Source organism: Sciurus vulgaris (assembly GCF_902686455.1).
Source record: "Sciurus vulgaris genome assembly, chromosome: 6".
Classification (NCBI taxonomy): Eukaryota; Metazoa; Chordata; class Mammalia; order Rodentia; family Sciuridae; genus Sciurus; species Sciurus vulgaris.
In genome coordinates this window covers 138,172,199-138,316,377 of record NC_136466.1, presented here as the reverse complement: position 1 = coordinate 138,316,377, position 144,179 = coordinate 138,172,199, and the positions used below count along the sequence as shown (strand labels likewise).

The window sequence follows — 144,179 nt, the reverse complement described above, 5'->3', positions numbered from 1 at the left end:
AACTACAGTGAGCACTGGATCTAACTTTCTGAGCCTAGTAGAAAGTGAAGAGTTTTGAAAGCTGGCTTGATTGTGCCATACAAATATGAAAAAGTGAAAACAACATGTTATTTTGAGTTAAGAGTAGGAAAATTGGCCCTCATCTAGATTGAAAATTTGTCGAAAATAAATCCTTGGAAGTACTGGTGAAAACCCTTTAGGAGAACTGAGAGAGTAAGTTGGGATGGAGGGGGGTGAGCTGCATGTGACAAATCACTTCTATTTTGCCCCATTACTTTAGAAAATTTGATTAAGGCCGCAAATATAAAAATAGGAGAAAGCAGAAAGCAAGCGCTAGCTGGGAAGGATGGCCACAGACTCCTGGATTTGCAGGATAGCTCCAACTCCAAATGCTTTGACTTTGTGCTTCTCATACTGTCCACAGCATGCTTTTAAATTAGATTCAGAAAATACGTTTGTTCCATGTATGAGCCAAAGGAATTATTTGAGCTAAGACATTATAAATCAAAACAGCAAGTAGACTATTCAGTGAAAGAAGGAAGACTGAACGTACATATTTACTCTCTGCCATTCCCAAGCCTACACTACACTGTTTCTAAGTGAATAAAAGTCTGTATTACTCAGCAAGACAAAGAGAACAGGAGGGACTTCAGCCAGTAGGTATTTAAAGGAATCACCGAAGGATGGAACATGGTGCAGGTGTAGACAATGATTCATTAGGTCGGAGGCCCCAGACTTCATGCACAGTAATCATAGTAGAAGCACGTTAGTCCACAGAGCATAGAAGCAGCTGGGGTGGTGGACTAACGGGTGAGGGTGAACCAGCGGCTAGATGACAAGGTTACGGAGGTAGACACTTTCCCTAAGGAATCGGTTACTGATACCTGTCCTTCCACCCCTTCAATACTCACCATAAAAAGATGGATGTCCACAGCACCTCCCACTTTCCCCATCAATATCACAGGAAACTGTAACTTCATTAACTGGGGGAATTGAATGAGTGGCTAGTGACTCAGAAATACCAGGCCTGCTGGAAGGAGAAGGTGGGTCTGATCTTAACGCAAGGAAACTAACAGGAGCCTGCATGTATTGGAAACTGTTAGAGGAGCAGGATATGGTGGCGCATGCAGTAATCCCAGCTACTCTGGAGGCTGAGGGAGGAGGATCACATTCTGAGTACTTGCCTAGCATGCAGCAGACCCTGGGTTCCAACCCTTATACCAACTACCCTCCAACCCAAAAACGCACCAAAGGAAAAAAAAAAAAAAAGAAAAAGAAAGAAAAAAAAGAATAGTTTGCTACTCTCTCCACCCCCAATTTACTTTTGCCTTCACATGCACAAAATATCCCATCTAGGAAGATGCCCCCAGGACAACAGATAAGATTTCTTCTCTAGAAAAATAAAATCACCCAGAAGAAAAAGAAAAACTCTACATACTAATAGTTGGGGAATTCTTGCCAGAATGGCCAGCTACCTCTAGGACTACAAGACCCACCAGAAGGTAAGCTGGCCACACGCACTGAGCTTCCATCCAGGTTCATTTATCTTTTTTTCCCCTCGAGTACTAGGGATTGAATCCAGATCCTTGCACATGCTAGGCAAGCTTTCTACCACTGAGCTCCATCCTAAGTCCCCAGATATTTTTTAGCATTTTATTTTGAGGTAGGGTCTCACTAAGTTGCTCAGGCTGGCCTTGAACTTGAGATCCTCCTGCCTCAGTCTCCCAAAGAGCTGGGATTACAGACACATGCCACAGCTTTTGGCTCAAAACTCTACTCTTAAATATAATTGGACAAACTAGGATCACCAGAAAGTTAGGAGAAACTCTCAATGTGGGAAACAGATCAAAGTAGACAAGGTGAAAACAAGGCACTAGAAGGAAATGGAGATGATTACAGGGATTATACAACTATTAAAACTTCATAATCTTGGGGAGATTTGAAAAACTTAAATCTATAAGCAATAACAGATTATTATGCAAAAAATAGACTTCCTAGAAATTAAAAATATGATAGTGCTACATCACACACACACACAAAAAAGAGTAGTTGGATGATAAATTCTAGGAATGTACCCAGAAGTGGAAAAGATAGAAAATCTGAATAGGAAACAAATCATAAATGATCAGTATGAGAAGCCTAATACCTGATTAGTGGGAGTTCTCAAAAACGGTTCTAGAGGGAGAAAATTTCAAAATACTCAGAAAAATTTAGCAAAGTATGGATTGGTTGCTAGAAAAAAAAATACAAAATTGTGTATCCAGTACAATGAGTGAAGAAGATTCATACCAAAATTCATCATAGTACAACTTCAGAAGCCACAAACCCTGAAAAGATCCAAAATTTTTCCAGATAGAAACCAAGACATAATATTAAAATGAAATTTAGAAATGGAATCACACTTCTCAGCATTAATACCGAATGTTAGGAAATGAAAAAAAAAAAAAAAAAAAAAAAAAAAACTCTCAAAATCATGAAAGGTAATTATTCTAATCCAGAGTTCTATACCAAGCCAAACCTAGACTAGTTAGGCCAAACAGAGTCACACTGTGATGCAATCAAAGTGAGAGTAAAATAGAAATATTCAGAAAATTATGTCTGTCACAATTCCTTAGGATGTTTCTGGAAGGTGTGCTCCAGCAAAAACAGGTGTAATCAGGATTCAAGACAGACTCCTAGAGAAGGCAAAGAGAATTCCCAGTATGGCAACCCTGGGTTGGGTCAACTCTCATGTGTGCTCAGGAGCAAGGGTGAAGGGGGCTCTGAGGGAGGCACGCTGGGGGAGGAAGGGAGCCTGGCAGAGCATCTCTGATATGCCAAGTGGCTAGGGAGGAGAAAACAAGAGGGTTTGTCTGCTGCACAGTTAGACACCTTGAAGAGCACCATTTATATAACCAATGACAGTGCGTTAACAATGTCAGAAGGATAGGCAGGGAGAGGTGGGGAAGGATTTGTAGTTCAGTCCTACAGAAGAAACATTTTTAAAAAGTCACTTTTTCACATTATTGTTTCCTTCGCTGAGAAAAAATCTTTTTAGTTTGAATCTATCCCATTTATTGATTCTTGCATTTATTTTTTGCACAATGGGGGTCTTGTTAAGGAAGTCTAGTCCTAAGCCAGTGTGATAGAGATTCGGGCCTACTTTTCTTCTATTTGGTGAAGGGTCTCGGGCCCAATTCCTGAGAGATAGGGGTTTAATTTCATTTTACTCCATATGGATTTCCAGTTTTCCCAGCACCATTTGTTGAAGAGCTATCTTTTCTCCATTGTATGTTTTTTGCATCTTTGTCCAGTATGAAATAACTGTACTTATGTGGGTATGTCTCCGTGTCTTCAATTCTGTACCATTGGTCTACCGTCTATTTTGGTGCCAGTAACCAAGCCATTTTTGTTACTATTGCTGTATAGTAGAGTTAAGGTCTGGTATTGTGATACTTCCTGCATCACTCTTCCTGCTCAGGATTGCTTTGACTATCCTGGGTCTTTTGTTCTTCCAGATGAATTTCATGATTGTTTTTTTCTATTTCTATGAGAAATGTCATTGGGATTTTAATTGGAATTGCGTTAAATCTATATAGCACTTTTGGAAGTATGGCCATTTTGAATATTAATTCTGCCTATTCAAGAACATCTTTCCATCTTCTAAGGTCTTCTTCAATTCCTTTCTTTAATGTTCTGGGGTTTTCATTGTAGAGATTTTTTACCTCTTTGGTTAGATTGATTCCCAAGTATTTTATTTTATTTTATTTTATTTTTGAGGCTATTGTGAACACAGTTGTTTCCACACACACTTTAGACAGGGCACTAATCTCCAAAGTTTATAAAGAACTTAAAAAATTTTACACCCAAAATATAAAGAACTCAGTCAATAAATGGGCTAAGGAACTGGGCAGACACTTCACAGAAGAAGATATACAAGTGATCAACAAATATATGAAAAAGTGCTCCTCATCCCTAGTAATTAGAGAAATGCAAATTAAAATCACCCTAAGATTTCATCTAACTCCAATCAGAAAGTCTATTATCAATAACACAAGCAATAATAAATGCTGGCATGGATGTGGGGAAAAGGCACACTCATACATTGCTGGTGGAGTTGCAAATTGGTGCAGTCACTCTGGAAAGCAGTATGGCAATTCCTCAGAAAACTTGGAATAGACCCACCACTTGACTCAGCTATCCCACTCCTTGGTTTATACCCAAAGGACTTAAAATCAGCATACTACAGTGATGCAGCCACATCAACGTTCATAGCAGCTCAATTCACAATAGCTAGATTTTGGAACCAACCTAGATGCCCTTCAATTATGAATAGATAAAGAAACTGTAGTATATATACACAATGGAATATTACTTGGTCATAAAGAAGAATAAAATTATGGCATTTGCTGGTAAATGGATGAAGCTGGAAAATATCATGCTAAGCGAAATAGGCCAAGCCCAAAAAACCAAAGGCTGAATGTTTTCTCTGAAAAGTGGGTGATGATATATAATGAGGGGTGGTGGTGGGGGGAAGAGAAGAATGAAGGAACTTTGAATGGTGTAGAGGAAAATGGGGTGGGAGTGGGTGGGAGACAGAAAGATTGTAGAATGAAACAGTATCACCTTATGTGTATGTATGATTACATGAATGGTGTCAATCTACATTGTGTACAACCATAGAAATGAAAAGTTGTACCCCATTTGTGTACAATGAATCAAAATGTAGTCTGTAAAAATAAAAAAAATTAATAAAAAAGTCGCTAGATAATATCCAAAATTGTCAAACAGCTGCATGATGTGTTTCTTTCATTTTTAATCATAATAATGGTAATAAGTAAGAAAAAATTGGAAAATAGGTTGTAAAATTTCTACTTTTTTATCTTTTATAGTTTTGTTATTATTGACTCTATTAACTGCTCTAATTATGACTAAACTGTTGGTACATCTTTGAAATTCTGAGCTTAAACTGTTCGAAGGAAAAATTACAGGGCTTTATTTTGTCAAATAGAATCAAAAATATGGCTTAAAATTAATGTGAAGGAAAATCTAAGAACAAACAATGGAAAGAATTAACGATGATTTTTTAAATCAGAAACAGAGATGGAAGGTGGCCAGAGTAGGAAATTAATTTTTTTCATGCTAAACCACCTTTTTCTTACTCCTTCCTTCCTTCCTTCCTTCCTTCCTTCCTTCCTTCCCTCCTTCTTTCCTTCCTTCCTTCCCTCCTTCTTTCCTTCCTTCCTTCCCTCCTTCCTTCCTTCCTTCCTTCCTTCCTTCCCTCCTTCCTTCCCTCCTTCCTTCCTTCCCTCCTTCCTTCCTTCCCTCCCTCCTTCCTTCCTTCCTTCCTTCCTTCCTTCCTTCTTTCCTTCCTTCCTTCCCTCCTTCCTTCCTTCCTTCTTTCCTTCCTTCCTTCCCTTCCTTTTTTCCTTCCTTCCTTCCTTCTTTCCTTCCTTCCTTCCCTCCTTCCTTCCTTCCTTCTTTCCTTCCTTCCTTCCCTTCCTTTTTTCCTTCCTTCCTTCCTTCCTTCCTTCCCTCCTTCCTTCCTTCCTTCCTTCCTTCCTTCCTTCCCTCCTTCCTTCCCTCCTTCCCTCCTTCCTTCCCTCCTTCCTTCCTTCCTTCCTTCCTTCCTTCCTTCCTTCCTTCCTTCCCTCCTTCCTTCCCTCCTTCCCTCCTTCCTTCCCTCCTTCCTTCCTTCCTTCTTTCCTTCCTTCCTTCCCTTCCTTCTTTCCTTCCTTCCTTCCCTCCTTCCTTCCTTCCTTCCTTCCTTCCTTCCTTCCTTCCTTCCTTCCTTCTTTCCTTCCTTCCTTCTTTCCTTCCTTCCTTCCCTCCTTCCTTCCTCCCTTCCTCCTTCCCTCCTTATTCTCTTTTTTCTATTTACATTAGAGATTGAACCCAGAGCTTCACAAATGTTAGGCAAGTGCTCTAACACTAAACTAAATCCTCACATTTTTTTTTTAACATAGGGTCTTATCACATCTTCCAGACTGACCTCAAACATGCTATCCTCTTGCCTCAGCCTCCTGAGTAGCTGATATTGCAGACCTGCACCATCAAGTCTGGTTTGAATTTCTAATTAAACAAGAGTAATTTGATTATTACAAAGTAAAAGTAAAACAAATTAAAATGAAGGGCTAAGCTGACCTTGTCACTTTACACTTAAGCCTTTCACTGGTTCACCAGTTTCCTCAGTTTTTAATTCCTCTGCACAGTACGCAAGGCCATTCATGAACTGGTCCTCGGGTACCTTGCTGCCTCCCATTCTGCAGTGTCATGGAACTCTTTGCATTTGTCAGAACACAGCACTAAGATTTCTCTTACTGCCTTCTGTTTCTTTTACCTGGACTATCCATCCCTCCTTTCCTCATTGGCCTTGTCTCCATGGATGGCTAACTCTACTTATTCACTTTTGAGACCTCGGCCTGTGGACAGTGCCCTGTGGGACTGGGTTAGGTCACCTTCCACTGTGCTCCCATGGAATTCTGAACTTCAGCCTGTTAGAGTGACAGTCAAGGTGTTGTAATTCTTTAACTGGTTTTGGTACCATTTCCCAAATGAAAGGTCCTCCAGCACAAAGATTGTCTCCTGTTTATCGTGTGTTCCTACCATGTCGCAGGGGACCTACCCATTATGGCACCAAACATATTTTAGAAAAGAATAAATCAAGTAAATAAAGAGGTAGGCAGGGCTGCAGACAATGTGCACATCAAAATGCAGAAAAGCCAGGGCTTTATCAATTCCTCTGTATCTCTCTATTTTCTCTTCTCCTCCCCCTCCTCCTCCTCCCCCCCCCCTCCTCCTCCCTCTCCTCCTCCTCCTCCTCCTCCTCCTCCTCCTCCTCCTCCTCCTCCTCCTCCTTCTTCTTTACTGTTTGGGGCTGGGGAATCTAACTACGGCTTCACAAGTTAGGCAAATACCCCTGAGTTATACCCTAAGTCATTCTTCACACTTTAATATCTCAAGTTAGAATATGTCATACATTTGACAGCACACAGAGATTTTTGTCAGCTTTCATCCCTTCTTAGCGATAGATAAAATGATGCTTCTTGCAATCAAGACGGTGTTAGAGTCAATGGATTATGATACATATAAGTTAAGTATAAATAAATACACTATGAATCCTAAGTATGTGAAGCAATGAAGACGCAAAGGGGTTCTGAGTTGGACTTACAGGATGTGTATGAAGGATGAGAATCCTAAGAACTTTGAGATGACGATGTTTCTTGGCTGGGAGAGAAAGGAGGGAACAGAGACATGGAAGAAGAATAAGAACAGTGCAGGAAAGTCCTGTTTCTTTTCCAGATTCCGAGGCTGCCCTCACCCCAATGCACTTACCAGGGTTTATGACAACCTTAAGTTGTAAAGGCGAAAGGTTAGTTTGACTCATTGTTGGGTAGCTTTGAAATAACATGTTTTAACTAGGCTTCACAGGCCACCCTGCCAGGAGGAGGGGGGAAATTATTGAAAAGAAAAACAAGGATTCTTGTTTCAGGATGCGTCACCAGTCAGTTAAGAAAACTTGGAAAGTGGAGTGCTTCCATGTTCTTATAGGCCACGGCGCCCAAACCAAAACCCAAATTAGCCATTGTTGGGTAAAACCCCTGATTTTGCAAAACCCAGGCCCAAACCAGTTCTGGCTGGGTACAATCAAAAGAGAGACAATATTTAGAAAGTATTTTTTAGAAGAATAGCAGAATGTCCAGTTTGATGGAACAAAACTTTGCCATACAATCACTAGTGAACATTCAGGAGGGCAGGTTGCAGTAATATTACACACTTAATTGTGCTAAGAAATATTTGTTTTGGCAATTTGTGAGCAAATTAATAGTGAACATCTGCAGATAGCAATACTTTTATCAGCGACCTTTTGCAATGGACTAAGTGGGACAGGACACATTGATGAGCAGAGGCCCAACTCAAAATAGAATTTAATCCATGTCTCCATTGTACATATTTTCACCCCTTCCATTAAGATTTTGAATCTTAACTTTATTAATTTTGCATTTTCTCTGGGATTATCAAGTTCTAGATGGACACCCATGAGTAACTTCACAAAACTCATCATGAAAACAGAGAAGCAGCCAATAAGCCATTTTTTAAACACACTTCTAGAAAGGACTGGATAATAAAGCCTCTTTCTAATGCTGAATAAACAAATCTTTGGCATTAAACTGCTCACTCCCAGGAACCCAGGCAAGTGTTTCCTGGTAATAAAATCCTGTTTAAGAACAAGGGGAGAAGTCCTTGACCCAGTATTGCTTTTTCACAGAGATTAATCACTGATGCACCTACAAACTGTCCAATCATTAGGTTTTTAATCATAAGTCAGTCATGGATATTAGTGTAAAGTGGAATTTTAATATTTTAAGTAATATATTTTTATCCCTGCTATGAATTCTTTCTGACCTTAATTATCATGGGAAGTTTTCTTTAAACTATAGAGAGAGGTAATCAAGACATATTCTCCTTTACAACCCGAAAAGGAGGAAATGAGGTAAATTTGGACCTTTGCTTTTCTGTACCACCTTACTGCAAAACTGGGTGGCAAATTGCTGAGATACTGTATACAGTTTATCTTGTTAGAACTTCATTTTTATGACACATTCAGTTTGATTTTTCTGACGGCAGCTTGAAATTTAAGCGATTCATAACTGCACTGTTCAGCAGTTTTTCTGAGAATTTTAGAATGCTTCATATTCCAAAGAGGGATCATTGTGTTTTTGACCAGGTATAGAGAATTTTGTGTAAACTGGTGCTTCAAGAAAACAGCATGAATCTACAAATTGAGTGTTTCCTAGACAAAGATGTCCATTGTAGCCTCAAATGAGACTATTTGTTTGGGTAAAGGGAGTGTTTTGTGAAGGAATGACAGTCTGACATATATTTATTAATGTCTCTCATACTGTGTGGCAAAATCTGGCAAAGTAACTGTGAATGGAACAATTTGTCACAATTTTATGGAACCCTTTTAGACACAGAATTCATGCCTTTGTTCAAGCTGCCCAGAGCAGAAGTTTTCTAAACAATTTTTTGGGCAAAATTCCCACAAAATATTCCCTTTTATTTTCAAGGCTTCTAGTTCTTCCTTATATACTTGAAATACATTGCCTTGCTTGTAGCACTCTTCCTAGTAAAGATACTACTTTTGGAACATTCTGGAAATGAGTCTTGAAACTCCAAAAGAAAAGGAAAAGTTGTATTTATATTGGCATTTTCTTATTAAAAATGTCAAATTACATAATGAGCATCATTATGTAATGTATTGCAAGGATCAATGTCAATGAGAATGCAGACACTTTTTAAAAGATGGATGATCACTGTTGCTTAGTGATTATCACATCCATTACTTCCGTTTTGACTTCTGCTCGGCTCACTACTTTTCCTTTATTTGCTTATACCTCCATTAATATTGGTTTTTGGTATTTAGGGCAAAGAAAAATCTAATATATATTTGTCACTAAGATAAACATAGAACGGAAACCTGAAGGTATCCCCAAATATTTCAGTACTTGTAATGTTAAAAAATATATTCATGTAATACATAAAAATACATGTATTATATATGTGCATGAGTAAATATAATGTGTAACACATCTATGTAATTTTACAAAGCGCAGATGACTGATCAAAGATTTTTAGTGAAAATTTTGGGGAGGCAGGGCCTGACTCAGTATCTACTCTTCAAACATCCACTCCACCCTATACTAGAAAGGCAGCTTCAGGAGTGGCAAATTTTTCATTCCTAGAAATGTTCAGGTAGAGACTGAATCTCCTCCTGGGGACACTGTCACATTATCAAAAGGTACTTTCAACTGTGTGATGCCACAAAATAAAAATGTTGTTTCTGGGAATTGTGCCTTATCTTCATACTATTTTGAAACAAAAATGAAGGAGAGAAATATCATAAAAATTAATCAAATGCCCAAAGTTGAGATTTGGACACTCGGTTTATACAACATGGAATTTGTTCTCCAAATGTTTATATTTGAAAAGATCAAGATTGTAAATAACATTTAATCATGCTTGAATTACTTAATCAGAAGTCTTTTCTCATTGTCTAATTTTTAGGTTTCTTTTCTGTAGGCTTAGGATGGCCATACCCTTTTTGGATGGATTGAATTGCATGTCCCCCAAATGATTTGTTGTGACCCCAGGTACTTCAGAATGTGACTGTATTTGGAAAGAGAGTTGTTGTAGATACAACTAGTTAAGAGGAGGTCATACTGGAGTAGGTTGGCCTCTAATTCAGTATGGCTGTCATACTTACAAGAAGGTGGCCATCTGAACACACACAGAGACCCGGAAGAATGCTTTGTAATGCAGAAGTGGAGACAGGAGAGATGAATTCACCAGCCAAGGAATGCCAACAAGTAGCAGTTGCTACCAGAAGCTAGAAAAGAGACAAGGAAGATTCTTCCTCAAAGTCCTCAGATCGAGCCAACCCAGTCAACACCTTGGTTTCTCATTTCTGGACTCCAGCATTATGGGAGAATGAATTTCTGTTTCTTTAAGCCTGTGAGTTTATGCTTCTTTGCTACAGCAACCCAAGAAAATGAATCCATCATCTTTATAGCTATCAAGTCATCTGTGTATTTGGATTCTTTCACAGATTTTCCATGCATTGGCACACATACACACACATACACACAAACATATCTTTTTCTTTTTAGTATCCATTGGGAGGATGGCACAAAATATAATTTATTTATATACGTATTTTTTAATTTTCTATGATGCTGGGGATTGAGGCCAGTGCCTTGTACATGCTAGGCAAGCTCTCTTCCACTAAGCTATACACCCAGCCCTACTTTGTTTTTTGTAACTAACATAATTTTAGATTTTTGTATCAACCCAGAAAGAACTATGTTCTTTCTAATGACTGTGTGATAAGTCATTGCATGGATTAAGATTTTTTTAACTCTATCCTCTGCTGACAGTATTTAGACTATTCTCACTGTTTGTAATAAGGCAGTGCTGCTCTGGATGATCATGGAGAAATACCTTTGTGAACACATTCAAATATGTTCAAATATGTGCACATTATAAATTCCTAGAAATAGAAATACCAAGTCCAAGGCTATATAAATTTAAGAATATGATAGATTGGTCAAATTGTCTCCTCTAAATTCAGTTCCAGCTTACATTCTCATGTATAAATGCCAGATCTTATCTCTTAGCCCTCACTGATTCACTGCACAGAATCACATTTTTGAAATTTGCCTTTTTTTAAACCATAAGTGCAAAAGTGAGGTTAAGTATGTCATCTTATTTTTTGATTGTGTTTAATTTTCTCATAAAGTAGCCAATTTTTACCAATGGCTCATTCCTTTTAATATGTAAAACCTTCTTCAGAAAATTTATTTCTTGGTGCTATTGAGTTTATATTAGAGGAGTGGAGGTGGTGATTACCAAATATGAATATTTTTGTCCTAAAAATGATTTTTGTATAAGAAAAGAATAGTTAGAGGCTTAATTTTGCTTAAAAATTTAGCAATAAATTTATTAAGGTTAAAAATCCATAAACCTAATTCTTACCTAAGATTTAATAATGCAGCTCGTGCACTGCTGTGGTTGAATCTGAAATGTCTGGCAAACGCCCATGTGTTTAAAGGCTTGGTTTTGAGCCTGTGGAGCTATTGGAAGGGGATGGAGGTTTTGTTGTTTTGGTTTGTTCTTGATACAGGGAAGTGAACCCAAAGTCACTCTACCAATGAGTTACATCTCCAGCCATTTTCGTTTATCTATTCATTTTTAAATTTGGGACAGGGACTTGCTCAGCGGTCCAGGCTGGCCTGGAACTTGCAATCCTCCTGCCTCAGCCTTCTGAGTAGCTGTGATTACAGGAGTTTCACTGTGCCTGGGTACCTGGTGGAAGCTTTAGAAGGTGGAGTCTGGTGGAAGGAGCTTAGGTCGTTGGGAATGTACCCTTAAAGGGGATATTGAGACGCCAGCCCCTTCCTGTCTGTTTTTTGCTTTTGTTTTGTTTTTCTTGTTTTTTGCTTTGCTTGCTGCCAGGAGGTGAGCAGGAACTTCCACCAAGAGGTACTCTGTCTCCACGGGTCCAAATCAGCAAAGCCAATACAACAGGGATTAACACTTCTGAAACTGCGGGCTAAAATAAACCTTTCCTCTTTTTAGGTGGATCATCTCAGGTATTTGTCCCAGTGACAGAAAACTGACAAGCATGGCTATCTTATTCCCTTTTTGTGAACCTAAATAATCTTAGTGACCGCTTTTAGGAGAATTTTAAGTGTGTATAATTACATTTATACACTTAGTTAACTAAATTCCTCCATGTTTTTAAATTAACTTTGTGAATTTAATATACTTCCTGTTTACATATGTCAGTTGTCTAACTGAAAAACGTTCCCAAATACTTTTTTTTAAAGGCTGTGTGTGTGTGTGTGTGTTTTGCTGGGGATTGAAGTCAGATCCTGGTACGCGTTAGGCAAGTGGTTTACCACTGAGCTACACCCTCAGCCTTAATTCTTTGAATCTTAAAAATATGAGTACAGCTGGGCTTGGTGGTTCATATCTGTAATCCCAGCAGCTCAGGAGGCTGAGGCAGGAGGATTACAAGTTCAAAGCCAGCCTCAGCAAAAAGCAAGGTGCTAAGCAACTCAGTGAGACCCAGTATCTAAATAAAATACAAAATAGGGCTGGGGATGTGGCTTAGTGGTCAAGTGCCCTGAGTTCAATCCCCGGTCCCCCTGGCCAAAGAAAAAAGTACATAAATTCACTGAAGCTTAGTACTCTTTCATGTTCCAAGGCTTTCATGAACATGGTACATGAGTTAAAATCATAAGCCTTATTAATACTTCATTATTCATTTGAAGTGAGGATGACCCTGTTTAGTCCTCTTATCAAGGTCTAATGGAAGGGTTCCCTGCCTTTCATCCAGTCTGACCACCTGATAGGTTTAATTTTTCTTTTAGAATAGCAATGGTTTTCCTTGTGTAATGCCAAAGGTTATAAAAGCTGATGGGAACCTGCATCCTTTAAATATACCTCTAAATTTAATTCTTCTAGATATTAAAACAATATCAATTGAAAATATTTATTTTCTCCTAGAATTTTCTATTAGTCACAACTTCAAAGGATATTCTACTGACAAGTCTGGCCAATGACTTGTCGTTGGTTAGAATCCAAATGTATCCCAACTGCCTTTGACTAATGACTTGTGATTTGATTCAAAAGATGGACATATCTTGATTCTGTGGCCAGCAATTGAAGATCATATACCCATCTTTTACACATATTCAAATATATTCATTAAGACATTTGTCCAAGAATGCCTACTGCAGCACTGTTTGCATTAAAAAGACTAGGAACAATCAATCTAAGGGCCCATCAATAGAGGACTGGTTATATCACTGACTAAATCTTACATCACTTTATAAGCAGCACCTAGTATTCGTTCATCTTGTGTGGAACTGAAGATGACATATTTTGGGGCCTGATATTTTTTTAGCTCAGCACCACATCCTCCTGATTCCCCAGGATCCCTGACTTACAGGGAAACAATCTGAATTCACTTCGACATGCAAAGAAGAAACACATTTGAATGAAATCAGAATCATCCTGATAATAGTTCTTCAACAGGTATATTCATCTGATTTGCATAGTGTGATATTGTGATCAGGGATCCAGAGTATTTGGAAAGGAGTAGATTTGAATATCCTTTCCCTATAAGTAAGTCACTTGAGTTTATCTTATTATATACACACTTCAAAAATAAGGACCAGTGAGGATAGCCTCTACCACTAGAAGTTTGGAAGAATATTTATTTGTTCTAATGTCATTTTATATTATAGGGCATATACTGTTAGAGCTAGAGGAACCCTTGAAGTTGATTATTGTATTTCCTTCTTGCATAAATAAGATGGGACTCAAAGAGGCTAAATGATGTGTTCCAGATTGCATAAGTAATGGTAGAATGTAATCCATTAAGAAAAGTACATCCATTCTCATACCATTCTCTGTCTGAGGGTGAGGAAAAATTTTTCAGAACCCACAGGTCAGAATACAAAAAACACTTCCTTTCATTAATGCATAGGGATGTCATATTAAAATCTAAACATACAGCTAAAGGATTAAGAAAGTAGTATTTTTACTTTTTAAAAAATCATTTTGCGACATGGTTATCAATCTTAGGTGTTCACTAATAAGAAAAATATGGACTGGTGTCCTGGCTTAAGGGCAGGAATGGCAGGGTGTGACATTTCCCAAAGTACAGTAAGTTTTTCAAAACACACATAATACAATTGAGATTCTTAGTATAGGAGGTAAATAAAGCTCCTGAAATTTTACAGGAGAGTTTTCATTTAAATGAATAGGTGATTAGGTAGATGATGCATGATTTTAATGACTCTCAAGGGTCCACGAAGCTGAAAACAAGAGTTACTAATTATTTCCTCCTAAGCACTAGGATTAAAATTCTCTGCTGGCTGACCAGTGCAACAGCACGAGGTAGCTCCTACATTGCTAAGTCCCACAGCCTTTAGAACCCAGTCCAGTCAGCGCTTCATTTTATTTTTTCTCCCACAGGGAGTGTAATACTTCAATTAAAAAAAAAAAAAAAAGGATTTCAAAAAGGAGAACTATAAGCTACTTTTTTGCAAGCTACAAACATCTATCTATATATAACAATACCAGACATGAAAATCACTGCACTGAAAATAAATAATTTCCTCCAGTGCAGTTAACTAGTCTTAGTGCTAACGGTGGGTTGTCTTCTCTTCAAGATTTAAATAAAAAGTGCTTTTGTCCTTCATCCCACATTCTTATTGTTTCACTGGCTAATCCAGGAATTGAACTGGGAAGGATGGAAGTCCTTTCTTGCCCTCCTTTCTCATCTGCTGAACTTCCTTTTTTTGCTCTTTGCTCCAGGCCTACAAAGCTTAAGTCAGTTCCTTTGATATTTTTAAAAACTTCAGCACAAACATGTATAGCTGACTTTACTGAAGGTTTCCTGCAATGCAGGGGATTCCTATCATAGCATTGCAGACAACTTTAAATCAAGTGTGGACACCTCTATCCAGGGGTGTCCCCTGGCCATCCGCTGCTGAGATTTCTCCTGGAACCCTGCTCTTCTTCCTGTCCTGCATCTTAGCTCCCTCTTTGCTTCTCCCACTGTCTTTCCTCTTTTCTCCTATCCTTTATCCTAATCTTAAGAAACGGTTAGCTCTTTGTGAAGAACAGCTTGCCTACTCTTTAATACAACTGTATTTTCCATACCATACACTTTGGGGGGGAAATCTCATATTTTTTCCACCTGAAGCAACTTTCAAGTTATTTTTCCTAAACAGAGTAGTTTGTATCTTGAAAAGAAACTCTGATATCAATTAAACTATTTAAAAATGTCTGTGTGTATACACACAGGCACACACATACACACACACACACATATACATAGATATGTATATATATATATATATATATATATATATATATATATAAATTCTTCATCATGCTTAACTTAATTTCCCTTTTATTACAACTAGGGAACTCTTATTTATTCTAACCCGAGGATTATACAGCTACACTGTATGAATTTTATAAATAAGTCCTTGATTTTATTTGATACTTGTTTTGAGATCTTTTGATAGCTTTTCCCTATTCTATTTCAGTTTTCAAAATCCATATTTCTCTTTCAGAAATAGAGTGGCTTTATAATTTTCGGGGAGGCTTCTTGTTTTCCTTTTGGTACTGGGGATTGAGCCCAGGATTGCTTTACTACTGAGCTACAACCCCAGTCTTTCTTATTTGAGACAAGATCTTGATCTATTGCTGAGGCTGGTCTCCAACTTGCAATCCTCCTGCCTCAGCCTCCTGAGTAACTGGAATTGTAGGATGAACCACCATATGTGTCAGGGAGGCTAATTTTGATTTCTTCTCTTTAAAACCTTAATTTTTTCTGTTTCCTGTAAGGATCAGAGAAGAATCCCCCTCACTGTTTTGCTAAGCCATCCTTAAAGCTGAGACAATTAATTTCCAGTTGGTGGAAGGCACCTAATAAACACAGACCAATTCAGCCAGTGCACACTTCTTTTTTCCACACTTAATCAAAATTCATTTCACAGGGCTGGGGCTGGGGCTCAGTGGCAAAGCACTTGTCTAGCATGTGTGAGGCACTGGGTTCAATTCTCAGCACCACATAAAAATCAATAAATAAAATAAAGCATTCTGTTCATCAACTACAAATAATGTAAGAAAAACAAACAAACAAAAAAACCAAAAAAAACCCAAACCTTAATGCACATTGAAGCTTCTTTTAGAATCCTAAATCTTTAAAATAAACTTTAGTCCTTATTAAGGGACTATACCTTTCATTCTCTGCATCTTTAAAGACATGTTTTGAATAAAGCACAGAAAACACATTATATATTGAATCACATGATATTCTGCACACATCAGTGACACCTGGAGCTATCTAAGTTCAGGTTCCAAATGAGACAGCATGGGGTGGGTCTGGGGGGACACTTTTGGAGGACTAGGGAAATACTACAGGTATTATAAGAAAACCGTTTTAGGATTTCTATGTAATAAAACAAGATGCTTCTTTGGGACTGGCAGTGAGGACACATTTGAAGGAAATAGTGTTGGGAAGAGGTTGGGCAGAGGAGGAAGGTGGCCCAGATGAAAGAGGATGTGCATCATAAAGTTAGAACCACAGCAGGAGAATTAAAGAAGAGCTACGAGTTGCATAAAGGGGACCCTTACATTTGGCTGACCAGCTGAACACAGAATGTCAAAGACCGTCTGCAACTGCAGATTTCTCAGAACCTTTGTGCTCAATGCCCATGAGATTCTTCTGAGAGTAATCATCCTTATTTTCCCTGGTAGGGTTAGAGGAAATGGAAGATAAATTGTTGACTTAGGATCAATTGATATTTGCACACTCATATCGTATAAGGCATCAAATGTGACTAATCTTCTAGGAAACTATGTTTCCTAAAGAAGAGTTTTTAATTAGCATCTGTTTTCCTTAGACCAAGCATGTGGCAAAGACCATTCAAGCAATCGGTCATGCATCCTAGATTATTTGAAAAGCTGTCTACATTAATCAAATTAAGTGTGTAGAGCTAGCCTTGGGGTCCACTGACTTTTTTTTAAACATATACACATGCAAAATGTTTCTACTTATTCTTATAAAGTTTATTTTTAAAACTACGATGATGTCTTATGACTTCCCCTTAGAAACCTTGTGTTTAGAGCAGTCACAGATGGCTCCAAAATGGAGCCTCAAACCTACTGCCTCCTCATTCTTCCTACTCAGTCAATGATGTCAGAGTTCTCTTGGTTGCTCAGGTAAAGATCTGAAAGTCATCTCCGGTTCTCCTTTTTCTCTCATCTGTGACATTGATACCAGTAGTAAGCTGGGTCCACTCTTTCCCACTTTTCTTCATCTCCTTGGCTATGATGCTGGACTCTCTTTCCTCTTAAGGCACAACCCATCATTCATAAAGTGGTCAGAGTAATCATCAAAATGTTTTCTTTCATACTTGGAATGAAAATCTGTGTGATCCTGAACCCATTCACCTCTCTGGCTTTAATTCTGATCTCCCTCTCCTTCTCGAGTATGCTACAGCCACACTGGCTTGCTTTGGGCTCCTTGAAAGTCCCAAGTTATTCCCGCCTTACTTTCTTTCCCTTTCATCAGCCCGTACTGTGCTTCTAGAGCATCATTTGTCTGTTTCTTTTGGTTCTCTAGCTCTTCTCCTCAATCTCACTTCCTCTGTGAGACTTTAGTTGATTTCCTGTGTCCTTCAGGGTCCACCCTAGAAAACAGAGTCACCTTTAATATTGAAAACAGAGGAAAAGTAATATATAGTGTTGGCTGTGCTTGTGGTTGAAAAACTAAGAAGCCAAACAGGGGATGGTGAAATAACCTAGAAATTAGCAACACCTGAAAACCTGTACCAACTGTACACAGGAGAAACAAAAAGAGGTGGGTGAGTTCAGGGACCACAATGAAAGCTAGGTCACATCAGGCAGTCTGGTGAGAGCCAGGCAGAGACACAGACCATGCTGGAGAGAGACGGGAGAAATACCCTGGCTTGTCCCTTCCTCCAGCACTCCAGTCTCACTTTAGTGGTCCCATTGGTTATGACCAGCCATGTGTTCACTAACATGGAAAACCATGAGACGTAGTGCAGGGGCCAGCCCCCCCACCACTATAGTGCAGAGCCACAGGACACTGAAGGGAAAGTGCAGAGGATTAGAAAATGTGTCACCTGACTTGGAGCAGTGCTGGGGCCAGACACACTCCAGCCCACCACTGTATTTCCATTGCGCTCGGTTTCTCGTATGTGTCTCCAGGTCAGATCTAGCACAGCACCTGCCATACTGTCCAGGTCCAATAAATGATTACCAAATATTCACAAAGAGGAGATTTGTATCTATAAGGTCACAGAGGAAAAAATACGTGAAGTATTTCTTTATTAATTGTCCAAATTTTTGCAGATTGTAACTAGAGATTAAAGCTGGGTTCTCTGTAAATCAGTGGTAGACACAGATCCCTGTGGATTCACCATCTTAGAAGTTGGGCTGTATGGTGGACTTGGACTTGGGAGCAGGGAGCGTCTCTACAGTTACATTGTTTTCTGACGAGATGATTGCAGTATTTCTTTAAATAAATACATAATGATTTGGTATGACACTTGCTTATTTGTTTTCTTAGCCAAACCTCTTCTTTAACGACAACTTTACAGAAACAGTATAATGTTTTTAAAATTTATATAATGCTTGGATCTCAGGTAACTGTTTCTAAAATTAAGAATTCCATGGAAAGATTTAAATATCTAAAAAATCAGATTAATAATTTTGCCTGGGGGTTGAGCTCAGGGCCTCATGCATGCTAGGCAAATGGTCTCTACCTTTGATCCACATTTCCTGCCCCATATTAAAATTTTAAATAAATTAAATAAATTTAAATTTAAAATATTAATTTAATTTTTAAAGTACCCCTTTTTTTTAATCAATCACCAATTTCCCCTGCCAAAAATATACATAAATATATTGAATTTATGCTGTTTATTTGACCTTTAGGAAGAAATATCAGAATACTGCAGATGGGATTTGGTCTTTCCATTCTATTTTTGTTGAGAAACATGAGATTTAGGGATTTTGAAAGGTTTCTTTCAGAATTACAGCATTAGAGGAACGAAGACACCTTAATAAGATAACCAAATCCAAGGTATGCACAAAATTATTGAGCTAAAGCAGATTACACCAAAATTCACATTTGTTTAGGGGGTCTCGGAAAAGGAGATTGTAAGAAGCAATTTTAATAGCATTTACTATTCAAAAATGTTTCTTAATGTTTATGCCACAACCTTCATACAAGTTTATTTGATCTCACTCCTTCCTGACCTTCCATAATACCCTCAATTTTGTGTTGCTCTTTAATTTTTTGTGTACAAAAATTTCTGTATCTATAAGTGGATAATCTATAAAAATTATGCTACTTCACATTGTTTCAACTCAGACTACAGATTCAGAGATTCTTCAATGAGCTGATGGATGCATTTCATAAATTCAGTTTTGCAAGAGCAAGTGATGAAAGCATTTAAGAATGTCAGATTTTATCCCACTTTTTTTTTCTTCAGTGCTGAGGATTATTCTACTTCAAGTTTTCAAGTTCACCTATTACAGAGGATGGTAAAAACTCACAGTTTCTCAATTCTCAGGAACACTGTTTTCCAATTAGAAAGATTAAGACTTAGTGCTAATGTTCTGTCTTCTCCTTTATATTGCCATTTGACAGGTACATATGGACAGGTATGTTCAAACACCTAGTCAAATGATAATGATGATGATGATGTAATATTAGAATCTTTTTTTTGGATAGAGAAATAATTAGCCAGTGAGTGATGTGTACATGAAATCTACGTGATATTGTGTCCTAAAGACAATAATAATGTAGATAGGTCAAACGTTATTGAATTCCTATTATATGTCAAACAATTTCTAAAGTTTCCTCACGTGATAATTCAGTAAGGCTCTGCAACAACCCTACGGGGTTTGTTCTATTATTATCCCATTCTAAAAAAATGAAAGCTGATGCACAGAAATTCAGCGTGTCCAAGACCATGCACCTGGTAAATTACAGTGCTGACATTCAAATCCAACAACCTGTGCTCCTAACCACTAAACTATGGCTTTTATAGTGAGAGGAAAGGAACTTTGATATTTAATAGGAAGTGTCCAGGAATTGGCACATGGTGGTTCTGGTTTCAGTTCTCACTACAAGAAGAAGTGACTGTTGCTTGCCACAGCAGAAGAAGACCATTGTTTCCCAGAGGAAACGCAGCTGCCTAGGAGAGGGCACATACAGACACAGCAAAGCCATGGTCAGCATTTGAGGGGCTTATTGGAGGGAGGGAAGCAGAACCTTATGAACTCATCTACAGTGATGATGCTGTGAGCTAGCGGTGGCATAGCAGTTACCTAGGCTTAGCAACAATGGCCTTGAAGCAAGAAATGGACATTCCAGCCCAAACCAGGAATCACAGAGTACAGATCACTGACCCACACAGAAGAGCATCAGACAAGATCAGACCTGCTCCCCTATTCCACAACCACAAAGATAAAGTATTATCATTTTTAAAGCAATGATCAGTTTCTTGGTTAGTAGAATACACTGATGGTCTTTTGTGGGTCATTTGGTGATACCAAGAAAAAGAAAAGACATATACATTTTCCAGTGCTCAGGAAATACTCAGGGTCCTGTACATACTATGCAATGACTCCACCACCGAGCCACACTCCTGTTCCAAAACACGTAACATTTTTATCTGGGAGTAAGGTTGTAAGTCCTTTCATCATCTTCTGAAAGTTCCAAGTTAAAAGACTCCTTCTATATATTGCTAAATGTAAGTTATTTGATGGAGAGTGGGGTGGACAAGTACTGTGATTCTAGAACTTTTTCAGTGTCTATAACGTTTATGTGCTATGTGTTGCGGATGTGTGTGTGTGTGTGTGTGTGTGTGTGTGTATATGTCCATATGCACACATATATCATTGTATAGTTAACATTGTCACCTGATGTCATATTAAAAATGCAAGTTTCAATGGTTTTCTCAGCTAATAAATAAATACATCTATAACAATGCATATTTTGCATACTTATCCCTCTAAAACTTAACCTTTTTTCTATTCTAGTATCCTCAATTGACTGTAAAAAACAAACAAACAAAATCTTCCCATATCTGGCCCCCCATACATGCTGAATGGATATTATTTTCCTATTTTCCATTACTTTCTGCAGACTAAAAATCATGCCACATTCTTTCTCATCTTCACATTTCTTGCTCTTCTTTTTTCTTTTTAAATATTTTTTAATTGTTGATAGATCTTTACTTAATTTGTTTATTTTTATGTGGTGCTGAGTATCGAACCCAGCACCTCACACATGCTAAGCAAGTGCTTTAGCCAGAATTCCAGCCCTGACAGTTCTTGTTCTTGTTGCTTCTGCCAGCAATGACCTTCTCACTTTTCTAGATTCATCCAAATTTTTTAAATTTACTATTTAAGGCCCAAATCCAGTGTAATTTGCTCTAGTATAATTTGTTCTCCATCAGAGCATCTCTATCCTCCTTTGGTGATTCCTACTCCACCACTTCACCAATCACATGCTGCCGTGCATATTGCTGTTTCATGTGTGAATATCTCGTCTGACAAATCAATTGCATTCTTTTTGAAGCTAGGAACTCCACTTAAACTTTTTGCCCCATACAACTTCTAGGATAATGTCAGACATAAAGCCGACTCTCAATGCACAATTGTTTGCAATAAAATGAAGTGAAAGCATTTAATTGTTTCACTTCAGACTTACTGACGTCAATAAGTACATTATTTTTGGAAGTCTTTTTACCCCCTTGAGCTCCAGAAGGACCTGTGGAACATATTGTGTACCAGAGTTAGAGCTCCCTTTAAATCTACTGCATGTTCAGTGACAGCAATTAAGTATATTCTCTTGTCTTCATTCATATGCTTTTTTTTTTTTCTTTTTTTTTGGTACTAGGGAATGAATCCAGGGACCCTTAGCCACTGAGCCACATCCTCAGCCCTTTTTTGTATTTTATTTAGAGACAAGTTCTCACTGAGTTACTTAAGGCCTCGCTAAGTTGCTGAGGCTGGCTTTGAACTTGTGATCCTCAAGCCTCAGCCTGAGCTGCTGGGATTATAGGTTGTGACCCACCATGCCTGGCTCCATATGCTTTTTAATCTGAGTAAATTATGCATCTCTAAAATTGGACTAAAAAACCCATCTCATTGGGAGAGAACTGGAAAAGTCCTATTATTGTAGAGGCACACGATTATTTGAGTTTGAATACATTTGATGATGGTTCTACAACTGAATTTTCTCACATGGAGTTGAGGTTTATGTCAGTTTACTTCTCCTATGTCCGGAATTGCTACAATGCAACCTTAATGGGGTTAGTATCTGGGCAGTTAGCTGTTGAATACACTAAAGAGAAGTGATGTACATAAGATATTAAACTTACCTAGTAACAGATCCATGATCATGCAGCTTGATGTTGTGCTTCTGATAAGTGATTCTAATTCATCTCCATACATGGGGATTTATCAAGTTGAAGTAATCCAAAACCTTCCACTTAGTGTTTTAAGTCCCCACCCCCTCCTGGGATGACAACATCCATAGCACTAGTAATACCAGCAGTAAGCGTGGAACAAGTGCTTTTGCACACCCATGATCATCTCCATGAAACCTCACAGCAAGCTGTAAGGACTACTTTCAATTAGAGATGAGGAAATCGACGCTGAGCGCGGTCAGGTTGCTAGGTCCAGTGTATAAAATTAATACGCAGTGGAACCAGAACTCGGTGCTCTTCCGACTCCTCGAGGCAGCCTAATGTAAGCCGCAGCTCTGGACAGCACCGGCCTCGCAGGAGCTTGTTAGAGAATCAGCATTTCGTGCTTCACACAGACCTAGTGAACTGTAATCTGCATTTGAACAACTTCCCCAGGTGATTCACATGCGCTTTAAAGTTTGAGAAGCTCTCCTCTAAACCCTCAGGTTACAATGCCTCTGTCTTACTCTTTCTGCCCAGTATATATCTCCCCTTTGTAGAATTAAAAACGAAATTGCGGGGGAGGGGGCTTCTTGTGTCGCCCAGGCTGGTCTGGAACTCCTGGAATCAAGTGATCCTCCTGCATCAGTCTCCCGAGTAGCTGGGACCACGTGTCCACACTACGGTGCCCACCACTATTTTTCTCTTATTTATTGTCATTTTTCTTCTCCAAACCTCAGGGGTTGTCACTGCTCAATTAACGAACATAACTTTGGTGGTTTCCTGGACTTCATCTTTTTATTTTTTAGCTTTCAGTGTGTTTTAAATTAATTTTCTACTGGTGCATTATATAGTTTTCAGTTTTTCTAGTGAACTTAAAGGGATTCTTCTTTAAGACTCAAGAACATACTGCTTCAGCTGTCCTCTGATGGTCATGTCCCACCTTTTTACTGACTTCTTAAGAAGAAATGATGTTGAAAACACGTTGCGTTCCACAGGGAGATAATTGTCTTAGGCAGGGAACGTCTCGCAACTCCTAAAACTCTCTCACACTCACCCGCACTGCGCTGATTTTTTTTTTTTTTTTTTTTTTTTTTTTTAACTTAATTCAGGATTTCATGCAGGTCAGCGTCCTAGGGAGCAATCACCACACAAGAACCTGGGCTAAAATGAGTGCTCACTAATTATATCTGAAATATACAAATGAAGGCGAACGGACAGTTTCTGATACTCTTTTCTGAGCTCCAATGGTACTTCACAACATGCTCTTCAGGTCTGAGTTCAGGAGACCCTGAGCCACCTGCACCTGACATTGTTCCCTATCACCAAGGTAGGACCCTATCTGCTGTTATGCAAGCCAGAAATGCAGGCTCTGCCTGTGATCTCTTCTCTGTCCTTGTGCTTCTGAGCTCACCTTCCGGACCTCCTTGGATGGTCCCCTCCACCCTGACTAGGATTGAGCAAGCCCTCCTCGCCTCCTACCTGCACCACTGCAGCATTCCCAAGGCCGTCCCCTGGGTCAGCTTTGTTCCTCCCGCTCTACCCTTATTCTAATTTTAAACACAAATCTGCTGATGTTAGCTTTCCCTCTGGCTTAAAGTACTTAGTGATTTTCCTAAGGTCTTAGGAATTCCTGTCTCAGAGGACTCATCTTGCCCTGCTCCTGTCCCCGTCCCACCTTGCACTGATGACTCCATTCTCTCCCTCTGACACCTCCACCCCACCTCAGGACCTCCTGCCTCTGCTTATGGGGGGTCCTGATTCCCCTCCTGTACACATCCCGGCATAGGCCTCCCTTTCCTCCTTATTCAACACATCCTTCAGAAGTCGGGGGAATGTGCTGGGACAGGATAGTGACCAAATGACATTGCTGTACTGTGTGTATGTACTAATATGCAACAAGTCCCAGCATTATGGGTAACTATAATGCACCAATTAAAAAAAGGAAGTCAGTTTCTTTCAGGCATCCTCTTCCTTCACCACCATGACTGTGTCAGATCCCGCTACCGAACATTCCTGCCCATTCATTCATTCATTCATTCATTCATTCATTCAGATAATTCAACAAATATCCATGGAGTCATTCTGTGCAAGACTCTGTGACGAACTTTGGGGATAAAAGAGTGAACAAAGAGTGAGCGATTCCTGAGCTTTTTGTTGAAGATAGAAATCAGAGTACAATTTCTCCCTTCACTTTGACACTGGTTTTTATGGTTATTAGGTTTGAATCCATGCCTTAGATGGGCTGTAAAATCCATGAACATGAGGATTCCCCCCATTGCTTTGATTTTAGAACCCAGCACTACAATGGGCATAAAAATGATACTCCGTAAATATGTGTTGATTGAATGGATTTTAGATATTTAGATACAAATATCCATATTAAAATTTATCTGTCACACATACTGTCTCTTAAAACGTTTATTTTTCTCTTAGTCTTGTCATTTCACGATTTGTAGTTCGACACATTTTCAACTAGCTCATTCAAGAGCATGTGTTTATTGTGTGTTGATCAATGCTAGTTCACCCCCCTCTATAATTTTTCCACTTATTGAACAATACCTACTCGGAGACAGAATCCTAAAGTATCTTAGAACACTATTTCCTGCAGAGTTAATCACCCTGAGTTTTCTATTTTTAACTCATATGAAGTTTCCAATTTACATCTAAATATTGCTCCCAATTCCTTGGTGGCTAAAGTTCTAAAACAGATTTAATAATAGTTTTTAAAATCTAAATATATTATACATGCTTGCTACCTTCTTTCCTCATGTCCTTGAAAAAAAAAAAAAAAAAACAGCATTTCTCAACTCGAGTTCAAAGTTCTCTTGTTAAATTCTACAGGAAAACAATGGCTTAAACACAACGAAACGCCTTCCTTTTTAGAGCCCTTTAACCTCTTCTTTCACCTGTGAGTCTCCAAGAGTGGAGGGACATTGCACAATCAGAACCCTGACTTTTTCAAACACATTAGTTATTGGGACTCTTTTCTCCAAAATCCATTGCCCAAACACTTTGGGAAATGTTATCTTTATTTAAATCCGCCTGGCACTAGATGTGGGATGAAATGTCCATAGGTCCTAATTTTGGTTCTTATTAAAAAAACAAATGGGGCTGGGGTTGTGGCTCAGTGGTAGCGCACTTGCCTGGCACGTGTGAGGCACTGGGTTTGATGCTCAGCATCACATAAAAATAAATGAGTAAAATAAAGGCATTGTGTCCATCTACAACAATAAAACAAACAACAAAATATGGTTTGGGTTTTCTCTGAAACTTAGTTGATTCCTGAAAGACCACGTGCCCAGTTGAACTCAACAGATGGTTACTCTGCATTGTTCTGGGACCCTCCGTCTAGTGCGTAGAATTCTGGGCCAGGCAGACTGCAGTGCATCCGTATCCCTCAGGAGTGGGGGAGAGAAAATGACAGTTGGGATAGAGTCCCTGTTATGCTTAGGGCTGCTGCAGTGTTGACACACAGCACCCCAAAATGGTAGAGGCAGTGCTTCCAGTGAAAAACCAATGTATGCTCAGGGCCACACACTTAGCAGGTTGGAGAGCTGAGAATCCAGACAGGATGCTTCCCTCCCGAAGCATTTCTATTCACATCACCCGAGATTTACATAGAGCCTGTGTGAGAAATCACTAAAAATAATGTAAATATCTTAAAAGCAAATGTGAGTAAAGTCCTATGGAAACCATCAAGACTGTTCTGTTGTTTTAAAAACATAGATTTCATTTCCTTTCCCCAAATTGCCAGAACCCACCTTGGAGAAGGTGTTCTGGAGGATATGTAGGTGGAAAACCCTCTGCCTCTGCTGTCTTGTCTTCTTGAAGTAAGTTGTGAAATTTCCACTAATGCAGAAGTAGAACTACTGTTCAGCAGAAATTTATAACTTGTGCTTGTGGTTTATTTATCTTGGTAGCAGAAGTGATTTCCTTCATAAACTTCTTAGAACTGGGAGGAAACACAGTGATTGTCATAGATTCCACTCATACACAACCAGGGCAGAAAGAGTTAACAGGTTTTTTTCTTTTTTCTTTTGCCCAATGGTCACATCAAAAATAATAAAACAAGAAAAAATTAATGTTGATACCAAAACCACAACCTGCTATGGTGAATCTACTAGATAATATGACTCTAATAGTGTACTTGTACATTATGTATTATCTTTATTATCAGATGAGATGTCTGAGGCTCAGACAGGTTAAGTAACATATTGAAGATCACACAGCTTCTTAGGTGGTGGATCCAGGCTCAACACAGTCTTAGGTTCTTTCTACTATGCTGCTCCCTCTTTCTCTAACATGGGGTCATCAAGACAAGAAATAAGGAGTAATTCAGTCTCATGCCCCTCAACCAAATCAGATGGAAAATTCGGGGCCTGAGAAAGTATTGGAATTGCATCACTTATAAGAGGCACGATTGAAGAAAAGTTCCTGGATTTTATTTAAAAATTTTTTTTTTTTTTATTTTTACAGACTGCATTTTGATTCATTGTACACAAATGGGGTCATTTTTCGTTTCTATGGTTGTGCACGATGTAGATTCATACCATTCGTATAATCATACATGTACACAGGGTAATGATGTCTGTCTCATTCCACCATTTTTCATACCCCCCTCTCATTTCCCTCTACGTAATCTAAAGTTCCCCCCTTATATATCATCATCCACTTATCAGGGAAAGCATTTGGCCTTTGGTTTTTTAGGATTGGCATATTTCAATTTAGCATGATATTCTCCAATCCATCCATTTATCTGCAAATGCCATAATATTATTCTTCTATATGGCAGAATAATATACCAGCAAATGCCATAATTTTATTCTTCTTTATGGCCAAGTAACATTCCATTGTATCAATATACCACTTTTTTTATCCATTCATCAGTTGAAGGGCATCTAGGTTTGTTCCTCAATTTAGCTATTGTGAATTGAGCTGCTATAAGCATTGATGTGGCTGCATTTCTGTAGTATGCTAATTTTATGTCCTTTGGGTATAAACAAAAGTTATGTTGAGGTTTTTTTTTTTTTTTAAAGAATACTTTTTTTTAGTTGTCCATAGACCTTTATTTTATTTATTTATATGTGGTACTGAGAATCGAACCCAGTGCCTCACACATGCTAGACAAGTGCTCTACCACTGGACCACAACCCCAGCCTTATGTTGAGGTTATTGATCCACACTAAGGTGTATTCCCTTTAGGCACTCATATCAGAGCATTAATTTACTTCAGTGATGCTGTTGCAGCATTAAATTGGCGACTTCTGTCTTCCTTTGATTGTTATTACTTTTGTAACCTGAAATACGCTCTTTTTTTTTTTCCTTTTTTTTATTGTAAACAAATGGGATACATGTTGTTTCTCTGTTTGTACATGGAGTCAAGACATACCATTTGTGTAATCATAAATTTACATAGGGTAATGTTGTTTGATTCATTCTGTTATTTTTTCCCTTCCCCCCACCCCTCCCTCTATACAGTCCTTCCTTCCTCCATTCTTGCCCCCCTCCCTAACCCTAACACTAACCCCTCCGACCCCACATTATGTGTCATCATCCACTTATCAGCGAGATCATTCATCCTTTGGTTTTTTGAGATTGGCTTATCTCACCTAGCATGATATTCTCCAATTTCATCCATTTGCCTGCAAATGCCATAATTTTATCATTCTTTATGGCTGAGTAATATTCCATTGGAAATACGCTCTTTTGAACAGCCTCACCAGTGGTAAAACATTTTCCACTTTAAGAGCAGTTTTAATTTTTAATTTTTTACATCATTTGGAATTCAGCTTGGTGAATAAGTGACTGAGTGGTTATGGTCAATAGTGTGTCATTAGACTGGTTTTCTTTATTGACTTGATCCACAGACTCGGCAGATCTGGTTTAGAGTCAAAATTGGTCCTTTGGATTAGCAATGATGTCAGTGGAATCCAAGACTGTCAGATTTGCATGGGATCTGAAAGAACTTCCAGACTCAGTTGCACGAAGATAATTTAAAACAACTACATAGGAATAAATAACTTTTGTATTATTATCGTCATTGTTATTATTACTGTTATTGTGGTACTGGGGATTGAACCAAGGACCTCATGAAAGCCCCCTCTCAATCAGAGTACATCTTCAGCCTTAAAAATCATTTTGAGGTAGGTTCTTCCTAAATTGCTGAGGCTGGCCTTGAATTTGCAATCCTCCTGCCTCAACCTCCCCATTACTGGGGTTACAGACTTGTGCCACCATGCCAGGCTATATTATTCTTTTTCTCAAATGAGTATGAGATCATGATGATAGTTACAATCACTTAACTATTTTTCGTGGCATAATTCATTCCTAATTTGAAAATCTTACCTATCTTTGAAACCCAGCTGAATCTTCCTGGATCATGACAAAATACTTACCAGAAAGAGTCTCTGAACCATTGTAACATTTATTCTCTGCTCTGATTTTTTTAGATTTTAATCAAATACATCATTACATTTTTATTTCACTTTTCATGGTACTTCTTTTATTTTTTATTTTAAGTTTTATTTTATTTAAAAATGTGTAAAAAATTTTAATTGACAATAATTGTACATGACTCCATTTTTAAAGTTGTGTTTCTTTTCCTTGCTTAGCCCTGTCACAATACTTCATAAAACAAATTCTTTCAAAATGCCATGCTTCCTTCAATAACTTCCTCATTTTTACACTCTCTATAAGTATAATTTGAGTTTCTAGAAGATTTTCAGTGGTCAGGGCTTTCTTTTCATTGACCTTATTCACTCTGATCTTCATTTACCCAAAACATCCCAGTTACTGACATTTCTTCTTTATGTAACTACACTGCATTGACTCTGGTCATATTCAGGGGTTGATTAAAGTGGAAGGTTGAGCTATTTTAGGAGTTTGAGTGGATGAAGGTGAACTTTACCACTAATTTAGAAACAATCTCCCATATTCAGTTGTTTATTTAGCTGGAATAGATGGAATTTCTGTTCTTCTGGGCTAAGAGGCAAGTCTTTTCTTTTTTTTTTTTTTTAATTTATTACCTGAGAACTGCTGAGTCAAAAATTTGCTGTTGCTACTCGATAAGACCAAGGTCGAATCCAAGGTATTTATTGAAATGCATCTTTGGAATACCTGCTTTGCACAGTCCCAGGATAGACAGATCTTAGAGTATTGAGCTCAGGAATTCTACGAATCATCCAAAATACTTTAAGACCCTTTTATATCGTCTGCTTTCAGTCGTGGTAACTTGACTCTGAGATTTAAGTCTATTTTTCTAGAAGTCTCAGAACAAAACAGGGTAGCATAGATCAGGATCTAAATCCTCGAGTTCAAACTCTACCAGCTCCAAGCAGAGGAAGTCTGTGGTGAGTGAGAAGTGGGCTTTTGGCAGCAGAGAATCTTCCCCATTGGAAAGGAAGTGAGCTTGGTCTTAGCAGGACTGGAGAAAAATGCAGAGAGGGTATCTTTCTACTTTTTCCATTATAGAGGAAGGATGGATTGAGAGGTCTGCAAAACCACAAAGAATAAAATATTGCTGGGCAATGGAAATACATACATTTTGAAATCAGGAAGTCGACTTGCTGCTCTCGAAGCAGTGCCCATGTATGGGCCCCACGTTAGAGGGCCTTTTGGAGAGGAAGGAGATATTTAAAGTGTGATAATTGGGAAACATCCAGAAAAGTCAGTGGATGTGGAGAGACGAAGAAGGTGGAGAGACAAATAATGATGGTGTTCGAGAATTCCACCTGTAATAGCCCTCAGTTTAAAAACCAAGTATCTTTGCACACTTCCTGGTTTACAAAGACCTGTTTCATGAGCATTCACAGAGAATATCCAAAAAGAGATTCTAAAATCCCAGGAAAGGCCCATCGGTATCATTATCTTTAAACTTGACAAGGCAAATCCATCCAGAGAACAAACTTGACGTTTCAAATTAAGCAATGTCAAGGTAATACTCTCAATAAGGATGAAAACAGTCTGGAACTCAGGGGCCTCACTTCGCAGATGCCTCACTTTAGGAAATCAAAACATGGAGTGCCAGAACTGTTCCTAGAAGCCCAGATTGCCAAGTGAAGTGGTTTCCCACAGATGTTCTTAAAAATACAGTTTTCTGCTCCTTATTGCCACATCATCACCAGCATCAATCCCCTCTTGCAACCATTCCTGCCTCCAAAGACTTTGATTCAGTCCTTCTATACTTAGGAGCTATGTTTTCAGTTATCAGGTAACTTCTAGTCAAGGGAACCAATCACGATCATTGACACCAGTCATTCCCCATTCTGACTGCATATTCAATCACTTGGGGAGCTTGTAACAATACCCAGTGTAGGAGAATCCTCCCCTAAACCTTCTGATTAAACTTATCTTTAGTGCAAGTTTCTTGAAAGTTCCCCAGTCAATTATAACGTGGAGTCTGGAAAGAGAACCACTGACATAAGACAAATCAAATTCCAAATTTTCCATTCTGAACATCTCTGATCTGTGTTTATTTGACTTTTGAAATATTAACATCCAACTCTCTAAAATGTATATATCATTATCATTCTTCATGATCACATTTCCCAAGCTGTTATAAAGTATATGCTTATATTTTAAGATAAAAATTAATTTTGTGTTCATGACTGTACTGCTTTCTTATGATATTGTTTGGCTGAAGTAGCAGCAATAGCTGGCAAATCTTTGATACACAGGATCTATTGTCCTCCAAACTGAATTCTATTGCAAACCTCCTTATGATCTTTAAGAAAGTACACCTGTTGAAAAGTTGGTACAGTACAGGGACTTCTTCAGAATATAGGGGAGACCGTCAAAACTCAAAAGCCTGGTTGGGACGAAGAGATGGAGCAGAGACGCTTTAGTTGTCCTAAGAGAAAAGACTTCTAGAGGCTGTAGGACAGTTTTTGCCTGGAGCTCTCCTGCTGTCTTCAGCTTGTTCTGCTGCCTCATTTGACTACAGTCCTCCAAACTGCCCTGTAGACCATCCAGATACCACCTCGGTTTGCAATTACAATGTTTGCACTTTCTATATTGCAAATGAGTCCTCGAGATCCTTAGGGGTTGCCAGCTTCATGACTATCCAGCCAACCACTGACCATTTTATTGAAATCAACAGAATTCATGTTAAATGAATGAAGAGTAAGCCTTTTGTTTATACCAGACATCAGTGGATCAAGACTCCACAGAGTAAAATGGACATTCTGAACATAACCTGGATGGTTCAACATCCTCTTGACTTGGCTTTATTGGGTCCTGGAAATGACTGGATGGGAACTTGAAAACATTACCTAACACAATGTAAAGGCTTCACGGAAGACTTCGAGGACACTATTTTAGAAGGCGTGAGGACATTCCTGTTGTCAGAAGCCTGTGGAAACATGCTGTGATTGAAGGGTTTAGAACAGGCTGTTTTTGACAAACACAACCTCTTTATGCGTTTTAGGAAAGGGAGGGCTTGGGAAGGGGAAAAGTATTAAATTATCCCAAAATAGCTGGTTAATTACTGCAGGAAAAAGATAAGATGGGACACATTAGTCACAGTTCCTTTTTGGTTGTTGTACCGACATTATCCAGTGAGTGAGTTGCGATGTTATTTGTCTTTGCTGTTTGGACTTTTTAAATGCAATCTATCACTGCAACTGGAGGCTTCTAAGTAAATGCACAGGACTTGATAACAGTAAGCCACCAGGGTCATTAATTTACTTATTTTGTTGTCATTGGTAGGAAGTCCTGCTCCAAGCTACTGTTTACTCCAGGGTTGCAGAGTGGACAATAAATCCATGACTTTCCCTTGACTTGATTCATCTTTCTTTGCTGTTGACATACACATACAGACTTCTTCCCATCTTCAACTGAGACTCACTTATTAATATGTTCATTCAAGTGTATTTCTTAGCCTTGTGTCAACACTCTCTGTTTTCTCAGTCTGGCTTATGCCACCACGAAGGAGTGACTCATACCCAATAGTCATGTCTACAGCTTCCATTGGATTCTCTACTTGTCTTTAACAATAAAACAACAGCTAATAAATATCTTGTGGTGCTTACCTTTTGCAAGATACTGTCCCAAGTGCTTCATATAGGTTCACATTTTTTCCTTGCCCCCTCTCCCTGAGCCCCACCTTCCATTTATTTCTCATGCTAAGGTCAAACCCAGAGTCACGTATATGCAAGACAAGTTCTCTACCACTGAGTTACATCCCCATCAACTTTTATGATCCTTATGGGAACCCTATGAAGAAGGCATCATTTTAACCCCCACTTTCTAGAAAAGAAAATGAATAAATAAATGTATTTATAAGTAAACTGAGATGCTATTTATTTATTTATTTATCTACTTAGCCATACTGGGGATCAAACCCAAGGTCTTGCTTCTGCTTGGTAAGTGTTCTACCATGGAGCTATGTTCCCAGCTCCTAGGTAGAGTTTCAATGTTAAATAACTAATAATTTCTCTGGGTTTGACCCAATTGGTGAGGTGGAGCTGAATGGGATCCTGGGCAGCCTGGCACGAGAAGCTGTGCCCTCCATCACTAAGACATCTCTGGTTATCTCTGGTTATGATTCTAGGCAGCTCTCTGGCTTGAATTCTGACCTTGTCCTCCCTGGAAACTTTCCACCTGACTCATTCCAGTCCTCTCACGCAGGACTCTCAGGGCATCTGGAAGTGAAGACTTATCAACTGCATACTTTTAAACTTAGTTCCAAAAACAGTTCCTGTAAATATAACATTTTTTAACCCTTTTAATTTTTTTCATTAGCATTAGAACATTTGCTTTTCCCCAAAGGCTTTATTTTCTTTATTATAAAGATATCATATGTTCTCATCCTAGTTAATTATAAGATTATTTGTTTCTTTAGTGTCAAGTGGTTTTTAAAAATATGAGGTCTTTCTGTGTACTTGATTTTTCTTGGCTAATGCTTAGAAAAATCATTTGCACATTAGAAGAGTTTTAATGAGTGAAAGTTTTATTCAAGGTAAAAGCCTTTGGGTACACATCACAGTTGGTAGACTGCTGCCTTTATGGCAAGAGTCAAGTTATTCTGCTCATGATACAAAGATGGTGCATGGGCCAGCTTCCAGGGCACATGAACCATGTGTCATTATCTATCATTTATTTTCTGACACTTCCTTGATTTTCCACCAACATTTTTTTATGATTCATAAGGATTCCTCATCTTCTACCCAACAGAATAAATTGATTCATATTATCTCTGTTTTCTATCTTTTGACTTGAGAGGCATGCTGAGATTTGAATAAATACTTAAAAGTTTCTAAATAGAAAAAAAAAATACATTAAATAGAAAGTCCTTTCCCAGATCATACAGCAACAAATAGATTCACAGTAAAGATGTGAATGGTCACATCTTAAAGATGGTCACATAAATAATCCATAAGGAGAAAAAAGAAAGGAAAGGTTTTACAGATAAAGGTAACAACAAAGATTGCATTAGTGCTGTGTGTTTCAGCAGAGAATACAAATTTTAAGTTCATATTAGACTTAAGACATGGCTGGGTAATAATGGGTACAAAGAACAAGGATCCCCCAAAAGCACATTCTCACTGCACACCAGCAGTGTCGATGTGCTGTGCAGCAAGGGAAGCACTACACACACACACACACACACACACACACACACACACACACACACACACCATGCCCGGCCCCCACAGAGGACTCTACTCTCTTCTCCTTTCAGCAAGGTCTGCCACTTCCTCCCCTCTCTGAAACTGGCATTTAATTTTAGGTGACAGACATACTAAAGACATCTTCAAGATGTAGTTATTTGACAAAATGCCCTTACTTGGAAATAAGTCATCATCCAGACAGGAAATCAGGAGGTGACATTGTGGTTTCAGCTTTAGTTCACTGATCTCTGGAGACAGATGAATCGAATAACTCAAATTTAAAAACATCTCTTTGGAGCTGACTCATCCAGTTTGTCTCTTGCATTGATTCAATTAATTGGACAATGCCAAATCCCCATTTTATTTCATGCCATGAATTCTTTTTGTTGAGTATATATTGTGAAAGTGCTTCGTGGGTCCCTGGGGTGAAAGGAACCCCAAGGTTCTATCAGCAGTTTTTCTCCTGATTTGTTATTATTAACTTTTGTTTTGACAGTCAACACTTAGAAATTCAGGATGATGTGAAACACTCTAAACTTACAACCCAGTTCTTCTGGAACTCTCTTGATGTGAAATATTTTATTCTACCATCCCCATAAATCATTGGTTAGAAAAGTACTAAAAGTATTAAAAGCTGTTAAAAGTCATGTCTTTAGATTTGGACAGACTGAGACTTGACCATGGCTCTGTCACCTGCTAGGCTATATAACATCATACAAGATGCTTTATGTTTGGAAGCCTCATTTTAAAAATATGTTCTTCCTTTTTAGAGTTGAAGGGGGTATAAAATAAGATTATGCATGCAAAGCCATTAAACAATTTTTTTTGCATGTAAAAATTGCTCCTGAAGTTTACTATATTAATTAATTATAATATTTTGTGTTACACAATTTTTCCTAAATTGCCCTTCATATCCAGAAACTCCCCACAAATTATTTTTGATATTGAGTCTTTTTATTTATGCAGTATGGTGTCTATACCTAAGGAGAAGGGAGGGCATGTTAAAGTGATAATTTTATTGTCCTTTTAAAATTAGTATTTTGAATTTTTAATCCTCAGTGATAAAGAAATGAGTAGCTAACAAAACAAGACTTACTTGAGACACGCTTTTATCTCTCCTTTTGCTGTTGGTGTCTGGTGAGTGAAACAGTGCAAAGGGACCAAGTGAGGTAGTGGAGGGCACGCAGAAGTGAGGCAAATGACATAAATAGCAAATTGCACAAGTGTTTCACAAGTACTTTAGATAAGACAGAACATTTCTTCCAAAGAATTAGAATAAATTCCCGTTTGTTCTAGTTGCAACTCTGACCTACTGAAAAGGAAGAATGATCATTCTGTTTTAGAGAGGGGAAACTGGACTGTAGAAGTTTGGGAAATGAATTCCCAGAAAGGCTTGTCCTCATCGCTCATTGCTCACTAATGTGTTGCTTCCTCTAATCACTGAGTCATACTATCTACTAGCCAATTAGTCTGTTTATTTATTGATTCAGCACATATCTATTAAACCTTTATTATGCGTTAGGCACCATTCTAAATGCGGCAGAGGGTTGAGGGTGTAGTTCAGTGGTGTAGCACTTACCTAGCATGCCCAAGATCTTGGTTCCCATTGCCAGAATAATTAGAATAAAATCAGAATAAAAATAAAATTAGGTTCTGGAGAGTCAGCAATGAGCAAAGCAGATCAGATCCCTGATCTCACAAGAGTCGACATTTTTTGGGGAAAGATGAGCCACTAACGAAATAAAGTGCGTGTTATTTTACACGCTGATAGATACTACAGAGCAGAAGAAAGCAGGAGACAGGAAGCGGGAGCAGGGTTACATTTAATGAGCTTGTTATGTCAGGGATTGCTTACCTATATGGTGACAATTTTGTCAAGAGGAAGAGAACCACGAGGGCATCTAGGGGATTTACATGCCAGGCAGAGGGGTGGGCATCTGCAAAGACTCTGCGGCATGTTAAGGAACAAGGAGGCCAGGGTTGAGTGGAGGAAGGTGGAAGCAACCATGCAGAAGGGGAAGAGACTTGCAGGCCCTGGTAATGATTTTGGCTTTGCCTGGGATAAAGTTATGAGGGTACTTAGAGGTTTCCACGTGCAGGAATGGCATGATCTGAGTTTCATGGCATCTCTCCAGACTGTGGAGAAGAGGCAGTGAGCGTGGAGGACTGAAATAGGGCACCAGCCCAGCGGTCACTAGAATAATCGATGCAGACCTTAGCAGAGCTGGTGCTGAGAAGCAGTCGGAGGTGAAGCAAGAGGCAACAGAATTGGAAGTTTTGGAGAAAAAGGGAAGAGCTAAGAATAACGCCTGGGTTTTTGGACTGAGAAACTGAAAGGGTTGAATAACCATCATTAAGTGGCTTTCTGACCAAAATATTTTATTTTCAAAAATAAAGCTGTAAATTTAATCAATGGTGAAGTCATTCTATTTGCCCTCTACTCTCTTTTGAAATATGTGGATGTTATTCAAACAAGGCCTGAGATGACGTTGACTAAGGCTTTTTTTTTTTTTTTTCTCTTGAAATAATAGACCATTTAAAGAAATAAAATCATATAAACTAGGTTCCAAAAAAGATCTTTGGACAGGAGTGTGGATCAGAATATGCCAAACAGATTTTTAAACAAACATATTCTCCTCAATCCATCACAGACTTAAGGAAAGATCATCAACAGGGTGGGTCTCAGGTTTGAGGATTTAAAAAATTTCCTTAGCTCATTCCAGTACACAGGTACTTAATCCCTGGCTTGAACCTTTTCCTGGCTATCCCTTCCCCTCAATCTGGTGAGAACTACTCTATTTCATGAAACTAGCTGCTGTCGTAAGCATTTGTAAAGCAACTTGGAAATGGTTTCTGTATTGTAAACCTTACAGAGATTACATTTCTGCATTGCTTCAAGTGAGCTCCTTAACAATCTCTATTAGCATACTGGACTTAATGGTGCTGGAAGAAATTTTGAAATCATCTAGACCCATAAATAGGCCGAAAATTGTGTGCCAAAGATGACAGACTGATGGATAGTTTATGGGAGCTCTGTGTTAAGAAATATGTTGAGGCTGTTTCGGGGGCTGATAGAAAGGCCTCTGTTCAGATGACTGGAATCGGCTGTGGGAGCGGGGTGGAAAGAAGACTGCACGTGCCACATACCTGCCAGCCCATTCCTGTCCCGACTCATTATAGGGAACCTAGCCAGAGTCCTCACAGCTTCTTAGTGGGCCTAGGATTCCCCTTTTCCAGAGCTCCTTCTGGCGTTCTTCACCTATGAGGCCATCTGTGCTGTTCTAAAATATAAACACCCTCCTGGAGACATGCAGACATACATCTGTACATGATAAAAACCGAACATTAAAATTCAATAGTCTGTAATCCAGACCTTCCACTGATGAGATGGATCTGAATTAGTGCATTTTTATTATATAGGAAGGGAAAATTCCCTGAACTTAAAAGAGACTTTCTGTTTATTTGTTTCTTTCTTTTCCTATTTAAAAAATAATTATGATTTGGCATAAAGTAGAAATAATGAAATAAAACTATTTTATAGACTACTGTGGAGTGGATTTACAGCTAACACTATGATCCACAAAAACTGGCATAAAGAATTTTTTTCTTTCTTTCTCCGGGGCCATGGAATGTAAAGGAAATGTCTGAGCAACAGCTGGAAACAATTACTGAGCATTTTCAATGGTCTTGTGAAATGCCATGAATTCAGAGCATCACTTCAGAACGCTGGGGTTGCGTTGTGAACGAACTTTAGGCCAAACTCATATTCTGCCTCTCCTTGGCAAGGTTTACGGAGCCTGTCTTCTGACACCCTGAAATAAATAGTCCCTTTTTTTCTTCTTTACGCCCCTACTTACTTTATTTTCTGTACTTTATTTATTCATTTATTTTGAAACAGGGTCTCACCCCTTTGTCCATGCTGGTCTGGAATTCCTGTGTTTAATGCTCCTTCGGCCTCAGTCTCTTCAGTAGCTGGGATTATAGGTATGAACGACCATAATCAGCTCCTCTTTACTTTAAGTCTGTCTTCCAGAATATATCCGTCTGATCCTTTAGGTTTAGATCATCAAAATTCATACATGCAAACACTAGCTGCTAAAGAATCATAACTCCATTCTGCACAGGCAGGAGGAAATTTTGCTTTAGGTCCCGAAAGTACAGTCCTGTCCAGCACAAGTGAGCTAATTGTGAAATGCTGCCCACATGAATTTTCCTATTATTTCACTAGGGATTCCTGAGTTTTAGTCAACTTGGATATAGATTTTTCCGAAACAGCTTAACTCCTTAGACTAACCTGTGAAACCTACAACACGTGACCGAATTGCCTTAGTTAACTTTAATTTGTGTCCTGAGAGAAGATTCTCAGAAATTTTAGGTGGTAGAATTTATAGACCTAAAAGAAATGTCCATGGCTTCACCTAAGACAGAGTGGGGACAGATGGCATTCCAGGCCTGATAAAAAATATCACACCATGCTTTTGGTTAAAGTAGTCCCAAGTCACATCATACAGACCAGGGAAGGTCAGTAGTTATGGGCCCACATAGGCATTGGTTAACAATTTACCTTCTGTCATTGCCACAGTCAAAGAATAACTTTGCACTGTAATTATTCAACCAAACTAAGCCCAGTATGGATAAGCAGAAAACTGGCAGAGGTATGGAGAGAAATACTTTGCTCTCTCCTCTCCTCTTCCTCTTTCTCCTCCTGTCCTCCTCCTCCTCCTTTTGTATTTTAAAAGAAAACATGTCTGAATGAAATGTAATGCACACTCAGGTGACCTGTGGGTAGGAAACAGGTCCTAAGTCCTGGCTTCGTTCACAGAAGCGCTGTTCTTTGTGCCCTAGCCAGATAAGCAGGTATTCAGCAGTGTATCCCCCTCCAAAGCTCCAACATGAGGAGTGGGAGAAAGAACAGAACATCTCCCTCACAGGCCACCTCCCACCCCACACCTCTGCCCCCAGATCTTGCCCATGGGGCCTAGATGATCTCATCTATGCAAAAATTGGGCTGAAGGGTGCATCGGAGCAGCAAATCTCCAGAGTCCATAGGCCCTTAACCGTATGTCTTCAGATCACTGGGAGAATTCCACGTTAAGACAAGTAGTCCTGTGCATTTCCTTCTGTTTGTCATTCCAAAGCAAAATGACATTGTCTAGTAGTATACCCCCAAGTATGACAAATATTCCCCATTGTGTTGGATTGTGAAGTGTCAGAATAGAACTTTGTGATGCAACTGAGAGCTGGGAATGAAGGTGTTTAGATGATATAAACAAAAACATGCAGCTTCAAGTCATATTTAGGATTAGAGAAAAGTGTTCATATGACCTGAGAATGAATTATTATGAAATATAAACATTTTAAGTTGCAAACATGTGAAGCAAAGTTTCAGTTGCTTTCTGTACCCTGTCCTGTCCCCCACCTCCTCTTTTTCCTCTAAAAAAAGATGTTTTTGTCAACATGTGGTATTTTACATTCCACTAGATCACAGGATAGGATCATCGCTTCTACCTGGGGCAGACCAGAGAATGCACAAAAAGGCAAACCCGTTTTTATGTCAGGATTTTGGTAATTAATGACATCTGGATTTTTTTTAGTAGTTCATATTTTAAATTTAATAGGAAATTATAATAAGGAAAAATAAATAGCTGCACTATGTTTATAGATGTTATAAAGATTAGCAGAAGTGGGCGCGGTGTCACATGCCTGTAATCCCAGCTACTTAGGAGGCTGAGGCAAGAGGCAGGAGGATTGCAGATTTGAGGCTAGGCTTAGCAATTTATCAAAGTCAGCATCAGCAATCTACCATGGTCCTGCCTCAAAATAAAAAATAAAAAATTGAAAATATGGCTCAGTGGTAAAATACCCCTGGATTCAACCTTCAATATAAATAAAATTGGTAGAAAATGAACAAAGAACAATTACAGAAATATAAGAAATCCTGCAACTTTCACAGGAACCTGACAAAAATTAGCAACATGGAAGCTTAAGTAGCCAAGGTTGGATATACAGCATTATAAGGAAATTTGAATGTATGAATATGACATAATGAACCTCACTGTTGTGTATGATTATAATGCACTAATAAAATATAATAAAAAAAGGAAGATTCTGGATTCTTATATATCCAAGTTTTGTCAGTTTTCAACTTTTGTGAAGATAGGTCAGATTAAATAGAAACAGGAATTCAGTAAACTACAAAATAACAGATTGTTGATGGAAATAAGAAAAAATAAACTGACTGTAGTTAAGTGTTCAGAAAGGTGATTTAGATGTAGGAATTGAAGAGAGGGGGTTTTTCATTTTCCAAAGACTTGTTGGATTCTCATGCATTATTACTGGCCTTATAGACATTTTTAGAGAAGTTACTTATTGTGTTGAAATGTATTTCTTCTTTAAGCATTTTAACTAGGGTGACTGGGCTATTCTCAATATAGTTGTGAATATAGTGCCTAATTTAGCTCTCTGAATTCCTTTCCAAAGAAAGTAAAAGTAAAATAAAAAGGAACATTGTTGGCTCATAGTTTGCCTTGTCCTGGGAAATAAGTATGTTTCTTATCTTAGTAGTGGGTTTCCTAATTTTAGAAATTTCCTACATCAAATCTTTGACTCCTACTTGCCTTTTATTTCCATTCAATCACTGAGGGTTTACTTTTATAAGACAGATTCAAATTTGCACACCAACATGTGAGATTTTTTTTTTTTCTTTTTTGCTTTCTTTCAAACATTTTAAAATTGTGGAACTAGAGATGTGGCTCAGTGGTACAGCACTTGCCTGGCACGTGTGAGGCCCTGAGTTCAATACTCAACACCACATATAAATTAAAAAAAAAAAAAAATCCATTGACAACTAAAAAAAACATTTTTTAAATAAAAAAATAGTGATATACTATTATATTCAAAAAGGATTCAAAAACTCAACATGAATGATTCACAAAGTGATTATTAAAAGAATGTTCATGTCACTATTACCAGGTTAAGAAATATAAAATATTACCTACCCAGGAAACTCCTTGTTTGTATTTTTTCCTTACCTCAGCATCATTTTGCCCGCAAAATAATGTTTTATAGTATTTGTTTCTTTAATTTTTTTTTTATACCAGGGATTGAACCCAGAGGGGCTTAACTGCTGAGATGTATCCCAGTCCTTTTTAATTTTTATGCATCCCTAGCCCTTTTTATTTTTTTATTTTGAAATAAGGTCTTGCTAAGTTGCTTAGGACCTTGCCAAATTGCTGAGGTTGGTTTTGAACTTGTGATCCTCCTGCCTTAACCTCCTGAGCTGCTGGGATTACAGGCATACACATGGTGTCCAGCTGATATTCTTTATAGTTTCATTAACAGTGTATGCATCCTCAAATCAGATAGTTTTACCTATCCTATTTTTGAACAATGAGAAGGAAACCACACTATAAATATTTATTTGCATCTGGCTTCTTTTGCTCAATAGTTGACTCATTCATGTTGTTAGCCTTTTTTATTGCTGCACTACATAGCATTCCAGTGAATAAAGATGCCTGAGCTCCCACTGGCTGACATCTGGGTGGTTTACAAACTGTGGTCATTACCAGCATGCCATGGACTTTCTCATTCATGTACCCTGGCGCACATGTCATGTATCTTTCAAAGGCATACAGATCCCTTGAAGTGTAAGTGCTGAGTCATCATGCTGCATCGGCGCTCAGGTCAACTTTACCAAGTGACATTGCACTGTTATCTAGAGATGCTATACAAGAGAATTTTCACAACTGCAGTGTGCGAATGCTTCTTGTTCTAAATTCTCACCATTATCTGACATTGCAACACTCTTTAACTTTGCCAGTCTGTGTATCTCCTCATTGTGGTTTTTAATTTGCATTTCTCAGATTACTAAAGAGGTTGAATCTCTTTTCATGTTTTTGGGCTATTTAGTTGTGTTTCTTTGTATACATGATATACCTCTTTAAGTATCTTAACCATTATTCTATGACTCGGTTTTCCTTTCCTTAGTTATTTGTAGGCACTATTTACATATTTTGAAATCTACTGTTTTGTCACTCATGCACATAAATGACATGTACATAAACATATATATTTGTGTGCCAGGTGTTTATTTTGGGGTCCCAAGGACTGAATCCAGGGCCTTGTGCATGCTAGGCAAGTGTTCTACCACTGAGCTCCACTCACAGCCCCCATAAATATATCTTAAGCCATCTATTTATATATATATGTATTATATATATAAATATTTCACATGTCATAAATATTTTATATGTATGTACATCTTTTGTTCAATGAGATTTAAGAAAGGGACAGGGGTGCCTATGCTGATATAATGACTGACAGGACAAAAGTATGTTGGAATTTATGCCCATGTGATGTCAATTCTGTGCCACCTTCTTCACTACTAGATTATTGAAGTCAAATCATATGAATCCATTCACAGAGCAGTATTGTCCTTCGTGAAAACAAAAGTGACTGCTAAACCCAGGAGGGACCCTAATGGTAAATACATCCCATCAAATACTTCACATTGCAGATTAAAACGTGGCTCAGCAGTGGATCAAGTGCCAAAATGTCACAGTAAATCATAGATGTTGGCTCCCTCTCTGCCTGTTTTCTTGCACAATCCCAGGTAACATAGTCTCCTTTTAGTGTCTAGCGCCCTAGAAACTATTTGCTTTGTTTAAAAAGTCAGTCTCAAGGAGATGGCAGCAAATTTAATTGTTCTGCTACTTCTTTTTAAAACAGGAAATACCTGGGGAGACAATGTCCCTTATTTGTTTCCTACAGAATGCTGCTTTTTCACAGTGTTCTCATGAGGCTTCCTGCCTACAGGGCTGAGAATCTTAAGTCCAGAAACTTGTATTGCTCTTCAGATCCAGAATCCATCCATGAAAGCTGGCTCCTGGGAGGCCCCAGGCCCCTGACCTGCATAGGCATCTTGCCTTCTTGACTCCAGTATATTCAGGGCTTTGGCATTTATGTTTGCTCTGCATATTCAGTGAAATGGAATCTTTAATGGCCACTCCGACTGCTTACTGCCAGTTCCCAAGCCAGGCGTCAAAGGAAAGCAATAAGAAAAAGAAGCAGAAACTGTGAGGAAGAAGAAAGCTCAGAGAAGCAATCATTTTTAATTTTTGTTTTTATTCTGTTGGTAGTTTTTCTGTTTTCTTGATGGCATAGGTAGAGAATTTGTTATTAATCTTTATAAACTATATTGTATACCACAGTGAACGTGAAATAGGATAATGAGATGAATTTTAAACTTGTTCTATCTCCCTGGGGCAGGGAGAAGTTCTGGCAGTGAAGAAGTGAAGCTAAAACTGATCATGATGAAATAACATAGCTGTGCCATTTTAAAAAGCAAACTTGCTGTTGGGATGCATAAATAGGCATGAAACGGCAGTTCTGAAAATGTGGTCTGATGACCCTGGTAGGGCCTTAGGGATACTCCAGGTGGCCTTTGGGCAAGTCTCTTGTAATTTTAGCATTAAGTACAACCAAATTTATGCTTTCTTTGTAGTCTAGAAAAGAATCAGTTTCTAGCCCTCATTAGTCTCTTTGGAAACAGAACATCTCGATCGTTTTGGCCAGGGTATGTGGTTTCTGGTGCCCTGTGATACATGAAAAGGCTCTGTGGGCCAGGAATATTTATAAGACCCTAGAATATCCTACATAAACACTTCACATCAACAGTGAACGTTTTTTACACAAGCAATCTGTGTCAGGGATTGTAGCAGCTAGTACTAGAAAATAATTCATTGCCCCAAACTGCTTTTTTGCCCACTCTCCTTCTCCCCCAGAAATTAAGTCAGGTAGCTGAGGCCCCTGACCCAGAGATGCACCTCACCTGTCTTGAGACTAAGAGGGCAACCTGTGATAACCACAGGAACAAAATGAATCAGTTTGCAGAGAGAAACTAAAACTGGAAAGAAGAAGATTCACAGAGAGAATTATGGAAATATGAGCATTTAGAAAAAGAGCCAGAGGAGGGAAAGAGAGAGAACAGACCAGAAGAGTTGCTTTGGCTCCTAGTGACTTTGCTGTCCCTGATTTCAGCCTTCATGAGGCTCAGGTGCAATTTACCTTTTTAGATTCTAAGGGATGGGCCTCCCTCCTTCTACTAAATGACTTCCCTCTTGTTCTCTCCGTTTGGTTAGAAGAGTACTTCAGTGTCTGTTGCTTGCAGACACTGATTCCTTTCTACAGCTGGAGTGTAGTTAGAAGGACAGGTGCCTAACTAAATAATTACAATTGTGCATTTATGTCTTGAATGAAGAGCTGAGCTGGGTGCAGAGGTATACACCTGTGATACCTAGGGAGGCTAAGGCAGGAGGACTCAAGGTGGAGGTCATCCTGGGCAACTTAGCGAGACCTTGTATCAACATAAGAAATGAAAAGGGCTGGGGTGGGTAACTCAGTGGTAGAGCACTTGCCTAGTATGCGCAAGACTCTGAGTTCAATTCCCAGTACATAGAAGAAGAAGGAGAAGAAAATGGAGAAGAAAAGGAGGTGGGACAGGACGGAAGGAAGAGGAGGAGTGACAAAAACCCCTTGGAAACACGGAAGAAGCTGCAAGCCCTCTTTCTGAGGGTATTCACAGGGATGTCTCAGAGGGCAGTGAAGGGTCAGTGGGTACAAGAGGCACTTCCTGGCAGAGGTAATGAAGTGCGCAGGGTCCAGGGTTGGGAGAGAGCATGTGTTAGGAGTGGAGGAAGGAGCATGTGTGTGTGTGTGAAATTGAAAAGGCAGTTTGGAGCCAGATCATAACTGCCCAGAGTGCTGTTGATGCTGCCTGGAGACTTAGGAATGTGGTTTCCATGCTGTGGGAAGTTGGGGGATAATGGGAGCATGCAATTGTCTTGCTATAGCCAATACTTGTCACAAGTCCTCTAACCTAATATTAAAAAATAAAAAAGATTTTTAAGAGCTGTAGAGGAATCTAGTTGCTTCTACTTGCCCTGTTAGAGGATTTCCTGGACTTGAAGTTCATTTTTTTTTTTTTATTGTTGTTTGAGTAGCAGAACTAAACCTGGTAGGATCTCCTAAAAAGTTTTCATATATGAACACAGGAAAGTTACGTCCGATTCATTCTACGCTCTTTCCTAGTCCCATCTCCACTCCCTTCCCTTCATTCCCCTTGTCTAATCCAATGAATTTCTATACCTCCTCTCCCTCCCCTCCCTTGTCATGGATTTGCATGTCAGAGAAGACATTCAATCTTCAATTGGATTTTGGGACTGGCTTATTTTACTTAGCATGATATTCTTCAGTTCCATTCAACTAGAAAATGTTATAATTTAAATCTTTGTAGTTGAGTAGTATTTCATTGCGTATATGTACCACGTTTTCTTATCTATTCGTCTGTGGAAGAGCACAACCAGTGTAACTCCCCATCATGTTCAACCACAAGAATGGGATCAAAATTGCAATGGGTTGCACCCTATGTATGTAGAATATGTCAAAATATACCCTACTGTCATGTACATCTAAAAACAATGACAAAAAATTTTTTGACATGCAAGAAGAGCATTTCAATAGAAGTACAACTCATTCAACCTATTTTCCATGTGCTTAAGAATGTATTAATAATCTAAGCAAGTGCATATTCACACACACAGAGAGAGAGAGAGAGAGAGAGAGAGAGAGAGAGAGAGAGGAAGAGAAACTTCCATTTAGCTAAGAGAAGAGGGTGGGCTATAATCTCGGACTGGAACATGTAGCCCTAAGCCTGCTGCTGACTAACTCCATAGCCACGTTTCCATTCATCCTCTCCTTGTTTTGTTTTCCTTCTGCAGGAAACTGGGAAACAACTAGTAACTGTTTAACCGACTGAAAAATTGTGTAATGAGCATGTGAATGAATCACTCATATAAAAGTTTCACATAAATGTAGTTGTTACCGGAAGCACAGGGACCATTTTGTCAAACCTGGTAACCGAACTGCATCCCTCACGTTGGAGCTATGCACTGGATCTTCTAAGGGTATCCTAACTTTAAAAGATCTCTGCTTTGTGGATAAAACAATTTTCACTTGTGAAGAAAGAAGCATATATTCACCCAAGCAACTGCAATTCCACAGTTCTCAGGCACATCAGATAAAAATCATTAAACATACATCAATCATGTGGAATAATAGAAACAGTCACAACAGCGGAAAGTTATTATAGGATCCACATCTCCTGCTTTGAAAATAAACACGTCAGCTTAACTTCATCATTTATTTTCCATAATGTTTCCACGCTGCTTGGTCAGTATTCACATACCAGCAGGAGACTATTCTTTGGAATAAATTATTGGACATCCTCTGAGACACTCTCTTCTTCACACTTTATAATTTTGGACTTAGTATGGGAACACTTCACAACAAAACTCAATGTAAGAACAAAGAAATGTTATACAGAATGTGCTTTGTGTGTCTTTAGGCTAGCTCAAAAGTTTCCTAGAACATTCCCAGAAAACTCCTGTAGAAACAAAACTGTAGGGAAGAGAGGTATGCATGTTATGCCCTTTGGGTCCAGTGCTACTGACTGTGACACTAGGGTGTCTATTATCAGAATCCCACGTCCTCATGGATATATCAATACTTTCAAAGAGCTTTGACTCTTAACTATGACTGGGAGAACACAGTGGCATACCATCCTTGCAAGTAATCCTATGAATAGGAGTCAGGGCTAGGGAAATGCCAGGGAGCTACTTTCCTTGGGAGCAAAATATATGGAGGTACCAAACAGTTGAAAATCAAAGTAAATAATATTTGAATGTAATATTTAAAAATAAAGTAATGCAAAAATCCCATACTGAACAAAATCTGGAGGGAATTTAGAAGGAATCACTATATCAAAATTTTCAAATAAAGACAGTCTAAGAGCATCATTTTATGCAGCTGAGATCAGATTATAAAGAACAGGAAGTCTGTCTTTAAGGGAGTTTAAGGCTAGCAAAAGGCAGACCAAGGTGAGTGTGCTGAGGAGGGCAGAAAAGCAATCCTGAATGAGTGACAGGGAAGAGGTTTTCTCACTGATTATTCGCACATGCAACTCAGGACCTTTTTTATACTGGACGAGATGAGTGATCTCTCTGACTCAGGCAGGCTGCTTTCCTGAGCCACTGCCCAGTTACCAAGCAGTTCTTTACAAAGCCTAGACTTTGGGAGGAGATGGAGGCCCCTAGCTTCCTCTGCTTTCACAGCAATTATACATATTTATTTGGAACCAGCAGTGCAGCCTTCTCTCTGAGGGACTGGATGGCTATTTAAGTAGATGTTCACCAAAGAGGGTAAATGTTTATGCTAGAAGATGAAACTGCCCTTAGCCACACTTTCCCTGGTTCTTGATACAGATTCACTGGCCAAGGAGCGTGGGTGGGGCAATGTTCCTCTTGAGAGGGTACAGTGAGCTCTTCTGGGGGTAGCTCAGTGGCCACATGCGTGGTTGCTGGCTGTGCCTCAGGCCATTTCAATAATGTATGGGTGGCACGCTGCCATACCCCAGCAGGTCAGCTGCCAGGTCATGGGCGGTGGGGAGCTGTTCTGCCCACTTCCAACCTAAGACGGTTATGGTTGCTCTGGGCATTCATTCCATCTCTTTTCCTCAAAGAAGGAGGGGAGTTGAAAGGAATACAATTAGTGAAAAAAAAATCATTTCATGCTGAGGAGTGAATAGACAATTCAATAGTCTTCTACGTTCTCTCTCTACTGCATCTCAAAGTCAATGGCAGGGCTTCATTTCTCTTAAGTTCAAGCGTGGGTTATATGGCTTTCCGAGTGGTCAGTCTATTCTTTGTTTGAAATTTAGCTTTAGTTTGTATCTTAGTATTGGAATGTGTATGTGTGCTCCAGAATTAACATCTACTCTAAATATACAGCAGATCAAAGACCTATGCCAAACTCCGTAACAGGAAGAGCCACAATGATGTGAAAGTCACTTTTTCAGCAGCTGACAGATAAGTGGTGGAATTTGGAATTTGTATCTGGGCCTTAGCCAGAGGGCCATCTCCTGCCCTGGAAGCACCGTCAGCTGCCTGGAAGAACCAGATTGAAACGGCAACCCTGAACATACAGGAACGACAGCTCATTATATCACTCTTTCATTTCCCTTCAACATGGCAAAATGTACCTGTAGACCTTGAACACACCTTTAAAGTAGACTGGGGAAGAAATCTATAATCTTAGTCTAGGAAGGGCTGATGGTGCCTGCTGTTTATTACTCTATGTTTGGGACATTTTAAAAAGCCAGCTTAGGACCCTTGCTTTCAAAGAGCTTTCCTGATGGATAGTTCATGTGGTATTTTTGTGGGGGGTATTGGGGATTGAACTCATGGGCACTTCACCACTAAGCTAGGGTCTTTAATTTAGAGACAGGGTCTCACTGAGTTGCGTAGCATCCACTATCGCTGAGGCTGCCTTTGAAATCGCCATCCTCCTGCCTCAGCCTCCCAAGACACTGGGATTACAGGCATGTGCCACCATGCCTGGCTTCATGTGGCATGTTTTTAACTTTTTTTTTCTAGTTGTCAATGGACCTTTATTTAATTTTACTTATATGTGGTGCCGAGAATTGAACCCAGTGCCTCCACATGCTAGGCAAGTGCTCTACCACTAAGCTACCACTCCAGTCTTCATGTGGCATTTTTAATATTGCAATGTATTCCAAATACTTGCAAATATGGAAACTCGATACATACATGTATGAGAATTTCTGGAGGGAATCACTGCATTCTAGTCATCCTATTGACATGAACACAGGAAGTCTTTGCTAAAAGTGGCTGAATAAATAAATGAGATTATCAAGTTTTATAAGTTTGAGATGGTCAATGTGTCACTAGGTGATGTATTTTTTAAAAATCGAGGAATGTGGCTCCCCAGTGATTCTCTATAGACTGTGACTTTTGCCAGAGCCCTCTCCTTGGTGACTTGAAAATGTGAATAGCTGTGAGGACAGTCAGAATTCTGTGTTTGAAATAAAAGACAATCAACTGGTTGACAAACATCTGTGTTTGTGCTAACTAGTCTAATACAACTGACCTGGTACTGAAAAGAAGAAAAAGAAGAAGGAGGAAGAGGATGAGGAGGAAGAGAAGGAGAAGACCTACATTTTTATGATTGCTTTGTATATTTTAACTCACTTAATTCTCACCCTCATTGATGAAGTAAATGCTGCTACTGTCCCCATTCTATAGACAAGGAAAAGAGGCATGGAATTGTCCCATGTGCAGTGGAGCTGGGATTTGAACTCAAGATAGTCCAGGTCCAAAGTTGATATTCAACTATTACCTCGACCTTCCTCTCACTTCAGATTCTGCAGATAGTCATCTGAGCCTGTATTCTACCTTTCCTTTCACTCTATCTCCTATTGAAATTACAGAGAAAATAAGAACAAACTAGATAAAGAGATTTTGGGGCACAGCAATGGGAGTCACTCTGTCGATCCCCTCAGCGAAGCAGCCATGGTGGTGGGGGTTTCATGTATATGGAAAGACAGACCAAGGTAAGTGTGCTGAGGAGGGCAGGAAAGCACCCCAAATGAATGACAGGAAAGAGGTTTCCTCAGTGACAGGGAAGAGGTTTCGCACATGCAACTCAGGAATGTTCTTATCCTGGACCAGGGAGAGTCATCACTCTGACTCAGACAGGCTGCTTTCCTGAGCCACTGCCCAGTTACCAAGCAGTCCCTTTCAAAGCCTAGACTTTGGGAGGTCATGGGAGGCCCCTAGCTTCCTCTGCTTCCAAAGCAATGATACATACATTTGGAACCAGCCTGGTAAAGAGCTTCTCTGAAAAATCCACAGCAAATATCATATTTAATGATAAAAGACTTAATGCTTTCCCCCTAAGATCAGGAGGAAAGCAAAGCAGTCTACTTGCATTACTTATATTGAATATCATACTGGAAGTTCTAGCCAGAGCAATTAAGCAAGAAAATGGAAAAAATAAAGTCATCCAGATAGGAAAGAAAGAAGTAAAACTATCTCTGCTCACAGATTATATGCTCTTATATTTAGAGAATATTAAAGAATCTCCAAAAAATCTTTTAGTCCTAAGAGTTCAATGAGGTAGAATTATACTTCCAAAATACAATATAAAAATATCGTGCTTTTAGATGCTTGCAATGAACAATCCAAAATGGTATTAAGAACAAAATTTTTTCACAGAAACAATAACATCAAAAAGGATAAAATAATTAGGCATAGGTTACAAAAGAAGTGCAAAACATAAAAACTATAAAATTTGTTTTTAAGAAATTGAAGGAGAAAAATAAGTGGAAAAGCATGTTGTATTTATGGAGGAGAAGGCTTAATATTATTACAATTACAAGGCTCCTCCAATTGATCAACAAATTAAATGCAATCCCTATAAAAATTCCAGATGGGTTTTGCAAATTATGACAATGTGGCCATAAAATTTTTATTGAAATGCAAGGGAGCCAGATAGCCAAAATAATCTTAAAAGGGAATCAAGTTAGAGGATGCACATTTTCCATTTCCAAAACTCACTGAGTTACAGCTATCGAGATAGTGGTACTGGCATAAACACAGACATACATGTCAATGGAATAGAATGGAGAGTCCAGAAATAAACTTCACATTTACAGTCAATCAATTTTTGCCAAGGATGACACACAATTCAGTGGATGAAATAAGAATCTTTTCAACAGAAGGCACTGGAACAATTGAATAGCCATTTGCAAAATAGTGATATTGAACTCCTAACTTGCATAACTCACAACATTAGGAAACGCATAAAAAATCTGTAAGAACTAAAACTATAAAATTCTAACAAAAATCATAAAAGTACATATTTTGACCTTGCATTACCCATCAGTATTTTAGTTATAATACACAAAACAAACAAAAAAGAAAATAGATAAGTCAGACTTCTTCAAAATTGAAAATGTCATGCTTGATGTGCTTCATGTTAAGAAAGTAAAAAGACAAACCACAGAATCTATTAACAAAGAAATGCATCTTGAAACCAGATACTCCTCTTCCAACTAGAATAAAACTATTTTAATGGTGAAACAACTAAAATTCAGTGATAATGTAGGAATGTAGGTACTTTCATTTTCTGTTGCCTTTTGACGGAGTATTTTGACAGTATATGTATCAAAACTTTAAATGTTCCTTCCTTTTTATTTAGAAAACCTACCTCTATGAATATACCTTGCCAATATATGAATATACACACACAAATCAATGTACAAGGAAGACTATTGAAGGATCATTTATGATAGCAAATGAATGGAAATAACCCCAAGCCTATCAAACATGAAGAAGTTTAGCGAATCATAGTATAATCATCTTTTATAAGCTGTTTCCTATTTCCATGGCAATGAAGGAAATATGTACAAAATGATATGAAAGCTGTTCACAATATAAAAAGACAAGTTAAAAATGTACAGTATGTATCTTAAACATAAAAAGAGGCTATAGTGTCCATAATTTCTGAGGAAACACATAAACATTATTAATTGTACAATTATTTGCTGCAATTCTCTTGGCTCATGCTATAGATTAGTACCCATGGAGTTTGAATATTTGCCCTTTTCTTATTTAATTCAAGGCACATATTTGGAACTACTTTTTGTTTATACAATCTACGATGTCTTCAAATACACACTCAAAATTTGGCAAATATTCATCCAATTTCATGGGATGGATACAGTAATAGAACAGGCAGGGATATGATTCAAATTTAAGATGCCCCAAATTTTTCAGTTATTTTGAGAATATAGATAGAAAATAAATGAAGAGGACATATTTTACATTTACTCTTTACTCTGCTATATTTGAACTTAAATATAATTTAACAATATAGAAAATCTATGGTAAAGTAACTAAAGGATAAAATCACATTTGGCAGCCAGGTGTAGTGGCACAGGTCTATAATCCCAGCTACTAGGGAGACTGCAGCAGGAGGACGGCCAATCTGAGGCCAGACTGGACAACTTAGTGAGACCAAGTCTGAAAATAAAAATAAAAAGAACTGGGATGTAGGTCTGTGGTAAGCACTCCTGGATTTGATCACTGGTACTACAACTGGCAATTTTTTTGGTGCTAGGGATTGAATATTCCTGGATTTGATCATTAGTACTACAAATACTAATAATAATAATAATAATTTTGGCAATTTTTTGTGGGTTTTTTTAGTGCTAGGAATTGAATCCAGGGCCTTACATGCTAGGCAAGTGTTCTACTACTGAGCTGAGATACATTTCCAGCTCAAATAAAACATTTTTTAAAAAAGTGATTTTTGCTTGCTTTTTAAAAGTTTTACTTTTTTCCTCTTTCTGTTTCTGGAACATTAAAAAACTAACCACTTCCTTGAACCCATTTTTCCCTCTGTAGAATCTCTTTCTTTCTAACTAAGCAGCATTGAAACAGACTAGGTTACATTTCCTATATTCAGAAGTCTCCCATTTTGAAGTTTCTCAATGTGCTTTCTTTTTAGTCTCTTTACCAGGATAACATCTCGATTGTGTTCAACTTTCAGTCGCTACTTTTCATTATTCTGTTGGTTGAACTGACTTTGTGTAAGATTACATGAAAAGATGTGCCAAATGGCATGACCCATTATTAAGCATCTAGAGTGTTCCAAGTTTTGAGACTTGCACCAAGTGTTTTCAGTATCACTTACTGTTTTATGTGTATGCCTGTCAAAAGCAATTATGCCTGATTCAGCAAAATTCAACGCTTTCTAACAAATGATCAGGAGGGTAAACAACTCATTTACATGGGGAGGTTTATATTTTCAGAACTGCCTCAAGGGATCCTTTCCAAGAGGCCAGAAAGGAATTCAGCAAAAAGGAAACAGCAGGAGGATCCTGTATTTCTCTGCAATTCAGCAGTGCTGGTTGCCAATACCAACATCATAACATTTCAGAGCTCAATTTTCCATATTTTGAAACTCCTTACAGAGATTCCACCAAGCAAGTCAATTTGCTGTCAAACCAAACTGTTGTCTGTTAGTTGCTGAACATGGCACCTGAGCTAAAATGCAAAAATTTTACTGCCTGAAAATGAATCAGAAATGACGAAGACTTGCCTTAATGCAGTGGTTCTCAGACTTTGGCTTGCATCAGAATTGCCTGGAGGGTCTAAGAGGCAGATTCCTAGGCCCACTCAGAGTTATGGATTCTGGGGCCTGAGAATTTACATTTCAGGTGAGTTCCTAGATGAGGCTGTAGCTGCTTTTCTGGGGTTCACATTTTGAGGACCACTATGCATGTTAACTCTAGGCTGGTAGGGTCCTCAATTAGTAACTAGATACTTTAGCTCACTAAAATATATCCTTCTACTTTTCAAATATCAAAGCACTCAAATAGTAATGACATGATCTTTGACTCTGATTATTCAAAGAAGAGAAGAAGGTCTATGTAACTACTGTTTTTGTTAAACAGTATTTGTGGGCTAGTGAAAAATGGTATGTTGGTGTTGAAATATAGAAGGGTGTTGACTATTTCAGTATAAACCACTTCTCTGATCTTTTATGACACCACTGAATTAACCAGGAGCAAAGGACACTATGGGGTTAAATGTAGGCAATAAGCCTTAAGATAGCCTGATTCTTTCTTTCTGAAAACTGGTTTTAACCATTTGCCAATCTCACTGGAATTGTCCACTGCCCACAGGGAGAGAATGAAGACTAGAAGTACTTACTTCTAAATCATTCATTTTGGTTTCTGATCATAGAGACAACTTTTTTAGTCTTTAAAGCAAATTTTATTTAGCTCTGTTTATAATCCAGCAAAATTACTGGATTAGTTTCTTCTGGTTTGGGAACTGTGCCACTTAATTAATAATAATCTTATTAATTAAAAATGAAAGCTGTTATTATTATAACATAAACTGAAACTAAGCCAGGCAAACTGCGAATGTATGAACTTCCAACTTATTCAGCAAATGCAATGCCAGACCCAGTGCTAATTGTTTGATGTAGATTTAAATGTTTTCCTTTTGCTATGTTATATTGAAATGGGCAGAGTTTTTATTTTATCACCAGTTTAGTCAAATTGATTTTCAACTGAATCATGCCTATTGGCACTGTCTTCCAGAAGGCTGAGGTTTGCCTTAGAGGAGCCAAAGGCAACTCCAGGTTTTACTGAGAACGTCACATAGGGTGGAAAGAGGCTGTACAAGCCCTGTCTCCTTACATACTTAGTTTACAAGAGGAATAATAATTCATCTCAACTGCAGATTTTTGGGAATATAAAATTAGAGCACAATATTAAATCAATGATGATATTTAATAAATACAGATGTTTTCATAGCATTTCAGAAGTTTTTTTTCATCATGTAAGCATTTCCGTAAAAGTGCAATTATCATCCCCGTTTTGTATTAAGATAGACGAAACATATAGAAGTTTCCTTAGGTCCTATGACAGCTGCTCTGTGGTGTGTGTGTGTGTGTGTGTGTGTGTGTGTGTGTGTGTGTGAGAGAGAGAGAGAGAGAGAGAGAAAGGGACAGAGACAGACAGACACAGAGAGAGACAGAGACAGATAGACAGATACGGACAGAGGGAGAGAGGGAAGCACATACTGGGACTAGATTCCAGGATTTCTGACTTTGACTTTAAAGGTAATAACCTAATGGAAAGAATGGACTTCTAGTCAAACGCAGCTGGTTTGATTCCAGCTCTTGCCCTTATTAGCTACATGACACTCAACAAATGACTGAACCTTTCTGAGCTTCAGTTTACTCATCAACAAAATGGATTGAATGTTTTTCCCCTACCTAACACAGTGGTTGTAAAGATAATTCACCTAAAGCACCATGTTCAAAGAATATAGTTATTATTAGCACATATTGGGTACTGGGATTCTACTCTGCAGGTTCTGTGAATCCAAGACATATTTTTGCTCACCACATTTGCAGAACTCTAGTGCTGAGCACAGAGAAGACACTAAATACATATGCATTGAATGAATAAATAATAATTAATCATGTAACTTAATATTATCATCCTTTATTAAGATTTGAAAATGCACAACAGATCATGCCTGTGGACTGAACTCATTTGTTTGGAAATGAAATTAGGGGATCGGGATTGAGATCATTTACCAGGTATGACACTCTCTCCACCCCAAAGACAATAATGCATTGCGATTTCTACCCAGAATTCTGATGGAGATGAAAGTGCAAAAACTTGGAGGACAGGATTCTGAGGTACCGCAGAGAAGCCCAGTAGATCAATTCTGTGATGGCAATGCATGGTCTAAGGTTGACTGGTGTGGAATAAACCTGAAGTTAAGATTTCTCAATCCCAGACCACAAAGGACAAGGTTTCTCTTCAGCTTCTACACTAATCTAGGTATTCACACATAGAAGTACACTAAGTGTTCAGAGGTGTACTTAAAGAGGGACTGTCTTGAGGTTCGGGCATTGGAATATGCCTGGTACCCACCCTCCCAAACTATTAGTCCAAATTGATCAAGTACAGGTTAAATGTATGGGATTTAATGCCAGCTGAGTCTGGATTTGAAACCCAGTAGTGTATATTCTAGATCTCGAACCTGTGCTATTCTTTTGACTTTCCTGATTCTCAATGCACTCATAATGAAAAGAGGACAGTAACAGAATCTAGATACCTGACAGAGTGCTGAGATCATATGTGATAATGTATGTAAAGAACCTGGCACAGGGCAAGCACTTGACAGGTACTAGTTATTATGGTGTAGGAGGTTAGAAAAGATCCTGAACATGATAAACTGGTTGAAAAGGCTGGTAGAGCTCAGGCTACGGGGTATTTAGCTGGGCAAACAAAGGAAGATTGGTTGGTGTCAAAAAAAAAAAAAAAAAAAAAGACAGAAAAGAACCCCAACAACTTCTCATTTATGGAACAATTTTCCTTGAGGATGACCCTGAAGGTGGTGAATACCAAGGGAAACCTCCCATGGTTATTCAACTCCTTGGGCTAGGTTCTAACTATTCTGCAGAATTAGGATTTTTAAGTGTGTGTGTGTGTTTGTGTGTGTATGTGTGTGTGTATGTGTATTTTGCATAACTTTGCATCAACAACACAAGGAAAATGCCTGAATATGTTCATAAATAATCCTCCTTGGGTTTTAGTAAATCAAGTTTATTATCACCATTTATCTAAATGATGATGTTGCAACTTATGTCTTTTTCACCTCATCACAGGTTAATTTAAGAGTTCTTGAGTCTGATCATTTCAAATTTCAGGTTGACAATCTCATGCACACAAAGGTAATGCATTTTTTGTTTATTTGTTTGTTTTTTTTAATTTATCTTAAGGGATTGGCAATTTGAGCAAATAAATTCCCCGTGAAGCTAATCCTTCTCTTAAAAATGTTAACATTTTAGGATGGAAGTTCAGGTTTTCTAGTACATAGGATTAGCATGTGCTAAGGTAGGAGCAAGAGAATACTAGGGTGTTTTCTTCTCATTTCTATTCTATTTCCCCAGCGTTACAGACTCTATCATCCCTTACTTTATCTGCCACCTTCAACCACTGGACAGAAAATCCATAAACATGCAGGGTTTGTAATTGTTGTGGGCACAAATATGTCTAAGAAATACTGATTTATACTACTGTTCAATCCAATTTATTAAAATTTAAAAAAATTAGAAGACAGGCAGGATTATTTATATGCTTATAAGAAACTTCTGTTCAGATGCTAACCAGTAAATGAAACAAACTTAACTCCCTAGTAGACACTATAGATTAATATCTATAAATAGTAATTTTCTTAACAATTAGAAATGGGCAGACTGGTTTTATCTGAGGAGATCCTCAATCTTCAGGCATTATTTCCAAGTGAATACTTAATGTAGTATACTTGTATACAGTGAGCACAGAGATCCCCGTTATTTCCTGAAGTATAAAATACTGAATAGTGCCTGTCATATGGGACGAGCTCAATAAAGATTTATTTGGATACATGGATGAACAAATGCATTCCACAGACTTTGGTAATGACAATTCCTCTATTGACACAGTGGTGGCCATTGAAGTGCTTTGCTCAGCTCTTGTGAGGAGCCTAGTTGGCAGAAGCCTCAGCTGTTGTCCTTCTGCATCATGTTTGTGCAGATGTCAGGGTCCCCAGGAACTACTCCTAAATGACCAAGTACAGTGTGAGGGTAGGGGTTGGGGAGACAAGTACAGTCAATCCTTGTGAAACAGGACTTCCTATCGGCCCAGCCAAATCTGTTTTGGAATTTTGATGCTGTCTGAGGTTCTTCTACCCAATCCTCCTTTCTTCCTTCTCTCCTTCCAATGACGTTAGACCTGTGTCACCATAGTAAGTACTTCCATGTCCTCTCCTGCTTCCTCACCCAGTAAATCTCTTGCAAATCTAATTTGGTCTTGGTGTCTGCTTCTAAGCAGTTCTGAAATAACATGCAGATGTACAGTGTCTAAGTCAGAGAGACATGAGAAGGTCTGCCTTTCGCATGGTTTAAATTTAACTTACGTTAATCCAGCCTTACAAATTGTTTTCTAAAAATGAGTAAGCAAAGGCATTTCATCACATCAGCAAAATTATCATTAGTGTCAACCCAAGTTACTTAGTGACGACCTTACTCCTTAGAAATGCCCTCTCCTACCAGTGCTATAAAAGGGCCATGCAATAGATAATAAATAAGCAAACTAATTGATCTGATGGTACTTTAGGAAGTTGACAAATGCCTTTATAACACTTCTGCAATTTCAGATATAAATTTAAGTCCATTCATCATCCACACATAGTCAGGTATAGTGGTGCACATCTGTAATCCCAATGGCTTGGAAAGTTGAGGCAGGAGGATTGTGAGTTCAGAGACAATTTAGTCTTTAGTGAACAATTTAGTGAGACTGTAAGCAACACAGCAAGAAATTGTCTCTAAATAAAGTTAAAAAGGGATGTGGCTCAGTTGTTCAGCACTCCTAGGTTCAATCCTTGGTGCCCCCACAAGGGGGATGTAGAACATTTGCCTAGATGTATTGATCCCCAATACTCCCCCCTCACATAATTCATCCTGCATGAGTTTAAAAACAAAAGCAGGGTAGAATTGCTTTCATGCCATGCATATGAAGCTTGTTGCCCAGGGTCTTGCACATCCTGCAGCATTGAAAGCTCTGGGCATGTGAATGAATGCTTATTGTTACATCTGGGCTTACGTTCCCACTTTGAGTGATTTGTGCCATAGTATACCTCATGTATTGAATACACCATAAGAGTGGAAAATCTTTTGGAATTTAAATGTCTGTCTAATTTTGACATTTAATCAGATATCTAATCTTACACAAAGCAAAAATTGTTGTCTACCTGTAGGTCTTACAATTCTAATAGTATGCTCATTTCAGAATAATGTTTTTTTGTAGTGCTGGGCACTCGGTATCTACTTGTAGATAAATGTATAAAAAAACTAACAGCTGAGATATAAAACCTGATTAGAATGAACTTTTTAGTATTTAGGTCAAAATGTTTTCAGCAGAAACAGTTGGTTAATAAAAACTAATAACTGAAATGCAAAAGATGATATTTGTTCTTGAACTTAAAAATGATTCTTTCCAGCAGGCAAGAGAAGGCCATTACCCAAAGGGCCTGTCTTGCCAGGTCCAAGTTATTCCCAGTGAGCTGTCGGCGGCCAGCAAGAACACTCATGAACTGGAATAACATTTACTGGAACGGGTTAGGGAGGCCTCCTGTTGGATGACTCTAGAATGATTCACAGGAACAATTTATAAAATTTTCACAGGATTTCCAACTCACCCCTGTTTTAAAAAATATACATTTCTTTTCTACATACAGGGCTGAAGAGGATGAATAGGGTATTTAAAATGTAGCCCAGAAGGCAAAAGGAAACCAAATCCATTAGCTGTAAAGAGTGACTAAGTGCTAGCTGTTTGTACAGGTATTAACCATATGATTCCTACATTTTGAAGATTTTAAAAAAATCAGTGTGGGTTTCTTGTATGTGTGTATGTGTGTGTGTGTGTATGTTTGTGTGTGTTGGGCTTTGAACTTGAACTTGGTCAGGCCTGCTCTTGGCCCAAGTCTGCATAGCTCCAGTTGCAGAGCTAGATAACCCTGGGCAATCTGTCTTTTTATTCTGCTTGGATGCTCTGCTGATAAAGCTCTTTAAAGGTTTAGGTGCTGACAAGCTGGGTGTTGTCGGATCTGGGATTACGGGAAGCCTACCGAACTACTGAGCTGCGGTCACTCCACGTGTTGGAGCAAGGAAGTGAAAGTCATTCATTGTACCCTTTCCTGGTTCCCTGTCACTGACAGTCTAAACCCCTTCTTCAAATTTCGATCCACAAGTAATTCAGTATGACAATGTTTTAGCAAAAGTACTTACTGCTCTTACTCTCAATGATAAATAATAATCCTTTCCATTTAAATCTTACAAATTTAAGGTCTTATTTTTTAAATTATTTTACTCCTGCATCTGGTCTCAACACAAACACATACAGAGGCTATGAAATCCTTGGACATAAACTGCTCTTAGTTTCATTATATGCAGCAATGGGTGGCCAGTTCAGGGGTACATCACAATCATGGAGTTAAGAGAGTGTTGTTAGAAAACACAGGTTCTTAAATCTGTATTTGGAAGGCCTTAGATCAGGATTGTGTCTTCCCTTCTTCTTTCCTCCCTTTCCTCCCTTTCCTTCCCTGCCCCTCCTCCGCCCCTCTTTCTTTTGCAGTGGTGAGGATTAAATCCAAGGCCTCATATGGGCTAAGAAATCCTCTTACTATAGAGCTACATCCTCAATTATTTTTATTTTTCACTGTGAGACAGGGTCTCACTAAGTTGCTGGGGGTCTTGCTAAATTGCTGAGGCTGGTCTGGAATTTGTTATCCTCCTGCCTCAGCCTCTTGAGTAGCTGGGATCACAGGTGTGTGCCACCACAAATAACCTAGAGAACAATCTGTATGTTCTCTCTCACTGTCTCTGTTCAGCAAAAACAAAACTTTCACCTGCCTTTTAAAAAGCCCTTTCTTCTATCGCATTACCCACCTCAGGAGCTATTTCTATGAGACCTTGAAGATTGTCTTGTGTTCTTCACAAGGAGAAATACCACTGAGTTCAGTCTTCTTAGCTACCCATGGTTCAGTGGTATTTCTCCTGTTTGGCTCCCTATGGCCAGCCTTACCCAGGCCCCTATCATGAGCTGCAATAACCAGTGCCTACCCCCCTGCCCATGCTGGGAGCACTAATTCACTCTCCCTTTGCTATCCAAGTCACTCTTGTTGGCTCCTCTCTCTATGGACCCCCTGTCCCTCCATAGGTAGCGAAGTCCAGACAGGTAAAGTAGAAACTGATGCACCAGTTGACTCTTTGATTTATTAGCCCTGTGATTATGATGAAATTGCAGACATGTTCCTCTATCTGTAAGAATTGTATTAGACAAATTTCTAAAATCATTCCTACTGAAATTCTGTGGCCTTATATTTTTGAATATTGGTCTGGGCCAGTTAGGCCTTACCAATTACACAGAAATTGAATGCAACTTACTGGATTTATTTATTTTGTTTCCCCAAGGTGCTAGTGATCAAATCCAGGCTCTTTCACAGGCTAGGAAGTGCTCTACCATTGAGCTATACCCACAATCCCAATTCTATGCTTTTAGATAGCTGAGAATTTTCTGTAGTTGTACCACGTTGGATTGTAGAACTATCCCACAACAGCTGTTTTGGCTCATATGATTACCCAATCCGTCTCTTGGCCGCCTATTTGGGAGGTGTCCTGTCCCAAAAGACAGAACTTAGCAGAAATAGTGTCTGGGGTGTGGCTAGTAAGTTTCAGGAGGTCAAAGAGAAGGATACACTAACCCAAAGATTGGAGAAAGGAATCATACAAAGAGCCAGTGGCAAATTGGGTAGTCTAGGCGAATGACACGTATACACAGCTCTATTTCCAAGAGGCAAAGCCCATTTGTGAACCAAAGGAATCTCGAGTGTAATAAACAAAAAGTGGGTGTGGGATTCAGAAGAGGGATATTAGGGGAGTCTAGGCTACTTGCAGGCATATTCAGATCTACAATCCTAAAAGCAAAGCTCATATAAGAATCAAAAGGATGTTAGGAATCATCTGCAAAACTCTGGAGTGGGTTGTTAGAAAGACACTATCAAGAAAAGGAATGCAAACTCAGATTTGACTGGGAACGAACAACATCCAGTTCAGCATCTTCATATGATACCACCTACTGCTTGCTACCTTTTCCTATGAGCAAAGAAGAGTTCAACCTAAGCACTCAGTTAACATAAGCCTTGGACTAATCTAGTCAAATCCTTCAGGGTAATAGGTTGGGGCCACCAAGGGGCAGTGCGTGAGATCAGACTTGCTCCCATTCTAGTATCTGGGATGTGCAAGGAGGGACTGAGATAACTTGGCCAAGTTGTAGCTGCACTCCTCGTCTCCCACATCCATGCTGGCCCTATGTCTGCACTTCAGCCTTGATGTCTCAATTTTTACCCCAGATTACTTGGGGTGGGTATTATTTTCCTAGAACTGTACTAACAGTGAAGTATAACTTCCCATTCTTGCAGTTGTACATGATGTGTGGTTTCACTGGTTGTGTATTCATATATGAACATAGGAAAGTTACGTCTGATTCATCCCACTGCTGTCCTATTTCCATTCCCCTTCCCTTCCCTTCTTTCCCTTTTTGTCTAATCACTGAACTTCTATTCTTCCCTCCCACTCCTTATTGTGTGTTAGTGTCTGCATATCAGAACGAACATTTGGCCTTTGTTTTTGGTACTGGTTTAATTCACTTAGCATGAAAAAAACCCAGGGGTTTTAACAACAGAAATTAAGTCTCACAGTTCTGAAGGCTAGAAGTCCAGGATTAAGGTTTTAGTGGGGTTATTTCCTACTGAGGGCTATGAGAACTAAAGCTGTTCCATGCCTTTCTCTAACTTCTGGTGTTTCACTGGCAATATTTGATGTCCCTGACCTCTGCTATATTACTCGGTCTCTGGGTTCATCTTTTCATTGTGTTCTCCTTCTGTGAATATCTGTATCCTTTTTATATGCTCATCAGTCATATTGGAATAGAGTCTACCCTAGTCTAGTATATCCTAATCTTAACTAATTACATCTATAAACATTTCTAGTGAGGTTAGATCCTGAGGTGTTGGGGGCCCGAACCTTAATATATGCATTTTTTTCAGGGGAAGAACAAGGATACAATTCAAACTATAACGGAGTTCTTGTTTCGTTTTCTACCAACTGCTTTTCTTGTGCCTGGACTTTCCTACATGTACCCCCAGCTATTGACAGGAGTTGAGCTAAAACAGATAGATCTCAGGGCTACTTTACTGATGGCTGCTCACTTGATTCAAAAACCAGCCAGTCTAGGTCCTGCTTCATGCCCTGTCAACCACATCAGAGTCCCTTCAGTAGCCAGGTTGACCCAGGGAAAGATTGGGTGTGCCTAGAAATTTCACATCTGTGTCTTGTCCTGTTTCCTCTTCCCTTTTGAGAAGTGTCCCAAGATAGTCTAGAACACTTCACCTTCCTCTATTTCTTAAGACCATCTCTACTTATGCATTTATTACTTCTCCTAAACAGGTCTGCATAAGCTATGTCTTGGGAAGCCACATTGCTACGTCTCTGATCAATACTAGAGCTTCCACAGGGTATATGAACTATTAATTAATTAAATCATAGAAATTTGACTCCTATTTTCGTGATTAGAATTCACAAAATACTACCAGGAGACCAGATATGGTGGCGCATGCCTGTAATTCCAGTGACTCAGGAGGCTGAGGGAGGAGGATCACATATTCAAGGCCAGTCTCAGCATCTTAGAGAGACCCTCAGCAACTTAGTGAGAACCTGTCTCAAAATAAAAATGGGGATGTACTCAGTGGCAAAGTGCCTCTGGGTTCACTTCCCTGTACCAACACGCACACACACCCATACACTCAAACCCACCAAGATGCTGCCAAGAACACAAGCAGGTTACAAGTTTTTTAATCATGAACAATCTGTGGGAAACCTATAGGTAATATGAGGACAATGATGAGTTGAATATCAGAAAGTTTTAATCTGCTAGAATATTTCTAGAAGTACTCATGAATCACTTATCTGACCAATCTGTTTTGAGCATTAACTCTGGTACAACTACTGTGCTAGATTTAAGGCATATAGACATGATGGGAGATGGTTTCAGTCATCACCCTACATACCCAACAGAATTATTGAAAGGACAAATAATTCAACCAGATGATGAAATTCACTGAATTTGTCCAGTCTGTAAGAGGAGTGTAGAGTGTGAAAAGATCGACTTCTCATATCTGAGAGTGGAACGAGCGTTTGGGGAACTTGGCCCATGACACTTGTTCTAATACCAAGATTGTTGCGTTCTCTAGAGATGGCCAGTTATTAGAAGCTAATTAGCTCTCTTGGCGTGAACTTGGACGTCCCCTCCTTCTGACATAACTGCCAGTCCCCTCCAGGGGCCCTGTAAGGCTCTAACACATCAGCACTGATTCCAGTGATTGGTTGACATGTGAAAGAACATCTCCAAGAAAAATAAGGCGAGTCCAGAGAGGGAGCAGGAGAGGGGTTGGTGGCAGGGGTGTGAGGGTGGGAAGCTGCAAGAGGGGCTAAATAAGGGAGGTTGAGAAGCTTTTAGATTTTCATAAAAACATAGCGGTGATAGGTTGTGCCAAAGCAGCTGCCCTGAGTTCTCTCCTGTTTACAGTAAAAATGGCAATGAGGGGAAATTTTAGATGGATATTACTCAAGGAAGAAGTTTTCTCAGAAACATAACTTCAGGCAAATAAATTAGCCTTCAGGCAAGTTAAGAAACAAAGAAAAGAGAAAAGTTCCTTAATGGAACAAAAGGACATTCTGTGTCAGGTCTGGCTATGTCACTGGACTCACCTCAGTTTCCTAGGTGGCTTGTTCTTTGACTTTTGTTCCATTGTCTGAGGCTTGGATGGGCCAAGTTTCCCACATGGAAGATCTTAGTAAATCCTAGGACACCAACATGATCTCACCACAACCATGCCAGGCAGGTCAGAGATGGACGCTGCAAACCAGTGTGGCCAACCAAGCTAGGTAAGATAGACATAGATTTTGGAAGTCACTCCTACCGATTTACCTTTTCTGAGTAGCTGGAGGTATTTACATTCTACTCTTAAACCAAACTCTGCAGCTGAGTTTGCACATAATAGTTAGATACAGAGAGATAGAGCTAAGTAGTTATAGATAATGTCTACCAATATAAAAAATTTTCTGCGTCATAGAAAAGAAAATGAGAGAGATGATTCCATCTTCCTTCCAAGAAGAGAGAAAAATCTTTGAAATCTTGAGTCTGAATTTCTCGAGTCAGTTCAGGAGAAAAGTGATTTCTTTCTCTACTTGTCCAAGTTATAACCTGTAGGAGTGTGAAAGTGGACTTGTCTAAAATGGAGAGGATTCCTGAGGGTTTAAAAGGAAGGCATCTTTCCTCAAAAGAGTGGTTGGATGGTAGTGTTTAAACAGAGTGTTGCAACGCTCCTAATGTAACAGGCACTCAGGGGGAACTTTCTAGACTGACCTCCTGCATGTGTAGAAGGGCTCTCATGATCCCAATGGACTCTGTACCTCTAGCAATGTCTGAGTAACTGGGCCAGTGATCATGGTGTGAGGCCATGGGAGAGGACAGTCCTGACTAGCATCAAGGCACTGGAAGGAGAAGACATAGGAGGATGGATGGGGATGGAAAGTGCTTCTTTTGGAGTCCATGAGCAGCTTCCAATGCCAAGAACAACTGAAACTCATCAACCTTGCTAAGTGGAACCCTGGAAATAGATCTCTTTCTTTTTTTCTTTTCTTTCCTTTTTTTTGTGTTCTTATTCTAGGAATTGAAGACAGAGATACTCTACCACTGGGTTGTACCTGCAACCCTTTTTATTTTTTTAGTCTTGAGATGGCATCTCTCCAAGCTGTCAAGGCTGCTCTTCATCTAACTATCTTCCTGCTCAGCCTCCCAAGTCGTTGGGAATGAAGTTGTGTGCCACCATGCCCAGCTGAAACTAGAGATTTTAAAAGAAAAATTAATATGGCGTTTGTGCCTTAATTTGTAGGAATGTGCATGAACATTATAGAGGTAGAAGAAATGGGGTCTGGAAAAGCTCAGGCTCTTTCCTTTGCAAGCCTTTTCCCCTTCTTCCCTTTTTCTTTCCCTCCCTTCCTTATGTCTTCATTTCTTAATACCAGTTATGTATATATGCATATAAATTAAGTGTGAATTTGAAACTACATGTCAATTTTACATGCAACAATATATAAATAGCAGTACCTGAGACATAACATTTTACAAGCAATAACAGAACATTTATTTGTTCCACATCCAACACCTTGAAATCACATAACCATGATGCACTGATGAAATATCATGCTCACATGTCAGGAGAGTTGTCCTCATTTTATTAACAAAACATTAACTAAATTCAAGCTGGAATTGAGTTCCCATGATTTAGGCCATTTCTTTATAGTTCCATACAAGTTTGTACACATCTGTTTGAACGTGCCACACAAGTAAGTGCACTTTGGAATTACACATAACTACTCTTCAAAAATTTTCCCATAGCATCTCATGGAGTGGCCTGTAGATAATAAATATTTATGGAGAAGAGATGGGTAGATGGATCAATGGATACTGAATAAAGCATTTTTATTCTGATTTTTCTCTACAGTCAAAATTTTCCACACCATAACACCTGATGTTCAGCTTCCAGATTTGTGAAGTGGAAAACAATGTGGAATATGGTAATTTCTTGCACCACATTATTTAATTGGTCATCTAAAAACAAGGTCTTTTAGAACAATAGGGTCAATTTCAAACATAAGACCAGGGTATGGTGAGGGAGTTTGAGGGAGAAGCAGATAGTCCTCAGGGAAAGCAGCTGCTCAGGAGAAAAAGGGACAATGGGCTCTTTCACCCCACTGTCTGGTCACCCAACTGTATGACCAGAGAGTGCTTCAGCCTTCCTCTCATTTTGAGGATGAAGCAGGAATGTTTAGAATTTCCAAGGAGCATCCAGGATTATTTCTTCAAGAATTCTAGCTCAGGTGACATATTGATGAAGTGGGTTCATAAACACAGCTCTTGGCTGATTTCTATGAAGTATTCCACCCTTTCCTGTAAAAAACAAGGAGTCATTTCAGATTTCTTTATTCAAACATATCTGTTTTCACCGGACACTTTGTGCCTCTCATCAATTCAGAAAGATACGTCTTCTCAATTTTACCTGCAGTCTTGAGACTTGCTGGCATTTAGGCTCAAGTGGTGGCCATTCTAAGGGGTGCTTGATGGCAAAACAGGTGATAGCAGATGCCCCAAGATTGCCCATTTGGAGAATACTTACTTAACCTTAGTTTCCCCATTTAGCCAAATGGATTTTCTAATTGAAGACAATTGCATAGAGAGACTTACATTCAATTTCCTTTACATTCCTACAATATCTACAATTGCATTACAAGGAGTGATTTAAATGAAAAATGAACACTGTCATGGCCATTCTAATTTTTCGGCTCCATTTTCATCCAGTGCCTCTGGGAATCCTGTGTCCAAAGATGGCCAGTCAGGGCTGGCTCCCTGCTACTCCTTCACAGCCACCCTGGCTGGTGTTCCCTACCAATTAATAGGTCCCAGAAAGTTATGAATTTGTTCTGACTAAAAACCAGAACTAAGAATAGAGAAAGGCTATAAACTTGCCAAATGAAGGAATTCTGGATTTTGCTGTGGAAAGCAACATTTGTCCAATATCCTTAGATAATGTGTGAAAATGGCCCTCTAAGCCACAGTGTCCCTTTCTGTAAAATGGAAAGCCCTTCTAGGTCTGCTTGGGGACTAAAAGTGAACACCCTGATCACCAAATGTGACACACAGCATCCTTAAGAAATTAGTTATTATTTTTAAAACCAGCAGTTGATCCCTGGGTATTCTATTAGGACTCCTATTCTGCATACTTGTTCAGGGTCATTGTAAGACTGTTCAGTGAAAGAAAAGCAAACATCAAAGAAGATTCCTACTAAAGTGCTGAGAGCTGTAGTAAACGTGTCTGAGGAAAAGAGAAGCCAGTGGCTAAGGGTGGGAGATGGGGACTGTAAGGTAGGTTTTATGACTTCTCTCCAGCTGATTTCAGTGGCCTCCAAATGAGTCCTGCATGGCCAACTTGCCATCCTCTGCTGTCCTTCCTGCTATGTGAACACCCTTTTTGCCAGGCTATGGTGATTCCTTGCTGAGAACCATTAATGGTTTTCTGTGCTTTCCTGAATTATACCCCAAACCACATGATCAGGTTCCACATTGTTTTACAATCTCATCTCTCCTAGCCCTTCTTCATACACTTCAGTCCAATGGGACATATTTTATTTCTGTCACATGCCCATTTTTTCTTTCCTATGACTCTTTTGTATGTGGTTTCCCTTTCTGTAACTCTCTGAAGAAGACCAGAGTGATCTTGATCTTTTCCCCTATATTTTGAGGGGTGGAGGTACTGGGGATTGAACCCAGAGGCGCTCAACTACAGACCCACATTCCCAGCCCTATTTTGTATTTTATTTGGAGACAGGGTCTCGCTGAGTTGCTTAGCACCTCACTGTTGTTGAGGCTGGCTTTGAACTTGCCATCCTCTTACCTCAACCTCCAGAGCTGCTGGGATTATAGCTGTGTGCCACCGTGCCTGGCACTCTAATATTTTTCCCTGATACTGTCAGTAAGGAGAAATCACTCAGGCTATTGAATTTCTAAGTTATTTGTATGTACATCTGCAGTGACTATTAAAATGTTCTATATTGCCATGTTTATTTTTTTTCAAGTTTTATTTCACAGACTCCATTAGTAGCTACTTAAGGTACAAATGATTTCTTAATTCTTTTCTATGCAAGACGTAATATATTCCTGGAACTCAGTAAATGATGATGAATGAATGAATGACAGTGCTGGTATTAAAATTTCCCATTATGTTTGAGAGGCAAGATAAAGGCCTAAAAATAAATAGTAAGAAACCACAGATAATCCTAGGGACAAGTAGGGGTCTAAGCAATTGGTTCAAAATTATAGAGGACAAACAAATAATGAACGACAGGGAGATTTAGTCTTGGTCATTGAGGATTGTAATAATCTCTCAAAGGATATTAGCAGGGCTAAGGTTGTGGCTCAGTGGTAGAGGTGAGGCACTGGATTCCATCCTCAGCATCACATAACTAAATTAATTAAAGTTATTTTGTAAAAAGGATAGTAACAGTTGGAAATGATGGTAAGACTTTCTCAATTACACACAGTGAATTAAATTTCAAACAGAGAAATCATTTTGCTCCGTATACCAAAAATTTCCATATCCTCCATGCATACATATGATCATATAAAACAGGAAAAATATTCAATTCATGGAAATGTTCTAGTACTCACATGTAAAACTCATATACTAGCTTTGCTAAAAATGAGCTTCTTTTTTATTTTTTAATTTTATTTGTTCTAATTGTACATGAAAGTACAGTACATTTATAATGAATCAAAATGCAGTCTGTAAAAAATAAAAAAAGATGGAAAATCAATATTATTAGAAATTAATTAATTAATATGTTTGTAAAACAAAATGGAAGCTTCAATGAGCTTCTTTTGAAATATGATTTGGATTACAAAATATAAAATTTCTCCATCATGAGACAAAATCTGAAGCAATGGTTTAAGATTTACTGTATTCTACAATGCAAAGCATGATGGTATTTGAATGAATTATAAAAGCATGGATTACATTTTCCTCAATGGGAATCAGTAACAATAAAATAATAATGAGGGTTTTTTTTAACATGTCTAGATATTACTTAAGAATTAGTAAAACAGATTCAAGAACTGAATGAAAGATTGGGGTTGTGGCTCAGTGATAGAGCACTTGCTAGCACCTGTAAGGCACTGGGTTTGATCCTTAGCACTACATAAAAATAAATAAATAAAATAAAGGTACTGTGTGTCCATCTACCAAAAACAAATAAATAAATAACTGAATGAATGAATGGCTCCACAAGATGGTGACTGGGAATGTTCTTATTACCAATTATGTCTTAAAATAAAATTAAAAAGACTGGGAAAGTAGTTCTGTGTAGCTCTGTGTCAGAGCACTTTCTTGGCCTGTGTGAAGCCCTGAGTTCAATCTCTCATACAGTATGGAGGAAAACGAAAAAAAAATTAAAAAAAAAAAAAAGGAAGGAAGGAAGGACAAGAGAAAAAAAGAAAAGAAAGGTATCACTTTAAGCAGTGTTTCTCTAATTTCCATGTATGTGCTAAGTGCCTGAGGATCTTGTTAAAATGCAGATTTGCATTTGTGTATCAAAGATGGGGCCTGAGAAGGTGGTGCATTTCCAGCAAGTTCTCAGATGATGTCCATGCTGCTGTTGGTTCATAAACCACATTTTGAATATCAGGGTTTAGAGTGTGCCTGTAAACTCAGGTGGTTTGAGAGCTGGCTTCACTATTTACTAATTGTGTGTCCTTGGTCTGGTGACAACCTCATTAAACCTCAATTTCCTCAACCCCAGTAAAGAGGAACAACAGTACCTTCCTTGTATGATTATTGTAAGGATTCAGTGAGAAGATTATGGGTTCAGAATAAGAAGTTAAGTATTAACCACTGTTATCATTATTTGGATTTGCATCACATATCATTGAAGCAATCTCTCAACAGGAGGCTAAGAATGAACACACAGATCAGTTGAAGAAAGTTTCAAGTAATGGCATGGCTGGAGGATTCATAAGCACTGATGTTTTCAAGGAGAATTAGAATGTCTGAGGCAGAGGTTAGATGTAGATGGAAGTTAGGTTTGACTCAGCAGATATATCCTGAAATTGATGTTCAGCATAAAATACTAGTTTTTTACACATTGCTCTACAATTTGCCTCCCTATTCTAAATTTCCGGGAACAACAGGCCTGTTGCAAAAGTCTGAATACCTGAATCATGAAGAGGAAATTTGACACTAAGAGGTCTAAGGCTCAACCTCAGATCCAGCAGGACTGCATGGATTGTGCTAACACCTGCTATATGAACTTGGAGAAATTATACGGTGGCTTTAAACTCTAGTCTTTTTACTACATGCACTTGTAATAATACCTATCTCATATACATACCCATAGATGTGTATGAGAACCACATAGAAAATGCCTATACAGACCTGGCCCATGTGACCCTGTCAAATGCCCAATAAATTCTGGCCTATGTTCCAATTACCCTCCGGGTGTAAGGCAACTTCATCAGCCATTCTGTTGAATGTGTCTCGAACGTCCTCACTGGATATAGAGTTGGGTTACATATTCGAGACTTTGAAGGCCAGATGCCGTGGTGCACACCTGTAATCCTAGCATCTTAGGAGGCTGAGGCAGGAAGGTTGTAAGTTTGAGGTCAGCCAAGGCAACTCTATGAAACCCTATCTCAAAATAAAATTTAAAAAAGCGTTGGGAGTATACATCAAAGGTAGGACACTCCCAGTACTGTAAATAAGTAAATAAATAAGTAAATAAATAAGAAAAACTGGGGATGTAGCTCAGTGATAGATTTCACTGGGTTCAATTTTCAGGACTGCCAACAAACAAACAAACTCTTCAAAGCATATTGGTAGCCAGGCCGTGGCACACACCTGTAATCCCAGGGTCTTGGGAGGCTGAGGTAGGAGAATCATGAGTTTAAAACCAGCCTCAGCAACTTAGCAAGGACCTAAGCAACTCAGAAAGACCCTGTCTCTACATAAAATATAAAAAAGGACTGGGGATGTGTCTCAGTGGTGAAGCACCCCTAGGTTCAAACCCTGGTACAAAAAAAAAACAAAAAAAAACAAAAAAACAAATCATATTGGGAGACTTAAATATTATAATGTTCAAGTGATTCCAACAGAGTTTTAACAATAGAAAACATTAAAGGAATATTCATTGCCTGGCACAGTAGTCCATGACTGTAATCCAAGTCACTGTAAAGGCTGAGGCAGGAGTATCATAAGTTTGAGGCTGGCCCAGGCAGCTTAGCAAGACCTTGATTCAAAATAAATAAATAAATAAATAAATAAATAAAAAATACCAAAACAAGTTGGAAAGAGTTGAGGATATAGCTCAGTGGTAGAGGATTTGCTGGCAATGCAAGGCCCTGGGTTCAGTCTCCTGCACTGCAAAACACACACACACACACACACACAAAACACTTTTCCTTCCTCCCCTCTCCTGTGCTAATGTTGTCTATAACACCTGTTGGAAGTTAGTAACATCGAATGCCTAACGGTAGATGTCCACGATGCTATGGAACATCCTAAGTCTCCATCCCACACCAACCACTGTTGAGCATTGGGAACCATAAACCCTGATGCAGCAAGTTTGGGGAATCACCTGAACATTAAACCAGATTCTACTCCTAAAGCAGGCTTCTCGGTTCAGAGAGAGAGAGAGAGAAAAAAAAAAAAAAAAAAAAAAGTCCCAGTTTTAAAATCTCCATGCTTCTCTTTAAGTAGGTATAATGTCCTCTGACTGTAACCTTGTGGGAAATGTTAACATGAGATTGACAGAGTTTCTTACAGTTTTAATTGTAGATGAATCTAGGAGTTTATTCACAGTCCAAGAAGGGAGAGCTCTACTTATGTGTACCCAAAATCCCTCTAAATCTTCCTAAAGTGGAGCACACAAGTTCACTCTTTATTTTTCCAATTTTATGACTGCTTCAATTTGTATTAATGATGAAGCTCATGTTGTCAGAAGTTTGGATCAATAAGAATTATTTGATCTAGATAAATGCTCATTGAAATGTACTCAAATAATAATAGTCGAGTGACTGTCTTAATTTATTTTTCCTTTAAGTCTCCATCAAAATCCACTTTCCTTCATACACAGAAAGTACATGTGTCCCTGAGTATTTATGTATAGAAAGAGTAAAAGCCAGGGAATTAGATAATTTGAATTTTAGGTAAAACCCTATCTTTCTTAGCTAAATATTGTGTTAAAGTGGCATGTGTCTTTGTGTGTCTTCGAGTTTAGTTTTCTTTCTTTCTTTTCTCTCTCTTTCTTTCTTTTCTTTCTTCCTCCCTCCCTCCCTCCCTCCCTCCCTTCCTTCCTTCCTTCCTTCCTTCCTTCCCTTCCCTTCCCTTCCCTTCCCTTCCCTTCCCTTCCCTTCCCTTCCCTTCCTTTTCTTTTCTTTTTTAAATTTGCAGACCTGTGAATTGAACCCAGGGGTGCTCTACCACTGAGCTACATCCCTAGCCCTTCTTATGTTTTAATTTGAGACAGGCTCTCACTAAATTGCCTGGGCTGGCCTTGGCCTTGAACTTGTGAGCTTCCTGCCTCAGCCTCCTGAGTTGCTGAGATGCTAAGCATATGCCATCGTGTCTAGCTTGCATTTTAATTTTCTTCATCTCTAAAATAGTGGTAAGGAGTAGTAAATTCCAGTGGCATTTGCCAGCTCTGAAACTCCATAATTCTATGGAATCCCCTTGTTTTTATATAAAATGGTATGCCAGGTATTTTTGCTAATATTACTCATTTATGGAAATCAATAGGAAAAATTCCTACAAATATATATATATAAATTTTTATGTATATATATATATATATATATATATATATATCATCATCATTGATTGTATCAGAAAGCAGTGTTCCTCACAGCAGCATCTTTGTTCTTGGATGGGTGATGATATAAAAAGCCTGAGATCAGCTAGACCTGAAACCAGCTAGCAAGATGAACCACCATCAATAACCCAGCATCATCACTTGCCCTGGAAAATGGAGGAATTTGAGCATGAAATTCTAACTAAAGAAGCATTTTATGATTTCTTCCCTCACTGGCAAATTAGGAAAATTCATTGCTCTAGGTTTAAAATATACTTCTGTATTTTTCCTAGTCAAATATAAAATATTAGATATAAGCAGCATTTTTCTCAAAATATATAACAAAGGGTAGAGCACGGGCTCCTACCAGTCAGAACAGATGCCAACCGCAAAGAATTCTCGCCTTGGATATAAGCCTAAGAAACTAAACCAAACCAAAGAAAATACAACTTAAAAGTACTTTCCCTGTACCCATGATCAAATGGGAGTAATGTCTTTTTAACCTTTTAAAATACAAATACGCTGGTCTTGATGTTCAACTTAAAAGGAAATAATCAAATAGGAGGCATGCATGTGATCCCTGCCTGCCTCACAGTCTGTCTCCACCACCTCACCGGCTGTCACACAGGCCTTCCTGTCCCTTTCTTGGACAAGACACTGCACGTCCATGTCTGTCTTGGGTTCTTTCCCTGGATGTTGAAGAGCAGCTTCCTGCTCATCGTTCAATCTCAGGAGCGTATCCCATAGCCTCTGTGAATGCTCTCTCCGGACCTCGCAGATAATGCTGCCCATCCCTTCTTCTTCACCCAGCACCTTATTCTGTTTCATTTATTTGTTTGTTTTTTCTGGTACTAGGGATTAAACTCAGAGGTGCTCTCCCACTGAGTTACATCCCCAGTTCTTATTTTTTATTTTGAGACAGGGGATCACAAATTTACCCAGGCCTTTCTCGAACTTGTAATCCTCCTGTCTCAGCCTCCCCAAGAGATGGGGATTATAGGCATGTGCCACTGAGCACAGCCTTATTTGACTTTATTTTCTTCCCAGTATTTAGTAATATTTGAAACTCATTTTTAATTTATTTTCATTACTTATTTGTTTTCCGTTTACCCTACTAGGTTCTCTATAGATCAGGGAACTTGGACAATCTTAAACATGCCTGACCAATAGTAGATCATTGATTAATATTTCAATGATAATAATTAATAATTATGATAAACTGAATATTTTTATGGTCACCTACTACATGTCAGACTCTGCAGAGATTATCTGTCCTAAACTCAAATTAACTCAGTGAGGTGAATCTTTCATTTACTGAATGAGGAAAATGAGACTTCTCACAGTTTTGTAAAGACAACAAGCCTAGGATCTCAGTGTTCTTAAGAGTTAAGTGTGATTTTAATATAGGCATATGAATATATTCCTTACTATACTGCTTCTGTACACATTCCATACTTAATAAATCAAGTAAAGCATGCCCATTCATTGCCTTTTTTATATTATAAGACAGTTGAATCCTATTACTCTTTAGTAAGTAATAATTCTTAGCATTTTTTCTATATATTCTTTGCGTCTCTTCCCTAATTAACTACATCTGTAGGGAAATACGTCACCATAGTGAACCTTTTCTCACCACAATATTCATTTAAAAATACATCACCTTTGAACACTCAGATTACTAAATATAATATTTTAAAATAGATATTAAAACAAGAAATATAAGATGTGGAAATACAAGTAGAGTTAACGAAAAGATAGATTGCATGAAAGTAATTTAGATGCCAATATTTTAAAAGAAAAAGTCAGGAACAGTAATTTGGCAGCTGTATACGAATTTAGCATTAGTTTTCAGTTTCTGAAGTGTTTCTGAAGATTTCCTTATTTTCATAGTTGCTTCTGGGAAACACTTGAGATAATTCTTAAAAATAGAAATTTCATGGCTCACCACGCCCTGCCCCCCTAGCCTATTGCATCAGGATCCTGGGATGGGATTGGGGCAGGAAAAGGAATCCCAGGTGAATCTTATACTTAAGCAAATTTAGGAGCACGCTAGTAAAGAATGCTTATTCTTCTTATGTATGAGCTACACAGGATGCACGGAAATGATAACATTAGGCACTATGAAGTTCTCTACCTGGAGACAGCAAGAGTAACACCCATTGTATAAGCTCTGTTCTATTTCTGTCACTTTCCATTGCTTTTCCTCTATATTTCTAAGATCAGAATTCAACAACACTTTAGATGAAAAATTTTAAAGTTCAAACATTTAGAAAGCCCTATCATGAAGTTTTGTCATTGTTAATTTATTGACTCCCAGGGCCTGTTTCTTTCTTTTTCTTTAATGTGCACACACACACACACACACACATTCACCGTTCCGTGGCAGCAAAGAAATCCTCACATTCCAAATATGTCTTGGTGAAGCATGATGGTTAAGAATTCTCAATATTTTAACATTACTTTGAGCACCCGTAGGTAGGTTACCCTGGCTCCATTCCCAGAATTTAACAGTAGGGGCCTTGTGAAACGCTAAACGATGTGTATAACAGTATTTAGGCTCTCCAAGAGCCAATCCGTCAAAACATTTGCTGCTTTGAAAATGTGTTCTTCAAAAAAATGGGCATATGGAACTTATTACTCTGCTTGGTGGAGTTCAGGCAGCAGGATCCAAAATAAGCACAAAAACCTTTTGAGGACACAATCCTACCTAAAGGTAACAGGGTCTCTAAAACTGTCCTTCCCTGACCCAAGCAGTATAGAAGTCTCATGGGAAATTGCAGAGGTCCAAATATTTTCCTGGGATCCAAGGGTTAGAACAGCACAAAATTAGGTAGAAACATTGAAAGAAAAGTAGTATTTAAATAGAGAGTGTGTAAAACATGTGACCTGTTTTAGTAAATGATCCATGCTTTTTGTCAACTGTTTCTAGTACTGTCCTTGTCCCATAATAAATCAGTATTTATTAACAAATAAGTCAGTGACATCTTACTGCTATATATTTAAGTGGAGATTAGAATGCTTAGAACGAGATGTATCCCATTTGTTTACAATAAAAATAAATTTAAAAAAATATAGAGAACATTTACAAAATCGAACACATTGCATTGCTGAGTTCATGTTACTTAAATTGTTTAGGTTCATAATGATTGACAAATTAAAAAAAAATGCTTAGCTACATACTTTGGAAATTAGACAGAGAAAGAAGAAATTAAATTATTTAAATACCCTGGAAAATAAAGCAACATTTTCACACAAAAAAGAAAATAAACAGAAGATGCATAATTATCTTACCCTTATTTTGTCTCCCCTATTGATACCTATATCACCTATATTTAATAGGGTAGTTTTCAAAAAATTCACACATCCTTATTTAATTGAAATATTGAAATATCAAAGGGAGTTAATTGATGGATTTCACAAAGAATTAGTTTACTTTTCTTTGAACCTGCATAACTTTCACTGCAGTATTTATGAAAAGAATGTCATTTTCATTAGAGCAAAGAAAGGGAATGCTATTGTCAGTCATTGCAGACAAGAACAGAACTTAGTTTTTGAAAATGAAAAGCCCTAACCTCCATGCTGTGTTTTATTATGCATAACTGAAATTCTTCACAGTTACAAAAGTGTAAACTTCTCTTGATTGCATCAATATGTACTTGGAAGAGGGGGATATGTAGGTCAGTGCTGTGAAGGAACTCGCAGCTACATTTAAACTTGCTGTGGAGGAATAAAAGTAAATCTATAATGTGGACTTCTTATTTTCTTTTTCTTTCTTTCTTTCTTTCTTTTTTTTTTTTTGTAAAGTAATGCAGTTACAATTCCAATTTCTCTGGAATTGTGAGGTGGATTCATTTGTCTAGCTGTAAAACCTCTCTGACTTGATATTTCTTGACAGTTACAGATATTCTTTCCTAGAATGTTTGCTCAAGTGAATAGTGTTGTGTGAACCACTTTTTGGTGGTTTAAATTCTCCCAGTGATGCTCACTTCTCTTTGTTATCTTCTTTTTTTGCATAATTTCATGATTTGTCTTATATTTATGACTGATTCCTTCTTTTCTTTTCCCAGAAAAATGACAAGAATGATCTATATAAATCCAATAAGAGGGGCTATAAAATAAACATTATACCATGTGTGGGGTAAAAAAAAAAAAAAAAAGAAAGAAAGAAAGAAAGAAAAAACTGCAAATGGCTGTTCTCACTTTTTGGCATTTACACACACGGCCATCTGTTTGAGAGCTGTTGCACTTGGCTCTTTTCCAGCATTTATGTAACTGGCCAATTGAAAGGAAATGACATCACCAAGTTTCCTGAAGACTATCACTGGAGCCACAAAAAAGCTAGGAAATAAATTGCTTAGTGAAGAGAAAGATGTTTTTCACATCTCTTCTTTTCTACTTCTCCCTTTTTTCTTGTATTTCTAACTTCTTTTTTTTTTTTACCTTCCTCTGCATATTATGTGATAATATTTCTCAATGCTTATATTTTTTTTTTTATTTTGGGGTTTCTCTTTTCTCAAATGTGGGGGCATTAAAGAGAAAAACTCTGTTGGGCTTATGCAGTATGGTTAGTATGTGTTTAAAAGTAGTTTTCTGACTTACTTAACTTCGAAGAATGGATTTGATTGACTTTTTCACTCAGCGACAGTAGATTTTAAACCTGTAGACCCAGACCTTGAGAAGAACTGAAATAATTCTGCCAAGACCCAAATCATTCTGCTACTAGGCAGCTGCTTCAACTACCCTTTAAACTAAGCTCATGGAGCATGGCTGAATGAAGAGGAGCATGGGGGGCGGGGGCATCCTATTTGTTGGCAGCACCAAGCTAGGAAGGGAGGAGGTTTTCACAACGTAGTTCACAGATCCTCCTACCCTGCGTGTCTCAGTAATTCGTACTATAGGACCAAAGAGTCCTTTTATCCGATTCCAAAACTGAGCCACTTCCAGGGGAAACCTGCAGAAGTTTTCAAGGCTCGTGTATGCATGGAAAAAATATTATTATGAGAGTAAGTTACGTTTACCTGCTGTGATTAAGTTTACCTGCTGTTCAAACTTTCTAGAGAGTTCAGAGCAAACCGAGGGCTCATCTAGGCAGAAATCTAAGCTCCTTCATTAAAGAATTTGGGTGAACTTTTAAATGTCTTCGTAGGGTGCCAGTCTGCTTTGGTATCTGCTTCTACCAGAATGTTGTGCAGTGCTGCCCTGAACCAGTGTTCTGAATTGAAGTGAGTGCATCACTTTCCTCCTCCTCTGTTTTCTTCTCCTCCTTAAAGTCATCACCATGTGTAGTGGACACTGTTGGTACTCCTGAGACTTCCTTGCCAGGGGTGCGTCTGCCCCTCAAGCGTTCCGATGTTTCTTTCTGGAGTTTGCCCTTTGCTGATGGGAGTACCTGCTAAAAGGGTTATAGAACCATTTCCTTCACCCTCCAGGGTGGCCACTGGTTAATCAGTTTGGGGGTCAAAAGCCTAGCCGCCTATCCTGAAGGTAAAGACTGTGGCATGATTTACAGTCCAGTCTCCTAGTACATTGGCCAAGGCTGTAACTTACCTGAGACCGTACACCTCCTTGGTTCTTTATCCTTCACTGCCTTATCTTAATTGACTTCCTTTTGAAGTTTTCCTAAAATTTGCTCACTCTATAAATCACATATATCTGAAGCCCTTTCTCAGCCAAAATGGCCATACTACCAAAAGTGTTTTGCAGATTTAATATAATTCCTATTAAAACCCCAATGACATTCTTGATAGAACTAGAAAAGGCAATCATGAAATTCATTTGGAAAAATAAGATACCCATAATAGCCCGAGCAATCCTTAGCAAGAAAAGTGAAGCAGGAGGCATCATAATATTAACACTTAAACTACACTACAGAGCCATAGTAACAAAAACAGAATGGTATTGGCACCAAAATAGACACATAGAATAATGGTACAAAATAGAAGACATAGGACAAACTCACATAAATACAGTTACCCCATAGTAGACAAAGGTGTCAAAAACATTCACTGGAGAAAAGATAGCTTCTTCAATAAATGGTGCTTGGAAAATTGGAAAGCCACATGCAACAAAATGAAATTAAACCTCTATCTCTCACCCTGCTTGAAACACAAAGTAGATCAAAAACTTAGGCTCAGACTCTGTTTCAGGGGCTCTCTACCTAAGAAACTATGATCATCAACATTAATACCTGAATGATGAACCTACAAAGTAGTGATAGGCAGGTGTCTAAATTGTGGGGAAGGCTCCTATCAGAATAGACAGCAAGACCATGGTGACCCTAGGGGGTGTCAGGCAGCAGGAGTACGTAAAGGAAGAACACGAAGGTGAGAATTTAAGGAAGAAATAGTGATGCTTGTCAGGTGACTGGAAAGAATTCGATGAAGTTGGTGGAGGCCCCAGAGGAAGGTGAAAAAATATTACTGAAATTAGGAAATTTAACACATGTGATTAGAGAAAGTTTGGGAAAACACAGAAAAGTATAAAAATAATATAAAATCACCTGTAACCCTACTCTACAAATATTGCTACTATTTTTGTTTCATTCCAATTTCTTCTGTCTATCCATTCATCTATCTATGTGTATGTTCATATGTATTTATCTGTTATGAATTTATAAATTTGGAATTATCACATATAAAGTTTAATATCATGCACTTTCTTCCTGAATGCTTCATATATTTTGTGTCCTTTAGTACTCCTTGAAAATCTCACTTTCAACATCTACATAATATTAAATTCTATAGGTTTAGTACACATATATACTTATTGTAATATAATTTGCTGTTAATCTTTTGATGGTTAGAATACTACTGTGAAGAATAATATCCTTCTTGGTGTTCATTTTAGATTTACACTTATGGGTTATATTTATAATTACAGTAGTACTGGGTCAGAGGTGCAAAAATTTCAAATAACTTGCTAATTTATGTTCCAATTTTTGGAACCATGGTGCCAATCATTTTCTAAAACAGATATTTTATTTTAAATTTGCTATAAAAGAAAACCTGGGGGTATGAAAAATGGTGGACTGAGACAGACATCATTACCCTATGTACATGTATGATTTCACGAATGGTACAAATCTACATCATGCACAACCATAGAAATGAAATGATGTACCCCATCTGTGTACAATGAATCAAAATGCAGTCTGTAAAAAATTAAAATAAAATAAAATTAATAAAAAAAGAAAAAAATGCCAATATGTTAAAAAAAAAAGAAAATCTGGTATATAGAGGATGAAATATTACACTCAAAGAAGAATGAAATTATGGCATTTGCAGGTAAATGGAACTGGAGAATATCATGCTAAATGAAATAAGCCAATTTCAAAAAAAGCAAAGGTCAAGTGTTTTCTCTGATATGCGGGTGCTAATTCACAATAAGAGGGGCTAGGGAAGAATAGAGTTACTTTAGATTAGGCAGAGGCGAGTGAAGGGAAGGGAAGGGATATGGGAGGAGCAAGGATAGTAGAATGAATCAGACATTCTTACCCTATGTACATATATAACTATACATCTGGTGGGATTCTACATCATGTACAACCAGGAGAATGGGAAATCATACTCCATCTATATATGATATATCAAAGTGCATTGTACTGCATGTATAACTAATTAGAACAAATAGAAAATTTTAAAATAATTAAGTAAATATTTGAAAATGAAAAAGAATATCCTTACCAACATTTCATATTATTAAAAAAGATTTTAATAAATTTTGTAACTAACATTGTGCTTCTTTTTAAAATCTTTGTTTTTTAAAGATGTGTATTGCTTGAATCCACTTTCTTCCTATTTAAAGATAAAAAACAATTTTTGTTACCATTCACTTCAAAATTAGTATGTTCTTGATTGCCTGGTTACTTTGAGCCATACCTTCTTTAGGTCTAGAAAAAAGATCTGCACTCCATCCTAGGTTCTGAAAACATAGGAACGAACTAAGTTACTGGTGGAGGAGTGAAGAGAAAGCTAGTCAATCAATTTGTTGTTCTGGGGAATGAGCCAAAACAGTCAGTGAATTCCTTCACTCAGGGAGAGTGAATTGACTCTCCATTCCAGTTGAATTATTGTGATACGTTGACGTGCTACCTCACAAACACAACTATTTTATGCTCCTCTCTAAGGGACATTTCATCCCCAAATGAACATTACCACACACCTGAATGATCCAAGAATCGTGCTCAATTTCAGTGGCCTGTGTAACAATAAGAGCATAAAAGTCGATATGGCATAAAACTAACAGTGCAAAAATTTTGTGAGCAAGAAGGAGCCTGCCCTTACTGAGGGGTGGTGAATGACACAAGGGGGACTCAGAAGCTAGAAGGCAAGGATGTGGACAGCCAAGTGTGAACAGTCACCAGGCCGTGGGGAAAGGATTGAACCAGCTCCGGCTTTCTCCTCTCTCTCTCCCAAAGTGTCTCTTGTGTAATTGGGTCTGGTATGTTCTTCATGGTATAATGTACTAAGTGACATGCAGGGTTAGGATGTGATGCTGTAATGGCTAATTCACTTATCTAATATGCAGGCTATTAAAAATTACACCCAGACTTGTTACTTGTTTGACTTAGAATAATGAGCAAATTTTCCATGTGTGTTTCTGTGGATACATCATATGAGTTTTTGTGCAGTGATTTCAAAAATGAAATATCACTTAAGGTTTTTAATGAATGATGGGTTTTCTCACTAGCATGGAGACTAGGAGAAAAAGAAGAAAAGGGAGTGGTGGAAGAGAAACAAACAGGAGAAGGGATTCTCCAAGTAACGGAGGCAGTGGAAAAGCAGAAACGATGGTCAGGATAAGGGCTTGGCAGAACTCTGAAGCAGTGTTACCTTGATCTGGAGCAGATAAAAAAACACCAAAATAGGAAATAACCCAATCAATAAATGGGCTAAGGATCTGAACAGGCACTTCACAGAAGAACAAATACGAATGGTCAACAACTATATAAACATTGTTCAACATTGCTAGCAATTACAGAATTGCAAATTAAAACTACACTGAGATTCCATCTCTAGTCAGAATGACGGCAATTAACAAGAATACAAATAACAATAAATGTTGGCAAGGATGTGGGGAAAATGTTCACTTACATACTGCTGGGGGGGATGCAAATTGGTGCAACCCCTCTAGAAAGCATCATACAGATTCCTCAGAAAATGTGGAATAGAATCACCATTTGACCCAGTTACCCACTCCTCAGCATATACTCAAAGGACTGAAGATCAGCATACCATAGTGATGCAACCACATCAATATTTATAGCAGCTCAATTCACAATAGCTAAGCTATGGAACCAACCTAGGTGCCCTGCAATAGATGAATGGATAAAGAAAATGTGATATTCATACACAATGGAATATTACTCAGCCATAAAGAAGAATGAAATTATGGCATTTGCTGGTAAATGGATCAAACTAGAGACTATCTCGTGCTAAGTGAAATAAGCCAATCCCAAAAACGTAGAGGCCAAATGTTTCATCAGATAGGTGGATGCTAACACACATTAAGGGGTGAAGGAAGGGAAGAATAGAAATTCATTGTCTTAGACAAAGGGGAACGAACATAAGGGAAGAGGGATGGGAATCAGAAAAACGGTAGAATGAATCAGACATAACTCTCCTATGATCATATATGAATACACAACCAGTGAAACTCCACATCATGTACAACCACAAGAATGGGATCCTAATTAGAATAAGTTATACTCCATGTATGTATTCTGTGTCAAAACACACTACTTCCATGTATATCTAAAAAGAACAAATAAATAAAAGTCCCTGTGACTGAAGAGCTCGTCTTCCATCTGCTGCTTTTGACACCAAGATCCTGGGTGCTGGTTTTCTCCAGCAAGACACCCCCACCGATCCTCTTATTCTCGCTTCTTTTCTTCTCCTTCTAAGTATGGTACCACTGTACTTTTAAGAAAATTGTACCTTGTCCTAGTGCCTCTTAAATGCTACCAAACATACGTTTTGCCTTATAAGTCGAATGGATTTTTTGCAAACAGAATTAAATTTGACCTTCTTCCAACCCATCTTCACATCAAAACTAATCTGATTAAAGTTCACTTTTTAAAAACTGTGGTAATTCAGCCAAGTAATATTGACTTTTTACTAAATTATGCCATTTTCAATTAGGCTGCTGTGGTATCACACAGAACTTCATTTCCCTTGCCTTTTCTTGTCCCCCTGTGAGTTAACGTATGAACCCCACAAAGCGTTCAGCTTCTGGGACAGTCATTGCTGTGTCAGGTTGAACCATATATTTCATATTTTCTAAATTACAATTTAGAAATTGAATATGCCTTATGTGAACTTGGGGCTAATGTTTTGAAGATATGCATCGTGCTTTCTTTATCAGTACTCTGAAGTTATTTTTTCTATACATTGATTTTTTTTTATGTCAAGGGGGTACCTTGAATTTGTAACCTGAAGGTCATTTCTGACTGTACATGGACTTTTTCAAACCATCAGTCACCAAGTGATTTGGTGCATAATGTAATTCCAAGATGGTGTCTGAGAAAGGTGTCCAGCTTCCAGAACCTTCTTTTCTCAAGATAAAGTAATGGATATACAGCTCTAAGTGACTGGTGAAATAAGAATGAAGCTTACAGCTATTTTAAAATTCCCTGGGGAAAGATTTTAGTGAGTTACCCTGTAGATAGTTCAGATGAGATAATCTCATATAATATGGAATGGATATTTACAAATCTATATCCAATAAATACATAAAAACACACTCTAATTTAACTCTGTGTATATATCATATATAGTTTGGACACACCCTGGGCTTTAGCTACATGGTACATGTGTGTGTGTGTGTGTGTGTGTGTGTGTATAAGATTTAGAAACTCTATTTCTGTGAGGTGTTAGATTTTTCCCTCTGACCATATAATTCTATTTTAAATATGAAATAATATGGCTTAAAATATTAATTATAGAAACCCAGCTTTTCTGAGTCATGCAGTGACCTTCCTCCACCCCATCCCCACACCATCACCTCCCACTGTTATTTTTGTGCATTTGGCATAACCGGTTTTCTTTAATAAAACAGAGATTTCCTTTCCAAGATATGAGTGCAAGCTCCAGACTGAAAATATGAAAAGACTAACAAGCAGCGTCTGATTTAGCCAAGTTGCTTTTCCCAGGGATATATTGTGCCTGTGTGGTTATTTGCTAGTAGCTTAAGAGTCAGTTCTTTCTACAGAATTGTCTGTTTCTGAGGAATCAAGAATGTCCACTGAGTAAAATACTGTATGTAGTTATGCTGCTGAGCATTTTTACTCTGTTTTTCTTTTGGTAGTAGAAGGAACTTTGTCTTGCTAAGGAAAAACCAGAAAGAACTTTATGCCTTAAAATTAAATAGAAATATACCCATTTAAAATTTTTGTGCTGAACAAGTGGGCAGGTGGGTTTGATTTCAGCCTTGGGAAATGTTGGAATGGGTTTCCTCTAACTATGAAGTGGGCAGAGGGTGACTGCTCCTTTTACAGCAGAAGTTTGGTCTACTGGTGGCAAGAGACTTTAACTCTGGGTCTGAAGAAATAAAGGAGGGTTAAACAGGATTACAGTATTGGGTACTGGATTCCTGATTGTTTGTGCCACAATTTAAATCATTTGTTCTCTGTTGGTCACAAGACCTCAGTGTCTATTCCCAGCTACAAGTTTATTCTTTCAAAAAACAGGAAGCGACACTTTAAGTAATTGCAGATTTACAGTGACTACCAGGCTGATCCCTGTGCTTTGTCATTGCTTTCCTGTTTCAGTCTGGAGGAAGCGGTGCAGAAAGAAGACTGAGGGTGGGGAACAGCTCTATTACAATAACCCGGTTAGCCCCAGCTTGGCTCTGCCTTAGTGAAAGAGTGATGAAAACACTTTAAACAGTTGCCAACAGCTCAGGAGAAAATATTTGACATCTCACCTACATCAACAAGCAAGAGTTAAAGGTTAAATCACACACAACTCAAGGGCTGGGAAAAGGATGTGTTTATGTCATCAACTTTCTTTGTTCTAGGACTGTCCAACGCCAACAGGGAGACACATTCCCCTTCCCTGGTTGGAGTCACTGGGGCAATAGAGACTGATCCACACTTTTTGCATGAGTGGCAAATCCTCTCCTAAGCATTTGTAGTTTGCTTCTAGTTTCATGACCTGCTTCCAAATATCTAGGCATTTAGGACAATGTGATTGGTGACCTTCCAATGTCTTTATTTAGATTCTAGAGATCCCACGAATAGGAAGTGAAAGGTGTTTGAGTCTATACATATCCTGGATTGATTCTGAAGTCAGTGAACACCTACCTTAAAATATTTCAGGTGATGGTGAGACTAGGGACAGGTACTTTATATCACTGGTGCTCACCCAATTCAGATTTAATGATAGAAGGACTTTTCTCGGAAGACACTTAGGTTTCCAATGATTATGGACAAAATTTGGGGCAGGAGAATTCTTGACTGGTTCAAGAAAAATTTAAAGTGACATTTTTGAAGAAAGGAGAATATGCCCAGAGGAACAATGGCTAAATTGTTGCCGTGAATAGCAACAGGGGCGCCATAGACGGAAGGAGAAACAGTAGTATCCTATAGAAACATGCTGATTTTTGGCAGGTCCAGGTCCCTTTTGACAATTTGGTAAGAGCTATTGAAGTACCTACTTTCTCCGAAGTATGCATCCATGTTTGAGAGGATCAGGGATTCCTTGAAGACCATCTACAGAAGTCTTATAGGAAAAGAGCTCTTGATGCAGGAGGTAGCAGGGGGTATAGAAAAGGTAGCCCATGCCTCCTCACAGTATTTTGAGAGATAAAGTCAATACGGTACACTGTATGGAAGATTAAGTAGAATCAAATGCACTTTTTCAATGAAATGTTTTCTAAAAGCAAGATTACAGACTCTTTCCTGGAGAGTTCTAGGTGAGCAAGGCTGGTTCTTCCCATCTTCACATTAACTATGTTTCCCAGAGATTTAGCAACCCAACAGTTGCTAGATGCTTCTCATGGATATACTTTTATTTAAGCTACAAAATAATTTGCTTGCTTTTCTTACTTCTGGGCTAGAAAATATTTGCCCAAGTCTGCGGACATGTTTTCTTTCTGATATCTTCGTTAGGATTAGATTTAATATGGAAATGGATACATTAAGTTACCATCATTGAATGTCATGAAGTATTTGCATTCTTTTGAGAGAGAGCATCCTTTACCTTGGTTTGGGCCTCACCAACCATCCGATCAGTTTTCATATTGAAATGCAGAGAGCAGATTATCTCAAAATAAAATTTTAACTGTTTATTACTTTAAAACTATAGTAGTTTGGGATTCATAGTAGTCAGTGTTTTTAAAATAAAGCACATTTCTATTGAACCATGTTTGGTGATTTCAAATATAATTGGCTTCCTTTGAGAACCATGCTAATATATATGCATATATATATATGCATATATATATCTCATATATATATTTTTTTTTCTGAAAAGTGGTCCACAGGCTTTATCACACAGAGTCCACACACAAAATGTTTAAGAACCCTGGCATAGAGATCAGAGAAATAAAGTTTCCCTGGTACGGTGACTGGTACTTAAGGTTGTTGATTTTGCTAGAAGTGCTGTAAAGGTAACCTGGGCTTGCGTGAATGGGAAGAAGCCTAACAAGGGTGCAAATTTGCTGTCACTTAACAGAGGATTCTGTAAACTGGTCAAACCAGAAACCTGGCTAAATTGGCTGCTGGAATATGCCTTGAATAAACTTTTCCTGCAAGGTACTTCTCATAGTGCCCAAGGCAGACACAGAGACTTCACCAAATATGTCAGATTGTGTTTCTTTTTTTTTTTTTTTTTCCCTTGCCTGATTGCTACTAATGTTGATGAGTGTCAGAATTTAAAGTGCGATTTTCTCTCTTCACAGCACAAGCATTGTGGCCATGCATGTGGCACAGGGGTTTGGAGAAAGGGAATCTCTGGCTCTTACTGACCTGATTATAGGCTGTAGGCCCTACCAAAAGAACTCCACAACTCTCAGCAACTCAACTGCTTTTTGTCCTTTTCCTTAATTATTTTTTATTAGACTTAGCATTAAACATTGCAGTGTTTTCCATAGGTGATTGGTTTGGTTTTATTTTCACACACTGTAAATCTTGTAATTGACTTCTTTCCTCTTTGTCTTGGTTATTCAACACTTAAATCTGTTGACCTCCCTTAGCAAGTACATAAAAATTTCATGGCACAACTTTTGAACTTTGATTTCATTCCTAGGAGGCAGCATAGTGAGTGATTAAGAGCATGACCTATGGAGAAAGACAACTTGAGTTCAGATTTACTAATTAACTAGCCAAGTGACCTTGGATGTGTTGACTTCTCCGTTTTCGTATTAATCTTTGTAAGGTCATCAATGATGGGATGAGATATTCTGTGCACAGCACTTGAGTAACATCGAAATCGTAGTAAGGACAACTTAAGTGCTAGATATTATTCCTGGCTTCATTTTATGTTCCTAGATTATCTTTTCTTCATCTCTGGGTTTATTACTCCTTTTATTTCCTGAAATCTTGCTATCATATACATTACATTTTTTGTAAACTTCCTTAGTTCCATTGGGGGTCCTGATACAATGTGAAGGATGGATTTAGAAAGAGTGGAATTTGATGTAGAATATTAAGAATAAACCATTTGATAGAAGATAACAACTAAAATAGTAGCAGTAGGGATCTGAAGGAAGAGAGCTCTTTGAGAGATATGTATGAGATTAATTAATGAGAACTGGACACATTTATGTGAAAGGTAAATAATGGAAAATCTAGGGAGACCCTTCGTTTGCTAGCTGGAAAAATGATGGCATTATTAATCAAGATTTGAGAAACAGGAAGTGTCATGAAGGTGATTGGGGTGGTGATAAATAACGACTTAAGTTTTGGTTATGTTGACTCTGAGGTTCTTTGTGGGATAATTTAGTGAAGTCTGATAAACCACTGAATATACGTATCTGGAGCTCAGGAGAAATTAGGAAGCTGAATACATTGTTTTAGGATTTATCAGAGTACACATTTTTAGTTTGTGCAATGGTTAGAAGCAAAATTGTCCGATGAATAGTGAAGGCCAAGGGAATTTTAGGAAATGGGCTTGAAGACAAAGACACAGATATTTGTTTTTGATATTTTCAGCACCTCATCCTGTCCCTGGCAGACGCTCTATAAACATTATTTTATGACTTACTATTTGAATGAGTGAGTGAATAAGTAGAAAAAGGTCACAGAAAACACTGAGAAGGACTAGAAGGTTAGAAAGATGATAGAAAACCAGGGAAGAATAACTTCTTAGAAAATAAAGAAGTAGAATGTCGAAAATGAGAATACCAAAAAAATATGAGTGTGGGGGACATTTGGGGTCTTGTATGACATTGACAGAGAGTTAGTCCACTGTATGTCAAAACCAGGACTCAAAAATATCTTAGAAGTATAAATGTTAGAGTTAAATCTCATTTTTATCTGCTAGGGATGGATGTAAAATCCCAACTTTTATTCAGAAAATCAAATGCATAAGTACTAGAAGCAGATGACCTGGTTTAATCACATTCCTGAAGTTTAATAGTTTGCTGAAAATTCACTATAAAGTAATATTGGAGCCTGCCTGCTGAGGTGTGTGATTAGGTGACGTTAATAATAAAAAAATCCAATGTGGAAATAAGAGGGTAATTAATACCTTGGTTTATGCCACAGATACAGTTTGGGACAGTGCATTTCAAGAAGAAAAAAATAATAAAACTATGGCATAGGCAGAGAACAACAAAAGAAAGAGAAAGGTTATGGAATTCCTGTCATTCATTTGAAAATTGAGTGAATGAAAATGTGGAAGGAAAACGTCATGTCCTCGTCTTGTGTCAAAGGGAGGTTCACTTACACTTTGTGGTCCAGCCCAGCGAAGGCTAAACTGTAGAAGTTATAGGTGGAGATCACTCAACTCATTTAGGAAAAGAATTTTCTTTACAAATAGGTCTGGAATTAGTTGTTAGTAGAGAAAACAGGGAACTCTGTCCTTCATTTATTCATTCCCTTTGAGGGGCTCCTGCTAACATGCCCATGATACATATCCCGGGGCCATAGGGATATAACGGTAAACTAGAGACACATGCCTCCCGCCCTTGTGGAGACTGCATGTTAGAATTCATTTATTTATCAAGTGTTCATTGGGTTCATGCTGCTGATAAACCCTATTCTATACCCTCAGGGTATAATGACAAAGGTCCCTGCTCTCATGTTCTGTAGAACCTATGAAGAAAATAAACACATAAATATAACAGAACTGCAGACTAGCCAGTCTCTGGTACTATGTAGAAGGATGGATTCTTAAGGGGAGAAAGTAATCTGGGAAGCTAATGTGGTTGGGTGAGGTCAGGAAAGGGCTCTCTGAGGAAGTGACATGCCTGCCAAACCCTCAGCCTGGGCAGACTGTGGGTCATTATGGAGGGAATAGTGTCTGCAAAGGCGTTTTCAAGGAACAGAGGAAAGGCCTGACACCGAAGCAGGAGACCGGGAGATGGTGGCATGAATTTAGTTTGGTGAGATGGCCAATGGTGAGTCCAGACAGTCTCCAGGGCCTCTGTATACCCTGGTTTTACTCTAAGCATGATGGGAAGATACTAAACATTTTAAAAATTAGGGTAGTGATAAAATAAAACACATTTAAAACTAAGGAGCCAGTGTGACTGTACACCTATAATCCCAGCACCTCAGGAGATTGAGGCAGGAGGATTGGGAGTTTGAGGTTCATCTTGGCAATTTAGTGAGATCCTGTCTCAGAGACTCAAATAAAAGGGGTTGGGGATGTAGCTCAGCGGTGGAGTACCCTGGGTTCAATCCCACGACTAACCCCCATCAACACACACCAAGAAAGAAAGCAAAAAAAGGAAACCTCTGGATTCCATATGGAGAATAGATTAGAGAAGGAAAATTTTGATGGGGAGAAAATAAGGGTCCCATTGTTTCAGTCTAGGTAAGAGATGATAGTATTTCGCAAGAGGGCAGAGACCATAGAGACGAAGAATAGATTTAGTAGTACTTGGTGACTTTATTTGCGTTACATTGATTTGATATGGAGAATTAAGATGAGAAAGGTTAGCTGCATGGTCCAAGTTTCCAACTCTTGGAACTGGAGGAACTGTGACTCTGTTTCTGAGAGGAATCCTTGGAGAAGCTCCGTGTTTTGGGTGGTGGGGAGATCAATCAGGAATATCAGTGGACATGTGAAGTTTGGGGTGAGGTAGACCTCCAGATGATATCAGTTAGAATTAAATAAAGATCAGAGTCATTAACACACTCCTTGTGGATATACTGATCCTCTTACTTAATGCTTGAGGGGGATATTTGACTTTGCCCTGTCTCCCTTCAACTTCCTCCCCTTTATCAGGAATGGAGGGAGTTTTTGAAGCTCAAATATTATGCTCTTAGTTTGTCAACAGAAAATGGTGTGGCACTGATCCTCAATGCTTTCCTATTTTAGAAGGAATTCAGATAGAAGTCTTGTTGCCTATGTTGATTTAAATCAGCTCCGTAAAAGTATTCATTTTCAAGATGGTGCAGTGGTGCATACCTGTAATCCCAGCTACCCAAGGGGCTGAGGTGGGAGATTACAAATTCAAGGCCAGCCTGAGTAACTTTGTGAGAACCTGTCCCAAAAAATAAACAGAGCTGGGAATGTAGCTCAGTGATAGAGCACCCCTGTGTTCAAACCTCAACACTGGGGGAAAAAAAAAAAAAAAAAAGAGAGAGAGAGAGAAGAAGAAGAAATAAAGATAATTGTGTTTTTAGGTTCTCTGTGGTCTCACACTTGTAGCATGTGTAGTTCTCATTCTTTCTTAGTAGTGAGGTTGATCTCAGAGGCCCCTTCTGTAATTAAGATCTTTATTAGAGTTTGTTTCCATGCAATCTGAGATAACTTGCTGGAATAGAGTGCAGATATTTGTGCCACAGAATTCTATGCAAAGAGGAGTGGTTTTTTTTTTTTGTTGTTTGTTTTGCTTTGTTTTCTGGATAACATTGAAAAGCTAAGAGAAAAGATTATTAAGTGAGGGAAGATAAAATAAGCAGTCCTAAGACCTAGAGTATGCCTTGGGAAATATGATTAAAGTACCAAAGAGCCTTCCAAACACTCCCTTAAATAAGAAAAAATAAATAAAAGCATTAGCTGTTGAGTCTTTCTCTCCTCTATCCTGGTGCTAGGGATTAGTTCTGAGATCTTGAACATGCTAAGCATGCATCACACTCTTGGGCTTGTTGAAGAAGGACTCCAAAGAATGTGATACTAAGGACACGTAGAAGGGAAATGGGACACTTCCCTGCCTCCAATCTTTATTATTTTTATTTTATTTTTTCGGTACTAGGGCTTAAACAGAGGGGCCCTTAACTACTGAGCCACATCCCCGGCCCCTTTTATATTTTACCTAGAGACAGGGTCTCATTGAGTTGGTTAGGGTTTTGCTAAAGTGCTGAGGTGGCTTTGAATTAGCTGTCCTCCTGCCTCAGCCTCCTGAGCCATCGGGATTATAGGTGTATGTCCGGCCACTTCCTCTCCAGTCTTTAGGTGGGGGTCAAAGTAGAATGCATTTGGTCAAAAAATATACTCAGAAAACATTGGAAGGAAAAAATCCATGTCTTCGGTGGACACCCACCTAACTATGCCCCATCTGTAGGTACGGAATGGCCCTCCATATTGTACTGTCTGCTGCCACCAAGGAGCGCGTGACTAATAAAATATCCAAACCTTTTTCATTGAGTCCTCCAAGTGCTTTTTCTACTGAACTATATTCCCAGTCCTTTTTATTCATTCATGTATTTAAATTTTGAGACAGTTTTTCCCAAAGTTGTTTTCACTGGCCTCAACTTGGTGATCCTCCTGCCTCAGCCTTCTGAGAGCCTAGAATTACAGAAGGGCACCACTGTACCAGGCCCTCCAAGTTCTTTGGGATCACTGAGCAGTATGTTGGGGCTTTGTCTCCCTGGGGTTGGACAGCCTGCATCCCAGCTCCTGATTAGCCATTGGATTGACTGATACTGAGTCTCATCATTCTCTCCCTCCCCAACAAGTTATTCTTGATTATACTGTCTCTGGATAAACTTCTTCACTTTATCCAACTCATTTGTCTACCACCTTACTTCAATCCATCACCTGATACATGGACTATTTATCCTACTTTCTCCTCTCCACCCTTCTGCTCTCCTGGGCTCTACCATCAAAGTACATTTTCTAAAAAGTATCTCTCATACTGCCTCTGTTGATTTCCAAATCTTTCACTCAAGCCACATGTTACAGCAGTAAAATAAATAAATAATAAAAAAATAAATCCTATCTCCTTAGGCCGATAGTTAAGAGCCTCCATAGGACCCAACTAATTCTACCAAATGTATTTCTCCCTTCCTAGTCCTATGAACACACTGTTTCCAACTCTCCCTCACCTCTGCCTCTGCTTATGGTTTTGTGGATTCCTGAAATTCCCAAATCCACCCAGAATTTGTCCTTCTTTCAAGGTCAAAACTGAGCTCTACCTCTGGAAACACTCCCAGAAGAGGTGATTCTTATAGATTGCACATCACTGAACACTTGCTTCTTTATACCATTATATACTTTCCACCTTTGTATGTCTAGGATTTTGCTTCTGGTTGTTCTACTTTATGGCAATAGAACCCTCTCTACGCTTTTCTGCAACCCTCTCTCCAGAGCACCTGGATGCTTGGTCTGAGATCAGTAGGATCTCTGAGCTCATCTATATCTAGATCCAAGGCATTTTCCACTGAGGAAAGAACAAAGGGCCATTTGAAAGTCACTTCTGGAAGCAGGAATGAAGAAAGACAGCTTTTGCCAAATACTCCAGGAAGTATTCTCTGCAATAAAATTGTGTGGAATTTCAATCTAGGTATTTCAATTTTTGAAACAAATTTTCTTATGTTTTATACTGAATCATATTTTCCAGGTTCTTATAGAATCTATTTATCTTTCCTAAACATATATCCGTAGTCACTTAAAACCCTTTTTCCCCTCCTCTCAAACCATCTGAACAAAATTCTGTGTGTCATAACCCAGTAATTGGTGCACAACCTGTAATCCCCATGACTCAGGAGGCTGAGGCAGAAAGATTGCAAGTTTGAAGCCAGCTTCACCAATTTAGCAAGACCCTGTCTCAAAATAAAAAATAAAAAAAGAGCTGGGGATGTAGCTCAGTTGTGGAGTGCCCCTGCATTCAAACTCCAGGACCACCGTACAATAATAATAATAACAACAATAATAATAATAAAACAAATTTTTTCCATTTATTATTTGTCCTTCAGTTAGAACACTAGGTTTGCTTTTTATTTCTTTATTCCTTAAACTTCGTTTTTTTTTATTCATATTTTCTTACTGGGTCAAGAAAGACCTCCACCTTTTCTTATCCTTTTCTCTGGACAGTTAAGCACTAATGGCATTGCAATTTTTATGTAGAACATCTCATATTCGGGTCATCTGAAAAAAAATATATATGTGTGTGTGTGTGTATATATATATATATATATATACACACATACATACTGCATTGCTGGATGCATATGGAGTCATTTTTAACATAAATGGATGCTTTTCCTGACTATGTAATCTCATCAACTCCTTCTGAGATGAAGTGGTGGTTTCCTTCCTTCTGATTAGAATGACTTCTTGTCTTAAACAGTCTTTGTCCTAATCTTGTGGATTCTGTTGATTCAGCATTATAACTCGGGATGGATAAATTTAGAACAATTACTAAAATGTGAGTTTTATCTGTTTTGGGAGGTGGTGGTGTGGGGGATGGGATGCATAAAATTTAGGTGAACATTTTCATGTCAGTACTTAGTTGTCTCTTCTCTATCCTGGTAACAATTCATCCCTGACTGGGATCAGGAAAGTCAAAACTCTTCTTTTCTGAAAGAGTCCCTGGCTGAAAATTTAATACTCATTAATTTGAAAAAAAAATGCAATTTTTTTTTTATAAAGCATGATTTGAAACTATGCGTCTATTTCACAATCCCCTTCAGTTCAGCATTCACTCCAGTTAAATTCTGAAAATATGTTGGTGCAGCTTATAGAAATTTCAGCTTTCTTTAGCAGAGTAGTTAGGGCCATCATTTGAAATGAGAAACCTGAAGGTTTCCATACATTTTGACATTCCAGAATTTGCTTTATCTTATCTTCCTCTGTTTTGAGGAATTAAGTAAACTGATAGCAGTAACAATAATAATAACCTAGTAACAGTTAACTAGCAAGGGACTATTACAACCACTTTATATGAATCACCTTCAATCTTTACAACAATTGTATGATAAAGATAACAATTGTTATAATGTCCATTTTCAGACTGCAGATAAAATTTGGTAGTAGAGTGCTTGCCTAGCATGCACAAGAAAAATGAAAAAAAAAAAAAAAGGATTCTACAATACTCACTTTCAAATGATGAAACTGATATGAAATTATTTAGCAATTTGCCCAAGGTACCCAGATCTACTTGGGGAAGCTATGATTAAGAACAAAATTTATTTCTGATTATTTTCATCTCTGCTTTATAATAAAAGCAAAATGATAGCAAAGGTAAGATTTTCTCTTGGTAGAAATGATTGTTGGACTAGACAGAGGATGGACTTCATCTTCCAAATTTAGTTAGTATAGTTTCTAGAGCTCCAAAGCAGGGTGTGGGCATCAGGAAGCAGAGTATCTATTGCATCTTAAAATTTTATGCCTCACTGTATCTGTTCTGTCAGTGCTTTAATTTAGATATAATGCAGATACTTTGCAGAGGTGGGATTCTTACTTTAGTGAGAATACAGAATCCAAAAGAGAATCTAGGGGTAAGGTTTTAGAGAATTAGTGCAAAGTTTGTTATGAGAAGGGGAGTTTCCTAGAAGATGAAATGGAATGTTTCATATGAAGCCCACAGTGAAAGGATTATGTTGATTCCAGAGCAGTTGAAAATCATCGTCCAGTTTAAGTCGCTATTAAAATATAGAAGTCTTCCTGCTTGCTTGTGATTTGTGCCATTATCTCATAGATTTGAAAATACAAACTGGAAATTCAAGCCCTGTCCAGATCACAGGATTTGTCCTAGAACCATGTGCATTTTATTCATGGTTGCAATGAAGTGGTTAGTGGTGCCTGTTAATGGAGTACAGGGCTAAGGAAAAGGTCATTCCCTATGTGAGTAATGGAGAGCAACAGGGGTTGAAGTTAAGAATGGCAGTCCACTTGGACTTTAAATGTACAATAGCTTTGCTCTAAAATAACCAAAAGCATGCCCTGAACAAGAAACATGACTGTACTTCACAACCTAAACAATGAAATTATACAGAAACATATTTAAAATTGATACTTTAAAACTCTTGAATATCTTCTCTCAGTTGTCTAAAAGCAATTCTGATGTTTCTTCTAAACCAGATCATCCTATCCTTCTCTCATGGAAAGGGACCTCCAGATTTTATGCACTGGGCCAAATGACCACTATGTTCAATGAGTTTTGCAATGAGTGTTGCATTGATGTGCCTTTCTGTCTTTTACATTGATTTAATTAACCCCCAGCAACCAGATGCTACAACTGTAGCATGTAGAAATTAAATAATTGGCCTGAGCCACACAGTTAGGGAAGGAAAGTAGATTCAGGCAGTTGTATCATAGTTTAGATGTTTTTTTCCCCTTGTAATGCTGGGATGGAAACCAAGGCCTCCTGCGTGTTAGGCAAGTACTCTACCACTGAGCATACCCCCACTCCTTGGAGCTCAGATTTTTTAATCCCTGTCAATCTGCTCTGCTCTTTTAGTTTTATTAACTAGTTCTGAAGTAGAGTTTCAAAAATCTTAGCTTACGATCAACAAGAACAAAATGTCTTCACTTCATGGAATAAAACCAACAAAAACAGCTCACTGTCTTGTAATATGATTTCACTAACAAGAGCACTCACATAGTCCAGACAGTGAATCAAATGGTTTGTAAGTCAGGTGACATGCTGTCCAGATAACTAACTCACTTTATCTTGTAAATCACAGGTGAATCACTTTTACCATCTGTTCTCAAGGGGTGGGGACACATTTCAAACATATTTGAGCAGTGGGATTTTTTAAGCAAGTGTGATTACCTTGTTTGATAGGAAAGAATGAGGGAAATCAAATGTTTTGAGAGCTTCTTAAAGGTATCAGTATGTCACTAGGGGCTTGCATATAATTTGTTCCATTTACTCTTTCCAAAGAATGTGTGAGGCAATTATCATTTGAGAGATGAAAAAACAGATTTAAGAAGTCTTATTAACTTTCCCCAGGCCACAAAATGTAGAGCCAGAATCCAGATGCAGTTTTCTTGGTTTTTAAATTCCACGTCTATCATTTTAGAGTATTATGTTTGTCCTTTAGAATGTTGAATATGCTTTCCAATTTTAAAGATAGATTTTCATTCACCCTCCTATATTCAAAGATGCCAATTCTTAGAAAAGACACCTTCTCCTGAGTATCTTTGCAAGAAAATGGATTTGGAAGAGGTTTATAGCTTGGTGTCTGGGTAGATAGATGGTTGCTCATTCACTGAAGGTACAATTGGCAGGAAATACTGTCTGCAAAGGAACTTAATGAATCCAGGCAACATGGTACACGCTTGTAATCCCAGTGGCTTAGTAGGCTGAGGCGGGGGAATTGCAAGTTTGAGGCCAGCCTAGGCAACTAACGAAGACTGTGTTTCAAAATGAAATATAAAAAGGACAGGGGATGTAACTCAGTGTTAGAGTGTCCTGGGTTCAGTCCCTAATGCAAAATAAATAAATAAAACTAATGAATCCAACTTGAGACATGTTGGTTTGAAGTGACATTTGAACATACCACCAGGGCTGGCCTAGAAGGCAATTGGGAACAGAGCTCAGGAATGAGGTCTGGGTTGAATTTAGGAGTACTCAGTGTGTAGATGGAGATCCGAGTCTGACTGGGTGAGATTTCTCACGTTGTATAGGTAAAAAGAGCCCAGGGCCAAAGATAGAATTCCCTAACTTGCCAAAAGGGCTTGGGAGCCTGAGGAGAAAGAGCCAGCAAAGGAGGCTGAAGAGCAATCAGCAAGATAGGGAATATTTCAGACAGAAAAGTGTTTCTGAAGATAAGGTAAAAGACACTTTCAAATAGAAGAGAGCTGTCAATCATGTGCAATAATAAAGATAATTTAAAACAAAAACTTTAAAGAGATAACAAAACATGATAAAAATACAGTAAGTCAATGGGAAGAGTAGAAAGAAAAGTAAATGTTTTGTTAATAGTTTTTAGACAATGTTCACAAATCACAAGCAAAGCTAATTTTTCATGATGCTCAAACTCTATATATCACAATAATTTTTCACTATTGACCAAGGAATAAAATCATAGCAAAATGAGAAAATGTTCTGGTAGGTAATTAATTATGCATATGTAGCATCATTTTTTGTTTTTGTTTTGTTTTTTTTCCTCAGGACTAGGGATTGAATGACCCAGGAGTGCTTCTCCACTAAGCTACATACTCAGCTCTTCTTATTTTCATTTTGAGATGGGGTTTCGCTAAGCTGTCCAGACTGGCCTCAAACTTGTGATCCTCCTGTCTCAGCTTCTCAATAGCTCAGATTACAAGTGTGGACAATTGCACCAGGCTGTGAATATTCTTTAAACACTTTCTAAAAACTAAGCTCTGTTAGAGTCACTTAAACGTTATACTGCTTAGGTCTCCAATATCCTTCAAAGAATTTGTTGGCAGTTATGGGGATTAAACTGAGTGGTGCTCTACCACCGGGCTGTAACCCCAGCCCCATTTATTTATTTGTGTATTGCTACTGGGGATCAAATTAGGAGTGTTCTATCTTTGAGCTACATCCCCAACCTCTTTTTATTTTATTTTGATACAGAGCCTTGTGAAGTTACCTAGACTGACCTTGAACTTGTGATCCTCCTGCCTCAACCTCTCTCCTGAGTTGTTGGGATTATAGACCTGCCCCATGGTACCCAGCCATCATCATTTGAGACAGTCTAGACAGCTGGAAAGTTTGAGGAGTGGTAAGACAGAGTGTGAGGTTAAAGCAGAGTTGGAAAGAGAGCTATAGGAGATGGAGTCAGAAGGAGAACTGGCAGGTCTGAGAGGTTGTCACAGGGACTACAAGTTTGCTTGGAACAAGAGGAAGTATGGTGGGGGGGTGTTGAGCAGAGGTGAGTTAGGGGGTTTTGATCTGACCTAAGTTTTACCAAGATCACTCTAGATACCATGTTGACAATAAAGTTTGGGTGAAGTGGAGGTAAAAACAGAAAGACCAGTTTGGAAGGTTTGGAGACCTAAAGTTGAAATGAGAGTGACTTGGACCCAGATGGCACAGGTACGTATGGATATAAGAAGCCAGAAGTACATATTTTGATGTTGAAGTTCACAGGAAGAATACTGGAATGGGAATTGAAAACTGCACACACACAACTTTTTTTTCCTAAATATTCATTTTTTTTCCTATGAAAATTCACTATCTGGAGTCAAAAGTGCTGTGGGAATGAACAGAGACTACAAGAAATCACAGCAAAATTATATGATAATGAGAAAGTTATAGAAGTAAGGATAAATCTAAAATTGGCGAAGGACCAGAATAGGGTCCTTAAATAGGCAAGAGGGGTAGGGAGCTATACCAAGGGGAAAGAATGGTCACCACCTTATTTTCTGTCTTTCTTTTTTCTTTTCTTTCTTTGTCTTTCTGGCACTGGATAGAATTCGGGGATATTTTACCACTGAGCTACAACCCCTGCCCTTTTTTTTATTTTGAAACAGTGTCTCACTAAATTGCCCAGGCTGGCCTCGAACTTGCCATCCTGTTTCAGCCTCCCAAGTTGCTGGGATTACAGGTGTGCAACACTGTGACTGACTGTCCACAACTTCTTGTTACTCTGTACCTGGTAGTTCTCAAACATTTCATGAGTTAATCCCTCTTAATGTTAATAATTTTCGAAAAACTTCCTATGTTAGCAGTTTTGTTTAAGTACCCATTGATAAAAAGAACACAGATTGACGACTTTATTATTCACAGAAAGAGCAGTTAAGTTACATTTAAGAAAAAGTAGGTGAGAAGTATTTTGTTGTTAACCAGTCTATACCAAGGTTTGGTGCCTATGAAGACTAACATGGCCCCTGACATCCTGAAGATTCAAGTCTATAGACCACAGTTTGGAAAACCTGCTTTAGTAAAACAGAAAAATCACCCCCCCCCCCCCCCCCCCCGGTATATTTGGATATCTCTGTCATGCTGATTCTTCCAGAATGTTTTCTTGTCTTAAACATCCTTAAGAGTACAGTACAATTCCTTTTTAAAAAGTTCTTCTCAATCACAGTTAGACTTCACATCTGCTTTTATGTCCCATTAATCATTTGATTTTGTACTTTGAGCTCACGTTCTCTTTAAACAACAACTGAATATACAATTTACATATCCAGATGCCAAATACTTAAATTCTATATCTTCTGCATATGTTTGTATACATATTTCATCTCCTGTATTGCCTAAGATTATTTCAACCTAAAATTGTATTTTGTTCATCTTTTTTTCAAAAGTACACAGTTCAGTACTGAGTAGAGTAAAAGAATCTGAAAAACTGGATTTATCCTGTGGTGTTTCAGAGAACAGAGTTGGAATTAGTGAGCAAAATAAAAAAAATATGATAGATTTTGGCTTGAGCAAATGAAAGGCTTTAGAACATTTGGAGATTTCAAAAATGGGATAGACTATTATTTAAAATAATGAGTTCTGGTAACTGAAAATCACCAAGTCTTTTTTCTCTCAATTACCATTTAAACTCTGAGCAACATAACAAGTGTGTAACGTACAGTGTGACATTTAGTCTTTATAATGGTCCTTCAAAAAAGTCTTTTTGATCATTCCCATTTTACTCAAAGTAGTGAAGCACCAGGCCTGAGTCCATAGCTTTCAGTGACAGCATGGGGATTGCCTTGGCTTTTAGCATAACTTAGCAGCCTTCTCTCCAAAAGAGAGACAAGAGATGCAGACGAGAGAAAAAAAAAAAAAAAAAAGAAAAGAAAAAAAGGGTTCAGTCTACAGCGAGGTGTTTGAGATAGGTAAGTTTGCCTTTGTCCATTTCCGATTTTGTCCATCTCCAATTGTTCTTTGATCAAGAATAATTGGACAGGTCCTTGATCAGTGATGTCTGTAATCTGGTGAAGGAAACCTTCAGGGGCCCTTGGGGAGCCTGGCAGACCTGTCCCCAGGTTGAGAGGATACTTCTGCTCTTCCAGCATTGGGCACAACTCTTAGACAATTCATTAATATCCTCAGGGTAGATGCTTAATTAATTTTATTTTCCTTCTCATTCATCCTCTTTAAGTCCATACTCTTCTGATCTGGTTCCTTGATTAGAATTAACAAATAAAAGATTAATTTTATTTGGTAATGTGTTATCTAAGAGCATAAGAAATAATATTGCATATTTATGTGGTGGGCCATTCATTGATCTAATTCTTCACAAAAGGAGAATGCCATACTTCTGAAAGTCTTTTGTTTTTGATATTTTGTTCAATAAAACATGCATTTAAGTGATGAGATCAGGAAGCTGGGCAAAAATGTCCTATATGAACTTTCTCATTATTTCAGCATGTTTGCTCTTCGAGCAAATAATCTCACTTGTCATTTAGGAGCTTGGAGCACTGTGAGAGGCATTACTATCCCATGCTGTCATTCCTGCTAGTTATTTTGACTCTGCACCCAGTATAACTGAAGAAAGCTTTATTCAAGAGAACATCAACTTCACTTTCCATTGAACTATGGCCTTAAAAAGCCGATCTCTTAACTTCCTTTGGGGAGACATGTGATTGCCTTGTCAGCAAGCTACTTTTCCTGAATCTGAGTTATTTCCTTTCCTGCAGAGAAAAACTGCTATTATCACTTCCAATCCTTTTAGTAATGGCCCTTTTCATGTACCATATATGCTTTTTTTTTTTTTTTAAGTGAATGTCTCTTCCTTTTTGCTTATTTGCCCAAAAGTTGTTTATCCTAAAGAAAAATGTAAGGATATAAGCACATTTCACGTATTCTTAAAATTCAGCATTTACAGAAATTTCTGATGCAAGAGATGTTTAAAATATCCAGTTTAAATATTGAAACATAAGAAAAACATGGTTCAGTTAAATCCAGCATCATCAAGGATCTTCTAATTTTTTTCTTTTTCTTTCCTTTTTTTTATTCAGGGGTGGGGACTGAGGATTAAACACAGGGGTGCTTTTACCACTGAGTTACATCCCCAATCCTTTGCATTTATTTTTAATTTATTCCTATTTTATTTTGAGACAAGGCCTCATCACATTGCTGAGACTGGCCTTGAATTTATGATCCTCTGTTCCTCGGCCTCCTGAGTTGCTGGGATCCCAGGTGCACCAGCTGATTTCTTTATCATTTGACATTCCTTTTTGGTTTTTATCCCTCCCAGTTTTTCACATTTAATATTGGAACTGCTTCTGCTTTGGTTGCCATTCTCTCCCGTGTTGACTTTGGATATTTTTTCTCATGCTCCCCTTTTCTCTGCCTTCTTTGCCAGCTCTTCTCCTGTCTCTTTTTTTGTTTGTTTGTCTGGTTTTAGTTTTGTTTTTTCTTGGGGAAGGGGTGCTAGAGATTGAACTCAAGGCCACTCGACCACTGAGTCACATCCCCAGTCCTATTTTGTATTTTATTTGGAGACAGGGTTTCACTGAGTTGCTTAGTGCCTCACTTTTGCTGAGGCTGACTTTGAACTCGTGACCTCCTGCCTCAGCCTCCCAAACTGCTGGGAATACAGACGTGACACCACGTCCGACCTCCTACCTCTTTTGGTTCTTTAACTGCTCTCTCTTAGCTGCCTGCCTTCTGTCCACGTACTCTAACTGGACATTCTCTCAGACACTCACCTATCTTCAACCTCATCAATTCACTGGTTATCCTGGACTGCTCTTCTGAACTCCAGGCCCAAATGCCTCTTGGAAAGCTTCTCCTAAATATTTGGCATCACCTTCAACTTAATGTGCCCCAAACTGAACTCCTTATCTTCTCAGCCGCTTTTCCTGGGTTCCCTATCTCAGGATTGGTCTCTTCATCCACACCCAGACACTGGAACTTGAAACTGCCGGGTTACCCTCAATTTCATTCTCCTACAGAAACCTTCTCCTATCTGTTCCTTCTCTTCCTCTCTATTGTGCACTCAGTTCCTGCACTCACCAATTCCCCAGATAATCGGGGAGTTATCACCTAACTTCCTAGTTTCTTATCTTTCCCATATTGATGCCAGAAGCTTATTATTAAAACAGCATTCCATATACTATTTTTTTATTTAAAATTTTTGATGATTTCCCATTTTATATACAGAACAATTCCCAAACGTCTTGACATTTACTAGGAGGTCTTCTACCCTTTAGACTCAGTTGACCTGGGGGCCCACTTTTCAGTATATTCTCACCACCTAACACCAAAGGCATATGTACTAACCTCACTAGAATTTTTATGTATTTTTGTCCTCGCACATTCCTTTATTATCTCTGCTTGAAATGCTTTCCTCTATTTTCTTCTTCCTGCCTGATGATTGATGCCATTCTCTTTCCAGAGCCAGCTCCAAATACCATCTCTTCTTTGAATTCTTTCCCTACTGCTCCAAGAGCATGTTTTCTTTTCTTTTTGGTCTTGGAGATTGAACCCAGGGACACTTAACCACTGAGTCACATCTACAGTCCTTATTTTTTGTATTTTATTTAGAGACAGGATCTCACTGAGTGATGCTTAGGACCTCGCTAAGTTGCTGAAGCTGGCTTTGAACTCACAATCCTCCTGCCTCAGCCTCCTGAGCCACTGGGCTTATAGGCATGCCTCATCGTGCCTGGGAAGGCACATTTTCTTTTCTTTTTTTTTTTTTGCAGTGCTGGGGATTGAACCCAGGGCCTTGCGCTTACGAGGCAGGCACTCTACCAACTGAGCCATATCCCCAGCCCGCACATTTTCATTCCATCTTTCTCTCTCTCCCCTTAGTTACTACTTTTGTACCAGCATTCAGGGACCTGAATTGCAAATACTGTGTAATAGAAAAAGGCATTGAGAGAGCAGGGAATTTTTTCCTCTTCCTTGTGTTTCAGGAGTCTATCATCATGTCTGACTTTGGCAGGCATTTGGTTTTCATATGCTAATTAAATTGAAGTAATGGGTAAAATTTTTTTTTTTAAATCTTAGCAATGGATTAACAGATTCTGAATATCTATAACAAGTGTTTATATGTTTACGCTCTATTCTCTTTCTTCTAAAGAACTTCATTTACTTTCAACCTATAGCAAGCAATTACTGGGACTCCTGAGATCAGCAATGAGGATCCAAGGTGAGAACAGGGAAGTAGTCAACACTTGAACAGAGAACCACTGGAGTTAGAGCCAAAGGTTCCCACAAGGTGACCAATGTGACTGGTGCATACCCATCTCCATCTTCTCCATGAAAAGACTGAGAACAAGAAAAAGAGGGCAGACCGAGGGTAATTGGAATACAGGGGGAATTTTTGAGAGGCAGTACCCTCTTCTTCCCTTGGGAAGGCAAATGTTGGTGGCTGTTCTTTCTCCCTGAAGCCTCCTTTCTTCTCTGAGAGAATCATTCACAAAACTGTTGGGTGATTTGTTTGTTTGCCTAGTTGGGTATTTGTTGAGGAGAAGAACTTGTGGATTTACTTCTATGGGAATAAGGGAAGGTCTGGGGAAAGAAAGGATGCAAGAGTCAGTGTGAACTCAGCCAGCTTAATGGCCAGGACAGGAGATTCTTGTGGTTGAAAAGATTCTACTTAGAATGTCAGTGGGCTTACCCAGTTGCCTTTCCAAGGCAGTTTCCCAACTGTAGCTGAACAGAGCTCTGAGTATACAACCAGAAGGGTTCCATCTAGATTTCCCAAGTCACTGGAGCTCAAAACACCCATATCTCCATACCTCAGAAAGAGCCAGAATTTGGAGGCCTCCCCTGCCCCCCCTGCCAAGAGGACATCAATAGTCAGGCTGTGTTAGCCAAATGAGCAGCAACCACCGGTAGGGAGTAGGTTTGATAGCAGCTTATTAACATGACACCTTTTCCTTTCCCTGCCCTCCCTCTCACCTCAACACCCCCAAAGAGTTGTCCTAAAAAGGGAACGTGAGGTTGTGGAGCATCTGCGATAGACCTTTGGTTAGGGAGTGTGCCCACTCATGCATGCACAGAGGGAAGCCGAGGAGTGGAGGATAAACTCGTATTTGATTTTTAAACTAGACTAAGTCCTAACATGCAAAAACAATTAGAAATGATGAAGCTGCCTCAGATGCCATTGAAATCTACTACCCAGTGGATAATTAATGGCTGCTATAGTACAATAAGGAGAAATGATTTAGAAATATAAAAAGTTCACATTTCTAAATTGACTTAATACTGCTTAATAAAGTTAGGTGAACAATGTAACACCATTGAAATTCATAGAATTTCTGTAAAGAAAGAACAAATTTCAATTCAAGTCACTATTAAAGCAAACCTTCCATGACTAATTTATCCATGCATCCAACAGAAAACGCGCATGCCATCTATCCCTAGTGAATTCTCTGGAGAACAGAGACTGCTCAGAAGTCTCCATGGAGGATACTTAGGGATGTACAATCTTATTTTAACCCAAAGGGTTCAGAGTAGAAAGAAGCAAAGATATATGTCATCCTCTGCCGAGACCACAGTTCACAAGAGTACCCAGCCAGTTATAGGATGTGATGAACTTTTCTGGAACCAGTGAGAACCCAGATGAGAAACAGAGTGGAAAGTAAGTTATTGGAAACCAGTGATATTTGGAAATGGCCAATGTGTTGGTTCTTTTGTTCTTATAAAAAGAAATGCAAGTTATTTCATGGTGCTACAGAATATTAACAGTTATTTTTCCCAAATAACTAGTTTTCTGAGGGAAAACTAGGTCATTCTTGAACTACTTTTGTAGAACACTTTCTCTGCTTTCCAATTCTTCGCCTTTCATGGCATATTACATGCTGTGTCCCTTGCTGTTGACTCATCCTATCTGCCTCTATTTGTTTCAGTCTATTTTCTGGTCAATTTCTTGCTTTCTCAGATCATTTCCTCATCACCTTTCTGAAAGTCTGAAGTGAAATGCCGTAATAGAAATCCTTGGTCCAGAAAATATTAGCCTGTACGGTGATCACATACACCTAATCAGCGAGTGATCTTTGATTTTTTATTCCTCCTTGAAAGTTGTCTCCTCTCCTCCTCTTCAATTTCCTATGATCCATTCATTTCCTCTTCTCTAAGACTCAGTTTATCTCAATTTCAGCATTCCCTTTGGCCAACTACCTAGAAACCTATATATTCCTGGGGACATTCTTGACAAAAAATGTATGTAATGTAATACAAACATACATGTGAAAGACATCAATAATTATTGTATTTTTGCTCCAGAATATTTTTATTCATAAAGATTCTGTTGATCTTAGAAGGAACTGAACAATCAGAGGTAGGCAAGTATAAGAACTGCTTAAGATGCTGTCACTTACTCCTTAACTTGGTGTGAAGTTACACTGTGAGGATTTAATGTAGGACTTCTAAACAACTCAACAAAGAGGAGCAAAGACTGGTTATAATGACAAGTAGTGAGTTGCTTTCCCTAGCTTTCTCCCCTCTTGGTTTTCAAATGGGCCCAAGCAGTTTGAAAAAATAGAATGTACTGAACAGATAAGTTATATTGACAGCATCAATATAACTTATGTTGTAAGAGTAGGCACATTTTGGTGAGGTTGTTATAATGACTCTTTTGTATGCCCTGGAAGTTACATTTTAAACATTCATTTCCATAGGAGACTTTGGAATTGCAATATATAACACGAGACACGCTTCATTACATAGTGATTGAAGTCATCGTGAAATACTGTTATGCATTGCAAGCTTCTGGCAATTTATTCAAATATCTAAGAGTTCTTTTTCCCTTCTGATTTAAAATATAACATGAAGGCTTTACATTAAAATGCACATAAAAGCTGCTGGTATCTGTAAATATTTTAGTCTTTAATTGTGCCCTGATCCCGGAAATAAAATGGAGAGAATGTTGACTTAATTTCAGAAATCGCCTGGGTCTAAGAAACCACCCAATTTCTTTGTCATGACAGCTCCCCCTGCTGCTTCAGAGTGACAACTGCATGGTCCTTTGCCCCTTTCCTTTCAACTTTTCAGGGACTCTGGAAACATGGCTGGAAAACATTATTCTCAACTGAACCATAGCCAGGAAAGTCTCAGGAGGGAATTCTTTCCTGACATAAAATTAAACCTGGCTTCAGCATATCTTGGGGGGGGGGAGGAGGAAAACTTACTGTTGATGTTTCTTGGCGTGGCTTTCTTTCTGTTCTCAAAGCAACATTATTTTAAAAATCTGCAATGAAACCTGTCATCTGCCAAGTCAGCTGATCTCTCAGCCTCTCTCACCTCATTCTTGGTCCTATCCTGTTCTGTCCCTTTACTTCACTCAATTTTGTTTTTCTTTTAGTGAACAGACACCATTTAACTAACCTGTTGGAGCAAGCAGATGTCTTCCTATCTCCTGTGGAAAGGAAACTGAAGCTAAAATCCCACAGAGGTCCAGGCACTGTGGCACTGATATGGTGGTTGTTGGAGCTTTCAAGTCACAAAGTACCCAGGTCTCCAGGTATGTTGGCCCTTCTGCTTGTCAATCGACGTTGCACGGTTCCAGAACTGCTTCAGAAACAACTGACCCTAGGCAATGTATTTTCAGGTCCAACTGGATGTGCTACTGGTGAGAGCAGAACATGTGGCAGGTGGAACTGGAGGAGCTTGTGCCTCTCTCTGCCTGTGATTGATGGTGCAATAAAGATTATGTGACCTGGTGCTGCTGGTAAGAAGGTGGCAAGTTATTTATTCACCCAAGGGCTTATGTGGTTAGAATCATTGAGTTAGAAAAATAGAATTGCCTCCTCTAGGGCATCAGGTCCTTGGTGGGTGAAAGGTTTCTTGCATCTCTAAAGTTTTTGCCAAATCAGTACTGATTTTAAGTCACCCCTTTTTCTGACATGGCTTCATTTTTTGTTCCCATCAAAAATGATAATTTAAAAACAGTCTGTTAATGTGTGTGGAAGGAAAAGGAGCCCCTGTCCTGCAAAGCTTTGCAGGGTACCAACAGCATTGTAGGTTCTTAGTTGCTCAGGCTTTGGTCTCTAGCTCTGAACCTACTATCCTCATTGAAATGTAATAGAATGCTTTGTTTGCTATCAAATAGTCAATCTGTATCCTGTGCAAACCAGGAAACAGCATGTCGCACAGTCTGTACCCAGTTAGGGAGTGACTGAGCAGAGACCCTAACAATCCCTAACTGGGAGTGACTGAGCAGAGACTCTAACATACTGGAGCAAATGCTTACATGATCTGGTTTAAGATCTGTTTTCCTTTTAAAAGGAAACATTGCTTTCAATTGGCTTCTATGAGATACTACTTTTTGAAGATTCAAGTATTATCTATTACAAATTGAAAATGTAAATATATCAAGATGAGAGCATAAAGTAACATGTTGCAGTGAATTGCATTTTTAAAGGGAGCCACTAGCACACCCAGCCAGGCCCTGAGGATAGGAATCACTTTCTGATTAGGAATGTGGTGGTTTACAGAAGATGGATTGAAGGAAGGGTTGGGCGAGAGGCAAAGGATTTTGTCTGGAAGGGTCAGAGCAGGTCACAGGTCGGGAGATCTGGGCCTCCTGGAGACAACACAAGAGGGGCTTGGCCAGTGGTACTGAAAATTGTAGGTTCTTCTGAAGAGACGGAGGATAGTGGGCTCCAAAGATAACTTTGATTCATCTTTCATAGCTTTCTGAGACCAAACCTGAGAACTGGCCCTATCTTCCCCAATATCTGGATACTTACAAAGTGATTTGATAGTCCCTGATCCTGACAAGTGCTTTTTCTTTTCCATCTGCTTGCAAAGATCTCAGAATAAAGACTACAAAGCTGGGTCTTGGGGTGGAGGGCACAATTAAGTTCCTGGTGTCTTTGACGTATCTGGGGCCCCCCATTATCTCCAGGCTGGACCATGTGATAATCTTCTTTTTATTCCCTATTCCAAATTCACTTCTATTCCAAAAGAGAAACCCAATGGTGATACGGGCCTACTAAAGTATTCAATATCTGTATTTGCTAAACTGTGTATTGTTGGTAGATTCATTTACCATTACCAACTTTTTATCCCTCCTTCCCACGAAGGGAGCATAATCCACATCTATCACAACGGGTGTTCGAGAGCCTCTGTGTGGAGAGAGGCAACCTTTGAACTACTGAGGACAGGCTTGGCCACACAACAGACTCTAGCCAATGGATTATGAGCAGACATGACATATAGCTTGTTTACAGCAGAAGCTTCAAAAATCATAATGTGTTTCTGCTAGTCCTTTTCCTTGGGAAACCATGTTTCCCAAATTAGGGATTGCTGTTTCAGTCTGACTCACAGAATAAGGTGAGGTGGCACATAAAATCGAGTCATAGCAGCTGATCCACAGCCACCAACACATGACACAAAAGAGAAACAACTGGGTGTTCTTATAAGCCACTGATACTTGAGGTTTGCTTATTACAACAGAAACACTGATTAACTGAATGCTGGCATTAACTGAATTTCCTGGCACAGGCTATCTGCAACCTGCCTCTTTAGACTTAAATGCAACTACAACAGCCTAAGTACCATACACTCTGCAGACCTTGAAACATCTCCATTTTATAGCCTTTGCATTTCTGCTATTATTCTCCTAGCTCAAATTGCTGATCTACTCTGGAGGTCTTTATAGCTCAAAATGTACCTCACACATGACATGTTTCTGAATGCCTTGGATCGAAATGATTTTTCCTTCACTTGAATTCCCACAAGCATTCCATATTTCCCTGGCTTGTCACTCCATTTGTTAATAATAATAAGCAGTACTCTTTATTGAGTGACTTATCCTATACCAGATATTGGTTTTTCCCTATTGTGTTTAATTTGGATACACCAAGATGGGCTAAAATGAAAGAGATTCATTAGAAGTAGGGAAAGGCTGCTGAGAATAAAAGAGGAGGGAAAGGCCTTCATTCCACAGTGAGGGTCTGACGCCTGTGGAAGGAGGTGCGGGAGGGAAACAGGACTAGGTAGGGAGAGTTTCAGGCTGCAGTGACATTCCAAGAAATGTCCCACCAAGCCAGTGGGGACACTTCAAGTCAAACTCATCTTTAAGGGGATTCAGTATTTCATGGAAATGGCCTGCAATGGTCTCCCAGTGTAATGCTTCCCTGACTCCTAGGAGCTCTGTGGAAACGTGGAGGTGAAAAGAACAGTAGTTGAGGCTCCTGATCCTTTGTTTCTTATGGCCATCACGATTACCTTTGTCCCCTGAATCTTTACAAGAACTATATAAGATCAGACTTATTATTTATTTATCTTTCTTCTAACATCTAGCCCTTTTTATTTTGAGACAGGGTTTCTCTAAGTTGCCCAGGCTGGCCTTGAACTTGATCCTCCTGCCTTAGCCTCCCAAGTGGCTGGGATTACAGGTGTAGGACGCTACACTCAGCAAATGTCAGGGTTATTATCATTCCTGTTTTAAAGTAAGGAAACTGAGACATAGATTAAGAAACTCTGTTTCCATCACTCAGCTAGTAAGGGAAGGAGCCAAAGCCCGTTTCTAAACCGTTACGTGACTTCAGCTTTGGTATTCGTTAAGTGCGTGAATGAGTAAGTGTACTGTGGCGTTGCCTGTGAGGAGGTGAAATCGGAGAGGCCCACGCCTCTGTTTTTATTGGACTCAGAAATGCACACTCTACCCTGTCACTCTGGGGGGGCACCTATCTCACAGGAATGCCGTGAACCGCACACAAGCCCTCCCACATCTGCAGGCCAGGGAGTGGAGCTGGATGACTGCTGCTTACTGTTCTGATAAAATATTCTGAAATATTTATGAATAAAACAGTTCATCAGAAGTGCTTCCAAACACAAGGCTCTCGTGTTTGTCCCTGTAATCCTGGAGCCATTATTCCGCATCCATTTCCTGCCGAGTCTAATAGTTGGCACGTTGTTAATCTTTCAGTCTGCTACATTATGCCCATGCTTTTGGTTCTATGAATACACACTTCTTTATTTTTTCCTAGGAAATTCATTTAATTTTTTTTTTTCTTGCTCTGTATCCACACTTCCCATTAAGGAGAAGTTGGCTGAGAGAAGTCACTAAGGACAGACTTACATAGAGGGTTGGTATTTTGGAAGAAGACTTAAACCACTCCTTACCCCCAAAAACAAATAAAGAAGAATAAGGATCTTTTAGGGTTGGGGTGAGCAGAACATCATTTCCTATTACCATATAAATCAAGCATCTTTTCCTTTGGGCCCACTTTAAAATAAATATGTAGGAATGAATATTGAAGATAGGTTTCTTTTGCTGTGGTGAGTGGGTTCACATGGAATACTGGCATGCGGCGGTATCAAAAGACTTTCCATGTTAAACACCACCTGCAAGAATCCTCAGCAGGGAAAAGCTTAAAGACCCAAATAAGCAAGCTTACAACAGACCCTCAATAGGCCTTTTCACTGATCACTGTGTCCCTGAGCACGGTGTGTAGGATTTTACTTCTCAGTTTAGGGTCACGATCTGCCATGGACTATGTGTTGTGCTGGGGATCGACTCTCCTATGATCACTTTTAACTGATTTAATAAGCAAGCCTAGTTAATGGGTCTATTTTTAAAACAGCATTTTCCCTCTACTGTTAATTTACAAGTTAATTCACTAGGGAGAGGTTTTTGTTTTCATTTGTTTTCCCTGCCCTTGGGAAAAGAACCTCTATCAGGCGTCATGACATTTCTGATTATTCTTAGGTTTTGAAAAGAATCCCCAAATTGTTTAGCTTACAACATATAGTCTCCTTTTAGAAATTAGGATATTCTGCATAATAAGATCAATGTATGTTAATATGTTATTAATTGATTAACATGTTAATTAGCACTGCAAATGGCATTCAGAAATGAGAGTTGCCTTTGCTTGGCCAGACCAGAGCTGGTTTGTCCTTGGTGAAAGGAGTGGAATGGGCTTCTTGCTTTCCTGCCTACCTTTCAATAGCCTTTCAACTTTGGGGCTGAGGAAGGAAAGGGAGAGGGAGCCAGTTGCCATGGCCGTTGTTTGGTATCATGTTCTCAGGGCTTCACAAATATTCTTCCAGGAGCCCCCAACCTGCCTGACCCCTCAGACAGTATCAGACAACTCTGCAGACACTGCTGGCGGCTCTGCCCATGGTTATGATCACCCCTCTGATTTTTTTTCTTATGTTTCATTCTCATTATGTCTCATGCTCTGTCCAGATGGTTCTGCTGTGATTCTGGCAGAAGTAATTTTCTTTTTAATTAAATTTATTTTTAAGCTGATACATAACAACATAAAAATTGTACATTGCACATCTTTTTTAGGGTCTTATAAAATGGCCCCTGTCTGGCGTTTCTTCCTGAAAGTTTCCACCTGGCCTCAGACATCATAGTCCTAACTTACCATCAGAGGGAATGAAGTTATTTCCTATTTGCAGATCATTCTGCTCCCACAGGACCCCAACAACTTGCTTTGGTATGTGTCAAAGGAGTTTCCAGAACTCCAGGCAACAAAAGCATTCTCTGAGTGCTCTTCATAGAAACAACTCTCACTGGGCTCCAAGTGAGGAGGTAGGAGTCTCCCTCTTTCCTCCCGCTCTGTGGGGTAGAAAGTGCAATACACCTGTTTCCAGCCACAGTTTTCTCACAAATCTTCCTCTTTTTACCCTTGAAATGGGTGAGAGATACAAAGCAATGAAACTGTTCTGAGTGATTTCCTTTTAGATTTCTCTATTCAACATTCTCTGTTCCTTTTAGCATTTTGCATCTTCTCTGCAAATGTCCTTGTTTTATACTTTGTATTTTACTAAGTACTGTATCCAAAACATGTGACTTCTCCAGGGCTTAGCTTCCTTAGGCGCCTTGTCCCTTTAAAACATTTAACCTCTCCTGGTCTTCCCTATTACCATATAAATCATCATATTTGGGGTGGGGTCTTTTATCTCTTGGAACCTCCCTCTTTGGAAAGAAGCTGTAAGGACTCCTTCCAATGTATTTATATTGTGTTCTCCTTCCCTATCACACTAGGGTGTTTTATTACACTGCCAATTGGAAAGGGTCACCTTGACCCAGTAGGGAGAGTGGATAGTTTGTCATTGTTCTTCATCTTCTTACTGTTTTTATATTTAGGCAAAAATCTCTTTTTGTGAGCTAAATCTTTTAATCCATTTGTTAGTAAATATTTCAGACCAATGAAAGGAAATAAACAGAGATAAAAATTAGTGCGAGATCCTAGAGACCACCCATCTGGCGTCTTTGACAGCCCCTTAGTACTGATAATGAATCCATGGGCTGAGAAACACACTTCGAAAATTCCTTTGAATCCAAGAACTATGTTTAAAATGGGAGTTAATCATGGAGTGATTTAGGAAAGGACATGTGCCCTACAATCCTTTGGAAGTCAGACCTCACAGCACCTGGGCTACTTCCTCTATGGACAGCCCAGTGAGGGCCAATGGCTGCAGCCCACATTCCCTGCTTGGACTTCAAAATGGCTGCCTCTCCATGAGCCCTTAGCATGCCTTGGAATTTGATTTGTCCATTTCTCTAAAATCCAGGTTTGTGAAAAGGGATCTTCACAAAGAAGCTCATAAAGACAGCATTTTCTCTATAACCAGAAAACAAAGACTAACAGCCCTCAAAACTTTTTTCTGTGAGTATGGTGCTCATGGCATTTGAATGCCATTCCTTAAATCCCTGAACCAAAGGCACAGTTGAGACTTTCACCCCAATTATGCTTCTGGCCTTTTGAATCTTGATGTTAGCCAATATGTTATTGCTTTAGGTTTTCAAAAGGAGATCCAAAATTCAACTTTACCATTTCCGTGTTGGTTTTTTTTCTTGCAGGTGTGTTAACTCTGTGTCATGGGGCCATCACCGGCCCAATGTGGAGAAAAGGACCACCCCACTCCCACCCAAGGGAACACAGAAAAATTCTGAAAGATGTTAAGACTTCATGGCTATGTATGTGGAGTAGATAAAGTGACAGCTACTTTGGGAAGACTTGCTGACTGGATGACTACTTTTTGGGTAAGCAGAAAGATTCTTGAAGAGCAGGTGGAAAGGATCCATAAATAACACAAAAGGAAGAAAACAGTCTCTTTCTCTCCCCTCCTGACTTCTTCACTTGGTAACCCTGTAAGGACTTGTATTTGCTGTGTGGGACTCCACAGACTGCTCGAAGGACACATCCTAGTGAGACCCTGATAAGCCACACAAGAGGCATGATTAGGGCCTGAATGTCCTGGACCCACAGAGATTTGAATGGATTACTTTGCACTGCCTAAGATTTACCCATAAGAGGAACTACATTCATATCTGAGTAGAACGAATAGGCTTGGGGGAACCTGGTGTGCTTTCTTACAACCCACAGCTCCCTGATTGTTGAACAAACTAAAGAGAACTGAAATTTTAAGCTTTACCGCAAAAAGGACAAATGACTAGTGCAAGCTGTGGAAAAAGTTCTCAGCAGGAGCTTACTCCAATTGACCTCCCTTGGATATTCGGACTGGCAAGAACCCTCTATAGAAATCAGGAAAAAAAAAAAAAAAAAAAGTTGTTTCAAATAATCACTACTTTTAGAAAGAAGCCATTTTTAATTAAAATTTACTTCCAAAGGATGCTGGACAAAGGATTATTTACTATTAACGTTTAGTAATTAATATCCCTCCTTCTTTTTCAATACTAGGGATTGAACCAGGATCTTGTATTAGACAGGCACTCTAGTACTGAGCAACATCTTCAGCCCAGTAAGCTTTAACGCAGAATCATCTTAAAGCCAGAAAGAGAGAAATCAAGGCTGTTTCAACAGGGTGAAGCCTACCTATTCTCTCCTGACTCCTTTTCTTTCCTTCCTTCCTTCCTTCCTTCCTTCCTTCCTTCCTTCCTTCCTTCCTTCCTTCCTTCCTTCCTTCCTTCCTTCCTTCCTTCCTTCCTTCCTTCCTTCCTTCCTTCCTTCCTTCCTTTCTTTCTTTCTTTCTTTCTTTCTTTCTTTCTTTCTTTCTTTCTTTCTTTCTTTCTTTCATGCTCTGATGAAAGAAGCCAGGACCTTGAACATGCAAGGCAAATGCTCTACCACTGAGCTGCGCCCCCAGCCCTCAAGCCTACCTTCTCCACCAAGAGCCCTTGACCATTCTGGCTCTCTTCTCTCCTTTTATATATTTATTTGTACATGCAATTTGGGACATAAAATATGTACTCCCTTGCATTGTAAATGATTGTTTTGTATGTTGTATCTTAACTCCTCAGGGAATTAGAATGTGTTATATGTTTACTATCCTGCCTGGGGGTTCCTGGCTTCCTACCTGGCATAAGCAGGTCCTCAGAAAATCTTGGTTTGTTGGTGAGTGATTGGCAAGTCACAGTGATTGTCAATTATATTGAAGTGCCTCATGGCTCAATCTTGTTCTGCTTCTGTCAATTCCATGTTGATGATATTGACCACAGAGGCAGATCAGAATGTAGCTTGCAGAGATGCTTAGGAGATTGTTGAAAATTCTGCATTCCTGGTAAATGGGCATAATCTGCTTAAGAGACTTAAATCTGACATGTAGGTGGAATAGGTCTGTACTTTTCCTTCTTTGTCAATGAGGAAAAAAAAAAAAAACATTTTTGTGCCTACAATATTCCCATGCAATATAATATAAAGGAGTTTAACTTTGGAGCATTCACCTCTCAGTTCTGCTATTTATTGGTTGTGATTTTGAAAAATCCTTCAACTCTAAGTTTCACTTTTTAAAGTCTCTAAAATCATGATGATAATAAGGTTAGAATAAGCAATGAGTGATCTAACGCTTGTGAAATGTTTGGCATATAGAAAACAATGATTGTAAATTTTTTTAAAGCATTGAAAATTTGTCATAACTTTACAACCATAAATGACTTTAAAAATTATAAGTGCTAGGTGAGATGGCACATGCCTGTAATCCCACTGACTCCAGAGGCTGAGACAGGAAGATTGAAAGTTAGAGGCCAGTTTGGGAAACTTAATGAGATCCTGTTTCAAAATAAAATTTAAAAGGATCAGAGGATATAGCTCAGTGGTAGAGCACCTCTGTTTTAATTCCTAGCACCCCATCCCTCCACACACAAACTTCAGACTTGGGGCTGGGGATATAGCTCAGTGGTACTTACTTAGTGTGCACAAGGCACTGGGTTAAATCTCTAACACTGCCAAAGAGAAAAATTATAATTGTTTTCATTTTGCAACATAGTGAAATGGTAAAAGTATAGTTTTTGGAGTCAGGAATTAAATCCTGACTGCCAAAAGTCAAAGGTTGGATGCTTTTTGTCATATGTGAAAGCTAGAGAGAGAGAGAGAGAGAGAGAGAGAGAGAGAAGTAATCATCATCATAATTATCATCATCATAGTAGCTTCAAACAAAAAGGTGGAATATGAAAACTGAAGGAAGATCAAAAGGTAGAGGAAGGGGATCCAGAGGGAGGAAGAAAGGGAAGATAGGAGAAAGTACTGAAGAATGAAATCTACCAAATCATGCAATGTCCATGTGTATTATACCACAGGAAATCCCATATATGTGCACACATATGATTAATATATACATGTATAACAATAGGTACATATGACTAATAGTACATATGACTAATGACTAATAATCGAAAAAATAATAACAATAGGAGGGAAACCAATAGGGTAGAACAAGCAGATTGTAGGGGAGTGATGAGGGAAGAGAAAGGAAAGTTACAGGGAACCGAGACTGATAAAATTGTGTTTCAAGCATGTGCAAATAAGGAATCCCATTAGTATGTATGATTGTAATGCACCAATAAAAAAATCCTGTCTGCCTCTTTCTGTGTGAATTCAGCAAATAGACTTCTTATTTGTTCAATGGGGCTCGTGACTGTCATAAGATCATGGTGAGTGGGGCAGGCCAGTGAGTCAATATTCTAAAGATCTGCTGCTCAGACTTCCTGCAAGAGAAAGGATGTGAAACCCCAACTGGGTACTTTGAGAAGAGTTGAAGAAAGTGACAGTACAGAGTTGTGAGCAGGGTTAGAGGAAGCTGCAGCAAGGTTGGCACTCCGTCCTTGGGTGGGTGAAGGAGAAGTCCACACCCCTCCCTCAGTCCCCACCCCTCTAGTCTGGAAGGTGAGTGGAGAGGGTGATGCTGGAATCTGCAAGGACAGCATTGTAGGGAACAGGGAATAAGGGAGCCATTCGGGATCCTTATAGTATGTCTGGACAGAGTAGGGACAGAAAGTGGATACAGAGGGACCTAGGAAAGGACAGCACAGAAACGATTAGTAAAGTGCCTGCCCAGTGTAATAGCCTTCAATAAAATATTTTATCTCTTAAATAAAATGTGATATATAGTGTTTATGATCTTGAAACTATGACCTATTTTTTCTGTACCCCAACGAACCAAAAGAGTACCTTTTTTGTTTGTTTGTTTTTTGGTAGTGCTGTAGATTGAACCCAGCACGCAGCACTAACCAGGTGAGGGCTTTACTACAGGGCTACAGTCCCAGTCCCAGTATCTGGTTTCATATGCTTTGTGGAATCAACGTGATTAGAATGTCACTTCTTGCCAATTCACCAGTCTTCTTGCAGAGGCCCCACACTCAGGAGGCGGGGGCAGAACTTCTTAAGGCCCTGCTGGTCTGCCTCTCTCCAATGGGAGAGAAATATGCTATGTAATGAAGAACTTCCCTGGCTGTGATAAAGTGTCTTGGCTTTCCCACTTTCCAACTACGTTATCTAACATTCCTTATCAAGAATAAAATGGCCATTGCATTCGAAAGTGGTCTTCTAAACATTGGCATATGTTTAGCTTCTGTCTTCTGCCCTTTCTATCTATCTAAACTAATTTTTTCTGTACTAGGAATTGAATTCAGGACCTCATGCATCTTAAGCAGGTATTTTGCCACTGAGCTTCATCCCCAAACCTTATAAATTTTATTTTGAAACAAGGGTCTTGCTAAGTTTCCCAGGCTAACTTTGAGTTTCCGATCATCATCTTTGCCTCAGACTCCGGCAGCTGAGATTGCAGGCGTGTGCCACCATGCCAGTCTACACTCAACTCCTGAGAGATCTCACCTAGGCTCATGAATTTAAGTGGCATTTATAACCAGAAGACAGCAAGGCCATGCCCTGTCCTGTACATCCCAATAGCACATCCCATGCCTACTTAAAATTGTCTTTGGGGTGTTACACATCTTAAACTTGATTTGTCCCAAACCACACAGTCAGTTCTGCCTTTTTTACCAAACCTCCCTCACCCCCGCTCAAGTGCTTGCTCCCACCCATTCTATTCAGGGCATCTAAGCATCTTTGTCGATGCTTAGGTTTAAATCTCACCTGCATCCTTGACTCCTCTCTTACTCTTACCTCACATCCTCTGGAGTCAGACATACCCGGGTCCACTGACCCATCATATCAGCTCTTTCTTTGAGACACATTTCGTACTTTTCACCACCTCTAGCCCTGGTCTGAGCCACTTTCATGTTTCAGCTGGAATAATTTGGGCTAACATTCTCTGCATGATCTTGCCACTCCCACCACAGTTTTCCCCTCCCCTACAACATAGTCATAGTCTCCGCAGAGACGATATTTGGAAATATAAGTCGGACCATATCATTTCTCTATTCTGAACCCTAAATTGCTTCTCTCCTCACCCCAAGTCAAAGTCCTACCATGTCCTTCATAGTTCCTCAGCAATCTGTGCTCAGAGTCCCACTCTCAATGATCTGAACTCATCTCTTATCCCTCTATCCTTAATTATGCTCCAGCCACACTGGGTTTCCCAACTCTTCCATGAATATGGTATGCATTCTCCCACCTGGGTAGGTCTTCCGTCTTTGCTGTCTCCTCAGTCAGGTCCTTGCCCTTCTTCCCCAAGGTAGCCTGACTCTTCCTATTTTCACCAGGTTTGTTCAGTACCTTCTGTGCAGAGAGGCCTTCCCTGACCCCACAGATGAGGCGGCATGCTCATGGCCCTTTTTATTCTGCTGCCCTGATTCATTTTTCTCCTTGATAACATCATCCCCTTACATAGAGTCATACTCATTTCTTTGTGCTTAGTCGGCTTCCTCTGGCATACCAGCTCCAGGAGGTCAGGGAGTGGATCTGTTTTACTTACTGCTTTATGCCCATAGCTAGAACAATGGATGAGGTAACTCTTAACTCAAAATTGTTAGCAAAGTTAACACCTGATGGTCCATTGTGGTTTTTCAGTTTTTCTAATACAAAATAGATGTATTCTGGGATTCTGGGCTAGACTGTTAAATATTAACTTACTTTAGATTCCATTTTCAATAGAAGTGTTTATAAATAAAGTAATAGTAAGTTGTTTTTTGTTAAAGGAAATTTATTTTCACATATAAAGTTTTTTTTTACATGTAATTTTTAAAATACAAACATTAAGAGCATGAAGACTTCAATGAAATGAGCTCATACTGATGAAACTATCTTGAGGTACTTGTTTGTTTTCTTCCTGCCATTCTTTCCCTCCCACTATACTTATAAATTTAATTTAAAATATTTAAAGGAATTTTTCCATGTTTTTATTGGTACATTATAAATAATGGTGGGATTCATCATTACACATGCATACAAGCACATAATGTAACAATATAATTTGGTTAATATTATTCCCCAATACCTCCCCTCCTACCCACCCTGGTCCCTGTCCTCCACTCTACTGATCTGATCTCCCTTCTATGTTCATGAGATTGATCTCCACTGCCCCCACCACCAAATTTCCTTTGGTTTTCCTTTCTAGCTTCTACATATGACAAAAAACATACAACCCTTGACTTTCTGAGTTGGGCTTATTTTGCTTAACATAATGCTTTCAAGTTCCATCCATTTTTTCAGCAAATGACATAACTTCATTCTTTTTTATGCCTGTCATTCTTTTTGAGGCAGAGTAACTTCCATTGCTTCTGGATTTGGAGGTAGAGAGTGCACTTTATAAAACCGGTTACTCCATTTACAAAGCTATTCCACTTCCCTTCAGTAGAAGCCATTTGGGTGAAATGCAAGAATAGGAACAGAACAGGAACATTGCAATGATGAAATTGGATTATTTCTGCAGTTTGCTCAAGTGTTTCCATTTTTTTTATACATAAATAATTCCTACCTGCATATCCCTAAGAGCCAGAATATCTTATAATGGCATAACACAAAATTTCCTAAGCAATGCTCCAAATAAATACAAGCATCCACAAGATACTAACTGAATTTCCTACAAGGAAATGTTCCATGGTCAAATCAATTTAGAGAAGGCTAGGTGAAACAAGGTTAAATAGGTTCCACATTACAAGTGTTCTTGGGTTTTTTAACATAACAACCTGTGTCATGGTTCTTCCAAAGAGAAACCATACATATGTATGGAATGTTCCAAACCTACTTCACCATAGAACCTGTTTTTGCAGACCCTTGGCTTCCACTGAGCACATTTTTGAACATCCAGAATAGTTTAGAAAGATTTGCTTTAACCTTCATTTGATCCTCTAAGTTGGCTGGAGAAATAGTATTATCCCCATTTTACAAATAAGATAGATGATACTCTCAGTGTTGGAATGGGCTTTCTGTATGGGTCAAGAGTTAAAATTATGATCTTTATTTTAGAATTTCAATTTTTATTCCACTGTACCATATAGCCATCTGTATTAGTTTCCTAAGTGGCGTTATATGTTCTGGTTTCTTTGGTGCTCCTATAAGAAAATATGGAACACTCCATAAATTATAAAGAAAAGGCTTCTCTTTTTCAGAGGCTGGGAAGTCCAACAATAAGGTGCCCACATCAGATGAGGGTTTTCTTGCTATGTGGGAACATGGTGGAAGACATCACAGGGCAAGAGAGCACTCAGGAGTGCAGGAGCGTGGGGCCAGGAGCATGTGCACCAGAGACAGCTGATTAAGTAGCAAAACCACTCCTGCCATAATCAACCCACCCACAGCCACAACACTAATCCATTTGTGAGGGTGGAGCCCTCATGCAGGCCATGGTGGCAGTTAAACTTTAGTATGAGCTCTGGAAGGGACATTCAAGACGCAGCACCATGACAAATCACCATGGATTGCATTGCTTAAACAAAAACATTTTCTCAGTTCTGGAGACTCTAAGGGGAAATCTGTTCCATCCCTATTTCCTTGCTTCTGGTGGTTGCCAGCAATATTTGAAGTTCTTGGCTTGTCACTAATTTCCACCCCCTCCCTCCCTCTCTCCCTCCCTTCCTCCCTTCCTCCCCCCTTTCCTTCCTCTCCCTCCCTTCCCTTCCTTCAATGCTAGGGATTGGACCCAGGATTCAAGCATCAAGCCTGCTAAGCATGCACTCCACCACTGAGGTATACTCCAACCTCTATCACTCCAGTTCCTAACTCATCTTCACATGGCTTTCTTACCTCTCTCCATGCCAACTTGTAATGGGCATGATGCAAGAAGTTAAATATTGTTATATATGCTGATTTTTTTCTGGTTATTTCTTACAGCAGCATGAATAAGCTTACTCTAACTAACCATTATTACTTGATTGTACTAGGATCACATACTGAAAATTAATTTCTAGCAAATTTATGTAGATGACTTTTGGATTTATAGAATTGGTCCTTTTGAGCTATCAAGTTATGCAGTAAGAATGGTAAAATGGTTCAAACACATTTTCTTTCCCTCCTCACTGTTGTTATCCAATTTTTGAAAGTGCTTTCAAAGACATTTTATGAAGTCTTCCATGTATCTGTTCATACTGTTCAGAAGAGTTTCACCAAGTTCTTTAGGTGCAAATATAACTTTGTCATTCAGCACTAGGATTTTCAGTAGTGGTTGGATAATTGTTAAATGAAGTTAAATAATTCCTTCCAAGGACCCTAGATTTACTATTCAAGTAATATTAACAGCTACCATTTATTAGGTGTTTAGTGTGTGCTAGGTACTCTATTTTATGCTTTACCAACTTTATTAAATTATTTCTCACGGCAGTCCTATGAAGGTAGATATTCTTACTATCCCCAATTTACTAATAGGGATAAATTCAAATAGCTAAGAAAATCCAGACTTGAATCCAAGTCTGTGCCTGTGACCTCTGATTTCAATGTCTTGGCAGCAACCAAGTTGGAATTAGGATCCAGATCTCTGAGATGGTCTTATTTTGTCTAAGGGATGCTCAGTTGACTCCTTACACTGGGCTCTGGTGTGGGAGACTTCCTTGAATGATGGGGCTGAGAGCTACTTCCAGAGGGGCCTATTTCTGGAGATGCCTGTGTCTCTGATTCCAGTTGTGTCTGTGAAACCCTTTGGTAGTCGTTTGGCTCAGAGTCCAAAACATTCTTGGATGTGTGAATATGATGGAGAGGAGAGGAAGTGGGTCAACCCATTTCCCTTTCTCTCCTCTTCTTCTTCTTCATCCTTCCTTCTTTCCACATGTCCCCAGTGTCTAATAGTCACGGAATCACCTCCACCCCATTTGTATTCCACTAATAATCCCCTTAGGGAATACGTAGCTCACATTGGATACAATGGGTCAAAGCAATCATCCATGGCAATACCACTCTACCAACTGTGGTCACAGATGCCTCATAGCTGAATCCTACTCAATTTTCGGTGACTTTATGAAGGTGTAGTTCATGTTCAAAAACAACATCCAGCCAGCAGGAAAGAAGGGAAATTAGGAAAGGAAGAAAGAAGAGAGGGAGAAGGAAGAGAGGGAGATCTAATAGACCCAATGCATTCAGGTCCAGTATGCGGCCATTTCTGAACTTATCACAAAAGACGCAACAATTCCTTTTCACTTAAGGTAGTTTGAACTAGACTTCCATTGTTTGCCTGACACTTTTCAGACAAGTACAGTAAGAAATTCCTCACGTCCATTTCTAATTGGCTGGAAGTGAGACAGGTGGAGCCTGCTTTCTTCAGGCTGTGTGAGGGTTATCACATGCTCTGTCACTGAAGCCTTGTAACAAATCCTCAGTTAGGTATTGCTACCATAAACACAAAACTTAAAACATAGAGAGAATATTTCCTTTTAATTTGGAAAGATAAAGTTTTAAATAAAATTCATACAGATGTATAAATATATGTGTATATGTCTATGTATGCTTGTGTATGTGTATACAAACATATATACATACATAGTTGGCTGTCAGCTTCCTGGGTTGTCCCTCTGTAGGTTCTACCAAGCACATATTGGAAAATATTTGAAAAAAATACACTTCTATCAGACATGTACAGACCTTTCTCTTGTCATGATTCCCTAAGCAACAGAGTATACTAACCACTTTCATAGCATTACCTTGCATTGGGTATTATAAGTAATCTAGAGATGTTTTAAAGTATATGGGAGGATATATGTAGGTTATATGCAAATACTGTGTCATTTCATATGAGGGACATGAACATCCAAGGATTTTTGTTTCCCTATTTGTGGGGATAGAAGTTTCTGGAAAAAATCACTGATTGTTATAGTTTGGATCCAAAGTGTCCCTCAGGTCTCATATGTTAAAGCTTTGGTTGTCAACTTGTGGTACTATTGGGAAATACTAAAACTTTTGGAAGTGCATCTTGTTAGAAGGAACTAAGGTCACTGACTTGTGCCCCTGAAGGGGATGTTGGGGCTCTGGCCTCTCCTCTGTCTCTGCTTTCCAGACGCCATGAGGTGAAGGACTTTGCTTTACCACATGCTCTTGCCATGAGTTTCTGCGTCACTCCAGACCCAAAATGATGGGACCAAGTCACAATGGATCAGAATCTTTAAAACTGGGAATCAAAAGACATCTTTTCTCCTTTTAAGTTGATTACCTCAGACATTTTGTCAGAGTGATGGAAAGCTAGCAGATTGGTGAATACTGAGGGATGACTGTATATACATATTTGTATATGCACATATATATTTGTTAGTATGAAACAAAATTTATCTCTTTGTGGTAATGTTATTTTAGTGTCCTATTTAGAATCAGTGCAAAACTTTTCAAGATTGTCAACTTACTTGCACCAGAGAAATCAACTCTTAAGGGAAGGCTTGAATTGAGCATATATAAATATTGGAAAATGCATTTTGATTGCAGCACAGATATGAGAAAAGGAGACAATTGTGTTGTGCAGCATTACTGGAAATTAGGTGGGAGAAGAGATGTAACAGTAGTAGATGAGATATAAGGCATTCATCTCTTTGCTTCATACCTTGAAGGGAAATGTGTGGGGCTTTAACTGTAACTTGTTCATTATACTTAGTGAGTCCTGGCTGCATGAATTCCTTTGAGATGGCCCTAAGTGTTTATGTTAAAATTAAATGAAGTGACCCTACTGTGGAAAATGCTTCAGTGGATATCTATTTTTAGTTTTTTACCCTTACTGTGGCAAACTAATTATGTCACTGCCCCCCAGCACCCACCCTTGGCCAGTATATAGTGATTCAGTGAGTTGATGTCATACATAGGGTTAGACCGCCCAACTCCAGACTTCTGAGGACATGTCACACTGAAAGCCTTGTCTGATCACATCTGACATTTGCCACCGAGTCAGCCTTATTGCCTCACATATGGCTTGCACCCCAGCTAAGCCAGTCCACTGCCAACACTCAAGTAGATCATGCTTTGCAGTGGTGTCCAGCCCTTGCACACGCTACCCCTTCTCCTGGACCCCTTTCTCAGTCCTGCTTACTGACAAGCATCTCATCCATTCTCTCAATCACCTGCAGGTATTTCCTTGATGAAGCACCTGAATCACTTTGATTGGAGTTAATAATACCTCTGTGACACTCATGCCTTTGCTTCTGGAACATGCAGCTTTGTTTTGTGCTATTTGATTTAGTGCAGATAACAATTCCATGCAGTATGCATTGGTACAAATGGAGGATTTTGCTTTGGGAAATAGCCAATGGAAGTAGCTACAGCCATAGGCTCTGGAGTCAGGGACTGAATCCAGGGCTTTGGGCATGTTTGGCATGTTTTTGACCACTGAGTTATATCCACGGCCCTTTTATTTTTATTTTTATTTTTGAGACAGGTACTCCTAAGTTACCCAGACTGGCCTCAAAATATTTTTTTTTTTAATTAATGAAGGATGTTCTCAAACTTTTGATCCTTTGTCTCAGTGGCATCCTGAGTAGCTGGGATTATAGGTGTGCACCACTGAGCCTGGCAAAAATACATATTTAAACAAGCTGCATTATTGTGACAACCTAACTTGTGGCATTACTAGTGAATGTAATTTCATGTGTTTGGCAAAGCCAGGTTGCAGCCACTGTGGAAAAACTTCCATGGTCAACCTGTGCTTGTGGAACCAGATTAACCAGAAGAACTACATCAGGTAGATATGTACACCAGGTAGATATAGCTCCTACCTGTAGGTCAGTGTGTCTCTTGCAGGTTGCTTAAAAAAAAAAAAAATCAAATGCAATCAGATAACACAAAGCATGCTTTCATTTTATCTGAGTTACTTTATCTTTTTTCTTTAAGGTGAAAGATTCATTTAAGTTCTTCAAGTTCCTTTTGAATGCTGGATGAAGGCAATTTTTAAGTGTGATTAGGAAGAATTCCTCTGAATTAATTCTTCTATACTCCTCCAAGAGTAGTAATAAACATGAGCCAACATCATGCTGGATTGAACAAGGTGCCAGGTTACACGTTAACAAAATCAATATGAACTTTGACCTTTGACCCTTTAATAGTGGTCACAGGGAACAGTTCTATCTAATCTATTAGCATCTATAAAAAGAGTTTCAGGCACTAACTTTTAGAGAAAATAGCCCAATCATTTCAGTGGAACAAGATGGATAGCGAGATTAATGAAGCATTGCAAGTAAGTTTTCCAGCTCTCTCTGGAGGTGGGTTTAATTTTTTTTTTTAATGGCACTTAACAAGTAGTATTGAAATAAACATTTAAGTCAAAAACCTCAGAGGATAAACTCTTGAAGGAAGAATTTATTTTTAAAACACAATCTTTCCCCCAACACACTTCTCTGTTCTTCTCACTTTCTGAAAAAAGCATTTCACTTTGGTAATGCCCCGAGGTGTGGAGTTGGGAAGTTTCTTATTCTTTCCCTACCCAGAGAAACGATTCCTTAAGGTCTAAGTAATATTTCTCCCAAACTCTTTCAAATAAGGTAGAACTTTTCCGAACTTGACAGGCCCTTAAAATTCTTGTATGAAAGTCTCAGAACACCTGTCCCTGAGCTTGCTTGCTTCTCTTAGGGAGGGGAAATGCATCAGGAGCCCCATCTAGAGGCAAGCCTTGGAATTGTCTGTAAAAGTGGCCGAAACAAGAATTCTGGGAACATAAGATACTTATTGAATCTGAAATCTGAACCAAACATCATGGTAAGGAGATTGTAGAGATAAGAAAAGACTAAATATATGCTCTCAAAAAAACTTATGTTAGGGGAAAGAAGTAACGCTGTGTAATAATTGTAAATCTAATACACAGTTTCCAAAGGATTCAGAAAAGGTCAAAGTGCTTGATTCCTTCTTTCTCCTAAGGGCCCCACTGGGCAGAGGAATGGATTTGAGTAAGTTTGAGGCAGGCAGGGAGGAAGAGAAATGCTGGTGAGGAGGTGGAGGGGGCTCATTTGCAAATCAAATCTCCAAGTGCTCCTGGGACAGCCTGGGAGTGGGATAAGGGAGCTAAACAAACCTGGGTGTGACCAGATACTAGAATATCTGGTGGAGCCTGGGGCGAAATCTAAAGATACCACAGATGCTTGAGGAGATCAGCCTGCTGCCCAGGCAGGTCACCTCTGTGACCCTTGGAGGAGCTGCCCCAGTCCACAGAAGTCCAGAAGAGGCCTTGCTTGCTGAGTCAAACTGTACTCCTCAGGTGGTTCTTACATTTTTGTCTGAGGATCTGAGGAGCTGAGAGAGCCCAGGAATCTGGCAACTTCTCACCTTACCCATTAATTTCAGGTTGCAGTTAATTGGCTTCCAGTCAATAGCCTCCTGGGAGAGCAAAGCAAGAGATAGTAAGGAATGTCTCTCCTAACAGCAATCATGTGGGTCTGCAAGGGTGGCGATAAAATTGAAGAGGCTATGTAGTCTATGGGACCTTTTTAATTTTTTTCAAGGAACATGCAAATACATGGTAGGTAAAAATCTTAAAAATCTGAGGAAAAAAATGATGATACTTAGGAGGAGTGGAACCTCACAAGTGCACACTCTCCACAGGAGATGCGTGTTTCCACATGGTATTGGAGGGGTGTTGTGTATCTCCTGGATCCTCTTCTGGTAATTCTTATTTGCTACCCCACTTCAAACTCCCAGGATTACTCTTTCTTCTCTGTTTCCCAGGCCTGCTTCTGGTACGATATTGGCATTTTCACTACTCTTGAGCTAAGCCACAGCATCTTGCAAAATTCTCTTCTTCACTGTGAAGGTCTGTAAGCCTTCCCTCACACACGCGTCTTCCACTGAACATTCTTCCTGCTATTTCACCTTTCTTGCAACCTTTCTTGAACTTTTCCCAAGCACAGGGGTTTATAGTCATTTCCTGGCCTGCTTTTCAAGTCTCAGCTCCCTATCCTTCTCAACCAACTCCTTCTCCTTCCCTTCCTCTATTTCTTGTCTTCTTCTGAGCTTTCTCTTCTTCACGTTGCTGTGCTGCATCATCCTAATCTGTCTTCTGTTTTCTTCCCATACCGTCTTTTTGTTGCTTCTTTTAGCAGCTGCTTCTTGCAAGTCTTAAAGGGCCCCTTCCACAAACATCATATTCGAGATTCCTCTTTTCTGAATTCCTGCCAAGTATGTTCCACCTTCTCCTGGAAGTGGCTTTCTAAGAAGGTCCTAATTTCCTGCAATGTCTTTTGTTTATTTAGCTTGTCCCATTCATTCTCAAGTTTAACCTGGGCATTGTCTCTTTCTCATAAGGGGTGCCTCCTCGTTCCTTCGCTGTGCCACCTGCCTTTCACCTGGGCGCTGGGGAAATGTTCAGTCAGCCACAGTGCATGTCTGCACCACCTTTCTGACCCCTAACCTCTCGTACTTTGCACTTCTCCTCGGCTAATTTATTTTCTCACAGACCCTCATCAGGATGGACACTGAACTGAGTGACAGGAATGGAAAAAACTGTTTAAGTTAAAGCAAAAAATATATATAATGAAAAACTGGAGACAGTGAAAAATAGCATAAATACTGTGAATACTGAGTCAGCAAAGGCCCAAAATGTTAGTTTAAGGACTCATACCAGAACACGAGAAGGCGGGAGGTGGGGGGAGAAGAAAAAGAAAAGAAATATAAATAGAAGTAAAAAGTAAAAAGAGAGGTAGGATCCATTCGTAAAATCAATTATCCCAAATCTAAGACTTTCAGAGGAAAAAATAAGAAAATTCAGAAGGAACAACAAAAATGAAATCATTAATAGAAGAAAACCCCATGAGCTACAGGGAGACTTGGGGTAGATGGCAAAGTCCATCAGGGTACTGGAAGAGTTTAGTGAAAACAGAAACACTTCTGGTCCCATTGCAGGGCAATGAATGGACACTTGGGTGAAGAAGAATTCCTTATTAGGTTTCCAGACAGAACAGAATGCAAAGGAAAGCTTTCTAACCTTGAATTTCTTATCTGAAGCCCCATAAGAGAGAAGCCAGTGAAGTGACTTTGTTGACTGGTGAGCAGAAGGAAGTGATTCTCAGGATGCTTTATGAATGGGGTGTGGAAAAGGTATTTCAGACCTATAGGGACTTAGTAAGTAAATTTTATTTGGAAATAAATTAAAAGTTTCAACAAAAATTGAATCAGAATATTGATTATAAGGAAGGATAAAATATACTGTGGAGAAAAGTAAGTGATGAATCATGTATATGTAACTGATATTAAACTTACCAGGAATCCATAGGGTGCAGTAAGAAAGCACTCTATTTATTCTCCTGCCTCTGAATTAGATTTAGGACTTAGATCTAATTCCCATATTGGTCATCCTAAGATAATAACTGGGGTTGTAGCTCAGTGGAAGAGTGCTTGCCTAGCACATGTGAGGCCCCAGCTTCGATCCTCAGCACCACATAAAGAAAAATAAATAAAATAAGGGTATTGTGTTCATATACAACTAAAAAATTTTTTTTAAAGTCAGAATTTTTGCTCAGCAATTAAATTGTCAATTTCATGTAAGAGTTAAACCTTTGAATTGCACTTTAAGTTGAAGCTTCTTTCCTGTTTGTTTATTTGTTGGTACCAGAGATTGAACCCAGGGGTACTTAACGACCGAACCACATCCCCGGCCCTTTTTAATATTTTATTTAGAGACAGGGTCTCACTAAGTTGCTTAGGGCCTCACTAAGTTGCTGAGGCTGGCTTTGAACTCATAGTACAACTGCTTCAGCCTTCCGAGTCACTGGGATTATTTCCTGTTCTTGCTTGGAGTTATGTGATAAAGAGTTTAAAGCAACTATTTTTTAAAAAGTGCTATTTGAACTAGATGTCAGATACATATGTAAAAATATCACACTGTAATTCATGTGTATCTATAGTTATGTCAATAAAAATAAAAATTAGCAATTAAATAAAAAAAATTAAAAATAAAAAAGAAGCAATTAGAGATGTTTTTGAAAGAAATATAATAGGAAGTACCAAACAGGAAATAGTAAGCATAAAGAAGAATCAAATGGAAATTCTAGAACTTTAAAATACAGCAAAATTTTTAAAAAACAATGTCCTACCAGATAGACTCAAAGAATAGAGATTGCAGAAGAATCAGAAAACGTGAATAGAGATCAAAAGGATTATCCAGTCTGAAATAGAGAATTTTTTTTTTTTTTTTAAAGGTACAATCTCAAGAATTCATAGCACTGAACAGAGACTGGGATATTTCTATTATTAGAGTTATAGAAGGACATGAGAGAGAGTATACACTAAAAATATTTACAAAAATAACAGCCAAAATGTTCCCAAGTATGAAGAAAGATATAAACCTAGAGATTTAAGGATCCGACTAAACCCCACACAAAATAAATTGAAAGAAATACAGTCCTAGATACATGATAATCAAACTGTCAAAAATTAAAGTCCAAGAAGTCTTAAAATTTGCCTAAAACCATGTCATGTTACCCATAGGAAAGCAAAGATTCAAATGATTATAGATTCTTTTCATCAGAAACTGTGGAGGCCAAAAGTGAGTGGAACATTTTTAAAGTGTTGAAGGAAAGTAACAGTGAGCCTGGAATCACATCCAGTGAAAACAGGCTTCAGCAGTGAGGGGAAATCAATGACATAGAAAATGGGTAAATTATAAGGACTATTAAAAAGTTAAAGGATGAGTCTTTGAACTACCAATAAAATTTAGGAACTTCTAGCTAGGTTGGTTCATTAAAAAAGAAAAAAAGGGGGAGAACATACCAGTTATTAAGATGGTAATGAAAAAAGAAACATCACTACAGGACATACAAACAAAGGATAAGATAATGTCTTGAAAGACTTTATACCTAAATATTTCTCCACTTAAGTGAAATGAACCAATTCATTGAAAAACACCAACTACCAAAGCACACTCAAGAAAATTAGACAACTTACAGAAAATAATTTAAAATTTAAGATCTTCCTATGCAGAAAGCTTCAGACTCAGATAGCTTCACCTATGAATAGAAGAAAATTATAAATTTTACATAAACTCTTCCAGAAAATTCAGAAGAGGGAAGAGTTTACAACTCCTTTTTCCAGTCACAGCATTTCTAGAAAAGGAAATTTAATAATGATATAAACAAAGGGATGAAATTACTGAACAAAATTTTAGTAAACTGAATTCAGCAAAAATAAAAGAAATAAAATAAAAACTAGTGCATTACGACCAAGTGAGGCACATGAGAATAATGTAGTGTTGATATAACACTTGAAAATGAATGAATGTAATTCCCCATATTGCTTTATTAAGAATACAAAACAATGTGAACAACAGATGCAGAAGAAAACATTTGACAAAATTCAACTTATGTTTACAACTCTCAAAAAATTAGGAATAGAACAGAATGTCAACAAATTATTAAAAGGTTACATTTGAATATATAACCCAATATTGAATGGTTTAATATTTCTTTCTCAGAGTTAAAAACAAGAAAATTCTTCTCACCATTTCCATTCAGTATTGTACTGGGGTAAGTAATCAGTATAATAAACCAAAGGAAAAAGTACATATTAGATAGAAATAAAACTCTGTTCACAAAAACATAATCATATACATGGACTATCTTAAGTAATCTACAAAAGCTAATATATAACCCATTAGTAATTTCAAAAATGTTGCAGGCTAGAAAGTCAATATGCAAAAATTAGTTGTAGTGCCACGTTAGCAATAAAAATAATAGAAATGAAAAATGCCACTCTACCATCAAAGAACAAGAAATATTGGAGAAAAATTCAACAAAAGATGTGCCAGACATGGACAAAATAAAAACCACAAAACATTCCTGAGAGAAAATAAAGAAAACCCAAATAAATGTTTAGAAATTCCATTAATGAATGAGAACATAGAATATTGTTGAGCTTTCCATTCTCCCCAAATTGATATAGAGCTCTAATGGAATCTTGTTCAAAATCAACCAGTATTTTTTTGGTAGAAATGGACATGAAATTTTAAGAGGAAAAAACAAACAAATGAAAAAAAACTTGGAAAATGTACAATGCCCAATACTGACTATACAACTACAGTGATCTAATCTGCTTAAGATCAGACTTAGAGATCAAGGGGACAAAATTGAGCTTATAATTGAAGTTTCACATATATGGTCAATTGGTTTTTGACAAAAGTGTCAAAATAATACCCTGGGGAAATAGGAGCCTTCTTAACAAATGGTATTGGAGTAATTGGATATCAGTATGCAAAACCTGAAGTCTCAGCCCAGTCCTCACATCACATATGTAAAGTAACGCAAGGTAGAGCATAGTGACCTCACATTCCCCATAGTGAGACTCCCGTCTCAAGAAAAAATAAATCCTACCAGGAAAATCAGACGAAAACATCTGTGACCTTGGGTCACACAAAGTTTTCTAAGATAGAACACCGAAGGAAAAAATAGCAAATTGGACCTTCATCAATATTAAAAATCTTCAAAGAAACGATTAAGAAAATGAAAGGAAGTCACTGGCTAGAAGAAAAATTTTGTCAAACAAATGACTGGTAAGGGACAATTTGTATTCGACAATTTAGTAGTAAGAAGACAAAATTTTACAAACAGTGAAAAGGTAAATGAATGGCATGGAAGATATATAAATAGCAAATATGCAAATTTTAAAAATGTCCAATGTTATTAATCATTAAAATAGCTGAAATCACTCCTATTCAACAAATTCCTGGAAACTCTAGTGAGAGCAATTAGACGGATTAAAGAAATTAACGGTATATAAATAGGTAGAAAAGAACTCGAACTATCACTATTTGCTGAAGACATGATTTTATATTTAGAAGATTCAAAAAATTCCACAGAAAACTTCTAGAACTAATAAATGAGTACAGCAAAGTAGCAGAGTATAAAATCAACACCAATAGATCTAGCATGTTCCTATACATCAGTGATGAATCCACTAAAAGAGAAATTAGGAAAACTATCCCATTCACAATAGCCTCAAAAAAAAAAGTAATCAATCTAACAAAAGAGATGAAAGACCTCTATAATGAAAACTACAGAACACTAAAGAAAGAAATTGAAGAAGACCTTAGAGATGAAAAGACCTCCCATGTTCTTGGATAGGCAGAATTAACATAGTCACAAAGGCTATACTACCAAAAGCATTACATGACATTTTTCATAGAACTAGAAAAAGCAGTCATGAAATTCATTTGGAAAAATAAGAGACCCAGAATAGCCAAAGTAATCCTTAGCAAGAAAAGTAAAGCAGAAGGCATCACAATACCAGACCTTGAACTATACTACAACATAGAGCCATAGTAACAAAAATGGCCTGGTATTGCCACCAAAACAGACATGTAGATGAATGATACATAATAGAAGACACAGAGACAAACCCACATAACTTCAGTTATCCCGTACTACGTAAGGGTGCCAATAACATTCATGGGAGAAAACATAGCCTCTTCAAAAATTGTGCTGATAAAACTGGAAATCCATATGTAACAAAATGAAATTAAACCCCTATCTCTCATCCTGTGCAAAACTCAACTCAAAGTGGATCAAAGACAGGCACTAGAACAGAGAACCTGCACCTAACAGAAGAAAAAATATGCCCCAATCTTCATTATGTTGGCTTAGGAACTTATTTCCTTAACAAGACTCCTAAAGTGCAAGAAGTAAAATTAAGAATTAATAAATGGGATGGAGTCAAACTAAAAAGCTTCTCTGCAAAGGAGACAATCAAGAACATGAAGAGAGAGAGGCTATAGAATGGGAGAAAATTTTACCACATGTACCTCAGATAGAGCATTAATCTCCAGGATATACAAAGAACTCAAAAAACTCAACTGCTAAAAAACAAATAACTCAATCAATAAATGGGCTAAGAAACTAAACATTTATTTCACAGAAGAAGATACACAGTAGATCAATAAATATATGAAAAAATGTTAAACACCTCTAGCAATTAGAGAAATGCAAATCAAAACTACTGTAAGATTTCATCTCACTCGAGTCTGAGTGGCAATTATCAAGAATACAAGCAACAATAAATGTTGGAGAGGATGTGGGAGAAAAGGTACACTCATACATTGCTGGCGGGACTGCAAATTAGCACAACCATTATAGAAAGTGGTATAGAGATTCCTCAGAAAACTTGGAATGGAACCACCATTTGACCCAACTATCCCACTCCTGGGTTTATAGCCAGAGGACTTAAACTCAGCATGCTACGGTGACACAGCCTATCAATGTTTACAGCAGCTCAATTCACAATAGCCAAACTATGGAACCAACCTAAATGCCCTTCAACAGATGAATGAATAAAGAAAATGTGGTATATATACAGAATGGAGTATTACTCAGCCTTAAAGAAGAATGAAATTATGGCTTTTACTGGTAAATGTATGGAGCTGGAGAATATCCTGCTAAGTGAAATAAGCCAATCCCCAAAAGGCAAAGACTGAATGTTTTCTCTGATATGCAGATGCTAATTCACAATAATGGGTGCTAGGGAAAAATAGATGTACTTTGGATTAGACAGAGGGAACTGAAGGGAGGGTAGGGGATACAGGGGTAAGAATGATAGTAGAATAAATCTGAAGTTATTACCCCATGTACATATATGATTACATGACTGGTGTGATTCTACCTCATGTACAACTGGAAGAATAAGTTATACTCCATTTATGTATATTATGTCAAAATGCATTCTACTGTCATGTATAATTAATTAGAACAAATAAAACAAATAGCTGAAATCAAGAAAATTGAATATATTAAGTACTTTCAAGGGATGTGGGTCGATCAGAATTTATCTTTATTGGTGGGAACAAAAAATAATACAACCACTTTGGTGTTTTCAAAAATGATAAGCATTCATTTCATCATCTGCTCTACCAACACTCAACATCTATTTGCACAAAGCCCACACGCAGCTTTATTCACAGTGACCAAAATCTAGACACAATTGAAGTATCTGCGAAATACTAATATGCAATAAGGAGGAATGAACTACTACTACACAGAACAGCGCAGATAGACCCCCCCAAATTACTATGCTTAATAATAGAAACGGGACACAAAATACTGCATAATATTATGATTTCATTTATATAAAATTCTAAGAAGAAAAAGCTATAGTGATAAAAAGTCAATCAGTGGTCTGAAGGGGTTAGCCAGCCCCAGAACTTAGTTTGGCACACCAAATGTTTGAAAATGGTCACAGAACATACTAGGGCGATGGGAATATTCTTTATCCTGATTGTGATTATGATTATCCAGCTGTATGAAGTTTTTGAAACTAACAGAAGTTGTACCTTTTAAATTGATGAATTTTACTGTTTCCAAATCATATTTAAAAAAAACCCCAAAGGACTCTAGCTAAAAATCCTTCATTTCATGTTGGTTGTGAATTATGTGGGATTCACTGCCACCTGCTGGGAAGGTTGTGTAACAATCCTATTTTTAACAGTCTGCTTAGGTTAATATTAGCCAATAACCATTAAGGGCTTACTACAAGGCAGAAACTGTTTTAAATGGTTTTACAGGTTTTGCTAATTTAATCTTTTCAACAACCCTGCAAAGGAAATCACACTATCTTAACCACTATGGTACATTTAGAGGCAAATGTAGGAAATGTTACTTATGAATACAATGCAACATGATGAACCTTACAGATGAAGGATATCTGCAAATAGGTCAGTTTTATAATTACAGGGAGGCGAGACTTTGCTTGGGAATCCTTCATTGGAAAATATAATTCTGAGTTTTAAAAGATGAAAAATATCTGGATTATTGATCATCATTAGAAAGTGTGGTTTTCTGAAGGTCAACTGGCATTAGACAAGATACTTTACCTCTCCTTAACCCACTGATTGCATTCTTGGGTTCTTTGAAAATGCTCTTAGTAGTAAAGGGTGAAATACAGTTTCTTAAAAGCCAATTATTCATATGTTAATTGTATTTTTGTGTACTATTAAATCAGAGGGAATTATCACATGAAACTCTAACATTTGCTGTTAAATTCAAGTTGCATTTGGGGAGAGTTTTGGAAGACTGAAACCAAATCTTCCCTCTTGGAGCAATTGCTTCAAATGCAGTTCTTCAAGTATTACAGCAGATGGCAATACAATCATTGCTTAAATGTTTTAAAAACTGAAGGCAACTTATTCTTTTTGTCTTGTCTTATTTTACTTTTTGTTGTTGCTCCTCTTCTCTGTGAAAATTCCTTTTAGGTTGCTAAAACAATTGCACTATGGATGTTTAAAAATGCAGAGCCCAGCAGTTCTTTAATTAAGAAGGTTCTTGAATGCTAAACTAGCCTTGGGTCCCCCCGTCCCTTAATTGTGATAGGAACCTAACACTGTTGGAATAGTCTAGAAAGGAGGTGAAGAAATGACTTGCTCTTGAGTGTAGCCATGAAAACTATGGCTTAGATGAGAAAGTAACGGCAGACACAGACGTGAGAACTGAGTCATTGATTGGTTGCTACACATCCAACAGAAGCATCAGCCACAGGTAATGCTAGCATTCTAATCTTGTTTTGGGGAACACTAACTGTTACAGTTTGGATCTAGAATGTCCCCCTAAAAACTCGCACATTGGAAGCATGGTCCCCAATACAGCCAGGTTCAGAGGAGGGGCTTTTAAGCAATGATGACACTATGAAGTCTCTGATCTCATGATCATCATCAGCCCACTTAATGGATTAATCCATTGATAGCTGAATGGTGGGACTTGGAGATGGGACCCAGTTGAGAAAGTAGGTCACTGGGAGTACTTAGAAGGGTTTATCTTGCCCCTTGCCCATTTTTTTCTTGCTCATACTCTCATTCTGTATCTGCTTCCTGGCTGCCATTAGCTTAGCAGCTTTCCTTCACCACACAATTCCACCATGATGCTTTGCCTCACCTCAGTCCCAGAGCAATGGAGGTGACTAATCAGGAACTGAGACCTCCGAAATCATGAGCCAAAATAAACTTTTCCTCCTCTAAGTTGCTCTTGTCAGATATTTGGTCCCAGTGATGCAAATGTTACTAACACACTAACCAAAGGTATATCAGCAGGCACAGGTTTGGACTAAGGGAATTTTGTGAGGTGCCTTGGCTCATCTGTGCCCTGATTTAACTTTGCTGCTGAAAGTGGGTCTGCTGTTTTGATGAGAAGTATGAGGTAGCCACAGGAGTAGATGAGACAATATGGAGAGAAAAAACCTGAAGTCCAAGGAAACTTTTTTTTTTTGATCACGATTGCATTTAAAAGAAACCCACGATGCAATTAAGAGTGCAGAATGTTCACAAAGTGCAATGTCTTAGGAGTCTGTGATTAAGGATGAATGGAATATGAGTAACATATTTCAAAAAGATGTAGGAGATCAGTTGGAAAGAAGCCATTGGACTACGAGAAATGGTTAAACTGATGGGGACAGAAAGTAGATGATTATGAAAATGGAGTGCAGAAAATATAAAAAAGTATAAAGTCTCTTAGGAAACGTGGCAGAAAGGGGAAGGGAGGAAAAGTTTCTGCATTTAGACTAGACAGCAAAAACAAGAGCAAATTTTTATACAACAGGGAGACTTGAGCATGTTTGTGTCTACAGTGAAGGAGACATTTGAAATTATACTAAAATTGTTTTCTTTTTTTTCTTAAGTGACATGTAGATAATTTAACATAAACTTCATTTACTAGCAGTTTTGTGGATATAAGAAAAAAGTTAGACAATTTTAAAGCAAAATTTTGCAACATGTTTCTCATTATTATTTACACTGTGTCTACTCAGCTCCTCTCTATTGCTGATGTCTGAAATTTGGGACTTGGAGAGTTCGTCATGCTAATCTAGTCTGTTTTCAGTGTCCAAGATTTTCTGATATTGTGGCAAGTGATAGGTCTAAGGGGACTATTGTTGCATCAACCAAGCATTTAAAATCTTAGAAAGCTCTGAACAGCCAATTGCTCTGTTATGATATGTATATTTTGTTGTCAAGGCTTTTAGAGAGCTGTTCATTCTATTCTTTTTTTTTTTTTTTCTCCTAAGGAAAAGAAATATCAACTGGCAATGCTTTATCTTGCTGGCAGGATTACTGAAGTATAGAATTTGCTTCTTGCCACTAGAGTTTTGGTGTCCTCATGTCATTATTGTGCAAAGGAATCTGTAAAGGCTGCCAGTTGAATCTGTTTGAGGAAAAAAATAACAACCTTGAACAGCAAGCCACTGAGTCTGACTTTAAATATGATAAACATACTGGTTTAATTAAAAACGAATAAGATAGAGTTTTCAAACTGAGGCAATGGAGAGCGGAGAAAAGTCAGGAAGAAGGTGGTGTGGGACACCCCCAAGGAAATTTTCTCTGTGTTTTACAGCATGGCTAAATAGATTGTTTACAAACTCCTAAGCACCTGTTTTTATCTTTAATTCTTTGAAACTCTGTATTACATCTATCAACAGTCATCAAGTGAAAGATGAAATGAATGACACGTTAGGCAGGCTAAGCAGTGGTCTGGAGATGATGGGACTTCTATTCTACCACACAGATTTTCATGCAGATCAAAACCCAACTATAAATATGTGATGAAACCAGCTCTTTCTTAGATGTCTAATAATATGGAATATAAATTTCATAAACCATAATTTATTTCTACTGGGGAGGCTAGGCCACTTATTTGCTCCTTTTTTACATATTTTTTCAAAACCGACTGATCAGGTGATTATACACATTATATCAGTAAATCTATTATGCTAATCATTGCAATCCAAATTTGCAGGGAAAACTTATTCTCAGAATAAATATTCTTTCCTTCAGTAAACTTCTGTGTGTGTGTGTGTGTGTGTGTGTGTGTGTGTGTGGCTTTATTAGGTTAGATTTTAAGATCCCCCTTAAGGACAAGAATTCATTCCTAATCATTTTATTTTAAAACCCTAAAGCTTTTTATACTGTGTATTATAAAATACACTTAAGACTTTTAAATTTTGTTCATCACTTTGGCTTCTTGGTCAAAGTCATTCCCCATTTGTTGCCAACAGAACCTTGATCCTGTTAAATGATCTGATGGGCCTGGACTGGGGTCCTCCCGAGCCCAAGGGATGGAGGTTTCAATCAGTTTGGGAATCCTACTGCTCACCTGTGATTGGCTTGGAGTGGGCATGTAAACTGGTTCCGAGCAGTGAAATCAGAAGGGCAGGTTTGCTGTGATTTCTGGGAGGTTTTTCACCCCCCTGATACAAACAAGGAGCTATAGAAGAAGCTCTCTCCTCTAGGCACAGAACATCTTAAGACAGCTATGTGAGGATGTGATGAACTACCTGAGGCAAATTCAAGGGGAATTCAACAGAATGAAAGGAAGCTGAAGGTGGACCAGACTTCTGGACTTCTGGTCAGCAGAGATACTACGTGCCTTCATAGTGTTGGCCCAACTTAGTTGGGCATTTTGTACCTTGTAACCACGACCATTCTAACTGAGTCAGTGATTTAAAAAAGATCTCTCACATTATCTCCCTTGCTCCTGCTAACCATTATATGAGGCGGGTGTTCTTTGTAGCACACAGAAGACAATGGGACTCCAAATGTTTAACTGAAATGAAAAGCATCAAAAACTAGTAGGTAAACATATAGGTAAACACCTGACATAGAACTCATAACCTTTTTTTTTTCCCCCCCTTTCTGGTACTGGTATTGGGGATTGAACCCAGGGGTGCTACATTTGTCCATTTTCTATTTTGAAACAAGGTCTCACCAAGTTGCTAAAGGCTAGCTTTGAACTAGTGATCCTCCTGCTTCAGCTTCCTGACTAGCTGGGATTATGAACAGGTGCTATTGCACCTGGCAGAAATCTTAACTTTTGATGCTTACTAACCAAGTCTTTTTTAAGGCACTGTATTGTTTAACATGAATAGGATCAGTAAAGGCTTGCCGAAAGAAGTGAGGCTGCAATCTGGTGAAATTACCTTTATTTCTCAGGCCGAGTCTCTCGAACTTTCTTGTATGCTAAAGCCTGCACTCTACCTAACACTTTGGAGCCTGCCTGGGAGTGTCCAGACATTAAGATTTGTAAGGAGGTTCTTTTTTATATTTGTCCCATCTTTTCTGCCTTCCCCTGATTTGAACTGAAACTCAGTCAGGTCTTGTTTGTACTAAAATGCCCCTATCCAGAGAAGATCACGAAACGTTAAGAGTTTCAACAGAGAACAACCTCTCGGAACAACCTGCCCTTTCTTCCTCTGATCTGCTTAGTTGGGCGTGGAAAAATGCAGCTCACATTCCCTCTTCTATTTCTGCAGGAAGAGTTCAGCCTCTCTATTTCACACCGGCTCTGATGTAGACCTAGGGACCAGCTCTAGATCCTACCAGGTCCATTTCCATGCTGTTTAGATTTCACGCATGCCTAGCATTAAAGCCTGCCCCCACCTCCTAAGCTGTTTCTGGGAGGAATGCTTATCAATCATTTCTCTGTGTTAACTTGGATTCCTCAGGGAACAAAGCCAGAGGCAAAAAACTTACAAGATAACCTGCCCCACACGGAGGAACCCAGGCTTCATGCATGCTAAGCAAGAGTTCTACCACTGAGCTACATCCCTAGCACCCTTTAAACAACAACAATGACAACAACTTTCATTTTGAGACAAGGACTTGCTAAATTCCCTAGGCTGGCCTCCAACTTGTGATCCACCTGCCTTAGCCTCCTGAGGAGCTGGGATTATGGCTAGGCACCACTGGGCCTGGCTCAAGCTAATATTTTATGGGATGTGCAGCCTCAAACTATCTGAAGTGAAAGACAGTGTTTACATTTCACAACAGATAGCTTTGTAAAACACACAGCTGGTCACACCTCTTGAAGGATATCTTTAGGAAAGTTATATAGAACTGTTGTGTAATAGAACAGTATTATCCATAATAAAAGAGGAAAGAAGGACATGCAAATTATCTGCTGGAGTCTCCCTCATTTCCTGTCTTGCAGTGGTCATGTTCATCTGCTAAGGGAGTTCCTATCCTACACTTCCAGATCATGCTCTGCTCACCAGGCAGGCTCAGGGGAGCCATGCATGCCTTGGGTCCTACAAGGTTGGAACACAGGTTGACCTTTCTTTTCCAGGCAGATGCTGTACATGAGGTCTATGTGGTGGCCCTGCTGGAATATGATACCTGTCTCTGGGGCCACTCTCATTGCCAGGGAATCAAAGCAGGGAATCAAGTATGTGCAGGAGGTTTTCTTAGCTGAGCTCGTTGGGTTTTAGTGAGACAGAAACTGGGTCCACATCCAGTATGTGTTTCTAACATGCAGAAGATGTATCTTTTTTTCCCTTCAGTTTTGTTTGTTTTGAAGGGATTGGATCTTTCCCAGGGGTGGCTATTCTCACTCCTGCTTCAGCAGGGCTTACTAATCACTCCAGAGCCATAAGTAGATGGGCCAGTTGCTTAACAGCATGGATAATTTTAGGAAACCCTTTCATCCCTAAGATATGCAAATTATGAAATTCTACTTTGTGTCTTCACTCTGTAGAACATTTGTTAACTTCAAGAAATGAATTGATTTTTATTTTTTTCATTTCTTTGTTCCAATTTTTTTTTTTTTTTTTTTTTTTTTTTTTTTTTTTTTTTTTTTGTGGTGCTGGGGATCTAACTCAGGGCTTCACACCTGCTAGGCAAGTGCTCTACCACTGAGCCTCAAACCCTGCCCTTGAATTTTAGAACTGGGATTTTCTAGGTATTGGTTATTTTGTGTTACTATACTACATCATATTTCATCAGAAGGAAATTCAAATTCTAGATTTATTTTGCCTTGCCTAAGATGTTTTGTTGGATAGACTGAATTTTTAAATGATCTCTTTTGCCTTCATGAAACACATATAAACTGATGAGTTTAAAGTATGTGAATCTGTTATGGACAGAAAGTTCAAGGGAAAATTTTCTGAATTTTTTTTTAACAAAGGATTTAATTTTCTTCAACCATAAGCCAACTTTGACCCGTGAATTTCTTCACTTAAAAATTTTCCAGTCATATATTTGAAAACTCATGTCTCTAAGGGTGGATCTGGAAACATAAACCTGATTTAGCATAAAGCTTGGCAAATACTTGAGCTCCATTCCTGTTAGCAGTAGTCACCAATCAATACCACTTAGCAAATGATTCCCAATGTACAGTATCACATGTGCCGTAGGAAGCTCAGGAACCCCGCTCACTGCAGCAACGATGCCTGAGGCTGGTTCCACATCCCCAATTTAGCTGCATATTGTAATATTTTAACCAGGCCCTGTACCTCATGACACATTTGGGAAGGAACTGGGACATTTCAGCAAACCTCATAACCCCAGCCCTAGAGTGATTTACGATTTTGGTGTGGTGAAGTGGCAAACACTTAAGTTAGCTTTTGAAGAAGGGTGGCTGCTGGGGACAAGTCAACCACAGATGCACTAATACATTCAGCGATAATTCATTTGGAATACTAGAAAGAGCTCGGTGACTGGACTCAGGTTTTGTTTCTGTCCTTGTCTTTTATTAACTTTTTGTATTAGAGTGGGATTTTGGAATTTTCTGAACTTCAGTTTTCTTCACAAGATGAAAATACTGCTTCTAGCCTCAAAGGCCTATGGTGAATAAAACAGGATGCTGAGTGGGACCCACAGTTTCTCTGCTGACGCACAGTAGGCATGCACAATGAATTCTGCCTCTCTGCTTGTCTCCTCGAGGCTCTGCCCCAGGAATGCTATCCTCTGGCATTCCTGCAGATGGACCAAGAAGCCTGTGGACTGTGGCTGACTTACAGGACAGTTGCTCTGATGCCTTCTCTGAATGCCGTATACTACCCATGCCAAAAAAGCAATATATTCCTTTTCTCAGCCTCCCTTGCTTCTAGTGTAGATGATACATATCCAGAGAGTAGAACAAAAAAGAAAAGCTTGCGAGTTTTCAGGGAAAGTTTTTCATCACTCACAGAAAAAAAGTAGCTAGAAAAACTGTTTTATTCCTGTGTTGAATACCTGTATATTCACAGGAAATTAGTAGTTTTGTATCAGAAGTTTTCATGTTTTTATTTCAATTGGATGTCTCCTATGGAACAGGTGACCGCGTTATCGCTCGGCAGGGATTGTCTCATCCAGTCCTCACAAGGACCCTTTGGGGCAGATGCTTCTGCTATCTCCATTTCACAGCAAAGAGAACCACCCACTCCAAAGGCTCAGGAATCTATGCCAAGTCACACCCTAGCTGCTACAGTTACCTTCCAGTCAATGCACGTCTGTGGACTAGCGGCCTGATTAGGATAAAGCTCTCACAGCCCAATCATTTCATCTCTGAAAATTCCTGCACTCTTTCACACATTAGCTTTTGGCAGATATCTCGTATCTCAACCATAACACCATATGTTTAAATAATGGACAATAAGTTTAAAAACCTGAACTCACTATTCTCTATAGCCTTGACAAGAGAGCTACTCATCACCTGATTCCTCTGCTAATGACGTCCTTGGTTATGCTTTCTAATTGACATGTCAGTGTTCCACATGTGATCGTTTCACAGCCTTTGATGGCAGAACGTGTTTTAATGGCACAAAACCCACTTACCTTAAACTTCAGATTTCCTTACAGTTATTAAGTTTCTAATTTTAATCAACCTATGTGTTTCTGCTCCTAACGTTCATTATGTTCTAGAACCGTACAGGAAAACCATGTGGTAAACTAAGTCATTAAAATCTTTATGCATTTTATTTTTCTTAAGATTTTTTTTCTCCTGCTGTCTGATCCAAAGAGATAAATCCTCTTTATCCTAGGCTGTGTGCTCAAAAAAACTATGATTTTTTTTTTCATTCTTTTTTAAAAGGCTAAATGATTTGTCCATAACCTAGCTTAGATCCCTTGCATGAAATCCCTCTAGTAAGTGAGCAAATTTAAAGGGTATTTAATCAAGTAATTTGTCACTAGAGCACTAGCTAACAGATGGTATGTTCATTTAGCATAAATGTTTAAGTATTTGTAGTGAAAGGGTATTTACACCATGAAATCAAACAGGCAGTTATTAATATATTAACACAGCTGTTTTCGATTTACAGCTGGTTCAAAAATTTCTTTTTAGATGATAATAGTACTACTACTTCATGAAAAAAGAGATGATTGAAATTGAGACTTTTAACAAGCATTGATTTACCGTGCTATAGCTTAATTTTTCAAACTTTTTCTTTTTTCTTTTTTTTTTGTACCACTGATTGAACCACCCAGGGATACTTAACTGAGCCACATCCCTGAACCTTTTTATTTTTTATTTTGAGACAGGGTCTCCCTAAGTCACTTAGGGCCTCACTGAGTTGCTGAGGCTGGTTTTGAACTTGAGATCCTCCTACCTCAGCCTCTTTGAGTGCTGGGATTGCAAGTGTGCACCAACATGCCCAGCTAAACTTACTTTTCTGAATATAAGTCAATTGCTCTCCCTTATTTTAGTTTTGAATTGATTTTTTTTTAAATTACACAATAAAGAGAACTATTTCCCCAAAATTCCTTGTTTAAGTGGACAAATATTCATTAGTCTTTTTAAAACCATCTCTGCCAATAAGACATGCCTGGATTTAATTTGTGAGAAATGCATGCTCAGACTGAAAAAAAAAAGAAAGAGAAAACAAAGGAAATTCTGCCTTCTTCACTCCTTGGTGCACTTTTAAAATCTGCTGACATGCCTTTATTTATAGTTTTTAATTTAATTTATTTTAACAGATACATCAAAACACACAAATTGTGCATGCCAATCAGGAATGTTTGGATTCATGTATACGTTGTGTAATCGGGTTAAACTTTCACCTGCTTGAGCATTTGTCATTTATTTTTACTACTGAGAATCATCCTTCTTTATGTAGAAGACATGCAAAATCCTTTATTCGTGCTTATTCAAATGCACAGTGCTGCCCCATTGCTGCATATTCACCCCATTGTACAAAAGCAGCCCAGCAGGCCCTGCTCTTATCTGTCAACCAGCACCACTAGCTCCCTGGCCCCATCCTTCTCCCAGGCCCCTGCTCTCCTCAGCTCTGGTGATCACCATCCTGCTCTTGATATCTATGCACTCCTTCAAAACAAACTGCTGAAAAATGTTTTTGATCTACATTCATAGTCTGTGAGACTATGTTAAACAACCTTAACTTCTTTCTGTGAATTTCCGTCATTGGTTGTGACAGATTCATGTAATTCTGTTCCCTGAAGTGTTTTTCTTTACCTTTTGTTTTCTGTGGTTCTGGGGATTGAACTCAGATGCTGTATCACCAAGCTACATCCCAAACCCTGTTTACTTTTCATTTTGGGACAGGGTCTTACTAAGTTGTCAAGGTTGGCCTCTAACTTGCAGTGCCCCTGGCCTCAGACTCCCAAGTTGCTGGAATTACAGGTGTGTACCACTGAGCCTGGCTCCCCTTGAATTACAAAGATGCTTTTAAAATGGGTCAAACCAACAACAGCTTGAGTTCTTAATGATTAGACATGGAAGATTTCAGATCTCTATACCATATTGACATTATCTTTTCCTGAATTCCCAAAATATCCTTAAAAAGTCATGTAATAAATTAAGGTCAGCTACATTAGAAAGCACTGCAGTGAGGCAGGTATCACCTTGACAGCTCTAGCAGTATCTTCCAAGAAGACGTGGATGTTGACAGATTGTCCTTCCTCGTAGGTACTTCAGGGTGCAGAGATGATGGTAGTGGGAAACATTTGTGGCATGAGGTTTTGTATAGATGGACCAAGCAAGGGAAATATCTTTTCAGGATACTCGATTAACTATTATTTGACAAGTGAGTTCCTTGTTCAAATAATTAAAATCTTGCATCTGATACATTGATTTGCATCAGTATTTTGAAGCAACCAGTATTTATTGGTTTAAAGTCTTATCTTTCCTGGGCAAACCTTTCAATAAACAACTAATGTATATGAATACAGTGGTCTTAGTTTGCAC

The 144,179-nt window shown here is 38.6% G+C and overlaps 2 long non-coding RNA genes across 2 annotated transcripts; one reads left to right on the top strand and one right to left on the bottom strand.

Moving 5' to 3' along the window:
* Positions 1-52,109: 52,109 nt before the first annotated feature.
* LOC306663868 lies at positions 52,110-106,285 on the bottom strand. The gene is made up of 3 exons (XR_013764569.1): positions 106,160-106,285; positions 80,459-80,554; positions 52,110-65,082 (listed from the first exon to the last, which is right to left on the bottom strand). It is a non-coding gene; the product is annotated as an uncharacterized lncRNA (long non-coding RNA).
* A 3,551-nt stretch (positions 106,286-109,836) lies between these two features.
* On the top strand, positions 109,837-113,589 carry LOC306663870. Its single transcript, XR_013764572.1, has 3 exons — positions 109,837-109,950; positions 111,078-111,323; positions 112,599-113,589. It is a non-coding gene; the product is annotated as an uncharacterized lncRNA (long non-coding RNA).
* Positions 113,590-144,179: the final 30,590 nt, after the last annotated feature.